This window comes from Lynx canadensis, chromosome C2 (assembly GCF_007474595.2).
Source record: "Lynx canadensis isolate LIC74 chromosome C2, mLynCan4.pri.v2, whole genome shotgun sequence".
Lineage (NCBI taxonomy): Eukaryota > Metazoa > Chordata > Mammalia > Carnivora > Felidae > Lynx > Lynx canadensis.
The window spans coordinates 6630364-6774542 of record NC_044311.2 but is presented as its reverse complement, the minus strand read 5'-3'; the positions used below and the strand labels follow the sequence as shown (position 1 = coordinate 6774542).

The following is a 144179-nucleotide window of genomic DNA, read 5'->3' as shown; positions in this document are numbered from 1 at the left end:
GTGGTCCCACCTTCCCACCCCTTCCACCAAGAAGCAAGCCAGGAACCAGGACGCGGGGTCGTCGGGTTCCAGGAAAGGACCCCACTGCCCGCTCTTCTCCCTGTCTGTGGAGCAAGCATGAGACCTTGCCGTATACACAGTCCGGGCTCGGGAGCCGGCTGCTCTGGGGAGCCGTCTTGGAATGTCAGCCACTCGTGCTCGGTGCCCTTGGGAAAGTTGAAATCCTGTGCGAGCTCCTCCGGCTCAAGGAGGGGGAGCCGCCGGTCCCGGAGAGCTTGTTGCCTGGCAACACAGAGAGAAGCGCCAGGGTCATTCACTGGGCAGTCCTGTCCCCGTGGCTGCACAAGGAGTAATCAGAGAGGCGGTAAGGAAACGAGAGCTAACATTTATTGAGCGCTTATTCTGGACCCGGTGCCACTTTACCGGGACGACCCCGTTTCATCGGCACAACGGCTCTATTAGACAGAGACTGGTTTTAATCCTCACCGTTCTAATGAGAAAACTGAGGCATGTAGGGGGTATAAGAGGCCTGCTCAAGGCCACCTAGCCAACGTGGGGCCCTGGCAGGATTCAAACCCAAGCAGTCGGGCCACAGAGCGCAAGCTATCAGCCGCTGCCCTCCACTGGCCAGACACAAAGGGGTAGTGTGACTGGAGTCGAGGGGGAGGGGACAGAGTCTCCCCGGTTACGTCCGTGAACCTTTCGCCACCCCCCTCTTCTCCTCTGGAGATAACGCATGTTTTCCAAGTTCTTGCATTGTGGAAACATCCCCTACAGCGGGGGGACACAGATGCTGCCCCCCCCACCCCCTCCCACCCCGCACATGTCACATCCTCAGTTCTGTCCATGTACTCGGTTCCCTAACATTTTGATGTAGTTTCCATCCTTTTCTCGCTCTCCCCCTCCTTCTCCAGACAAACTCTGGTTAGCCTATCTCCTTTTGGACAATTTATGTATGGCTATTAATGTCAGCTTCAAGCGCGCTAACGTGACCGCGATGGTACAAGAGGTATCGTGGGGGTGCTGATTTAGTCCACCGTAATCTCCATCCCCGGCCCAAGCCACCCGGGACAAGCACACAGTCCCCCGAAAACCACTGTGTCTGCTGAGCCGTTGGAAGTTCGAATGCCCTTACCTCCTCTAAGCTCTTTTCGTATTTTAAAATCACTTCCGGATCCAAATGTTAAAATCACTTCCGGATCCAAATGTTAAAATCACTTCCGGATCCAAATCACACTGATGCGCTCTATTTTTTTCCCAGCTTTATTGAGGTATAAAAATTGTGTATATTTAAGGTACACAGCATGATGGTTTGAGACACGGATACACTGTGAAATGATTACCGCAATCAAGCTAATTCCCACGTCCAACGCCTCACTTAGTTTCTTAGCAAATGTCTGGTGTATGACACAGTGTTATTAACTATAGTCACCTTGCTGTACGTTCAATTCCCAGAACTTAATTCATCTCGCAACTGAAAGCTTACACCCTTTAACCTGGCTATGTTTCCCTTTCTTCACCCCACCCACAGCTCCTGCTGACCCCCTTTCTACTTTCGGGTTCTATGGGTTTGATGTTTTCTAGATTCCATAGATAAGTGAAATCATGCAGCATTTGTCTTGCTGGGTCTGGCTTACTTCAGTTAGCATAATGCCCTCCTGGTTCTTCTATGTTGTCACAAATGACAGGATTTCCTTCTTTTTTCATGGCTACGTGATATTCCATTACCATTCCAAATGATATTTCGTTCACATTTTAAAAATCTGTTTATCTGTTGATGGACTCTTAGGTCATTTTTACATCTTGGTGGTTATGAATAATGCTGCAATGATAATTGGAGTGCAGATACTTCTTCGAGAAAGTGATTTCATTTCCTTTAGATATATATCCAGTAATGGGCCTGCTGCATTGTACGGTTAGTTCTATTTTTTATTTTTTGAGGAACTTGCATAGTGTTTTCCACAATAGCTGTACCAATTTACATTCCCACCAACAATATACAAGGGTTCCTTTTACTCCACACCTTTATCGACACTTGTTACATCTTATCTTTTTGATAATAGCCATTATTATTATTATTATTATTATTATTATTTTTTGAGAAAGAGTGAGTGAGTGAGGGGCAGAGAGAGAGAGCGAGAGACAAAGGGAGTGAGAGTGCAGAGCCTGGAATGGGGCTTGAGCCATCTGATGCGGGGCTCGAACTCACAAACTGTGAGATCATGACCTGAGCCGAAGTCGGTTGCTTCACCAGCTGAGGCCCCCAGGTGCCCCTGATAATAGCTATTCTAACAGGGGTGAGGTGATATGTCATTAGTTTTGACTTGCATTTCCCTGATAATTAGTGATATTGAGTACCCGTTGGCCATTTTTTATATCTTTTTCGGAAAAGTGTCTACTCAGATCCCTTGTGCATTTTTAAATTGCGTTATTTGGTTTTTTGCTGTTGAGTTCTTTATATGCTTTGGATATTAATCCTTAATCTGATATATGCTTTGCAGATATTTTCTTCCATTCCATAGGTTGCCTTTTCTTTTGTCGATGGTTTCCTTTGCTGTGCGGAAGCTTTTTAGTTCGATGTAGTCCCACCTGTTCATTTTGGCTTTGTTGCCTGTGCTTTTGGTGTCATATCCAAAAAATTATCACCAAGACCAATGGCAAAGAGCTTTTCCCCTATGTTGGCCTCCAAGAGTTTATGGTGTCAGGTCTCAGGACTTTGGATTGGAGAATTTAATCCATGTGCACGGAATTACTGAGAAGTAAAGACTTACTATTACCATTTTGTTAATTGTTTCTGTCTGTTTGTAGTTCCTTTCTTCCTCTGTCATTTTCTTCCTTTGTTATTTATTTTTCATAGTGGTGTGAAAGGCTTTAATTCCTTTCTCTTCATCTTTTGCGTATCTCTTGGCAGTATTTTGCGTTTGTGTGGTTATTACCACGAGGCTTACATAAAACATCTTATGGCTCTAACAATCTCTTTAAAACTAATAAAAACTTACATTCAATCACATACAAAACCCTATACCTTTACTTCTCCTGTCGCCACATTTAATGATATTGACATCACGCCTTGTATCTCTTTATATTGTGTATCCATTAACATGTATTGTAGTTACAGTTATTTTTAATACTACTGACTTTTAACTTTTATACTAGAGATAAAAGTGGTTTATACACCACCGTGATAGTGTTAGAGTATTTTGAGTTTGACTATATGTTTACCTTCACCAGTGAGTTTTGTTTTGTTTTGTTTTTGTTTTTTAAGTAGTCTCCATGCAACCCGGGGCTTATGCTCACTACCCTGAGATCGAGACCTGAGCTGAGATCACGAGTCAGATGCTTAACCAACTGAGCCACCCAGGCACCCCTTTCCTTATAGCAGTGAATTTTATACTTTCATGTGTTTTTATGTTGGTGCTTAGCGCCCTTTCATTTCAAACCGCAAACAAGTCAAATGTCCATTAACAGGTGAATGGATAAATGAATTGTGGTATATCCATCCAATGCTTTACTACTTGGTACAATGGAGCAAACTATTTGTACAAGTCCTCGAAAGAATTATTCTAGGTGAAATAAACTGGATACAAATGAATACGGGCTGCATGTTTCCATTTCTATAAAACTCCGGGAAACGTAAACTGAACGGTAGTGACAGAAAGTCAATCAGTGGGGATCAGGGGCTGGGGGAAGGAAGGGTTGGTAAGAAGGAGGACAAAGGTGAATGAGGAAACTTTGGGGAATGATGGATATGTTGACTATCTTGATACTGGTGATCGTTTTATAAGTGAATAATACATATCAAAATTTATCCAATTGTACACTTTAAAAATGTGCAGTTCATGGTATGTCAATTATATGTCAATAAGCCTATATATATAAAAAAAAAGGGCCAGCTCTTGAGTTTTTTGGATCTAAGTGGAAGTCTCCGTAAGCCTCTGGATCTTTATTTCAGTGCTCAAGTCCGCAGGGGCAGGCTGCTACTATTCCGGGGAGGGCTGCTAAGCCTTGCCACCTGCACATCAAAGGTGATACCCTGCCTGGGGTTGGGGGGGGGGAGGAGCTCTTGGGATAAGACCTGGGGTAAGTCCCTCGTTGAGGAATGACAAAGCTCAAAAAACTTCAAGACATCATCTTGACCAACTCCTCATTGCCGTGTGTAGAAAAGAAAACCGATGCCCTGAGATTGGTGGTGATCCAACCCAAGGTCCATGACTGATGGTGGGACAGGTTCAGGGACGGAATGGTGAGTGAGCATGGTCAGGGGAGGGAGGGATGCTCCCTATGAGCAGGGACTGCGTTACATGTCTCCTCTCCCCTCCCCTGCAGTGGGCACTCATCCAACAGGCTTGACTGCCTGAGGGCTGTTGGGTAGGTGCTCTTGGCTCCCATCGCCCCCCCCCCCCTTCCCCTGGATTTAACGAGACTCAGGCGGCCACTGAGCCCTGCATCCTGATCCGCACTCTCTCCCAGGGCCTCACCCCTCCTCTCTCTCCCAGGAGAGGACTCCACACTGCAGCCCCGAGGATGAGCTTTCTGCACCCCAGACGCAGCCCCAAGAGGCAGGAAATGCCAGGCACTTTCCTTCTCCCTACAGACCTTGTGAGCTCATTCTGGTAAAAATTTAATGCCTAAAAGTCAATTCCACTTAAGAATGCTCTGATGAGCCCCACAGCAGCCTTTTCTCGGAGCCACCGGGGCCTGCAGCTGCTTTCCGGATCCTTCTACGCGATGCTGAGAAAACCTCCCCGCCCTTCCTCACAGCGCAGCAGGGGCCTGACCTCCTGCTTCGCCCCCAACTTGCTAAGTGACCTGGAGCAAGTCCCATCCCCTCTGTGGGCCTAACTTTGATGTGCAGAAAAAAAAGGAAAGGCTGCTTGGGATCCTCTCTGAGACGCGTGCTTGGCTCTTTCATGCTCACAGCTCCGCACGCCCGCTGGGTGAGCAGAGTGAGAACAAGAGGACACCCCAGGGTAGAGACCTGGGGTGCGACGGCCAGGGCCAGAAATGCCAAAACACACAAGTGCGGGGTGGGGGGGAAGGGGAGAGATTCTGGATGCGTTTCTGTTCTCTTAGAGGGTGACTACTTTACAACGAACGCACAGAGAGTTCTGCAAAACACAGTGCAGGTTACAGTGACCTGGCCACCTTTCCTGTGTGGCATCCAGCTCCCGGTGCCATTGCAGCTGTTTCATCAGCCGGCCCCGCGTGTGCACAGCTGGCTCCAGGCAGGGGCTACATGGCTCAGACAGGCCCGGGGAGAGAAAGAACGATGGCGCCTGGGTCTTCCATGATGGGCACTTTACCTCTGATCTAGCCATTCGTTGCTTCCCATTCAGGCCCTGCCATCCCTCAGCGGGTCTCTGCATAATCCTGGAAACGTCCTCGCCTTCCTGTTCCCTGCCAAAGCAGCTCTGGGCTCGACCGCAGGAACCTTCTCTGCCTAACTGCACTCTGAGATGCCTTGGAAGATTTCTATCCTTAAACTCTACACATGCCAGCACTACGCAGGGAACAGCGCAGACACGATGTGGAGGCTCTGGAACCGTGGGCTTTGTCTGCTCCCCCATCCCACCACGGGGGCCCCCCACTGCATAAAAAATCCTGGATAAGACGCCGGTGGCCCCGAGAGGTTCGTTCCATAGCCTAAAAGGCAGCTCTTTTGAGCCAGGGGAGACCTTCCCTATGGGGCACAAGAGCGTGATTCTGTTCTGCGTTGAGGCTGCTTCAGAAATGTGGGACAGTGTGTGAACCGGGGGAGTCTGGGGAAGAACCACTGTCCTCAGTGAGGGCCTTGGACAGCGCGAGCCTGGGGGCTGAGGAAGGAATAGAAGAAGAGGGAGATGGGATGGAAAGGGGGCAGGTGGGAGGGGTAGATGGCAGAATAGAAGACTCAGGTCTGAGTTAGTCCACAAAACACCAGGAGGCATCTTCCCGCCTCCACCCGCTCATCAAATGGGATCAAGGGGAGAGCCAAAGCGAGTGCAGTACAGGTAAGAGTCTCTAGGCTGGCAGCTCGGGGTGGTTCATTTAGCCTTATTTCTAGGCAAGTTTTCTTGAAGCGGCAAATGCTGCCTGTGTTGGCTCTCAGCCTCCCATGCTGCTCTGTCTCTGGGGACCAGCATGCCAGCTGCCCCCGGGCCCCACAGACAGTCCCAGCTTAGAGAAGACTGCGCCTGCTGGTGTGTGTGTGTGTGCGTGTGTGTGTGTGTGTGTGTGTGTGCGTGCACACACGCACACACACACACACACACCCATGGGTAGGCGGGGCACCTTCCTCCCGCAGTTACCAGCAGCCTCGCATTACTGCGCAGGGGGCCCCTTTGTCGAGTGGAACTGCCTCGGGGTGCCCTCTGTGAGTCACTTCCTGTTATTCTCCTTGGAGAAGTCCTGCCATTCTTTAAAGCGAGATTTGACATTTTTACAAGACGAACTTCGGGGGCCTTCTGGTCAAGAAAGAAAGAAGCAGGGATCCTTTCTTTTATATTTACAAAGCCATTAATCGGCTCCTTTATAAAATTAGACTCTATTATAAGCTCAATTGGAGTGGGAGCACAGCTTTATTTAGTCCCAAACATCAAGCAGTCTTTTAAAGGATTCTTGTTAATAACCAAATGTTTCGTAGCACGAAACTGGCACGAAGACTGGCGAGGTAGGCTCCCCTCCCTTCTGCTGCTGAAAGCGGGTCCAAGACCACGTTCATGGAGTGAGGCTCTGGTGCGAGCCACTGTTGTGACTGGTGGGAAGGTAGAGCCCAGCTGGGGAGAGTGATTTTCCCAAGATACTTGATCAGGCTTGAGGAAGCGTCTGAGGCGAGCTTACCGGTCTCCTGTCACCTTGCCTTCCCTGGGAGACAAGCTCACAACTCTTCACAGAAATGCTTGTTAGGCCTAAATGTGCTCCTGCATCACCTGGGACCCCGTTAAAATGCAGATTCTGGCTCAGTAGGGCTGGAGGGGCGGCTGAGAATGTTCATTTCTGGCAAGCCTCCAGGTGGTGCCGATGCTCCGGGTTCTTGGACCCCATTTAGTAGTGCGGTCCTGGACGATGGTAGTACCCCATATTTTATGAGGTGCTATTACATGCATTAGCTCCCCTGAGGCTCATAGGAGCCACCGGACAAAGTCAAGTTCATGTATAGGTGCTTTCCTACCTGAGGCCAGCCCAGAGACGGGATGCTGCTGGGAAGGGTTTAGAGCTGGCCAGGCTCACCTCAAAGTTTCTTACAGTTGAGCCGCTTACACTTTTGTCTCTATAAAAATGTTTCTCATGGCTGACCTTGACCATCATAACTCACCCGAGTCAGGTCAAGCAAAGTAAAGTTATGACAGAGGTGGGAAGGGGCTCACCAGTAGCCACTCTCTTCTTTTCTTAGTGAAAGAAATCAGACTTTGTTAGAAATACCAAAGTGGCCACCTTAAAAAAAAAAATAGTTCCAATCCTCCCTTAAGCTAAGCACTAAGACTTGTACTAAGTTCTGGCCAATGAGGTATGAGTGACCATTACTGGATGAGGCTTCTAGAAAAGCTCCTTAAAAGAGGGGCTGACTCCATCAAAAAGAATGAAATCTTGCCATTTGCAACGACGTGGATGGAACTACAGTGTATTATGCTAAGCGAAATAAGTCAGTCAGAGAAAGACAAATATCATATGATTTCACTCACATGTGGAATTTTAAGAAACAAAACAGATGAACCTAGGGGAAGGGAAGGAAAAATAAAATAAGATAAAAACAGAGGGGGAGGCAAACCATGAGAGACTCTTAATAATAGAGAACAAACTGAGGGTTGTTGGAGAGAAGGTGGGTGGGTGATGGGCACGAAGGAGGGCACTTGTTGGGATGAGCACTGGGTGCCATATGTAACTGATGAATCATTAAATTCTCCTCCTGAAACCCATACTGTACTATATGTTAACCAACTTGAATTTAAATAAAATCTTGGAAGAAAACGAAATAATAAAGAGGGGCTAACTGGGTTCATATATGCTTTTTTTTTTTTTTTAATCTTTTTTCACCTCCTCCTTCTTCCTGCCTGGAATATACATGCGATGGTGTGGCTCTCATAGCCACCTCGTGACCTTAAGGCACACTAAAGAATGGAAGCTACACCCTAAGGATGGGAGCAGAAAGATGGAAAGACTGTGAGACTCCGTGGACCTTTCACCTGCTGTACCGGCTCAAAACCACCTACTTCTGCGCATCACCTTAGGTTAGAGAAAAAGACCCACATATTTTTTAAGCCATTCTTTTGTGAATCTCTGTTTCAAACAATTGTGGAGGTTGTCTAACTGATACCATGATTCTGTCATCAACCTTGAAGGGTGATACAACATTTCCTACGTATTCCGTTCCCAGAACAAAATAATGGAACTCAAATTGGGTTTAAAATGACCAGATCCTGAGGCAAGGGAAACAAAAGCAAAAATAAATTGTTGGGATTACATTAAAATAAAAAGCTTCTGCATGGCGAAGGAAAACTAAAAGGCAACTTAAGGAATGGGAGAAGACATTTGCAAGTGACCTATCTGATAAAGAGTTAGTAGCATCCAAAATATATAAGGAACTTATAAAACTCAATAGCCAAAAAACAAATAATCCAATTAAAAAATGGGCCGGAGGGGCGCCTGGGTGGCGCAGTCGGTTAAGCGTCCGACTTCAGCCAGGTCACGATCTCTCGGTCCGTGAGTTCGAGCCCCGCGTCAGGCTCTGGGCTGATGGCTCGGAGCCTGGAGCCTGTTTCCAATTCTGTGTCTCCCTCTCTCTCTGCCCCTCCCCCGTTCATGCTCTGTCTCTCTCTGTCCCAAAAATAAATAAACGTTGAAAAAAAAAATTTTTAAAAATGGGCCGGAGACCTGAACAGACATTTCTCCAAAGAAGACATCCAGAAGGCCAACAGACACACAAGATGCTCATCGTCATTTATTAGGGAAATACAAATCAAAACCACACTGAGATATCACCTCACACCTGTCAGAATGGCTAACATCAACAACACAAGGTGGGTGCCTGGGTGGCTCAGTCAGTTCAGCGTCCGACTTCGTCTCAGGTCATGATTTCCTGGTTTGTGAGTTCGAGCCCTGCCTCGGGCTCTGTGCTGACAGCTCAGAGCCTGAAGCCTGCTTGGGATTCTGTGTCTCCCTCTCTCTGCCCCTCCCCCACTCGGGTTCTTATGACCCAGCAATTGCACCTTTGGGTATCTACCCGAAGAATACAAGAACACTAATTCAACGGGATGCATGCATCCCTATGTTTATAGCAGCATTATTTACAATAGCCAAGATATGGAAGCAGCCCAAGTGTCCACGGCCTGATGAATGGAGAAAGAAGATATGGTATATACATACACAGTGGAATATTACTCAGCCATAAAAAAGAATGAAATCTTGCCATTTGCAATGACATGGATGGAGCTAGAAAGGAAAATACTAAGTGAGATAAGACAGTCAGAGAAAGACAAATACCATACGATTTCACTCATATGTGGAGTTTAAGAAGCCAAACAAACAAGCAAAGAAAAAAATAAGAGAGAGAGAGAAACACGAAGCAACAAACAGACTCTGAACTCTAGAGAACAAACTTATGGTTACCAGAGCGGGGGTGGGGGGGTGGGGGTGGGGATGGGCGGAATAAGTGATGGGGATTAAGGAGGGCACTTGTCCTGAGGAGTGCTGGGTGATGTATGGAAGTGATGAATCACTGTATTGCACACTAATAGAACACTGAAACTAATAGAACACTGTATGTTCACTAACTGGAATTTACATAAAAACTGAAAGAATAATTAAATAAAATAAAATAACCAGAAACAAATACATCTGGGTGGACTGAGCTAGAGAGGGTGTGGGAGAGCAGTCTGCCCCCAGCCCCCCACCATCCTCACTGCAAGGACTCTGTTATTCTCTCTGGGCCCCAAACATGGCAGGCAATGGAGGCTGCTTGGGCCTCACGTCCATACCTACCTCATGAGGTAATTGCGATCCTTAGATGAGATAGGGCTCAATGCATGTTATTATTGTACATATTAAATCTTTATTGTATGTATATTTGCTATATTTGGAAGAGTCAGGATGGGATGAGTAGGATGGGATGAGTGTTCCAGACCTTGTAAGGAGGCCTGGAGGGCTTCCCTCACCCCCGGGAGGGCATAGAGAGAGGAAGAGCCCGGGGATGACTGAGATGAGGTTCTCATTTCCCGGATGGACGGGGGCCCACAGACACACATCATGGAACCTTAGAAAACTAAAGGAATGTAGCATTACGTGTCCCCGAGCATCGTAGTGCAGGAAAACCCCTGCTCGCTACACACAGACCCTCCCGTGGTCGGAACATCTAACAGCCTTGACGTCAGCCCATCCGCTTGCACAAGATCCTTCGCTGGGGTGTTGGCCCCGTCACTGAGTGTCCTCCCCATCCTCCTCCAGGCAGTCAGGCCCCGAGTAGGCCTGTGGAATGTACCTGCTACGGGCTGAACTGTGCCCCACCCCCACCCCTGATTCATAGCCTCAAATCCTGACTCCCAATGTGACTGCGGTTAGAGATAGAAGGTGATTAAGAAGATAATTAAAGTCAGGGACACCTGGGTGGCTCAGGTCATGATCTCACAGTTTCTGAGTTCAAGCCCCGAATCAGGATCCCTGCTCTCAGCACGGAGCCCGCTTTGGATCCTCTGTCCTCCTCTCTCTCTGCCCCTCTTCCACTCATTCTCCCTCTCTCTGTCTCTGTCTCTCTCTCTCTCTCTCTTTTTCAAAATAAATAAATAAATTTAAAAATAAATATTAAGAAGATAATTAAAGTCAAATGAGGTCACAAGGATGGGGTCCTCGTAGGGCGTCACAGTCCTCATAGGACTGTGTCCTTATAAGAAGAGCAAGGAAGGGGCACCTGGGTGGCTCAGTCGGTTAAACATCCAGCTCTTGATTTCAGCTCAGGTCATGATCTCACGATCTCACTGGGTAGCGCAGAGTCTGCTTGGGATTCTCTCTCTCGCTCTCGCTCTCGCTCTCGCTCTCACTCTCTCTCTCCCCTGCCCCCTTCCACTTGCACTGTCTCTCTTTCCAAATAAGTAAATAAGCTTAAAATAGAAAAAGAAGAAGAACAAGGGATGCCAGAGATTGTACGCGGAGCAGAAAGGCTGTTTGAGGACCCTGTGAGAAGGTGGATGTCGACAATCCAGGAAGAGAGCTCTCGCCAGTAGCCCAACCCTGCCAGACTTAATCTGGGACTTTCCAACCTCCAGAACTACAAGAAAATAAATTTCTGTTGTTTAAGCCCCCCAGCCTGTGGTATTTTATGACAGCCCACACTAATACACTACCTGAAATATAGGGTTTGATGTCCTGCACCAGAATCATCTGAGTACATGTGAAACAATGAAGATTCTTGGAACCTACTCCAAACACATGGAAGGAGGAAGGAAGGAAGGAAGGAAGAGGGGGGAGGGAGGAAGAGAAAATAAGGGAAGAGGAGAGGAAAAGAGGAAGGGAGAGGGGAGGGGAGGGGAGGAAAGGGAAGGGAAGGGAAGGGTAGAGAAGGGAAGGGAAGGGAAGGAAAAAGAAAAAATCTCTAGGGATTGGAACTCTAGGCTATGCATTTAGGACCACCCAAGGTAATTCCTAAGGTTGGAGGTGCTTCTGGACAGCATACTCCTGCCAGTGACATTTGGCCACCCTCTGCTCGTCCATTGCTGGGTGTCCCCCTCCCCCCATCCCATCTCTCCACTCAGATGCCCCTTCCAGGAAGTCTCCAGTCCACCCTGACCCACCTCCAGTGAAATCCTCAGATGAATTTTCTGCTCTGAGTGCCAGGAATCGTACCCTTCAGAGATCCGAGACCGTTTGCCATGTTATAGTTCTTTCTGACTAGAGGAAGAAATCGTGGGCCAGGATGCATACTTCTCCTCTGCATTAATAGCAGCTTTTCAGGACACCCAGTCTCCACCCACCTGCTAGCCGCCCTTCTTCAGCTTCAGACGGTCCTGCCGTCTTTATCGACTCCAGGCCCAGATTGTTCTAGAATATCGTGTGCCCAGTGCATGAACCTTCACAGCCCATACTGTGGGCTTACTGAGGGAGAGACCATCTGGGTGTCCCCCCCTGCGATGCCAACTCTGTGCACAACTCCCGACAGAGAGACTCGGCCCAGGTGTTTCCCACCCTAACCTGCTATCAGCATCTACCGCCGTCTTTCACTCGGTGGTTGGTTCATGGGCCAGGGGAGGGCCAACTCCCTGGGAGGGCCCAGGGGAGTGGGCATCTTAGCCACTCCCTGAGGAAACTCTCCCCCAAGAAAATAGACTCCTAACCAGCCCCCCACCCAGTTTTAATCTTATTCCAGTTATCAAAGTAATATCTTTCCACCGTAGAAAACTTGGAAAGCACAGGAAATCAGCTGCCTCATTAAAGTCCATTTTCACAAACCTCCTCTGACAACTTCAACTTCTTTCATTCACTTAATCAATTGGTCATTCAGCAAATTCTTGAGCTAACAGTTCTCTCCAAAAATAAGCATCAGAGAGGGAGAAAATAAAGGTCACAGAACAATTCCTACCCGGCCTGGAATTGCTAACATCATTTTGATTTAAGATATGTGGTTCCTTTCAATTAAATATATATTATATTGAAATGCTCCTTGGATTCATATTTCATCTGGGATTGAGATAGCCATTAACAGCCATTCTATACTTCCTTTGTCCATTTGGATTAAGTTGTATTCCGAGCTCCCGATTCTCCTGGGCACGGCATAACTCTTAGAGTGAGCCCCACTCCTTCCAGCCCATCTCTGAATTTTTCCTGAAGTCAAAGGCTAAGGGATTTGAGATCCCAAATGTTTTCTCTTCTCCTAAAACTCTCTTTGGCCAACTTCTACTGAACCCACAGCAGGCGATGCATTTTCCTTTGATTTAGGCATTTTTTTCTTCCATCTATTTTCTCCTTTCACTTTGAAGTTATGAAAACAGGTATCAATTATGACTCTAAAACAATTGTCATTTAAACGAGCGTGACTCTATTTCAAAGATAATGTGAGTAATAGTGCAACTCTCCTGCACCACCCCCATCCAATCCTATTGTAACAAGGAGCTTGAGGCGGAAAATAAAATCGCATCTCTTTTGGTATTCAAATTCATATAACTCCAAGCCCCATTCTGTTCCCTGTGAGAGTGTCTTTCTTCTTTAGTGCTGCCTGCTCGCGCACAGTTCCAGAATTCGAAGGACGTTCACCACACTTGATCCGTCGTATCCTGGTAAGTTGGAGCCACGAGGGGAATAGTCATGGTATCATACCATTTCCTTCCAGATAACTCCTTGACCACTGTGCACAGTGCCCCTGTTTCATTCCAGTGACCTTCCTGGCTTGGGAGTCTGGGGTGGGATGTGGTTCGATGAATCCCATGCCTACAGAGCCCCAGGCCTCTCAGACAAATGTCCTTTTATACCTACCCTCAGAGCAAAGGCATTCCAAGTCCTGGCAGGTGTTGGATGAGTCCTCGTGGTGCCCTCCGGTTTCAGCTAAGCTCCAGGATTTAATCTTGGCTCTGGCACTTGTTGGCTGTGCAAACTCTGGGATCGCCTCCCTGAGCTCCAGGCTTATTATCTGTAAAGTTGGGATCAAAAAGCATACACCCAATGGCCACTCTCAGTCGTGGCTCCTGGAGCAACAGGGGCCCCGTCTCCCCTTGCCTGAGGCAGCAGTGGCCATCCTTAGGGAGAGGGCCCCTGCAGGGAATCCCACTGCAGAGTCCCAGGGAGCTGGGATGCCAGGAGTAGCAGGAGCCCGCAGAGGCCATCACACCTGCGATGCCCACGGTGGAGTCGGGGTCTGAAACATCAGCACCCACTGCTGACCCTGTCTCCCCAGCATCTGGAGACAGGATCCCCGGGTGGACCCAGGAATCTGTTCTAACAAGCTCTCCGGGTGACGCCAAGGCACACTGAAACCTGAAGACCATTTCTCTTATCTTTCCCCACCGTCCCCATGCCACCTCTGGGCATTTTGCACCAAGGAGCCCCGAGACCCAGACACAAGAGGCCAGGTCCCCTGCATCCCTAGTCGACTGTCACTCAGCACTGCCTTTTAAAGGCCTCCAAGGCTCCCCACCACACTCACCAAGCCAGCCCAGCTACATTGCCTTTTCCCGTGGCTCCAAATCCCCTCCTTGGGTGCCGCTTCAGGAGCCCCCCCTTGTCACGGCTCCGGGAACAACAGGCTCTCCCCTCCCTCCGGCTCTGCGTGACTTCCCCCTTCCTGCTGCAGCCCACAGACCATGCTGTTCTGTCCTCCACGGCGCTGGTCCCTTCGTCCAGACCCTCTCGATCCCCTGCACCGTGGTTGTGCAAACAGACTAGTCCGGAGTCCAGGCCCGCCCCACAATGGCTGTGTGATCCAGACAGAGCGACCTAACCCACCTGGGCCTCCATTTCCTCCTCTGCAAAGTGGGGAGGACAACGCTCACCCGCCAGGGCTGTCGTGAGGGTAGGAGGAGGTTCTGGCACACTCCTGGCAGGTCGGCTGCTCACGGAACGAGAGTGACTGTCTTATGCCATCAGGAGGTGGGGAGGGAGAAACACGGCCCACCTCACGAGCCGTACTTAGGAGGGAGGAGGAGGGGTGCAGACCCGGGAGGAGGACTAGCCACGTGAGTCCTCAGGGCTCAGCTCCCCGTCTCCCCCACTTTTGCTGAACAGATTTCTGCTTCGTAACAAGACGCATACATTTCTCAAGACCGAGGGCAGTGTCTTTGTTTCTTGTGTCACTTCTCCCCCCACTGAGGCCCCGAGGACAGTCCAGGTCTCTCGACACGGATGCTTCAGTAGGCAGTGGGTGAGCGGAGGAAGGGGACGCTGCCGGCCTCATCCTCAGTGCATGGGGATCCTGGCAGGTGGGGATACCTTGTTGACTGACCCACGCTTGCGTGAAAGTCACGTGTTCACCCCCGCACAGCTTCCCGCAACCGTGGAGCCCCGTCTGCGGCAGCTTCCGGCACAGTGACCGTGGCAATGAGGAGAGAGGCCATCCCACCTGGGCTGACACACTTGCTGTTGGGGCCAGGCTCTGCCACCTGGGTGCTGTGGGCCCCGGGCTCTTACTTCCCCCAAATGACCACTGCACCCTCCTCTGTAAAATGGGATAACACATGTACCTCTCTCCCAGGAGGGCACAAGATGATAGAAACAAAGGGTGAAGGGCCAGAGTCCGTGGTAGCTATTTTTGCCATTATTACTACGTCCCTGACATTAGAGGCACGCAAGATTAGAATTAAGCCTGGGAGGACTTTCTAGACTAACGGATCCAGACCCAACAAGTTTCCAGCGGGGAGAGCTGCCCAGGACCCCACGCAAGCAGGGCAAAGTCGTAGATATGGTGGATGTGGTGGGAACCATGCCACCTTCCCTTCAGCGAGGGCTCACTGCCCAGCTCTGGGAGCGCTCGGGGCAGACTTCACCGGCCAGCCTTTTAGGGATGCCTCGGCTGCTGGTGGCTGCCTCCCCAAGGTGATGCCCTTCTGGGGATGGCCCACATCCAGTGACCAACTGAGGAGGGGACATGAGGCCCTGGCCATCCCGCCCCGTGCAGGACAGCTCTCGCAGTCACCTCAGCACCAGAACTGCCCATGGGATCGGCCAAGGCTCCATAAAACCTGCATCACGGTTGACTTCTCCCCTGCCCTGTCCTGCCGCTGCCCCCTCCTTTTACAGGTGTTGGCCCCAGGGCTCCCCTTAATAAACCTCTGCAAGTTGACCTCCCTCTCTGCGTCTTCCTGAGAATCTGACCCGTGACAGCAGCTGGGCGGGGCATTGTCAGTGAACAGCCAGATCTCCTGGCTCCTGGTTTCTGCCATTCCCACATGAGGGCACCGGGCCAATGCCCTTGGCCACACCTCACACAGAAGGAGATCCCCGACTCTGAGAGAGATTAGTCACCAACCTTGGGTCCTCGCCAGGATTTCTGCGGCCACGTCACTGTCCTCCCCACCTTCCATCCCCTCCTTCAACCTGCCTTTCATTGCTCCCCAGCATCCACGGTGACCTTTCTAGATCGCTACTCGAGCCACCCTTCTTTCCTTGTGAAATGAGTCCTCTTTCCCCCGCAGGACAGAGCCCGAGCTCTGCAGCCTTCCACGGGGGGAGGCTTGCACCTTCCCCTGGACGCACATCCTCCTTTCCCTCTCTCTCCAGCACCCAGACCTTGTTATCTCACAGAGCATATTCTTTCTGTGCCTCCTGCTTCCCCTTCTGAAACTTCCCCAGAGTTGGTCAGTCCCTCCTGTTTCTCGTTCCTAGTTCCACTGTGGCCAGACCATGCTACCTTGTAATTACCAGCCCATGGGCCATTGTCCTTGCCCCTCCTTAAGGGTGGGGACTGTGCGTCTGCCATCTTGGTGTTCCCAGGCATGGAAGTGAGGTGTGTGTGTGTGGGGGGGGGCAGGGAATGCCCCATGCAGGACACAGAAAGCCCCACCGTGCCAAGCTCTTAAAGCTATCTTTGGTTGGAGGATGGGTTGAGGGACAAGGGCACCTGACACTCCATCTTTCTTCCAAGAGCTCTGAGCAGGAGAGGAGCTGCTTGAACTGCAGGGCAGTTTTGATCTGGGGATCTGACCACAGGCAGCGTGTGCCCACATCCGTCCCCATGGGAACCATGTCAGGCAAAGCTCCAGCTCAGAATGAACAGCCTGCCTCGGGCCTGAACCCGGTGGGGGCCGATGTGGGCACAGGGCTCCATCGGGCCACCCGCAGCCCCCGCCTCAAGGGCCCAAGAGGGGCTGCAGCTGCAGGGACCGGGTGGGCAGGTTGCCATGGAAACCAAGCTGTTCGCCTTTCCTGGCGCTTGGAGTTCTGACAAGGAGGCTGGACTCCACAGAGCACCCTCGCCCCGGGCTCCCCCTCGCCCACGCAGTCTGTGTTCAGGGCACATCGCAGGCACAGAGATGGATGGCAGGAGCTCAGAGGAGCAGGGCAAGCAGAGGGATCGAGACACTGGCAATGATTCTCTCCCTTCCACTCACCTGACCACTGCCATGATTCCAGGGGACGGTTACTGCCCGAAAACAGGTGGCTTGCCCAAGGAGCCATAATCAAAGAAGGCGAGAGTCACATCTGGGAAATCGGTGCTGGCAAGAGCCTGGGAGTAGGAGACCTTGAGCCCTCCTCCTTGTCTTCATGCTTTGCATGGCTGGGGGTCACTGGTGAAGCCTCTCAACCTCTCTCAGCCCAGTTTTCCCACATATAAAATAAAGAAAATTTGATCCACCAGACATCCATCAGGTACCATGATTCAAAAGTAAGGTATAAGCTATTAAGCCCTTTTGTGGATAAGAGATGGTTACTACAGCAGGCTAAGACCATAATCTGTATTCCAAAGAATTAGATAAATGCATGCGTGGCAAATAGATGATGGATTAAAAGGAACAATTCCTTTTAAGTCTTAGCTTGGTGCCTCTCTAGGCAGGCATGGTGCCAGCGGCTGGAGATTGGAGGGACTCCCAGCATCACAGAAGGGCTCCACGTTGGCTCACTGCACACCTAGCGTGAGGCATACTGGAATATGCACGGACACACACAGAGAGAACTTCTAAGGGAGATGAACACAAGACATACACCTACAAGACATGAAGGGAGGTTGTAACTTATTGGGGAAGAAGACTTTCAGGGATGTCTTCACTAGGAACCTTCAGCCCAGGGACTATCCTAAGAAGGTCCCTAGGATAAAGTACGGAAGAGAAGGTTGGGTAAAATGAAGTGAGATGGGTCTGCATCACCAAAGAATTCTTCAGTTGTTTGGAGAAGAAGAAATCTTTGCAAAGTGTATTGCTTCCTGGAAAATTATTCTTTTCCTTTAATATGCTAAGAGTGTCCTGAACCCCTCCTTCCAACAGCTCTGTGTGTGTGTGTGTGTGTGTGTGTTGGGGCGGCTCCCTCACAACCGACGAGCAAGCCTCCAATTCTAGCTGTGTGTCCTACAGGGCAGCTCAGTTCTGACAGTAACTGGAGTTGGCAGAAGATTCCACAGCTCAGGGGTTAGACCCTCAAAACTGATGTTAAATAACAAAAATTCAACAGAATAAATTACGAGATCTAATTGGCTTTATTCCCACAATTCATGAGTAGGGCAGCATCCCGTCTCACAAACAGAAAGGATCTCCACTGAGCTGTAGAGAAGGAAAGGTTTTTAAAGGCAACAAGGGGGGCAGAAAATGGAAGATATTAGCAAAGAATGCATTGTTTCAGGCAAGGCCGCCTTCCTAAGGGGAGCAGGTGCCTCGGATTATCGCCCTAGTGCTCACCAGGTAATTCGTGTTGACGGGCTAAAGTTTACAGTCCCGGGGGATGGAGGCTACACTGAGGTTAAGTGTTAAATCCCTGCCTGCTGATATGGGATTTAGCAAAAATGACTCCCTTGTGGGCCTGCTGTCTCCTTTTTAACACTGTCCTCTGCTTCAGATGCCAATTGCGAACCCAGGTCGTCGCCTGTGCTTCTGACGGACCAGCTACAACGCAGAGGTGCCCACGAGCCCCTGCTTGCTAGAGCGGCTCACAGAATTCAGGAAAACAGTTCACTCACTAGATTACCGGCTTATTATAAAAGGCTATAACTCAGGAAGAGCCAGATGGAAGAGGGGCATAGGGCAGGGTACGTGGAGGCAGCAAAAAGCATGGGGCTCCCTAGCACGCCGCTCTCCCCCAATCTCTACGTGTTCACCAACCCCAAAGCCCCCCAACCTCGTCCTTTTGGGTTTTATGGAGACTTCATTACATAGGCACACTTGATTAGATCACTGGCCATTAAATCACTGGTGACTGGTTCAACTTCTAGTAGCCCTCCCTTCCCTGGAGGTCGGGGGGTGGGACAGAGATTCCCACCCTCCACTCACTGATGGGTCCTCTTGGCAGCCAGTTCCCACCCTTGTGGGGTTCCAAAAGGTACCTCATTAACATCGTGAGAGACTCTCATCACAGGAAACTCCAAGCGTTTCAGGAGCTCTGTGCCAGACCCAGAGGTGAAGACCATGTATGTATTTCTTATAAAAGACAGCATCACATACGTGTTTGTTCATTTTTTTCTGCATACAATTTTTGTTTTTGTTTTCATGAGAAACTCGAGCCTACTTCCGCGAAGATAACTTTTTACATGAGGTTTAATGATTGAAATTACTGGCCCAGTGGTAGTTCTCTGGCACAAACACCATAGTATTCCAACTTCCTGTTCGTTAATATTTTTAATCGTTTATTTTCTACTTCCCCTTCTAGAATGTAAGCTCCATGAGAGAGGAACTCCACCTTTCCATTTTTGTATCCTCAGCACTTGGCTTAGACATGGCATAGGTTCTTCGTAAGCACTAGTTAAGTAAGTAGGGAAGGTAGACATTACACAAATATCTTGAAGAAGTGCTTTACATGCTCAGTCATATAAACAGTTCATTCCCTTTACTTGTTCCTGTTGTAACTGGTTGCACAGTACAATCCTGCCATAATGCCTTAAGCGAGGCCCAAAAAGTCCATTCGTGTAGGATGTGTGATGCATTATCATGAGGCTCATGAAGTGATGGGGGTGAGCCAGCTGCTAAGAACGAGAACTGATCACCCGTTGCTGCCTGAATTTGCATTATTATGGCTATGTCATCACAAGACACATTGTCATGGTCATTAGCAGAACTATTTGTTCAGGATCTCTGTCCCACGCTAAACTGTGGGTTCTGGGCACGTAGACAGCTCTCAATAAAAATGTGTTGAATGAATGAAAGAATGAATTCATGTGAGGGCATAACATGAGCGTCCACCCTGGTTTGGAGAGTCAGGGAATGTATTCTCAAGGGAGCGATGTTTACTTTGAGGAGTGAAGGATAACCAAATATTTATTAGTAACAAAAGGAGAAGGGAGGAAATTAAATGCAAGGAAACAAGAGTGAACATCATCTTCAAGGACTCTGAGTTGGAAGGTAGCGTGGTGTATTCAAGCATCCGAAAGCAGCCCAGTATCCCTGGGGCACAGGGATGGGGTGGGTGGGCCATTGTCACCACTAAGATCGCAGGGAGCTCACAAGCTATGTCTGGGATCTGGGACTTCATTGTAACAACAATGGCCCGCGTTCATGGGTTTTCTGCAGAGGTGATTTCTGATCAAATGTCTGTGGCACAGAATATTCTAGCTGCTGTGTGGAGAGTGTATTGGAGAGTGGGAAGCGGCAATGGGAAAACTGAGGCCCAGAGAAATCAGGCGACTTGTCCAAAGACACAACACTTCTCTGGCATCAACCCCAGGGCTGCTTCCCTCAAGGGTGCCACTCTGAGAACACCGAAGATGATCTCCCATGGTGATTGCAGGGTCTAACACACAGCCCCGGGAGCTCAGGGAGCATTTGGCTGCAAGGATCCCCTTCTCTCAGGCCAGCGTTCCCAGAAGCCCCTTTTCCCCACCCACCAGACCAGGACTTGTGGAGCACAGATCCTGGGAGCTGGAGCTCTAAACATGCTCTTTAAAATGGTCTTAGGGACACCTGGGTGGCTTAGTCGGTTGAGCATCCACCTTCAGCTCAGGTCATGATCTTGCAGTTTGTGAGTTTGAGTCCCGCACTGGGGCTCTCAGCTGTCAGCATAGAGCAGGCTTTGGATCCTCTGTCTCCCTTTCTCTCTGCCCCTCTCCAACTCTCTCTCAAAATAAATAAATGAATAAACATTTAGGGGAGACTGGGTGGCTCAGTCGGTTGAGCCATGGTTGAGCCATGACTTTGGCTCAGGTCATGATCTCACGGTTCATGAGTTCGAGCCCCATGTTGGCCTCTGTGCTGACAGCTCAGAGCCTGGAGCCTGCTTCGGATTCTGTGTCTCCTTCTGTCTCTGCCCCTCCCCCGCTTACACTCCGTCTCTCTCTGTCTCTCAAAAATGAATAAAAACGTTTAAAAAATTTTTTTAGAGAAATAAACATTTAAAATGAATGAATGAATGAATGAATGAATAAATAAATAAATAAACAAATAAATAAATAAATAATAGTGTTTTAAGTTCCCATGCTTATTGTGGAAAAAATAACAAAAAGTTACTAATACAAAGTAAATCACTCCTAATTCCACTATACATATACAAACAAATAAACTTTTGGTGTCTTGCCTCCCAGACAATATTTTCTACAGATAGCTACAATATTTGTTCACAAAGCTAGGATCATGATAGTGTCATAATCCACTTTTCATGTAACAGCCTTTGCATGAGCACCACATTTTAAAAACCTTTTGTTAGAGAAATTCAAGCATAGGCCAGACTGGAGAGAATACTGTGGTAAATCCTTGCCTACTCCAATTCCACAATTATCTACTCATGGCCAATCTTGTTTCATTTTCACCCCCTTCTTCCCCCCACCGCCTTAGATTATTATTTAGCAAATCCCAGATAACATGTCATTCTACCTATAAATACAGTTGACGCTTGATCAACAGAGGTTTGAACTTCGTGGGTCCACTTATACACAGATTTTTTTTTTATAAATACAGTACAGTACTGTAAATGTATTTTTCTCTCCCTTATGATTTTCTTAATAACATTTTCTTTTCTCTAGCTTCCTTTATTTTAAGAATAGAGTATATAACATATATAACATACAAAATGCATGTGCAGGTCTATTTATGTTATTGAGAAGGCTTCAGGCCAACAGTAGGCTATTAGCAGTTAAATTTGGGGGGACTGAAAAATTTTATGTAGCTCTTCACCTTCAGGAGGGGTGTCAAGTACCCCCAACCCCCCAATTGTTCAAGGATCAACTGTATTTCAGAAGCATTGCCTTTGGAGGCACTTCAGATGCCATTGCTTGGATGGACCACAAGGAGAAGCATCTTTTTTTTTTTTTTTAAGTTTATTTATTTGACAGAGACAGAGAGAGAGCATGAGAGGGAGCAGGGGAGGGGCAGAGAGAGAGGGAGAGAGAGAGAATCCCAAGCAGGCTCCTCACTGTCAGCGCAGAGCCCGATGCAGGGCTCAATCACACGAACCATGCGATCAGGAGCCCAAATCAAGAGTCAGAAGCTGGACGGACTGAGCCCCCCAGCCACCCCCAGAAGAAGCAACTCGAGGAGACTGCAGCGGGCAGGGGGCAAGGAAGCTCTGTCCTCCCTCCCCACCCTCCCATGGAGTTGTCCAGACCCTACACCTCCACCCTTTCTACTGAGCTCTGCCTTAGAGCAGGGGTGTTCGGCCTCCTCTGCCTGACCCTTTGAAAGAGAGGTCAACATTTCATAAGATATGAATCCTGACTTGAAGAAGCTGCTTTTTGTTTGATTTGGGAGATTTTGAGTAAATGGAGTTGTAATACGATAAAGCATCCAGCCGGTTAGTTTTCTGCAGTACAAACTGGGCATTGAGGGACAATCCCCATGCCGGCCCACAGTGAGCCAGGCAGCCACAGTGGGGTCACCATGGGCTGCTACCTTCCGTATCACCTCCCCTTCCCTCTTGGCCCCATCGCCATGAGCCCGGGTTATTTTCTCCGGCTCTTTTCTTTAACCAAACCTGAGGTTTGAGACCTTTTCTATCATTTCATTTCAAACTCTTGTTTCACACGACCTGGTCTATTACTGAGGATGCATGAAGAATATGAAAATTACTCAAACGCTTTTTTCAATTAAATGTCTCCAAAATGCAAAAAAAAAAAAAAAAAAAAAAATTGTTTTTTTTTCTTTTAGGTTTCAGTCGGGGAAGGGGAAACAACATTTTGATAAACGTGAACGTTTGTTCTGGAACAAGGACCCAGAGACGAGGAAGGCACCATACGAATGGGTGCAGCTCTGCTCTCTGGGGTCAGTAACCAGTGGGCCGGGCTCTCCCGGGCAGCCTCGTTCTGGGCTGGTAGTCTGGCGTGCATGCTGGAGGCTTCGTTATCTAAGTGCAGCCTCTTCGCTTCCTCGGGTTTCAGCGTTTCCCATGAGACCATTTAAAATCACATTTGTTACTTTACCATCTAATCACACATAAGCTTCTCCCCACGCCCCCGCCCCCGCCCTGCTTCCGTCGGAGGAGTGCACTTTCTGGGGCACCGGCAGCCAGGGTGGGACTCCTGACGGGAAATGGGAATGGCACCCAGGGAAGCATGACTCCTCGCAGTTCCCTGAACATCAGGGAGGTTCCTAGCAGACAGGCCGGAGCACCTTAACTGAAGGCACAAACAAGTCTAAGTCTTTGCAGACCAGGGGGGTCTCCGACTCGCTTCCCCTGCCAGAGCCGCTCACTAGCCTCTCTGCAGAACAGACACAAGACGGAGTCTCTTCTTCTCGCTCTGCCCGAATGTTGAGCTGAACTTGTGTTCCAGGAGCTCATGGATTCCAGGGGAGGCGAGCTGGGCTAGAGGAGAGGATCTCTTACCCAGAAGACAAGCGAGATTGAGCCAGCAAAGGTTTGGCTGTGGGACTCGGGGGCCAGTCTATGGCTAATGGTGTAAAGATACATGCGCGGGGTCGTGTGGGAAGAATGATAGGTTTTATCCATGAGCCAAGATTGAAGCATGTTTGTGGGCTGTTTGAATATACGACCTTCCCCAAACACCCGCAGTTCTTAGAAAACTAGTATTATTATTCTGTTGCTATAGAAGACTTCCATGTTTCCCTTCCTCTGAAGGATAAGGGAAAAAAATTATAGCCAGATCCAAAAGCTAGCAATCTCTACATGACAGATCAGTGTCAAGTTTATGTTCTTCAAAGAGTCACATTCACATAAAGAGATGTTTTATCAGCAGGTGTGATTTCAGAAATTTTACCAAAGCTGTGGTAACAGAGGCCATATATCCTACAAGTATTGATGAAAATGTTACAGCTAAATAAAAATGGGCATAGAAAGCAGAGAACCCATAGTCCTCAGATAGGAGATGATACACTCCTTCAGAGATGAGTTTTGCCTCAAACATGAGGCAAAAGTACTCTCATTAGAAAAGTGGATAAAGTTGAATGCAGTGGTTTCCACTCTGGGTCCAATATCAGAATATTGGAGAATGTTTTAGGGACAGACTCCCGGACCCCACTCTAGGCATGTTGAATATGAATGTCCAGGGGTGACAGCCAGGAATCTATGTTTTTTTTTTTCAATGCTTTCCAGAAAATTCCAGTGGACAACAAGGTTGAGGGGCACCTGTTTTGAGATATTTTGATGAAAAAAGACAGACCCAGGGGACCGAGAGTATTTTCTAACCTGCAGGGAGCATTTATACATGAACAGAAAGGTGGCAACAGGTTGGGCCTAAGTCATCTTTCTTTGTTTTTAGCCCAACTTTGAAATCCAGAGGAATGATTCATTGAAATATTTCTGTGGTTCTGGCTTTGCTTGGCCCTTTCCCCCCATAGCTCAAGTGCACTTAGTGTAAATTGACTCCTGATCATGATTTCGCTCTTTGAGTTTACCTGATAGGCTCAATGCCAGAAAAAGAAAAGTCGGCTATGATTTTTTAAATGTAGCTTGAGTCACCTTTACTGGCCGTGCAAAGTGAAGCAGGTAGAGTAAACGGCACATAAGTATTTTGAGTAGCAGAAGCCAAAAGGTTGGGCTTTCTAGCCACATGGTGTGGGAAGAAGGCAGAATGACGAAGAGAAATGAATTGCTTTTAGTCTGATGGAAAAATTTGTTTTGAAATGGCATAAAGTTGGTTTGAAATGTTAGGAAGATTTTAGAGTGGTCTTAAAAAGCAATTTCCTACTTCCCTGTCCACTCACTTAGCAGTCAACTAATGTTGATTACAACAACAATAATAATAATAATGAACAGGCATTGAAGATGAACACTGGAACATATATGCAAAAAGCTGGTTTGGAGAAAATCATCATCAGAAGGAAATGGAAAAGGACGCTGAGGGTGTTCTGTAATGGTGAATGGTGGATAAAGAGTCTTTCACAAATAAATATTGCCAAGGAAATGCTATTCTAGGGGGAGAAAAAAATAGTGATCACCGACTCTGGGCAGGTGCATGGTCATGCATTCCCTTGTATCAGAAGCCCACCAGGTCAAGAAGATTCCTGAGACCCCGGCTCCATTAAGAGCTGTAGCCCCATGCTTGCCATTCATTCTCCTTCCCTCAGAGCAGACTGGTCCTAGGGTTCCACATACAAACCAATACCATGAGCTTGGAGTTCATGCTTCCTGAGCCCATGGAAGATGCAGTTTCCCTTCCCCCTTTGGGGCTGCTGTGTCCTTTCTCATACATTCTTCACCCTTTCTGCATAGTCACTCCCTGCCCAGACCTTCCCGTCCTTCAAAGTCTGGAGAGCCTCCATTCTCCCACAAGACCCTGTGCCCTCTCTCTCTTCTCTGCCCCGGCATCATCTCTTTATTTATGTTAGTGTGTATGAGCCTGTCTCCCATTACAGTGGTGTTTCTGTTGGTGCCTGCCCCCTCCCAGACTGTGAACTTATGAGTGGCAGGGGCTCGGCCTGCTTGATTCTTATACCTCCATCAAAACTTTGTACATGATAGCAGTTCAGTAAGTGCTTCCTGAATAAAAATCATGGCTTGGCGTCCTGGATCATGTGGGAAGGAGATTCAAATATGACAGACAGCACCCTGTCTCACCTCCCCTTTCAAACAAATGTGGTCCCTTCCTTCCCCACTGGCATCGATTCTGAGAGGCTCAGAACTCTGTCCTGAGGAAGGATGTCACTCTGGTCCATCATGCTCGTGAGAGCCCATGGTCACTCTCCTTGGCTTGCCACTTGCTACTGTGCTTTTCCCTGGCTCTCCGAAGACAACTAGAGCCATGTTTTATGAGCTGGTTCACAAGAATAGGAAGAGGTGACAGCGGCCGCTACCAGGCGTAAAGGGACGAAGAGCGCAGGCCTGGGGGCTGGACCAGGCCTTAGTCAACATTCCAGCTTTTCTATTTATTAACATGTTGGACCACTCTCCCCCAATCCTTTTGTTTCCTCAACTGCAAAATGGCCATACTAATACCGATTTCACAAGACAATTGTGAGGTTTAAACCAGGGGATGTGTGAAGGGTTCAGCCCAGCCGGTTAGCTACTATTCCCATTATTATTTAGTCTGATGCCCTCATTTTATAGATAAAGAAACTTGGAGTCCTAGAGTTTCAGTTTCAGTGAGTTGATCAAGGTCACATAGCTGGTTACGGGGACAAGAAGCAAGAACCCTGGTCCCCTGCCCAGGGTGAGAGGTGTTCCCTCCCCCACCCCCTAGGCCCACCCTGCACACCATATGGCACTAACTGACTCCTGGGTGAAAGAGGAAGGCCATGTGGGAGAGGCCTTGTTCACATTGTGTAGGAAGGGGCCGAGGCACCCAACGTGAATTCCGTGAACTTAACCTTGCATTAGGTTAAGTTCGTAGGGGACAGTCGTAGGGGAAAGGAGGTGGAGCGAGTTGTGATCTTATTGTTTTTTATTAGTTGTTGTTATTATTATTTTGAGGTGTTTTCAAAGCCAACCAGCAGGACAAATCAGAGGATCCTTCAGGGAGGGCTTGAATAGCGGCTGGGTTTTAGAGAAATGGAGAAGAGGGGGGAGGTTGCTGTGCCCTGGGTGTGGTGACATGGGCAAAGGCTCAGAGACACCTAGAAAGTGCTGATGTCGATGACAGAAGTCACAATAGTGGTCATCTCCAGGTGGGACCTGGATAGCCACTGGGAAGGCATCAAACTCTAAATTTAAGGTCAGTGGAATTCACTTATTTTGTATATGTATATTCTCCTTCTATTTAAAAAATCACCAGTAGTATCAATCCCCAAGAATAATCAGGGTTCATATTTTTATTTTTTACCTTCTGGGATAGAAAACATAAGAGTAACAACTTAGATATCCAATAGGCTATGACCTTGGCTAAGCTAGTTTCAGGGCTTTAGTGCCTTACCTGTGGAAATGGGTTAATAATAGGATAGATTTCCTATGATGCTGTGAAGATTAAGTGATACAACGTATGTAAAATACCCAGCGTCCTCTATAGACTGTATATATGCAGCCCCACATATAACAGCAAACAAGAAAATGTATTTATTAATAGGACAGTCACCTTTTTTGGTTCAATTTTTAAACAGGTGAAGTTGTGACTACTTTTTTTTTTTAAGTGCTGGCTGGCTCAGTGGGTGACCATAGGTCAAGCGTGGGTCAGCGTCATTCAGAGGCTGCATTCAGAGTGCCTCAGAGCTTGTCAGCAGGCAGGCACGGATCTGGGTGCTCAGAAAATATTAGCTTATTCTTGGCTTGGTGCCCAGAGAGGAGAGCAGAGAGCAGAGTGAGCAGAGAGGGCTCAGCATGTCCTGCCCGTGGTTCAGTGCTCATCCAACACGGCTCTATGTCTCCTGCTCCAAGTGATTCCAATCCCAGCTTTGTGGGAAATCAGGATGAGGGCAGGAGAAAGGGAATCCTGAGACGACTGACAGCATTGATGCCGGAACGTGGAAAACACTGGAAAATCTGGGTTAGTGTCCCAGCCCTGCCTTTTTCTGACTGAAGTCCTTGAACGATACCCATTGTCCACCGGGACTGTAGATTCTTCATCTGTTTGGAGATAGCCGTCTAGCAATTTGCACAGTGGCGACTTAAACCCAGATAGTCTGGTTCCAGAATCCAAGAGTGTAACCGTCACACTCTGTTGCCACACTTTACCTCGATTTCTTGACCAGTGGAAAATATTTTGTTGTGTTGGGGGAGACATGTGATAAGTGCAAAAACGTGTACAGATGTGTAAAAAAAAAAAAAAAAGGCAGAGGACCAGGTATTAGATGCAATCACACAATGCATTTTGAAAACTCTGAAACATAAGCATATGCTCCATGATCTGAAAAATGTGACTATTTCACTGAGTCCCTACTTTTCCTTAATGATGACATTTCACGCTGTACATGGTGCCAGACACTGGGGACACAGAGCTGTGGACGGAAGAAATTTTGCTTCTGCCCTCACAGGACTGACAATCTAGTGGGGCAGACAGATATTGAATAAACACACAAATAAATATAATTATAAACTGTGACAGCGTCAGGAAAGAACAGGATTCTCTGGGGGATCATCCTGCAGGCTCCTAATTTAGAAAGGCAAGATCGAGGAAGGCATCTCCGAGGAAGTGACATTTAAGTGGTGGCCTAAAAGGAGATACGTTGTTTTTGTCATAATTTGCCTTTTGGAAGCAGAGTTTCGGGACCACGTCACAATGTGATTTGTAGACAAAAGACGATTCCTTCAATGTTGGGAGCTGGGCAGCCGCGCTGGAGTTTCTGAGTACACTTTGCTTTCCTGGAATAAACCGATGGGCTGCATTATGTTGGTTGGCATTTATATAATAGTCACAGTGCTCTTGCCTTAGACCTTGTCCAAAACCCATTTCTACCTGTCAGAATTGGCACGGTTTTTCTTTAGAAACTTAGCAAAGAAAAAGCGGAATTATTGTTCATGAGAAACATATTTGGCTCTAAAATAATTAATGTTTAAGAAGATTAACAGCATAGAATTGTTTCATGAAAAAGGCCTCATATAGGTGCCTCTGCCTTTAGCAGGTGTTCAGTCAAGGCCAGAAAGTGCCCCAGAGGGAGCATTCAGCATACCCAGTGGGCGTACATTTGCATATTCTTCAGGGTTCCAGACCCAGAGGGTACTTATGCCTCTCAAGCTAGAACGTGTGGATTCATATTGCAAAATATACAGTCATAAAGACACTGTACAAACAACTTCCTCCAGGAAGGCTTCACCGAGCTTCTCTTACTGTTTCGGCCCCTCCCTTCTTCACTTTGAGTCACTTGTCTTTATTGCTTAAAACTCTATGGTCAGAACCACATAATGTAGCCCTTATTTATTTTTCTAATTATTTCCTAGTCAGGAAGGTTTCTTTTCTCCCCGAGAAGACTCAAAGGCCTCCAAAACAGGAAACATGGCTTCAGTATAACCCCAGACCAGTCCCCTCATTGTACAGATGAACAGTATGAAATGCAGAGAGAGAAGATACCCAAAGGCTGAACATGGTTCATTACAGACCTGTGGCTGGGACTCCAGTCTTCTGACTTCTGCCCACTGCTCTTCCCTCTACACCACACCATCTTCCATGACACTCGATAGTGCTAAATGCACAGTAAGCCCTTAGCAATTACTGAGAGTGAAAGAATTTCTGAGTATTTGACAGAATGAGGAAGAGCTCAGTGCTCCTGACTCACCCTGCAACCTCCGGCAGGCTCAGCTGGGCGCTTCCAGGCTGTGGCAGTTTGAAGGGAGAAGCCTCTGAAACTTACAGGCACAAGGTCCTGTTCATATTTGAATGTAGCCAAGAGAACACAGTTCTGTTGCTTCTCCTTCCCTCGGGAGGCAAGAATCAGAACAAATATGAAGGGTAATTGTCTTAACCCTCCAGGAGTTGCAACCAGAAGGCAATTGAACAGGGAGGGAGAAATGCTGGTGCCAGGTCATGATCAAACCCAGTGCTGTTGCTGCAAAGCCAATCCATCTTCGTGGAACCTACCTAGTCTTTCATTAAACAGAATCTCAGTTTCCTCACAAAATCAGAATCAGAACAAGTCACAGCCGTAGCATTACTTCCAGATTCCTGAGGCAACAGAGCTCACAAAGGACACCTGAGAGCACTTCCTCATCTTTCGCTATGGCGATTGCTTCTCAGAGATCAAACAAACAAACAAAACATACTCAACATGAGAAAGCAAGTCAGCAGAAGGGCCAAGGGCAAACTCAGGTCTCCTTATGCCCCAGTCATAGTTGTTTCCATTGCATCACAAGGACTTTCTCTTAGTGAATGTCCTTGAATTCTCCTCCAGTCATCTTTCCCCCCATTTCAGTTTTCTTGCATCCATGTACAGCTCCAGGATTCTTTTTCTATACCAAAGAAGCTCAGTCATTGGACGGTGGGAACAATCTTTTTTACACTAAGATCAAATCAGGTACACTGACAACAGAAACTCTTGACTGAACAATCATAGGTCATATTCATCATGCTCCTCTAAAATAGTTTGTCTCTGAGAGCCACCCTCACTCGTGTATTCTTCTACTCAACAAATATTTACCAAACGCTTAAATGTGTCATATTAACCTAAGTGCCAGGGATACAGCAGGGGGAAATAGACATGGTCCTTGGCATCAGGGAGCTTACTTTCTACCATAGGAGCAGACACTGAGCAGGTCATTACTGAAATAAATGAAAGTACAGGCTTCCGTACAAATGAATGACAAAGCAAACTAGTCTAGTCTGGAGGGCAAGGAAAGAATGCTATGAGGGAGTCATACTTAAACTAAACTGAAGGGAAAATAGAAGCCAGTCAGGGGAAAGAGATAGAAAAAGCATTATTGAGAGAAAAAAAAATGTGTTTGAAGCTACCAAAGCAAAAAGGAACTCAATGAATTTGAGTAAGTGAAAGAAAACCAAGGTGACTATGAGGGAAAAGCAAGGAAAGAAGTGATATAGATGAAGAGATGGGCAGGGACCAGATCTTGCCAAGACTTATGTGTCATGTGAATGAATTTAGGCATTGTCTGAAAAGCTTGGGAAGCCTTTGAAAGGTATAATCAGAGGGATGATATGATCAGATTTACATATTAAAAGTATTATGTTTGTTGGTACACATATAGGTAAAACAGAATATGTGGAGAGACCCATTAATAAGCAAGCATAGAAGCCAGATAAGAGATGACTGAGGCTTGGTGATTGAGGCTTATATGGACAGTGAGGGGGAGGGAGAGTTTATGAGTTTATGAGGTAAGCAACCATAAAGGTACTTACTTAATAAAACATGGAACAGGGAAGCAGCCAATTTAGATGAAGGAACTAGAAACACAAAAGCAAAAACAGGCAGATAGTCAGGTCTGGGACAGAAGAGATGTCTGAGTGGAAGTTAAAAGCATGGAGATAAGATTCCCATGAGAGGGAGTGTAGTGGAGTGTAGGACAGACCCCAGAGAAGCTCAGTATTTAGTAGCCAGATAGAAAAGAAGCCTTCCATGATGTCTCAGATGGGACAGAGAGAGAAGATTTCAAGAAAAATGGAATGGCCAACTGTGTCAAATCTCACTGAGAAGTGAAGTAAGTAGAGATGCAGAAGTTTGGGTTTGGCATCCCCGAGGTGATTTACAACTTAGTAAGAGCTTTGATGAAAGGGGCTGGGAGAGACGTATTAGAGCGTATTGAGGAGTAATGACATGTATGAAAGGGTGCATCTGTCATGTACGCCCTTTGCGATATCATGTCATCTAGTTAAATCTGATGCTGATTTCCAGCCTCCCTAAAAATATTAATTGACTGTCCAAATTCTACTGTCCATCAGGACTTTACAAATGGCAAAGAATTATCTATATGATGATTTCAATATTCTGGTTGAATCAAGCTTACACCTTATCCTTAAAAAATCTTCAGCTTACTTAAATACACTTGGGCAAAATTAAGCCACAGTTTTAAAAATCATAAGAACTACCTGGCCAGACCACGTCCCTGAAGGTGGACATGAATTCTGAAGGTCTGTTAGTGACATATTCTGATAGGATCCTGTTAAATAGGACAGGAATTCTGTTGGGGGAGAGAATAAGAATAGGGAAAAGGAAGTAGATTTTACATGTTTTAAATAAAAATTTTTATCTGCAGCATAAACCCCCTTCAAATTATTGAGTCTATTGTAATTTGTATTACTTCATTAAATAAACACTTTTATTTGGGGCAGCAGAACCATATTCAAAAGTATTCACACATTAAAGGCTGGAAATAGAGAAATAAAGTAACAACATTATGAGTTCCTTATACTGCTTAATTGTAAATGATCTCCCATGCTTATTTCATTTATATGCTGAGAGCTAGTGGTGTGGAATTGAAATAAGCTAAGTGGCTATTGGTTATTGAATAGCATGTGTAATGGGAAATATTAAAGTCTATATTGTGCATTTGTACAGCACTTAGCTTACAAAATGCTTTCACATACATTTGATTCTCCCGACAACAGTGTCAGATTAGCAGGGCAGATGTTATCATCACCAGCTTTCAAATCATAGAAATGAGAGTCAGACAATCAAAAGACTTAGTTAGTGTCAGAACTAAAGCTTTCTGTCTCCAAGCCTAGTGCTATTTTGACAAAACCACACTACCTCCCTGGGTCTCTTGAATAATTATAACTTGAAGTCTCTAAAGCTGACTCAATCCACCATCCTGAGTTTCTAAGTCCACAACACTCCCAGACTATGTGATGAGGAACTTGTTTTCTTCCTTAGTGATGAAAATCTTTTTCCTCTTTCTAATCCCATTTTCAATGGGTTGGAGGAGATGGTAGGGAGGTAAGGATCCTTTATAAAGGAATATTTTCCTCCTCTTTAACTTCATTTGGATATTCATTCTGGTGAGCAGAGATGTTTTGATTAAATGTCTTTTGGACACTTTCTTCCCCAAACTCCTAGATTTCTTTCTTCCTTTAATTATTCCTTTCTTCCATTTTAGCTCCCACAGAAACTCGTTTACTCTCAGCACTTCAGCCTGGCACACTCATTCAGCATTACAAACATATCAGTTATTCACCAAGCTTCACAGAAAATCATTCCCACTCAGCTTTCACCCATCCCCACCGGTCTGGTTTAGCACCACAGACAGCTCAAGACCCTACTAGACACAGCCTTGCTCTTTCAGAACCACGGACAGTACACATACTTTCCCCTCTTCTGTGAATACATTTGTTGTACTCCATCCCTGGACAGTAGATTAACCAGCTATTATCTCTGAATTATTTGGAAGTAAATTATGTTCAGCAAGGGTTTCCATAACTCCAGTCCATTAGCACCAGGGGCAACTCAGGACTATTCAGTTTCAAAGATGGTTTAGTGACATTTTCCTGGTGCCACGGATACCTGAGGCTCAATCTTTGACTACTGGGCAGTGGCATAAGTACTTCAAATTCTATCTTTTCCCTGGACAACTTGCTCACGTGTCCAGTGCCCTGCTTCTCCAATCAGGTGCCTAATGATCAAACATTTCAGGGCAATGGATTGCTCAGATAGGCACATGCCAGTATCACTGCTGATCTAAAATGCTGAAATCTCAGGGACTTTTCTTTTTTTTTTTTTTTTTTTTTTTTTTTTTTTTTTTAAATTTTTTTTTTTTTTTTTCAACGTTTATTTATTTTTGGGACAGAGAGAGACAGAGCATGAACGGGGGAGGGGCAGAGAGAGAGGGAGACACAGAATCGGAAACAGGCTCCAGGCTCTGAGCCATCAGCCCAGAGCCCGACGCGGGGCTCGAACTCACGGACCGCGAGATCGTGACCTGGCTGAAGTCGGACGCTTAACCGACTGCGCCACCCAGGCGCCCCTCTCAGGGACTTTTCTAAGACTTGAATGGTTAGGTGGCCACATCCACCTAAACAGAGATTGAATTCCATGCTCCCATTGTCATAGAGAGTCCAGAAATCATCCCAGCTCCAAAGCTAGCTTGGTTTCTCATTCCATGAATTAGAGAGCCTGACCACACTCTCAGCACCATGTGCAACAACACAGTTTCACACAGATGTTTCAATATCTTGGCTACTATTTCTCACCACCAGCTCATCATATTCTCAATCCAGTGCCATGAAAGGTCCAACTACATTCTCAGTCTTAGTGACATCCTGTCAACATGCTTTCTATTCCATCAGGCAGGCAAGTGAGGGCAACAGAACCTGGATAAGTTCATTACCATGGCCCTGCTCTTTGGGTACCTCATGTAATAATAGTTTATCCAAGTTTCAGTTACACCCATATCACAACTACTCTCTTTCAACAACACAAACAATCTAGTCATATCCTCTGCACTTCATGATGCTTATGTACTTTCTCTGACTAAAACCATTCCCATTACTAGAACAAAACTCAACAGTTCCTAGAACTTTTCTTCGTGTTATTTCTACGACACCAGTATTTTCTTGTTCTTCTTCCTTTTTGGCTGGAGCATCTCTATAATGTTCAGTGCTTCTCTGCCCCCATAGCCTTCCAGGTTCCAGCCTTAATTTTTCTCCTCTCACCTTGGATAACAAATTTTATCCAAATAAGAGTGGATTTTAGGAAAGCCTTCAGTTGTTACTGAGCAGACAACCTATTTTCCCCCCAGCAACATGGGAAATGGTTAGTTTCTACCCACTTTGGTCTCATAGTTTAAGTACTGGTGCTTGTTTTCCCAAAACTCAGTTCTGCTGCAGATGAAAATCTCTAGCAATGTTCTGTAAATATCTGATACCCATTCAGGATCCTTTGAGTTCATTCACTCATGTATTCCACAAATGTTTGTTGATCATCTAGTATGTGCACTGTTCTCAGTGTTAAGCGTTCGTTAACCAAACATACAGAATCCATATTTTCAGGAAGGAAAAATTCTAGTTTAAGGAGATAGTAAATGTATCAAAATGTTAATATTAGTTATAAGTACTATGAGGAGAAGTGAAGGGAGGTAAAGGGATGGAAAGTGGCCAAAGGTGGTTGTTTGGGAAAGAATAGTCAGGGGAGGCTTCCCCAACAGGTGATATATGAAGGATCCATGTGTTTACAAATGGGAAGAAAATGCCAGGCAGAAAGAATAGCAAGTCCAAACACCTTGAGACAAGAGCATGCTTGGTGTGTCCAATAAGCAGCTAGGTGGTCTATGGGCCTGGGTTTCAGTGAGCAAGGGAGATAATGATATGAGGTGAGCTCAGAGATGAAGTTTATGGAAACACACTTCAAAGGATCACTCATATTGCTTCCAAATGTGTAGACCACAAAGATTTGAGAGGATCCTAGCAGTGAGACATGTTGAGAAAATATAATAGCGGCCCAAGAAAGACATGACAATGGTTTGGGCTATGGAGGTAGCAGTGGAAGTGGGTAATAGTGTTTGAACTATGGAGATAGCAGTGGTGGTGAGTGATAGTGCTTGGACCATTGCAGTAGTCATGGAGATGAATGATAGTGGTTTGGACTATGGAGGTAGCAGTGGCTGTGATGAGAAATAGACAGCTGTACTTCACATGTAAGGTCATTGGTTTTCTGATCATCCAAATGTGAGATTTGAGAGAGAGGAAGTGAAGTGATACATAATTCCAAAGTATCAAGACTTGGGGTTTGAGCCACTGGTAGGATGAAGTTTCAATTTATTGAAATAAACTTGACAAAGAGAAGAGCACATTTGGAGTAAGGTTATCAATAGTTAGGCTTTATACATCTATCAAAAATCCTTGTGAGGGGCTATGAGTGGATAACTAAATATAACAATTTAGAATGTAGGTGAAAAGCTGGAGATATAAATTTAGGTTTATGTTTCAAATGTGACTCCAGACTTCCCATGATGTCATTGTAACTTCAGTCTTTTCCATAAAGTCTCTCTCTAGGAAGCTGGCCTAAGTTGGCTGAGACCCAGAGCTATATTTAAGCCCCCAAAGGTCTATAGTTTTTTCATTGCTGTATCCCTGGAGTTGAAAACAATGTCTGGCATAAGGGAGGAAGACTTGCAGGAGAAAAACATGTAAAGAAGAACCCCTAAGCTTCCATTTTGGAAAAATGGTTACACAATTTATTGAGATAGGGCACACAGGAAGAGGAAAAGTGGGGGTGGAGAGAAGATTGAGAGATCATGGGGGAAAATGACTTTGAGGTGTCTCTGGAGCATTCAAAGGGATATGTCAAAGGCATTGAATTAGTAGGTCCAGAGTTCAGAAGGTCCAGATTTAGGACTCACATACATGAAAATGATAATTTTGGTTGTGTATAAATAAATGAGAGGAACCATAAGCTGTGTGAGATGCAATCAGAAGATGCAATCCTACATTGATACTTTCACCTGGAAAAAGTATAATTATCTGTTTGCTATACATCATATCTGCCATACAGAGGCAAAAGCTACATTAGTGGGGAAAATCCTCCATTGTATTTTAAGAGCATCAGTGAGCTATATAACACAAAGGGGCTGCTCTAAGACCCCTTGAAAACTTCATCAAATCTGAATGCATTCAGATCAACCTATACCTCTATTAAGTCCAGAGCCCTCCAATGATTCCCCAATCAGTAGGATTCCAGAACTGCTCCAGCCAGTGGGACCCATCCCAGAAACAGAAGAGCACTGGGTATGGAGTCAAAAGACTCAGAGACAAGCTTGTTTAGTCCAATAATATCTTTATAACCTATAGTATTCACTGGTTATTAATTGTCTTGTATGTAAGAAAATGCTTTCTACTTACTCTTTAGGACTTCTTTGGGGATTAAAAGAGATAATTGTGCCCACTTTTGGTGTTGCTGTAGGCTGATAATTCAAGTAGTTCTTCTCATGAGGTTCAGCTATCTTTGTGGGCAACTCAGACTTGCTACATGACTATAGAAACATCTGTTCTAATAACAACAGAAACTGGAAGAAAGAACACTCTGTCCTGTTAAGATGTTCTAATACCCAATCCCAATGTGTGTGTGTGTGTGTGTGTGTGTGTGTGTGTGTGTGTGTGTGTGTTAGGATGTCCCCCACTCCACCAAGGTGCAATTCTCCAGACACCAGATGTGTATTCTATAGGTCAACTCAATTCTGACACTATCTACCTGAAGATAACACCAGATCTCACAGGTTAAGAGCTCAGTTTTATAAGACTGCCCCTTGCTCACATACACAAAACTTTAGATGCCAATTGCAAGCCCAGGTTGTTTCCTATGCTTCTGAACAACTGGCTATAAATCAGAGGTTTCCATGACCTCCTCCTTGAATTTGGTTAATTTGCTAGAACATCTCACAGAACTCAGAGAAACATTTTACTTACAGATTACAGGTTTATTATAAATATAAATATATAAATATAAATAAATATTTATTTATTTATATTTTTATAATTATACTTTTATATAATTATATATATTAATATATTATATATTATTTTTATATCATTTTATATAATATTTATATTTATATTTATATATAAAACTCAGGGACAGCCAGACGGAGGAGATGCATAAGGCAGCGTATAGGAAAATAATGCAGAGTTTTCATGGCCTCTCTGAGGTCATCTCTCTCCCCAAATCTCCATGTGTTCACAAACCCAGAAGCTCTCCAAATTCTGTTCTTTCATGTTCTTATAAAGGCTTTATTATATAGGCATGATTGATTAAACCATTGGCCATTGGTTATTGAACTCAACCTCCCTGGGAGTCAGAGGTGAGGTGGGAATCTGAAAGCTTCAATCCTTTCATGGTTGGTCCCACTGGCAATCAGCCCCCATCCTTAGGTGAGTTTCAAAAGCACCTCATTAACATACACAAGACATCAATTAGGAAATTCTAAAGGTTTTAAGAGCTCTGTGCCAGAAATGGGACAACGACCAAATACATATTTCTTATTATAAACCACATCACACCTGCCCTATCCACTATCATCTCAAGGAGACCCTCATTTGTACCCTTATTTATATCCACCTCCATTTAGCAGCCCTGAGTCTGCTGGCCCGCCTAGACCATAGGTCTTGGCTAAAGACCATCCAGTTATTTCGATCACCAGTGAAATGACAAATGTGAAACACCCATCATCTATTCAATCACCTTTGGTTGACTTTGTTTCTTCTTAGAAACTGCTTACTCACCACAGCTCAGAAATCTGAGTTAAGATGCCTTTATGGCCCATCCAGAAGAGATCCGGTGGGTCCTTTTGTAGCCTAGGAGTCCCAGATACAAGGCAAGTACCTACAGAAGCTTAACCCTCGGAAACAACCAAATTCCACTCGTGTTCCTGTCCCTTGAGTATGAGCTCCCTGAAATTTCTGGCCAGTGGTTGCCCTAATTCTGATAACAGAAGGGTGGAGGTCCCAAGGACTCAACAAAACCTGTGAGGAGTCAGTTTCTTAGGATGGTCACTCAACAATAACACCCAGCCACTTGATGCCAGGTCACTTTTTGCCTAATACACTCAACACTGGCTTCTGACTTGCCTCCAGAATCCAGGAAGACTTTCCTCTAGACTGTAGAGCTGTCGGAGCAGGTCATCAAATCCTACCCTGATCTTGTAACCCTGACCTTCGCTCCATCTCATGTCCACAGTTGCACTGGCTTCCATTGCCTCTCAAAGATAGAACACCTTCAACAGCTTCAGCTATGAGCTTATAAAATGCAGCTCCTAGATCTCACCTTTGACCTATTGAATGAGAATCTTTGCATGTAGGGTCCAACAATCTGTATCTTAACTCACGTCCCCTGTGACAATGACGCAGCTGGTGCAGCACCATACTGTGCACTGGCCTTTGAAGATCACTGCACTAGAGCAGGTGGCAAAGCGAGATTATCCACAGGGCCAATGGTGACTGCAGAGAACTAAGAGGATGGATGAATCTTGCAGGACTTTCAGATCTAACTTCCCTAGAGTAAGTAGAAAGAATGCCACATATACTGCTCTACCCATCTGTGATGGCAAACATTCTGTTTGCTTCCAGACTAGTGCTAGTGGTGGCAAGCTTCCTGAGAACATCGCAGCCCATAGAAAACCTAGTCATTGGAGTACCTTTCAGGCTTTGTATGGACCGTGGTGGACCAGAGTCCCAAAGATCCTGTCTGGCAGCATTAGAAATCATGTATTAGATCAGGATTTTACCAACTTATGGGACCATAGGACAGTTTTAAAATCATCATGACCTATTAAGTCATCGATAGGCTATTAGGAGATGTGGGTGCACTTAGATGAAAACAAACGGCAAAAAATGGGCCCATGAATCAATCATTTGAAGAAATAAGCAAACTCTTATTCATATGATTTTTTTCAAAGAAGAAAAAACTGTTTAGGAAAATTAAATCTTGTGATTTATTAAGAACAGAAAAAAATACAAATATGCTGCCAAGCTTAGAGCATTCAGCTGACAGCACACTCTCAGCTGGCAAATGCAGCCATGTGCCAAGGAGCTGGGCTTTCTCCTCTCCCTTGCTGTCACATCTAGGAATGGTTGTCCCTTCTTAAAAGCACCCAGTGCAAAACAAAAGGACAATAAAACATGCTAATGTCTTCCATACTTTTTAACAAATGCTTTTCAAAGGGGGAAATTTTTACTAGCATTGTTTTTGCCACAGATCACATGAGCCAGTCTTTAATGAATGCAGGAGAGTGCCTACTGCTCAGTGGTGATAGAAACAGGAAGAGAGGGCAGTATGGCTAAATCATGCAGTGGTGATGGTGGCAGTGGTGGTGGTGTTACAAAAGACGAAGGAGTAATGCTTTATAAGCTCATGGAGGGCATAGCTTGATCCTGAGATGCCTGGAGGAGGATGGAATAAACAGTCTCCCAAGAGTTCCACAGGGCAGTAAGGCTCTGGGGAGAGCTCAGTGTGAGTTACTGAGGAAGGAACTGGGTCAGGAGGCTGTTCTAGCAACAACGTGTCAGTTAGGAAAGAACTGGAGGGAGAGGGCCAGTGGGCAGGCTGTTACCTCTCTGTGGTGATATCCACTCTCATAAGAGTATAAATTCTTCCTGAAAAAGAATGAGAAGATGGCATTCCCCTTTGGGTCCCTGGAAACTACCAACTTCCGTCGATTCACTCCAGAGTCCCTGGTGGAGATTGAAAAGCGAATTACTGCCAAGCAGGCAGCAAAGAAAGCCAAAGATAAGCACAGAGAGCAGAAGGACCAAGAAGAGAAGCCTCGGCCCCAGCTAGACTTGAAAGCTTGCAACCAGCTGCCCAAGTTCTATGGTGATCTCCCTGCAGAGCTGGTTGGGGAGCCCCTGGAGGATCTGGACCCCTTCTACAGCACACACCGGGTAAGGGTGACTGGCTTGAAAGGCTGTTCTCAGTTCTGGGAGAGGAAGCCTCTGCTCCACTCAGCCTAGGGAGTTCTCCTGCACCTGGATGATGTGGCTATCAGCTAGACTCAGTTAATGACAAATATATCCAACTCATCTCTTTGACACTCTTTGCATTTTTATAATATTTATGGGAGAGGCTAATTAAACTCAAATCCTCAAAAGCAACAATTGCTGTAAATTTTTCAGAGGAAGCTGGTTATTCTCTTGGATGACCACTGGCCTAGGATCTCCTGTTGGGTCTCTTTGCAAGTGGGGAGCAGAGATCCTGAGGTTGCAGGTGGGGGTAGAGTATGGAAGGGGAACAGAAATTAGGATGGTTTAAACCAGTGGTCCTCAAAGTATTATCTCAGAACGCCTGGGGTTCCCCAAACCGTTTCAGTGGGTTTGGGGGTAACACACACACACACACACACACACACTCACACACACAGTATAAGCAAAAGGGTATAAACAGTAACAAAAACTCCTTGGGGCCCTCAATAATTTTTGAGAGTGTTAAAGGGTCCTGAAATCAAAACATTTGAGAACCAATAGTTTAAGTAAGAGCTGCTTCATGACAATTTCCCTCTTTGTATTGTGTCTTAGATGTTCCACACAGCCAAAAAAAAAATGTGTGCATGTTTGGGAGTTGAGGGACACGAATTAGCCATCTCAAATATGGTCTACAGAGAAAATGAAAAGGCACTGGAATGTCTTTCTCCCTCCTCTCATGGGCCAAGAGCCCTTACCTTCCCAGATGCTCACAGGGAACCAGTGGAGGGTTTCAAAAGCGAGACCTAGAAAATGGAGAGTAGAGGGGGTACCCCAGCACCAGGGATGATCCACTGATCAGAAGAGGAATGTAATGCAGCCAGACCCACCTTCCTGCTGCCAGAATCCTGGCTATGGCCCTGATGCATCCTACCAGCCCCAGGTCAGCTGCCTGCCCATTGGGCACTATTAATGGGCTCATCCTGATGCACAGTCACCCATGGGGACTGGGGTCTTGCTAGGAAGGTGAGGATATGGCTCTTTATCCCTGATCCCTTCCAACTCTACCCTTCCACTTGGCTCTCCACTGATGGATGCATGGTTCCCAGAACCCTTCTTGCTCACAAGCCCGAGATGACAACATGCATGCTTAAAAACCTGGTTGTGTGAAGACCATGCTTCTCACTGTAGGTCCTTCTGCTTTGTTTTGTTGTAGACGTTTATGGTGCTGAACAAAGGGAGGACCATTTCTCGGTTTAGTGCAACTCGGGCCCTGTGGTTATTCAGTCCTTTCAACCTGATCAGAAGAACAGCCATCAAAGTGTCTGTCCACTCATATCCTTTGCACTGTTGCTTCTTCCACGTGATTCCTTTTAGAATCAGGCTTTGCCCAGTGTCCAGCACCTTCTTCAGAGGTTAGCAATAGAGGTTTTCTCTAATTGAATCCTGAAACAATGAAATCATTAAATTGGAAGGAAAAAGTGTTTGTGGCTTTAATGTGTTCAATAGCAGTCCCAAGACAGAGGAGGTGCTCACGCAAGCCACAGGTGGGTTTGGGTTCACCTAAACTAGTTGGGACACACCTATGCACGCACGACCCCAAAAATGTCCTCCTTATGAAGGAGCTTTGCTGATGCAAAGCCAGGCACATTTTTGCCATATGAGGCCTGCTCGTCTCACGACATAATAACCAGTCAGAAGGCCCTGAGGGTTCTTTGGGCAGATGAGATAAGCATGGGTTGTTACTCTGTGCCTTAGCCGTGCTGGGAAGTGGCTGTTTATTGGTCAAAAAAACAAGACATGCCAGAGGACAAAGAGGACAGACCACAGTGGGTGGAGCATAGATTGTCTCAGGGGGACTACATTGGTCATGGGGCACGGCCAACATCCCAAGCTACCCCCAAACTGCAAGCAGGTTAAAAAGGTCAGTAGACCAAAAAAATGTCAATAGTCCAACGTTCATGTCACTGGGGAATATGGTAATGGTTAGAGACAAATCAGTCAAATGTCTGTGTTTTATTAACTGCTTTTAGGTAGCTCCAGAATCTGCCTTCAGTTTTTGGTTTATTTTGTTTTGTTTTTCAAGGCAAGCCAAACTAGGTCAAAAAAGACACTTTGGCTCGGTTTCCAAGGATCTTCCCTGGTGACTGTCCAAATTGGAAGTTCCTAATGACAAATTCAGCCCTGGCTTCCAGGAGGTTGATTTGCAAGAACAGCCTTGCCTCAGCTGCCTGACAGATGGTAGCCAGCCTCTTCTTGGGAGACTCCAGTAAAAGGAGCTCTCTCCCTGCCATTCTGGGGCAGCTTGCTGGATTGCTGGACAGCGCTCAGCGAGCGGGTAACTGGCAAGGACTCCTCTCAGTGTGAAACTTTGCTGCTCCGTGTACTTGCATTGTATTTTCTTTGCCTTCGTGGCCACGCGGTGGGAGTTATATTTTCTTAATTCAATCTTGGATTTTCTGATCCTATATAAGGATATGTAATGGTAACAGTAGGCTACCATTTGCTAAATACCTCCTAAGCATCATCACAGTCACAGGTACAGAAATCTTTGAAGAAGAGACTAGCATCCCCATTTTACAGATGATGAAACTATTATTCAAAGGCATTAAATAAATTGTCCAAGGTCACACAGCCAGTTAAGAGGTCCAGCCTGCATCCTGCCTAGAACAGTATCAGCGATAAGTACGTAGGCAGTTAATGGAAATGAACTGAGGTAATTTATTCGCTCAGTATGTCATCTCTACTTGGGTGTTTTTTTTTTTTTTAAATACATATCCAATTACATAAAAACTACAAATAAAGAAAAACGTCAAATATACAAACTCCTCTCCACGCATCCTGGTTGAGTTACATCTTAATTAGGTGTAAGAAACAGCTAATTAGAAATAAAATCCCTTTAAAGAGCCAAGTGACCAGTGAATATTCTTTTCATCTTGAGATTTGATGAATCATAATTGCTGGATGGAGTCATAGCTGGACAGAAAAGCCGTTGAGAGTCTCCTTCTCGCAAAAGCCTGCATTTATATATTTAAATCTTATGAACTTGGTAGCTCCACTCCCAAAAGATATTCTTCAAGCTATGGAATTCTCCATGTCTTATTATTAATATCTCACCAAAACTGTAATTCTAATCAAATTTTCTATGCATGTTTCCACAAGTAACATTATACCTAATACATTACTTTTAAAGGTTTGTGGAGTTGGAGATACAATTTTAATTTAATCCTTGAGTTAACATTTTCCCCCCATGTGAACACATTTCTTAATTTAATTGCAAGTCAACAGGAAAATATGGTTTAATTAGCAGAATTTCCCTTTTCAGAATAGATGTGTTCCTAAGTAACTGTAAAACAGGGCACATTAAAGACATTTACAGAAAACTAAAATAGCTTTAAATACTTCTGCTCAAACTGAAATGATGAAAGATGAGTCGTTCACTCTCTCTGTAGGTCAAGCTTATCTTTGGGCTTTGTTTTTCTTTAGGAAGTAATTGTTAGGAACCCACGCTAGTCCTGAGAAAAATGTCCAATGGGAGAAATTTATCTCTGGGTTTTCTCTACCAACCTTTCTTTCCATCTATTTACCCCTTTCCACTTGCCTTCCTCACTATCTCCTCCTTCCCTTTGTGGTAGTCCCTTGGTGCAACCTCGAAAATTCTTCTCTCTGTTTATACAGAGTTGTCTACCTCAGCTTGATTCCATCTGGAATTTTCTCCTGGAAATTTCCTCTCTGGAATTTTCTCCTGGATCCAGCATTTTCCTTCCTGTGCCTGCCCCCACCATTCCTAGCCAGAGGTCTGTTTCCTCAGTGTGACTGATCTCAGCTAAGTCAGGAAAACAATCTGACTGAATTAATTCCCATGAAAGCTGGTAACCTTCCCATTACCTCTAACTTCTTAGGAGTATTTTCTTTATCTTTTGGGAAAAAAAGAGGCATTGGCTGGATGTAATTCCAGAATATATTGTATAGTGAAATGAAGGTGTCTGGGCAGCAGGCCATTTTGGAGAAAGGATTCTTGTTTCCTTCCTTCTTGCTCAGGGTTCTGTTATCAAACAATCTGAGGTCACATCTCAGCACCATGGTTGACTGGCTGTATGACCTAGGAAAAGTTATTTAAGCTTTTTCAGCCCATTTTCTTAGTTCCAACGTGTAGATAGAATAGCTCCCTATAGGTTCAATTGTATTAGAAATAATGTGAATGAAGTAGCCAGCCCAGGATAGGCACTCAGTAAATGCCAGCACTTGCTATGTGACAAGACCATAAAGCTGATCCTAGCTAAAAGCTATGAATTTAGTAGTTCAGTGTCAAGGTGATCATGGATGATGTCAGAGAAACATGGCGACTCTCAGCTTTTCCTTAACGCAGCCCTCTCAGGTGGTTCAGTTTATTTATTACGGTCACTATTTTGGTCAATTGTGTGGGCATGACCCAAACCGAGCTTCCAGAGAGAATTGAGTAAGTAGATTTGCTGTCACTGTCCTTCCTGTGTCTCCTCTTTCTGTCCTCTTCGTCTCTTCCTTCACTTGGTGGCTTTTTTTCTTGTCTTTTTCCTGCTGGTCTCGTTTGAGTATTGCAGACTTTATGATGGTTAGATACTTCCTTCTTCTGTGGACTTTGGTTCATAAACACACATGTGATTTTCAGCTTTGAAGAACTGCGGATTAGTGGTTCTCAACCTTGGAATCCCCTAGGGGAGATTTTTAAAATATTAATGCCTGGGTCTCAGTCCCAGAGGGTCTGATTTCATTAGTCTGGGGTGGCCTGGGCAGATGAGCCTTGCCACCACCCACTCCCCACATTCACCTGCTAGGTACACACATCAACCAAGTTTAGGGAAGGCTTACTCTGAGAGGCAGGAGCAAAATTGAGATGGAATGAAGAACAAATGGTTCTGGAACATATTCAGAAAATTACCCGTGAATGAAGCTATTTATGTTATCATGGCTCATACACTTCAAAGTGCCCTTAATATTCCTGAGAATATTCTATTTCCCTGGGTTAGCAGATGGAACCTCTGTAGTTTCAGAACATAGTGGGGCCTTTCCAGAAACATCCTGCACCAACAAATCTGAGAGAGGTGCCCCTAGCTCAGTGCAAGACTGACGTACCTTTGGTATAATAATAGGAACTCTGTAGAGCTTTGCCTTTTTCCACCTTTTAAATTTAAAAAAATTATTTTTTCTGATTATAACATTAATGCATGCTACAATAGAAAATACAGTTAACCCTTAAACAATATAGGTTTGGTGCGTGTTCACTTTTTACATGGATTTTTTCAATAAATATAGTATAGTACTGTAAATGTATTTTCTCTTCCTTTTCTTAATAACATTTTCTTTTTGCTAGCTTACTTTACTGTAAGAGGATGGTCTCTAATACATATCACATGCAAAATATGTGCTAATTGACTATTGACGTTATCGGTAAGGCTTTCTGTCAACAGTAGGCTATTAGTAGTTAAGTTTCTGGGAGTCAAAACTTATATGTAGATTTTTACTGTGCAGGGGGTCAGTGCCTTTAACTCCTGTGTTGTTCAAGCGTCCAATATATGCTTTATTTCTTTCTTTTAATTTTTAAAAAATCTTTATTTTCGAGAGAGAGAGAGAGTGGGAGTGGGGGAGGAACAGAGAGAAAGGGAGACACAGAATCCTAAGCAGGCTTCAGGCTCTGAACTGTCAGCACAGAACCTGATGTGGAGCTCGAACTCGTCAACCGTGAGATCATGACCTGAGCCGAAGTCAGACGCTCAACCGACTGAGCCACCCAGGTGCCCCTGTGTTTTATTTTATGAATAGATTAGAGAGAATAATCATGTAGTCATCTTAATTGATGCTGAAAAATCATTTGATAAAGTTTGATATCTGCTTGTGATTAGAAATATCTAGAAAGGAAGGAATATAGGGAATGGCTGTGCTCTGGTGAAGGGTAATGACACTGAAGGAGGTAGAAAATATCATACTTAATTGTGAAACATGGCCAGCTTTCCATTTGAGATCAGAAACAAAAAGAAAAAAAAGAAAGATGTCTGTTTCATCAGTTCTATTTAACTTTGTAAAGGAGAGGCTAGCCAGCATAGGAAGGCAAGGAAAAGAAAGAATAAGAAAAGAAGTAGCAAAGATGCCATGATTTACAGATAATACAATTGTGTGCATAAAACAACCAACATAATCTAGAGATAAACTATTAAAGTTAACAAGGCAGCATAGCAAGGTAGCTGGGTACAAATTAATATACATAAATGAATTGCATATCTATATCTAGCAAGAAACAATGGTTTTTTAAAATAACATTTACAAAAATAAATAAAAAATAAATTTAAAAAATACCATTTACAGTGGCATTTTACAATAAAAGTATCTAGAAACAAGATTATCAAAGTATGAGTAAGATCTCTGCAAAGAAAATTATGAAAAATACTGAGTGATATGACAGAAAACCCAATACATGGAGAGATGTATTATATTCCCGGATTCAAAGTCACAATATTGTAAGACTCCTCAAAATGACTAATGAATTTAATGCGAGCCCAATCAAAATCCCAACAAGTTTTTTTTTATTACTCAATGAATTAACCTTAAGATTTATATAAAAATGTAAAGAGCAAATGATAGCCAAGACGCTTTTGAGGAAGAAAATCAAGGTGGGAGAAGAAAACTGGCCCTACTGGGTGTACGAATGTACCCTAAAGCTCCAATAATTGAACCAGGTGCAGTGGAGGGTAAGATTAGTCAGACTAGCGGGACGGAATAGTTGGCTCGCATACAGGCATCGAATTTGCGTTAAAGGCAGCACTGCGGAGCAGTGGGGACAGGGCAGTCCTCAATATGAGATGCTGGAGAATTCAGTATCTCGATAGAAAAATTACTTTGAACATCCAACTTTATGCCACATACAAGAATCAACTCTAGGTGGGTGAATACAGTTTTTTTGTCAAAGACAAAAACAGAAGGCTTTTAGGCAAAAACAAAAGGAGAATTTCTTCATGACCTCAGGTTAGGGAAAGATTTATTACATTTGCACAAGAAGCACTAACCACAGAGGGGAAAACTGATACATTGTAGCTTACTAAAATTAAGAATTTCTGTTCATGAGAAGGCAACTTTGTAAGAGTGAAAAAGCAAGCCTAGTGAGTAAGAGATATTTGCAACACGTATACCTAAAAAGTGTTTATATCCAGAAGACTGATCCTGCAAGTCAATTAGAAATACATCAGAGCAACCAGTTTTGTTTTTTTTTTTCTTGCCTTTTCTTTTTTTTTTATTTATTTTTTTTATATATATGAAATTTATTGACAAATTGGTTTCCGTACAACACCCAGTGCTCATCCCAAAAGGTGCCCTCCTCAATACCCATCACCCACCCTCCCCTCCCTCCCACCCCCCATCAACCCTCAGTTTGTTCTCAGTTTCTAAGAGTCTCTTATGCTTTGGCTCTCTCCCACTCTAACCTCTTTTTTTTTCCCCTTTCCTTCCCCCATGGGTTTCTGTTAAGTTTCTCAGGATCCACATAAGAGTGAAACCATATGGTATCTGTCTTTCTCTGTATGGCTTATTTCACTTAGCATTACACTCTCCAGTTCCATCCACGTTGCTACAAAAGGCCATATTTCATTTTTTCTCATTGCCACGTAGTATTCCATTGTGTATATATACCACAATTTCTTTATCCATTCATCAGTTGATGGACATTTAGGCTCTTTCCATAATTTGGCTATTGTTGAGAGTGCTGCTATGAACATTGGGGTACAAGTGCCCCTATGCATCAGTACTCCTGTATCCCTTGGATAAATTCCTAGCAGTGCTATTGCTGGGTCATAGGGTAGGTCTATTTTTAATTTTCTGAGGAACCTCCACACTGCTTTCCAGAGCGGCTGCACCAATTTGCATTCCCACCAACAGTGCAAGAGGGTTCCCGTTTCTCCACATCCTCTCCAGCATCTATAGTCTCCTGATTTGTTCATTTTGGCCACTCTGACTGGCGTGAGGTGATACCTGAGTGTGGTTTTGATTTGTATTTCCCTGATAAGGAGCGACGCTGAACATCTTTTCATGCAGAGCAACCAGTTTTGAAGTGAGCAGAATATCTGTATAGATATTTCACAAAAGCAGAAACCCAAATGGTCAATACACATATGAAAATATCCTTAACCTTTTTCTTAACCAAGGAAATGCGAATTAAAATTACACGGAGAGAGATTGGGACACCTGGGTGGTTCAGTCAGTTAAGTACCTGACTCTTGATTTCAGCTCAGGTCATGATCTCATGGTTTGTGGGTTTGAGCCCCGCATGAGATTTTCTCTTTCTCCCTCTCTCTCTGCCCTCCCACATTCTCTATCTCTCAAAATAAATAAATAAACTTTAAAAAAAACACTTAAAAATTGCACTGAGAGATTATTATCTACTCATCAGATGAGGAAAATTTTAAATTGTGACAATACCAAGTATTAAGGGTATGGAGCAACAGAAACTCATATACCGCTGGTGGAAATGTAAATTTGTACATCTTTGGAAATCAGTGGATATCCTCAAATAAAGGTGAAGACACACATATACTGTGATTCTTAATTATACTCTTAGGTACATAAACTCAACAGAAATATGTATGGGCACCAGGATATAGCTACGAGAAAGTTTATGAACACTGTCCATAAAAGCCCCAAACTGGAAACAACCCAAATGTCCAAAAATTTTTGGTGCATTAAATATCCCTCTTATATTCTTAAAATGGGATAATGTATAGCAATAAAAATGAGTAAATTACTGTTCCACAAAACAAGGATGAAAAAAGCCAGACACAAAAGGTTACATAAGTATGATTCCGTTTATACAAAATTTAAAAACTAGCAGAACTTAACTATTTTGTTTAGAGGTACTTACTTGGAGGTAAAAATATAAATAAAATCTCTGGGGCAGAGGAGGGAGGACATAGTTGGGAAGGGGCTTATGGGGTGCTCATAATGTTCCATTTAGTGACATGAGTAGTTGTCACACAGCCACTATGGACTGGATTATGCTACCCTGCCCCCAACCCATATGTTGAAGCCCTAACCCAAGTAACTGTATTGGAGAAGGGACCTTTAAGGAGGTGACAAGGTTAAATTAGATCAGAAGGGCAGAGCCGTGATCCAATAGAACCAGTGTCCTTGTAAGAAGAGGAATGGATTCCAGGACTCTCTCTCTGTCATGTGAGGACATAGCAAGAAATCAGTCCTTAGCAAACCAAGAAGAGGGTTCTCACCAGAGCCTGGCCAGGAGATACCCTCATCTCCAATTTCCAGCCTCTGGAACTGTGAGAAGGCAACTTGTGTGCTTTGACCACTCAGTTTATGGTGTTTTTATGGTAGCCCAAGCTAATGTGCAAGCTTTCATTTTATAGTTAATTTATGGTCCATGTGCATTTTTATCACGCACATTACATATCATACTAAAAAGCTTAAAAACAAAATGATTTTTTAAAATTGGCCATTGCATAAAATACAGACTACTGAAAAATATAAATCAGAAGAGAGTAATTAGGTCGAGAAATCACTGTTGGTATTTTAGCTTATTCTCTCTCTCCTTCTCTCTCTCTCTCCTCTCTCTTTCTCTGTCTCTCCCTCTCTCTCTCCCTTTCTCTCTCTCTCTCCATATATATAATGTTGGAGATCTAATTGGCTTTATCAAATGATTGGTGAACCAGGCAGCAGCCTATCTAGCAAGTAGAGAGGAGTTGTACAAAGTAGAAGGTTTTTATAGGTAGGAGAATGAGGGTAAGAAAGTTATTACCAAAGGAAAAGGATTCGTCCAGAGGAGGCAGCTTGCTAGGGGAAAAAGCAGGTGTCTTCTCATGTAGATCACCTCGCCTTTCTTTTGGGGATGGAGAGGACCCCAGTGACAGACTCTTTGGTGCTGATAGAGAGAACAATTTCCTGACTGACCAGTCAAGGCCACATTTCTGGGGAGATGGAAACTCCGTAAAGATTGGGTTTTAAGCCCTGGTTTGGGAACTCTAAGTGGCACCATTTGGGGCCTGCAGTTTTCTTAACTATATATAGGCTGAGATCATATAGCATGTAAAAATCTCTATCCTTATTTTGAACTTTTAAGGCAAAGCATTTTCTTTCAAAAGTAAGAGTTATTTGGGGATTCTGGTTAAATATGGAAGATAGCATGCATATGTTTTACCCCAACCCTCTCAGAACGCCAATAAAATGACAGCATGGGAATAAGAATGGTATAAATATACAAGAACAAAGAGAAGGAGAAAGAAAAGCACAGAGGACAAAGATGTCAAAACAATCTCGGAAGGCCAAAAGTGGGCGGAGGCCTGGCAAAATGACTCAGCTCGTCAGGACTTGTTAAAGGAGATGCCCGCAGAGAGGGATAAACATGACGATGGAGGCATTTTACCCCCTAAAACCACAGAGGCCCTGAAAATGTGGACATGATACAAGTAACAATAACTGGGAGTGGAAAGAGGAAAGAACGTGGGAGCGGGGTACGCTCACTTGCTGCTGCTTCTGTAATAGCAAGAAGTGGAAGAGTGTTCTTTAAAGTAGACAAATCAAGGAAGGGAAAATGATTCTATCTAACAGTAGAAAGGTAAGGACGAAAAGCGTACGATTAAACACAATCAGGTGATGCATATGGTGGGTGGGAAAAGAAAGAGAGTTAACAAATGGAAAGAAGAGATATAGATAGTGTACTAAGGAAAATGCACTACATGGTTTTAGTTATAATTATGAATTTGTACTTATAAAGGCAACCAATAGAACTCAAATAAACACTGTTCTAAATTTAGAATCGTCTGTGCACAAGAAGCAAATCAAACATGTCACACAAGACCATATTTTTAAAAAACTATTAAATATATAACTTGAAGTTATATAAACAAAGATCAAGCAAATCTGTCATGTCAATACATATAAATGGATTTGACTCCTCTGTTCCAAAAACAAATCACACATATTCACAAATATGTGACATAACAAAGCAATATCCAGTATGTTGAATAAACAGTATACCGCTCCAGGTCATATGGAGAAGTCAAAATTCAAGAATGGGCAGGGGCACCTGGGTGGCTCAGTCGGTTAAGTGTCCAACTCTTGATCATGGTTCACGAGATTGAGTCCCGCGTGGGGCTCTGCTCTGTCAGCTTGGGGTCCTCTCTCTCCCTCTCTCTCTGCCCCTCCCCCACACTCTCTCTCTCTCTCTCTCTCTCTCTCTCTCTCTCTCTCAAAATAAATGAATAAACTTAAAAAAAAAAGATGGACAAAGATATAAGCAAAGGCATACAGGAAGGGAGGGACATGAGGTGTGAATATCAAAGAAGGTGAAATTTGAGCCAAAACTCATTAAACAAGATGAAAATGACACTTTGTAATGCAAAATAATCCAAAAGAGTAATGTGTGTCTTTGCAACAAATAATGTGGCGCCGGTGTTCATAAATCAAAAATCATAACAGTATAAAGGTAAATAGACAAAAACATTACAAGGACCAGAGAGTATAATTAATTTCTGCCTATGACAGACCAAGTGTTTAAAAAGTATGTAAAGATATGGATGACCTGAATATGTAATTCATAAACACATCTGATTAATATATATCAAACTCCATTTTCCCGGAAAAATGGAGAATATACTGCCGTACATATTGACCAAATGTTAAATCACAACAAAACTTCAACAATAATACAGGCAACATTCTCCCATCACACTGTGATAAAGTAATAATAAAATTAGAAGAAAAAAAAAAAAGAAAGGCCTTTCCATTTGGTAATGTTGAAAACCTTTAAACTCTTAGATTAAAAAATACTACAAACTCAAATTATAGAATTTCTAGGGAAGAAAAAATTTAAAAACTATACCCAGCACCTATAAGGTTAAAGATGTATTTAGGGGTTAATCCATAGTATTGAAGCAGAGAATATTTATATCAGTATAAAATGAAGAGAATTATTTAAGCACCTGATATAAAGCTAAAAAAAGAAAAATAAAATAAATGAAAGGAAAACGAATGAATAATTTAAAAGAAAAAAGAGCAAGAAACAGAAAAACAGTAGAAATAATAAATCCAAAAGCTGTCATAAAATATATGTGTAAGACATTTATACTGAAAGATGACAACACACTACTGAGAGAAATTTTAGAAGCATCAAATAACTTTAACAATATCTCAGGGCTCCTGGGTGGCTCAGTCCGGTAAGCATCCAACTCTTGATTTCGCCTCAGGTCATGATCTCATGGTCACCGGGACTAAGCCCCACATCATGCTCTGCACTGACAGCACAGAGCCTTCTTAGTATTCTCTCTCTGCCCCTTCCCTGCTCACACACGTACACGCTCTCTCTCTCTCAAAATAAATAAATGAATATTTAAAAAATTAACAATATCTCATGTTAAGGAAGGGATTAGAAGACTCACCAGCTGTTAAAATGCCAGTGCTACCCAAATTAATCTACAGAGTCAATGAAATCCCAGCAAAAATCCTAGCAGCCTACGTTCCATAGAAATTGAATAGATTTCACTTACATGGATAAGGCCAAGTTTATTTAACTATTATCCTATTAATAGGCATTTATGTTGGCCCTAATCAAGATAATCCTCATATTTTGCCATCACGATTCTTCAGTGAGTATCCTTCCTTGCTCATATCTTTGCACAGTAACATGGGTACATGTGAGAGACGAATTCTCAGAAGTGGAATGACTGGGTCAAAGGGAGATGCGGTTTTAATTTTTGAGATATCACCAAACTGTTTTCCAAGGTTGTACCAATTTCCATGCCCACTATTATTAAATTCATTCTTTATCAGATTTTGCATGAACTGAATTGTTGACAAAGCTTCTTTTATAAACACGCGTTGAAAAAATATATACATAAGAGATAAAAATCTACCTCTCTGGTTTTATTTCTAGAAACTTATGTGGCAGGTATTGGAGGATGTTCAGCATCCTGGCCTCATGAAAATTATCAGATTCCAGATTTTATTTTTGAAATGCAAACTGATAACAGCCATTGGTTGCTGGGAGCCCAAAGGAAAAGGATAAATGTCCCTGGGATAGACTGGGGCTACAAAGATCATGCTGTGTATTCTTGAGAAGATCATAGCCAGTGAGGAATCAGAAGCTGGTTCCTACCACCCTGTTCTTGATACAATGTTTTGGACACAAGCGTTTCCCATCTCTTATCTCCCTCCCCAGACATTATACATCCCTGAAACATTAGCTTTATACTGCTGCCTGCTGGTAAAGACTGCCTGCCTGTCTATCTATCTGCTTGTTTCATATATATATATATATATATATATATATATATATATATGTATACGTATATATGTGTGTGTGTGTGTGTGTGTGTGTGTGTGTGCGCGAGTGCGCGCGCGCGCGCACACACGCTCAGAAATAAACTGGAGGGATGCCCGGGTGGCTCCGTTGGTTAAGCATCTGACTTCAGCTCAGGTCATGATCTCGCAGTTTGTGAGTTCAAGACCCATGCCAGGCTCTATGCTGACAGCTCAGAGCCTGGAGCCTGCTTTCTAGTCTGTGTCTCCCTCTCTCTCTGCCCCCCCCCCCCCCCCACACACTCTCTCTTTCTCTCTCTCTCTCTCTCTCAAATAAATAAACATTTAAAAAAGTAAAAAGAAAAAAAAGAAAGAAACTGGAGATTCACTGCAGTCAGAGGGGAAGGATATATCAGATTGGAGCCCAGTTGGAGATGAAAAATGCAGGGGGATATTCTATCATCCCTACCTCCTAAGCTCATAAAGAGTCACTCAAAAGGCCCTTTGATGGCCCTAGGATGCCCGTCACTAACCATACTGAGAACCTGGGGAAACGTTTGACAAAATACAGCAATTTGGTTGCAGGGAAAAGCACAGTGGAAAGATAAATATTTTCTTACCTAGAAAGGAACACATGAAATGAAACTAAACCCATGGCAAACAGGGAAATGTTTCCCTGGCACCGCACACATAAAGTACTGTTTCGTGTCTTTCCAAATGAATATGAATGATGCCATGTTGTGTGCACTTTAGCTGATGCTGTTTTTAATTTTTTTTAATTTTTAATTTTTTATTTTTCTAATTTACATCCAAGTTAGTTAGAATATAGTGCTGTAATGATTTCAGGAGCAGATTCCAGTGATTCATCCCTATGTATAACACCCAGTGCTCATCCCAACAAGTGTCCTCCCTAATGCCCCTGGCCCATTTAGCCCATCTCCCCACCCCAAACCCCTCCAGCAACTCTCAGTTTGTTCTCTGTATTTGAGTCTCTTATGTTTTGTCCCCCTCCTTGTTTTTAGATTAGTTTTGCTTCCCTTCCCCTATGTTCATCTGTTTGTATCGTAAATTCCTCACATGAGCAAAGTCACGATATTTGTCTTTCTCTAATTGGCTAATTTCACTTAGCATAATACCCTCTAGTTCCATCCACGTAGTTGCAAATGGCAAGATTTCATTCTTTCTGACGGCCGAGTAATACTCCATTGTATATATATACCACATCTTCTTTATCCATTCATCTATCAATCGACATTTGGGCTCTTTACATACTTTGGCTATTGTCAGTAATGCTGCTATAAACGTTGGGGTGCATGTGTCCCTTCGAAACAGCATACCTGTATCCCTTGGACAAATACATAGTAGTGCAATTGCTGGGTCATAGGGTAGTTCTATTTTTAATTTTTTGAGGAACCTTCATGTTTTCCAGAGTGGCCACACCAGTATGCATTCCCACCAGCAGTGCAAAAAATATCTTCCTTCTCCGCATCCTCGCCAACATCTGTTGTTACCTAAGTTGTTTATTTTAGCCATTCTGACTGGTGTGAGGTGGTATCATTGTGGTTCTGATTTGTATTTCCCTGATGATGAGTGATGTTGAGCATTTTTTCATGTGTCAGTTGGCCATCTGAATGTCTTCTTTGGAGAAGTGTCCATTCATGTCTTTTGCCCATTTCTTCACTGGATTATTTGTTTTTTTGGATGTTGAGCTTGATAAGTTCTTTATAGATTTTGGATATCAACCCTTTATAGAATATGTCATTTGCAAATATCTTCTCCCATTCCGTCAGTTGCCTTTTAGTTTTGCTGATTGTTTCCTTCGCTGTGCAGAAGCTTTTTATTTTGATGAGGTCCCAGTAGTTCATTTTTGCTTTTGTTTCCCTTGCCTCTGGAGATGTGTTGAGTAAGAAGTTGCTGTGGCCAAGGACAAAGAGGTTTTCTCCTGCTTTCTCCTCGGGGATTTTGATGACTTCCTGTCTTACGTTTAGGTCTTTCATCCATGTTGAGTTTATTTTTATGTATGGTGTAAGAAAATAGTCCAGGATTATTCTTCTGTATATCGCTGTCCAGTTTTCCCAGCACAATTTGCTGAAGAGACTGTCTTTCTTCCATTGGATATTCTTTCCCGCTTTGTCAAAGATTAGTTGGCCATACGTTTGTGGATCCATTTCTGGGTTCTCTATTCTGTTCCATTGATCTGAGCATCTGTTTTTCTGCCAGTACCATACTGTCTTGATGATTACAGCTTTGTAATACATTTTGAAGTCTGGGATTGTGATGCCTCCAACTTTGGTTTTCTTTTTCCAGATTGCTTTGGCTATTTGGTTCCATACAAATTTTAGGATTGTTTGTCCTAGCTCTGTGAAGAATGCTGGTGTCATTTTGATAGGGATTGCCTTGAATATATAGATTTTTGGGGGTGGTATTGACATCTTAACAGTACTTGTTCTTCCAGTCCAGGAGCATGGAATATTTTTCCATTTTTTTGTCTTCTTCAATTTCTTTCATAAGCTTTCTATAGTTTTCAATGTATAGATTTTTCACCTTTTTGGTTAGGTTTATTCCTAGGTGTTTTATGGCTTTTGGTGTAGTTGTAAGTGAGATCAATTCCTTAATTTCTCTTTCTGTTGCTTCATTATTGGTGTACAGGAATGCAACTGATTTCTGAGTGTTGATTTTATATCCTGCAACTTTGCTGAACTCATGGATCAGTTCTAGCAGTTTTTTGGTGGAATCTTTTGGGTTTTCCATTTGGAGTATCATGTCATCTGTGAAGAGTGAAAGTTTGCCTTCCTCCTTGCCAATTTGGATGCCTTTTATTCCTTGGTGTTGTCTGATTGTTGAGGCTAGAACTTCCAATGCCATGTTGAATAACAGTGTTTAGCTGATGCTTTTTAAAAATCAATACTGTGATTTTGAGACTGGTCTAAGTGGATGCGTGTAGACTTATTTCATTTATTTTTTTTACTGCTATATAGTATTCCATAAAGGCATTCTGTATTTTCTGCTAAGCATCATAATATTTCTTTCTACATTTAGATATTTCACACCACCCCCTAGACTTGAATGCACACACACATGGCTTGAGATAAGCTTCTAATATTTTTCTGTGTGGATTATCCCAACACCATTTTTAATGGATCGTTGTTTCAAAGTGATTCCTTCCACTACCTCCATCTTGCACCAGATTCTCATGCATACTCAGGTCTGTTTCTCCCGATTATTTATTTCTTACTCCGTCAGTCAACACCACACTGATCTGAATGCTTGATAATCATCTGGTTTGATCTGGTTGACCAAAACACCCATCCTTATTTACCTTCTTGAAAATCATTAGTTCTTGGGGCGCCTGGGTGGCTCAGTCAGTTAAGTGTCTAACTCTTGCTTTCAGCTCAGGTCATGACCTCACAGTTCATGAGTTCGAGCCCTGTGTCAGGTTTGGCACTGACGCAGCAGAGCCTGCTTGGGATTCTCTCTCTCCCTCTGTCTGTCCCTCCCTCCCTGAAAATAAATAAATAAATAAATAAATAAACTTAAAAAAAAAAGAAAATCAGTTCTTCCTTCTCTTTACTTTTCTATATCAATCGAAGGGTCATGTTTTCAAGCTTTTTTCTTACCAATCTGTTGAAACTTCAAGTGCAGATCCACTGAATTTATTTATTACCATTGGGAGAATGCCACATTTATGATGTCAAGCCTTCCCTCACATCAGCATGGCATATCTCCCAATTTATACAGGCCTTCTTTTATATTCTTCTATAACATTATGTCTTATGTAAAGTACTGACATTTCTTATCCTTAGGTACATTATCATTGTGGTTGTCCTTTTGAGTGTTTATTTTTATTGCTAAAATATGTCAATGTTATTAATGTCTACATATTGGTTTTGCACCCAACAGCCTTGCTGAGCTCCTGAACAAGTTCAACATTTTCCTGTAGATTCTCTTGGGTTTTCTATTTAAACAATTATATCGTCTGCAAATAATGATGAACTTGTTTCTTTCTTTGTGAGTCTTATACCATTTGTTTGCTTTTCCTGTCTTACTGAACTGACCAGACCTTCAGCACAATGCTGAATTGAATCTACAGTAATGAGTGTTATTTCCTTTGCTCTTGATTTTTAAAAGTATGCTTCTAATTTTCACTATTATCATGATGATTATGGGATTTTTATCATTAGCCTTTATCAAGTTATGGAAATTTCGTTCCACTTCTGGTTTGTTAAGAGTTTCACTATGGGGCACCTGGGTGGCTCAGTCAGTTAAGCGTCCAACTCTTGGTTTCAGCTCGGGTCATGATCTCATGGTTCTTGGGATTGAGCCCCATGTGGGATTGTGGTGTGAAAACAGAGTCTGCTTGGGATTCTCTCTCTCCCCCTCTCTCTGTCCCTCTTTTGCTCTTGCTCTCTCTCTCTCTCAAAATAAATAAATATATTTTTTAAAAAAGAGTTTCACAGTATGGAGGTTCCTCAAAAAATTAAAAATAGAACTACCCTACCACCCAGGAATTGCACTAGGTATTTATCCAAAGGGTACAAGAGTGCTGATTCAAAGGGACACATGCACCCCAATGTTTATAGCAGCACTATCGACAATAGCCAATGTATGGAAAGGCCTCAAATGTCCTTTGACTGATGAACAGATAAAGAAGATGTGGTATATACATACACAATGGAATATTACTCAGCGATCAAAAAAAAAGAATGAAATCTTGCCATTTGCAACAACGTGGATGGAACTAGAGTGTATTATGCTAAGCAAGATAAATCAGTCAGGGAAAGACAGTATCATATGATTTCACTCATTTGTGAAATTTAAGAAACAAAACAGATGAACATAGGGGAAGGGAAGCAAAACTAGTATAAAAACAGAGAGGGAGACAAACCATAAGAGTCTCTTAAATACAGAGAACAAACTGAGGGTTGCTAGAGGGGTTTGGGGTGGGGGGATGGGCTAAAGGGGTGAGGGCATTAAGGAGGGCAGTTGTTGGGATGAGCACTGGGTGTTATTTGTAAGAGGTGAATCACTAAATTTTATTCCTGAAATTATTATTATACTATATGTTAACTAACTTTGATTTAAATTTCAAAAAAAATGAAAGTGTGTGAAGGATGTAAAAAAAGAGTTTCATTATGAGTGGGTGTTGGTTTTTATCAATATTTCTATTTTATTAAGATTATCATTAGCTCTTTCATCTGTTAATATAGAAGGTTACATTAATAAATTTGCCAATCTGCTTTTAATGGCTCCAGCTTGATCATTGCTGGATTCAACTTGCCAGTATTTCATTTGATCTATCTTGGTAAATGAGGCTGCTTTATAATATTCTCTCATTAATTATCCCTTTGGGTTGCTTTCCCATGTCTCTGCCTCACTGTCTTCCTTCGGTATTGTTCCCTGGAACTCCAGATTCCTCTCACTCTGTTTTGCACAGTAATTCAGGTCTCTCCCTCCCCTACAATGTCTCTCAGTAAGTTATCCAGGGACCTCTGTTGGTCACAAGTCTCTAAATCATTAGCCTCTAAACCATTTGACAGATTGAGAAGGAAAAGCACAGATAATTTAAAAGTCTGAAATGTAAGACTGACCATAATTTTCATAGAATTTCTGTCTTTTCACGTTCTTAAAAACAGTGTGTGTGTTTCAAGGACTGAGAGTTCCTACTGGTTAACATGGACTTGATCATGGGTAGCTTATTCTACCTAATGTGTTTGATTGTCATCTGACAGTTACTGTTTACATTTGTTAGACTTGCATTGCCTGATATCACAGTTCAAAAAATGGAATCATTTCAAAAGTGGCTTGCAGAAATACAACAATAGCAATGAAAATAGAAAAAGTAAACCTCACAATATGAAATAAGGTCACAAATGTAAATAATGAATGGACTCTGTCATAAATACAAAGCTGGAAGCTGCAGGTCATGAGACAAATGGACGATGGATGTGGATAATCTCACAAAAGCAGATAAAAAATAAATGAGAAAATAGCATGACAATGAAAGATAATCATTGAATGTTATTGGGTCAGTGAACCTGTTGTCCTAGTTCCCAGTTTATTATCTGCTAATAACATTTTCATCAAATAATAATAATCAGCTACCCAAACTACCACAGTATTTTCCAACAAAGCTTATTGACCTCACTTTTAAACCAGTTGACTATTTTTAGTACAAAAACGAAATCAGGCTTTCCAGTACAAATTGCCAAATTTGATGTTAAAGGTTGAAAAGAATCAAAAACTATAGTGTGCCCATTCCTCCTATACCCTTGCTGGTAAGACATGAAACCCGCTTCCAAATCAATGACAAATATTGTAGTTGGAAAGAAAGCAGGAAGAAATTGGTAGAATTCCTTTAACAGAACCACTGGATTTCTTATAATGTGACTGCCATTTAAACTCAATGACTGTTATAGGGGCGCCTGGGTGGCTCAGTCAGTTGAGCGTCCAACTTCGGCTCGGGTCATGATCTCGCAGTTTGTGGGTTCAAGCCCTGCGTCGGGCTCTGTGCTGACAGCTCAGAGCCTGGAGCCTGCTTCAGATTCTGTGTCTCCCTCTCTCTCTGCCCCTCCCCGGCTCATACTGCCCCCCCCTTAAAAATAAACATTTAAAAAAATTTTTTTAAGAAATTAAAAAAAAATCAATGACTGTTATGTACATATAACTAAGCAGACATTTTACTTTACAGTTTAATAACACTATGGGCATATCAGTTTTCTGTAGACATGCACCATATATGTGAGAGAGAAGTGCTCAATGACTTTTTGTCTTATTCATCATATGAAGCTAATTTTAAAAGAAGAGACTTCTGAGGCGCCTGGGTGGCTCAGTCGGTTGAGCGTCCGACTTCAGCTCAGGTCACGATCTCACGGTTCGTGAGTTCGAGCCCCGCGTCAGGCTCTGGGCTGATGGCTCAGAGCCTGGAGCCTGCTTCAGATTCTGTGTCTCCCTCTCTCTCTGCCCCTCCCCCATTCATGCTCTGTCTCTCTCTGTCTCAAAAATAAATAAACATTAAAAAAAATTAAAAAAAATAAAAATAAAAGAAGAGACTTCTGGCTTAATTAATTAAAGATCAGCTTGGAAACTTTAGAAAGGTATGTTAGCTTCTACACCAATGTTCATAGCGGCATTATTCACGAAAGCCAAAAGGTAGGAAACCGCCCAAATGTCCATCGACGGATGAATGCATAAACAAAATGTGATATATGCATTGTATGGACAATGGAATATTATTCAGCATTAAAAATGAATGAGATTCATTCATGTAGCATTCACATGCTACAACATGGATGAACCTTAAAACATCACGCTGAGTAAAATTAGCCAGACACAAAAGGACGAATTGTATGATTTGTATAATTCCTCTTAGATGAGGTACCTAGAGTAGGCAAATTTATGGAGACAGAAAGTAGAATTGAGGTTGCCAGGGAGCAGGGGAGGGAGGAATGGGGAGTGGTTGGAGTACAGAGCTTCTGTTTGGGATAATAAGTTCTGGAGACGAGAGTGGTAGTGATTTCGCAATGTTGTGAATGTACTTAATGCCGCTGAATTGCATACTTAAGATGGTGATGGCAGTAAATTTTATTTTATGTAATTTCACCACCATTGGAAAAAAAAGATACATTGAATTGGTACCAAAGAAGCTCCAGCCACGCGGTCAGCAAGGAAAGGCATCACTGTACAAATGAAAGACGTTCCTTCCAAATGCAGTACACCCTTCACTGGTGGAAAACAGTGGGGGTCCACAAGCATGCCTTCAGACCCTGAACTGCCTTTGAGCAACACAGCGGAAATTGTGAATACAAACTGTGGCCTCACAGTGTGAGTTTCCTCAGCCTCCAGGGCTGAAATCAAAGTGAGGTTCTGTTTTCCCACACTGAATTGCTCTGGCTGGCAAACCAAAAAGGCTTATAGTGTTTTCAGACCATGGGGGAAGGGAAGGGGGAAAAAAAAATAGTTACCAACAGAGAGGGAGGGAGGCAAACCACAAGAGACTCAATCACAGAGAACAAACCGAGGGTGGATGGGGGGCGGGGAGAGGGAATATGGGTGATGGGCATTGAGGAGGGCACTGTCGGCATGAGCACTGGGTGTTGTACGGGAGCCAATCTGACAGTAAATTATATTCATAAAAAAATAAAATAAGGGATAAAACCTTTTTAAATGACCATTTCTCCAAATACACGCGATGTGTCTTAGTAATACATTCAGGATTTTGAATAGTAAGGATCTTTGCCTTTAGGACCTAACCTCGAGATTTTTTAACGAGTAGGCATCAGGATATCTTAAAACTGAGGAAGTGGGGCAAACAGCTCCAGGGCTTAGAGCTTGACTTTTTCTCAATACCCAGTGATTTTCTTCCTTCATCAGGAATATCTTTCGCATTTTAAAAAATCACATCAACATGCCGCAACAGAACACGAAGAAATACCTTCGGAGCCAAGTGCCGCCAGAAAGAGGATGTGACTGCATCAGCTCCTGTCCCCCGGGTTGCGACCTTTAACCCTCCAGCGCTGGGTGGTGTTCAGCCTAGGCTGGCGTTCTCTGGTGAAGCACTGAAAATAGTCTTCAGAATGCTCTCCATAATTTCTGGATCTGCATTTGATCTGAAAAGCCAGAAATATCCGTCAAAGCTTCCCAACAACCTATAATTCTGAGTTAAGATTTTCCAATTTAGAAAACATAAAGAGTCGGGGGGGGGGGGAACCCGACAGCTCAAGCAGCCAGCCAGCCAGATATAGATTTCTTCGTGAATAATTTCAAACACTCTTTCTCTCTCGCAGATACGAACAGGCATTACCGCTATTCTCTTTTTAATGTGATTGTTACTTTTATATAAGATACACAGGCTCATGATTTAAAAGGTCGCAGAGTTCTATAAAGATTCTAACAAAAAGTACAATATCATGCTCTTCTCTTTGCCCCTAATCCCGTATTTCCAGAGGCGAGTCCTCTCAGATGTTTTACCTCTTTATTCTGATACTTCCCTATCTCTAGTCATACACTCATACTGTATTTTTTATTCTTCCATTTTAGATGTTATCTGTTGGCTTTCTGTTATGGAAAAAAAAAAGAATTAGGTCCATGTACCCACACTCCTTTCCTCTCACACTTGTCTCCCTGCTTCAGTTATATTATCATTTTGGGTTAGGTAATCAGACAAGATGTACATCGACCGACTACAGACACGGTTATGTAACAGAATTGCTGAGCAAATGACATGACAGCTGTATCATGCAGTGTCCTTTGATGACATTTTCCTTTAGCACAACATTTTTGCTCTCTCCGGAGTCAATAAGGATTTCATTGCTTCATGTTCTATGTATTTATCACTACTTTGCTCCCAAGCTCTTCTCCGGGGGTTTAATCCTTGCCTCAATTTATTGGATCATGTCAGGTTACCCATCAGTTCCCATTTTTCTTGGGGAAGTCACTCCTGGAGCCCTCTAGCTTCCGCCTCAGTCCGGCCTAGGTGTTCTCGAACATGATATGCAGCTCTTGTCTGGAGATTTTTCCTTCCCCATTTTCTTTTGGATTCCGTTTGTCTCTCCCTTGCGTCCCCAGATCTTCCTCTTTATTGGTTGCTTTCTTGTTTGGATGGAGCATCCTATGGTAACTTTCTTAGATGGAAAGCACATTTTTGGAGACTTTGCATATCCATAATTGTCTTTATTTTACCCTCATCCTAACAGTTGAGCTTGGGAAGAAATTCTATATGAGAAATTATTCTCCTCAAAATTTTGAAGGCACTTGTTCCATTGTCTTGTACCCTGTAAGGTTGCCATTGAGAAATCTGATGATATTTTGATTCTTAATCCTTTGGATATGACCTGCGATTTTTCACTCCCTCAAAAGCAGTAGGGGTCTTCTGTCTGTGCACAATGTTCTGAAATTCACCTTTATTTCCAGCTCTCCTATTAACGTTTTACTTTCACTGTCATATTTTTATTTCCAAAAGTTCTGTTTTGTTCTTTGAATAGTCTTTATAGCCTTCTGTTCTTATTCTGCATATCCTGGATCTTCTTAACTCTCTAAAAAATATTAATAAGAATATTTCCCAACTTTTCTTCTGCTCCCTGCGTTGTCTTTTTAGCTTTCCTTTCTTTCCTGTTTGGTTGCTTTAGTCTGTGGTGTTAGAAGCATCCTTCCAATTCCTGATGCTCATTGGCTAGCGGTTCACATTAAAAGTACAGCATCTTGGGGCGCCTGGGTGGCTCGGTCGGTTAAGCGTCCGACTTCGGCTCAGGTCATGATCTCACGGTCCGTGAGTTCGAGCCCCGCATCAGGCTCTGTGCTGACAGCTCAGAGCCTGGAGCCTGTTTCAGATTCTGTGTCTCCCTCTCTCTCTGCCCCTCCCCTGTTCATGCTCTGTCTCTCTCTGTCTCAAAAATAAATAAACATTAAAAAAAAAGTACAGCATCTTCTTGGGCTATTAACCTGACTACAGGCTTCTAGAAACTAACTAAAAGCAGAAGGGAGTGGGTGGATGGGCAGGCTGAGTGCCTTTCAGTATATAAAGTTTCCTTTATACTCCTGTTTCAGCATGCAATCTCTCTCTCTCTGTCTCTCTCGTCCAACTCTTGAAAGAATGAACATCCAGTCTATTTCCACAGCAGGAGAGGAAGTTCCTCGCTGAATGGCTGCTTCTTGTAAAGCCTTTCAAACAGTATCCAGCTCTACCTGACACACTTTCCCCAAATCCCACTTTCAGAGATATTTAGTATCTCTAAGTCCTGAGCAGTCCTGCAGTGTGGGCTGGCTTGCTTCTGGGAACTCCCCACTTCCCGGCTCAGGTTTCAGCTTTCTTGGGTCTGCTTTGTCAATGACTACCCATCCACATGCTCCCTAGTTTCCAAAATGCTGTTGTTGTGTTCTCCATTATCTTTGTCCTCGTGGATTTATGCTTTAAAAAAAAATCCTTCCACCAACATTTAAGAAGGGTTTCAAAAAGGATAGAGGTAAATACATATGTTCGATCTGTCATATTTAATCAAGTCTTTCCATTTTTAACGCTGGTGTTTGTGTTTATGATTTTATAATTTAAAAAACTTACTGTACCCAAAATTACGTGTGCATCTGAATCCCTTTGGTCCTAGAGGGGTAATTCTCTCGGTCTAGCAGCACTAACATCAGCTGGGGATGTGTTAGAAATGCACATTCTTAGGCCCTACTCTTGACTGACTAAATATTCTTATATTTAGAATATTCTGAGGGCGGAACCCAGAATTCTGTTTGAACAAGCCTTCCAGGTGGTTCAGATACTTGCTAGAGATTGAAAATTACTGTCACAGGTTAATTGAGATATTCTAAACATTTGAGAAACACTACCTTACTCTCAACCTCAGCTCCAGATCTGTCTTCACCTCCAAACCCACAAAGTGCCCAGCAGACTAAAAGGACTGTTGGATATGACTTCCTCTGGCAAGACCCGTCTTCCAGAGAAAATTTTCATGGATTTAGATGCTTTTCTCTTCCATGACACCCAGCTGTTTCCTGCCTCTTGTGGCTCTTGGACTGGGATTCCTGAGTCCCGAAACATTTGCAGGCCAAGTGCGGTGGGAGAAGAAAACACAGCTGGAAGCAGAGAAGTTTGGAGAGGAGGGATGTAGCAGGACCTTATCCCTGTTCCACATGTCAGTCAACAGCAGGTTGGGAAAGGGGCCTCCAGGTTCCCTCTGGGCATCTCAGCGAAAAGGAGCGTCCTTGTTTTAGACCTTCTGGTGGTTCTGCACCTGCCGTTGCCCTCTGCCCACCTTCCGAGCTGAAGATGCTGCCAACCGTCTCAGCCACCTCAATCTGTCCCCACCCCACCCATCTGTGTGACTGCTCTGAGTTCCCCAGTCTGTGTCTCCCCTCCTTACCTTATCTACTTCCCTTTCCCAGCCTCGCTGATGATCTTTGCGTGTTTTCCTTTGGAGCCATTCCAGGAGCTCCCCTTTGAGCTCTCTCCATGGCATGGCTAACACTCCTTTCCACCTCTCCTCCCAGGTATGTCTTCACTGTCATTTATACCTTTGAAGCCTTGATAAAGATTCTGGCAAGAGGATTTTGTCTAAATGAGTTTGCTTACCTGCGAGATCCTTGGAACTGGTTGGATTTTAGCGTCATTACCCTGGCGTGAGTATTTCTCCGTGCTGATGTTTATGTTTGCATGGGGCTTCTGGGTGGCTTGCACTCTGGGGATGTTTCTTCACCTCTGTCCAGCTTCGTCATTTGGAACTTCACAGCCTGGGGTTTCCTTGCCACTAAATGTTGCTTTGGGGGTCACTTTCCAGGGTTAGTCCCATACCTTCGGGGAGAAGTCAGAGACCTCAACTCTGAGCTGATAAATGGCCTATCAAAGTGAGTAGACACGGTTCAGCCTTGCACCTACCTGACCTGAAGATGTTTGCCTGAGTGGGTGGAGAAGATGCGTGTCTGAGGAGACCGGCTGGCCAAGCCCACATGCTTGACTATTCATCCATGCATGTAGTACCCAGAATGTTCTAGATCATAATGCATCTTCTCACAGGGGCCATTCTAAATGATATTGCAATAATTAAATCTGTGTCTCAGTCTATAGGTGGACGTGCCATTAGATTTTGTGTCTATTCTGGGTCCCACTGAGGCTCTCGTTACCCCAAATTGTCCTTATTTATGCTGCATGCATTCCCAGGACCCTGTCCTTGAAGGTACTGACCGACTTCTGGTCCCACAGATACATTGGCGAAGCGATAGATCTCCGAGGGATATCAGGCCTGCGGACATTCAGAGTTCTTAGAGCCTTAAAGACAGTTTCTGTGATCCCGGGTGAGCAGCTTTGACCACCACATGTATTCATAGAGCATATGCTGGTTTCCACAGCCTGACGTCCGTCTTTGATTTTTGTAAGAGCCCTATAAAGTACCGGGGCATGAACTGTTGTCCCCCTGTAAAAGACAAAGGAACTGAGGCCCAGAGAGTAGAAAACACAATCCGAAGTCCTCATCACTATTAAGAGGCAAAATGTGACCTGGAGACCTGATGTCCCAATTCCTAGGCCAATGCTCTGTGCACAGTACCTGACGGACTCACCATCGACAAATGACAAGGTCATGTCCTCATTTTGTGTTCCTGTTGTGGGCTTCAGACAAGCCTCCAGTTGGAGGTCCTCATTTACATCCTAAACCAAAGGTGTAAACTTGGAAATAGGGAGGAAGGGAGCAGGCAGTCCTAGGCTCTAGTGGGTGTGTTTGCCATTTCCGTATACCTGAAAGCTTGAGCGACAGGCCTGTCTTGGGGCCCACAGAGAGAAAAGGATTGGGCAATTCTTGATCACAGAGAATTCAGAAACAAAAGTAGTTCACAACGCTTGTCTCCTTTGGCCTTCAAACCTCTGTTGTCACCAGTATCTCAGGGATGTGCCTCATCGTCCGCTGAGTTGGTGGAAAGGATAGTGAGTCCAGAAACCAGGCAAAGCTTAAGACAGCTTCCACCTTGTGGCCTGTTGGATTATCTCCCTTCCCTCACCCCTGAGAATCCATGCTCTTATCTGGAAAACAGAAACGCTCAAACTATGGGTGAAGTCCTTTCTACCATTCTCTGTCCGGCTCTGCAGGGAAGGATCGGAAAGTCTTTGCCAACTTCTGCTGGATAAGCTTCCTCACTTAGTGCTGCCACTTAGTGTCTCTCTCACCTAGTCTTAGCCAGGAAAACCCTGAGTGTTGTTTACAAGACCTGTCCTGTCCACACTCCACCTCCTGTCTCACCTCTCTCCTATATCCACCTTGCATCATGTTCTAGAATCCACCTGTGGTTCCATAAATGCTCCCTGCCTTTGCTCATCTCCCAGCTCTTGGCCATGCTGCTCCTCTACCAAGAGAGCCCTTCCCCTCTTCACTCAACTAATATTCCTTCCTCGGGGCTCTGCCAAGATTTGACTTTCTCAAGGAAACTCTCTAGTCTCCCTCAACTTCCCCACACTCCATATCATCCCAACCCATCCCCACCCCAGGCTTCAGGTAGGGGTTGCCTCTGTGTGTGCCCACCTGCTCGATAATGCTATGGCACTTCCCCTCAGTTGTCAGACAACCCCACCACATGCCAGTGCCTTAGCCCCTCCTCAGCTCCTACCCCAGGGGCCAACACAGGTAGCGCTCAATGGGTTATTTGTTAACCAAAATGACAAGACAAGCATCAGTCCCAGACTTCGCCCCTCCTCAGAGTTCTTTCTGCTACCTGTGAAGCTACTCTCTCAAAGAAGCTGATTTCATTTGCCATGGCCACAAATCCTCCCTCCTGAACCTTTACTGCCAGCTGTGCTTGTCCCTGAGGCAGCTCCTTCTGATTAGGTTTTCCCTTTCTCTCTCTGTCTCCGCCATCTCTCTCTCAACACACACACAAAGGTCCGTGTGCCCCCAGCCTCAAGCTGCCTCCCAGAAATGAAGTGAGTATAGAAAAACAGATGTCAAATTATTAGAGTCAAATTAGAAGCCTCATGTCTAGTCTAGTGCCTGAAACATAGCAGGTATTCAACAATTATTTTTAAAATTGAATTTCTACTGTCAGAAGTGTATTATATTAGCCTTATGATGATAAGAAATATATCACTTGGGTCTCAGTTGTCTCATCTTTACAATGGGACAATAATCTCTGCCTCTGTCTCAGGGCTATTGCGAGGCTTAGATGAGGAGCCGGGCTTGGAACTGCCCCAGGGTTTGTAAAGTACCTCACACTTATACATCGTGAAAGGACAGGATGGTTAAGACGCAGACATGCCAGTGTTCTGTGTGTGTGGTACGTCATCCACGTGCAAGTGTTGCTATCATCTTCCCACAGGGCTGAAGGTCATTGTGGGAGCCCTGATCCACTCGGTGAAGAAACTGGCGGATGTGACCATCCTCACCGTCTTCTGCTTGAGTGTCTTTGCCTTGGTGGGCCTGCAGCTCTTCAAGGGCAACCTCAAGAACAAATGTGTCAAGAATTGTACCGCTCTCAATGAGACAGGCAATTATTCCTCTTATGGAAAACATGAGTGGAACTTCTGCCAAGAGGATGAAGGTCTGGTTGGCAAGGGGGGTGAAGCCCCTGCATACCTACATAGAAATATATTTTTGACTCCTCTTTCCTGCTTAAATGGTTCTCTTGAGCTATATTTTACTTTGGGGTCCCCATTTTCTGTTGCCCATGCCCTATTTACAAGGAAAGGAGCTATGAACCTGGGCACAAGTCATTCTGCTGGGGGAGGCTCAGACTGAAGTCACTGCTCCGCTTTTCTCTTCCAAGATGGGACTTTTCTCCTTCCGAATGTCCCAGTGTGCCCACTGAAAGCACATAGCCAAGGGAATGCATCTTGCTCAGGCAGAAGATTTGAGAAGTGTTGCCTTTACCACACAAGGCTTGAGCTAGAGGGTTCAGAAGCATATGCAAGGCTTTCATTTCTTCCTTTCTTCTGCAGATTTCTACTACAATAAGCCAGGCACTTCAGATCCCTTACTGTGTGGCAATGGATCTGATGCAGGGTGAGTGCCCAACCCATGACAAAGCACCAATGCCCAGAAGTCCTTCCTCCTTGTCATCATCATTTTCTAGACAGGGACTGGTCTTCAGATCCCAAGGAAGGTGTAGAAATGAATAAGTCATGGCTTTTGTCATCCCAGGCTCAGGGGGAGGGAGTGTATGAGTTAGCTTTTGCCATGTAACAAATAGCCCCAAGATTTCTGTGGCTTAAAACACCAGCTCAGGATTCTGCACATCAGCATGTTGAGCTGAGATCAGCCTGGTGTTTTGGCATTGACTGAGTTTAATCATACATCTGCAAATAATGGACAGATTAGCAGGGGGCCAGCAAATCTAGCTGGTCTCAGCTGGGGTGGCTTCTCTGTTCCATGTGGTCTTATACCCCAGCATGGTCTTATTCTCATGGCAGAGGCAGAGTGCCAAGAGAAAGAGGGGAAGTATGCAAGGTTTCTTGGGACCTAGGTTTAGAAGAGGCACAGTGTCACTTCTACTGCATTCTGTTGGCCAAAGCAAGTCACTGCCCAGTGCAAATCCAAGCGCTGGGGAGATAAACTGTACCTCTTGATCAGAGGAGCTGCAGCATCCTATTGCAAAGAGATACAGATACGGGCAGGGAAATCGGCGTGGCCATTTTGGTAATCTACCCCAGGAAGAAACTAATACTCATTAAATATGTTTTGTGTCAAATGTTTTACGTTTAATCATCACAACTCCATCACATGGGTTTCATTATCCACACATGACAGAGGAAGAAACCTGTGTATGACACTTAGCCATTTCAAATTCTTACAGAGGCCAGATACATGACAACAAATGAGAGGATTAGGCTGGGTAGGAACCGAGCGATGACAGTTTGTGCCCCATCCAAAAGGGCCAGCCACCACCCAGTCCGGCTTTGGGTTGCCACGTGGAAATGTTGGTCCATTGCTTCTAGCTCTTCTAACTTTTAAAAGAGAGATAAAGAATTTAGATTTTTATGTGAAATCTCCCAACTACAAACATTGGCTACCAATTCCAAAAAATGTCTACATATTGTGGGCCAAACAAAATATTTCTGCAAGCCAAATTCAGCCTGCAAGCTGCCAGTTTGTGAGCTCTGATGCATATACATAAGGATGCTACCCTGTGAAGAAGCAGTACTGTGCTAGAGACTCCATGGGCCGGGGAAACACAGTGAGGTGATGGTGGGAGGCAGGGCAGGAGGCCAGGGCAGATTTCCTAGAGGTGGTGGTCGAGGGGAGCATTGAAGGGCAGGCAGGGTGTCTCCAGTTTGGTTGAACAAGAGATGGTTTGGATGGAGGCCATTCCAGGTGGCAGAACAGAATGTGAGACAAAGCAAGGGGCACGGGGTTCCCTCAAGCTTGCCTGATGCTTTGACCACTGGAGCGGGCATGAGCAGAAAGTGTTCAGGCCACAGATCAGCAAGGCTCATCTTTCCCATCTCCACAGCTGGGGATCCGAAGCCCTGAGCCCAAATGACCTCACTCCCTGAAGGGCTAACAACTCCATATTGCCCATGTGGAGCTGAGGGAGACCTATATAGAGCTTTGCCTTGATCTGCTCACTAGAAAAACAATCTCAGGGGCGCCTGGGTGGCTTGGTCGGTTAAGCGTCCGACTTCGGCTCAGGTCACGATCTCGCGGTCGGTGGGTTCGAGCCCCGCGTCGGGCTCCGTGCTTGACAACTCAGAGCCTGGAGCCTGTTTCAGATTCTGTGTCTCCCTCTCTCTGTGACCCTCCCCCGTTCATGCTCTGTCTCTCTCTGTCTCAAAAATAAATAGACATTAAAAAAAAAATTAAAAAAAAAAAAAGAAAAACAATCTCAGATAGAGCTGAAGGATGGAGGTGGAGAATTTGATCAACATCAGCTCCTTGGCCTCTTTCTTCACAAATGCACTTGGCATTTGGTTCTTTGGCTCAGGGATGGGGTTGCTCTGATATCATTTGCCTTTGGCTTAAATCTAAACTGAAGGCCCCCTCAATTCCTTTTCTTGTCTGGATAATGGCATTTCTCATGGCGATGGCTCCAGAGTAGCCCAAGCTACTGTGGTAAAGTTATGGGGTTCATCCATAGCCCCCCAACCCAGCTCCAAAAAAGGCCAGATGTCCTGCTGGGCAGGTCCTGGCCAGGAGATAAAGGGGTGGATAGGGCTGGGAAGGCAAGAGAGGCCCGTTCAGGATGATGGGTGGAGTGAGACTTGAACAGCATCCTGTGACAACAGAACCTATGTCCTGTGCTGGGTCACAGAGAAGCCAGAGCCCCGAGCAAAGGCCCGCACTGACCAGTGGCACTGTTCTCAAAGTGGAGACCAAGTACTAGGAAACACTTCATGATTTCCAGGATTCTTTCACATATGTTCTTCTAGTCCATTCTTCTGGTCAGTGCAGGTTAAAAATAACAGGAATTTTCATCTTCATTTTATATACAATATTTACGATGAAGGCACCATGCAAGAACCTTTGTACTGTGGGCTCACTTAATTCTCAGAGCAATTCGTTGTTGATGTGTAACAGCTGTAGTGGGGTTTAACGGAAGACATAGACATACGGCTACCCTTGGAGTTAACAAGCAGACCTACAGATAACAGGTTGATTAGCTCCTCAGAGGGCAAAACAAAAGACTGTCTGTCTTTAAATGTGGGCCTATAGAGTCCAGGAACTCGCAAATCTCCAACCAAGATTGAAGATAGAGTTGGGATTAATCATAGTCAAGTTGCTGGGACCCTAATCAACTGTATGGGTCCCAGGATTATGTGTTTGCATGGATGTCTGGGATAAGGACAGCCCCTGAGACTGGTGTTGGTGGAGGCATGCTGGAGCAATAGAATCCCAAACTCCAAACAAGGAATTACTGTTTTCTCAGCAGAGTCATCCCACTGGGGTGGGTGAGAGCACCTCACATGCCTTGAGCTTAGACAGACTTCTTTACATCAACTTACTCCCTTATCGTGAGAGAGTAAAGAGTCAGTCCATCACTGCCCCCCTCAGTACTCACGTGGTTATCTTCAATTTGGCCTTCCTTCATCAGTCAGTCTTCATAGGCTACTTGACAGATATACTCCTCCTTTTAAATAAATACACTGGCATCTATATGGTTTCAGGCAGCTGACTTCCTTTTTCTGAACCTCAGCTTCCACATCTGTAAGAAAGGATTGTTAAGGTAATTAAATTATAGCATTTGTAATGCACTTAGGAGAGAGAGGGGCACATAGTAAGTGCTCAGTAAGTGGAAAGTATCGTTTTCATTATTACGTATAATTGGGGAGTGAGCTTGACTCCCCAGTGTGAGTCCTTTGACGGACAGGTTGGCAGGTGATGCCAGACGGCTCAGGTCTTAAGTCTGCATTATTGTACTGACTCTCCCTCCCCTGGTATGAACTTGCAGGGAGTTAGCCACCTTATGGGATCATGTCGAGGCAGTCAGCTGGCCTTCCCCGGCCGTACCCCTCTGCATGAAACTCTGAAGTGAAAGTATTACCATCCCCATTTAAATGTGCAAGAGAAACTGAGCCTTAAGTAGATCAAGGTCATCCAACTGATCAGAGGGAGGCCAGGTCTTGAGTTCCAATCTTTGACTTCAACGCCTATGGTCTTCCTACAGCCCAGGGCTGCCTTGCCCCCAGTAAACAGAGGGGCTGTGCAATTGATGACCTTCTCTATTCTTGCTGCAGCCATTGCCCTGAAGGTTATTTCTGTCTTAAAACATCTGACAACCCAGATTTTAACTACACCAGCTTCGACTCCTTTGCTTGGGCTTTCCTGTCACTGTTCCGCCTCATGACACAGGATTCCTGGGAACGCCTCTACCAGCAGGTATTGAGCTGCATGCCCCCCTACGGACTTGGTTGGAGGCCGGGGAGTCAGATGCATGCCTACATATTTCTTGGAAGAGTCTGGCAATGTCAGGGGCCCATGTACTCTGGATACAGATCTCTCTTCTTTCTCTTGAATCTGCAGACGCTGAGGGCTTCTGGGAAAATGTATATGGTCTTTTTCGTGCTGGTCATCTTTCTGGGGTCTTTCTACCTGGTCAACTTGATCTTGGCTGTGGTCACCATGGCATATGAGGAGCAGAACCAGGCCACCATTGATGAAATTGAAGCCAAGGAGAAAAAGTTCCAGGAGGCCCTCGAGATGCTCCGGAAGGAGCAGGAGGTCTGTGAGGGGTGGACGCTTTGTGAAATCTGCTGCAGGCTGAACGTTCTTGGGGAGAGGTCTGGAGAAGCCACTTACATTAAGGTTGTAAGAACTGTAAGAACGATTTATTGTACCTCAAGCACCATCTTAGGTCAGGTTTTCTCAAAAAGGGAACTTGAATCAAGATCTTGTGCAAGTGATTTATTGAGGGGTGCCCTCAGGAAAAGGAGAAAGAAGGAAGCAGGACAGGAGATGAATTAAACTAGAAAGTGGCCTCAGTTAGAGACCACCTTCAGCCTGATCCCATGCAGAGTTCTGGGGCATGACTAGTACCACAACGTTAGCCTCTCTTGAGACAAGGGGGCTGGCATTTTACACCCCTATGCCCACCCCCAGCCAAATGTACGATGAAAGGAAATATTCTGCAGGATGCTGTAGCTGTGATCCATTAACAGCTAACACTCAAGCTGCTGAAGATGAGTGTACTGACCTGGTAAAAGGGATTTGGGCAGGGAATCAGCAGGACACATTACACGGTGTAAACGAAAGAGATGACCCAGAGGTGGCCCTTCCTGCCATGCCTCAATCCCACCACCACCCAGGTCCTAATCCTGACCCTCTCTGTCCTAGATGCCCTCACCTCCGTGACATCCCACGACTGAGGGGCACATTTACGCAAAGCTCAAGCACATATTGTTGGCTGCAGCTGCTGTTCTCTCTCTTCAGGTGCTGGCAGCACTGGGGATTGACACAGCTTCTCTCCATTCCCACAATGGGTCACCTTTAGCCTCCAAAACTGCCAGTGAGAGAATGCCCAGGATGAAGCCGAGGGTGTCAGAGGGCTCCACAGATGACAGCAAATCACCCCAATCTGATCCTTACAACCAACGCAGGATGGTAAGGAGCTCAAGTTTGTGTTCTAAAGATTACCCGCCTTTGCAGCCGCCATGGACAATAGGTTGGATTGGGAAGAGGTTTGTAGCAGGCAGACAGCAGGAGGCTCAAGATGGGGAGGATGTTTTAGTAATCCAGACAGCACATCGACCCCCCCCCACCACACGGTGGCCTAAACTAAGAGAGGGGCATCGTGGATACGGAAAAGGGGTGGATTCTGACTTTTACTGGGGGTAGGGGACAATGAGACTGGGACTGTGGAATGTGGAAAAAGGAGAGAGGAGTCCAAAATGACTCCCAGTTTTCAGAATTGGGCAATCAGATGGGTGTGATTCTAAGGGAGAAGCACCGGAGGAAGAAACCAGGTTTGTAGGGAAAGTGGTGAGCCCATATTGGACATGCTGACCTTGAGGTGTCCATGGACCTGTGGACAGCAAGTGTTAGCTTCCTTCTAACACTCTGATCTGCAATTCTGTTTGTGGTGCTGAAATCATTTACAAGCTTCTTTCTGACTTTTTGCCTCAGCCCCCACAACCCAGACTCTCACCTGTTGCTGGCAAAGAAGATGACAGCCCCCATCTCTGAGATACAGTCCAGCCTCGGAATAACTTCAGAACCTCACTAGACCCTGTAACAATTCTGTCCACCACCCAAATCTTCTGCATCCCACTCCAAGATTCCCTAGCCTCACCAAGTTTCCTCCCATCACCTCTCTCTCCCTTGGAAGTCCTGTGTATGGCAAACACATCCTTTCCAGATTAAGAGATCATAATCCCTTTGTGAAAGAGCAGTTCCCACACTAATAGTATGGAAGAGGGGATCAACTGGCTATTTGTCAGGCCTCCTGTCCCTCAGTTCCCTCTCAGTCTCTTTTCATATGCTCATCTGAAGGACATTCTACTTTTTATAATACTGTCTCTATAATCCCCAGACTTATGTGTGCATATATGTACACAGATATACTCACATGCACACTGGCCTCAGTGATATCCACACTTCCTCATTGATCAGATTCTGTGCCCTTCCCTTCCTTGTTCTGCCTGTTTTGAGCAGCACCTGGCATGCACGGGGTACAATTCAGAAGACATTTCAAAGGGGATTTCACTAGGGCTCTGACAATCACAGGACAGACTGAATCATAGCCTCCATGGAAATGTCGATGATACCGCGAATCGGGCTTTAACTCCCCTCATACAGTCAGCCTCACATAAATTAGCACCTGGCTGTCCAATAATTGGACACAAACACACCAGATGGACATGTGTGCTCATCTCTCCAGCTAGGTTTACCTTCAAATGGGCAAAAGAGGAACTGTGTCTTGTTAATTCAACAATACTAGGTGCATGATGTGCACCTAGAGATGACTGATGGTCCATTTCCCAAGGACTTCCATTTGGTGGAGGAGGCAGATATGTAAACAACTGTGTGCTATATACTATATTAGGGAAACATACATGGTGTTTTGGGAATAGAAGAGGAAGCATCCACGCTTATGGGAGTGGAGGTGTATCAAGAAAGACTTCACGGAGGAGGAGATCATTGAGATGAATAGTAAATAGTGAGTAGGGATTCCTCTAATAACTGAGGACTGCAGGGGAGGGGGGGAGGAGTATTTTCCAGGCCTCAAATAGAACGTATATGTGCCAAAGCAGGGAAGCACCCTTTGGGTACCTCTTTAATGCTAACTAAAGGATTGAAATTCATTCAAGAGGGCATCCCCTTCCTCTTTTCCCAGGTGCGTTCCTGTGGTAAACAGACCATCAGCAGTGTTTATATAAAGTCATTTTCCAAACAGCAGCAATGGGTGAGAGGTTAGGGGTAGCAAACAACAAGAGACACAGCAGAGGTTTCAGGGAACCCCCAAGACACAAGTTGGCCTGCTTGGATGATGCATTTTAAGACAAGTCTAGCACTTAGATTCAGAAGTCATTGGCCACCATTGGTCAAACAGGTTAATTCTGAAATATTAATTGGTGGCCAGGGAAGCACCACCTGTCAAACATGGGACCAAAATTTTCTTCTTAGTTTGTTTCATTTGTTTGCTTACTGCCCACCTGCAAATAACTCAGCCATCCCATTTTTAATAAGAATTTGCCAATTCTACTCCTTTACTTCAAAAGTGGGAAGGATTCGTGGGGTTTTATGAGTTTCATAATCCTTGGACATATATTCTAGGCAAAGAATGCTCTGTTTATGATACCAGGATTGCAATGATAGTTGCTGAACAGTGTCGGGCTCCAAATAATCCAAAAAGGAAACTTCAGTTCTGCGGGATAGGGGGATAAGTAAGGAGGACTCTAATTGACAAAATGTCCCAACTTTAGTAGTTTAGTAAATAAGAGGAATTAAGGAAGGGGGAACATTCAGCAGTATGACAAAGTTTGGTAGCAACTCAGCGTGTAGATGTCTAGAAATAGTTCATATGGCTTAGAATAGAACTGATAACTTGTTATGGTCAGGCTCCCACAGTGGTCATGGGCACTGGCCAACCCAGCATACTCACCCTCCAGGGGCTCTAGGCCTGTGAATTAGCTCCTTTTCTCTGGCAACTGTAAGCCTCGTCGTTCCCTCAGTGGAAGATTTTGATGGGAAATGTTTATTGATCTGGAGGCATGGCATTATTCTTCCAGGAAATTAGGCTGCAACTCTCCCTTCAATCTCCCCATTGTTGACTATTCAAAGTTTGCCTCAAGGGATCTTGGAAGCTCATTACATTACAAAGCTCTTGTCTCCTCCTGCACCACACAAACTCTCACATTTGTATAGGCTGGATCTAATGAATTGCAGAACCTAATTTTCAGACAATAAAGTGCACTTGTTCATTCAACAAACCGTTTACCGAGCTTGTTCCAATACTGGTGTGCATAATAGTCTCCTTAGGTCACAGCTTTACTTGTGGAGCAGGGAATTTAAGACAGTTTTGTCCAGTCCTATGGGCTAAGGCTGTAAATAGCTGACTCGTCTGGGTGACAAGATTGTCTTCTGACATCCTTGGCCATCGTGACCTACTTGCTGATCTTAAGCACTCTGTAATCACTCTTGGCCTTTTCCCAGGCCATGTCAAAAATATTCTTTTCTCCTGTTCTCTTCCCATGTTTACCTAGAATACCCCTTGAATGTATGTCTTAAATTTTTTTCTGGAAGTTCATGAGAATAAGGGCAGGGGGGCAGGGAAATAGGAATGGGTGGAGGAAGTGTTGAGCTCCAGATATGCCTGCAGGATGAGCTTCCAGTCTGCCTTTTTTCCTGGTCCTTTGGGGCAATGCCCAGTCTTTCCTAGGTCTCACCTCTGGGAGGCGCCGGGCTAGCCACGGCAGTGTGTTCCATTTCCGGGCCCCTTGCCTGGACGCCTCATTCCCTGATGGGGCCACAGATGATGGAGTCTTTCCTGGAGACCGTGACAGCCGTCGGGGCTCCCTGCTGCTGGGTGGGGGTGCCGGCCAGCAAGGCCCCCTCCCTAGGAGTCCGCTGCCTCAGCCCTCCAACCCTGGCTCAGGACTTGGAGAAGACGGACACTCCACATTGCCCACTGGTGAGCTTGCTCCTGGAGGCATCGAAGTCTCGGTAAGTTCGTCAATGCTCCAGATCTCTTGAGCTGCCCTCCAGGTGAGGGCCAACAAACACTGAGTGCCACCCATGGAAGGCTCCTTTAGACAACATTGTGTCCAACATTTCCCCTCTATCCCCATTTTACAGACAGGGCAGGTGAGAGTCAGAGATACTGGATTTACCTGAGGTCAAACTGGTTTTCTGGTTTCCTCTGCAGTACAATAATACAAATTATTTTCCAGCTGATCCTTTTATTTTTTTTCTGTGTTCCTCTGTCTCCACTCACTATTACTGCTTTAGAGACAGGCCTGCCTGGTTCCTGGATGAGTATGAGAAAAAGGGAAGGTTCTTCTCTTTCTGCTTGTAGCTCTGTGCAAACTATGCTGGGTTTGGCCCATGGGACCCAGAGAAATCCTGGGAGGTGCCCTGGATAGATATTAGCAGAAGCAAAGTATCCCTTGCTTTACTCAGAGAAGCAATAACTTGCCAAAATGTACAAATTAGGCAACAGTGACTAACTGGTGTGCACTCTTCATAGAATAATCACAGAGTGCAATGGAAAACCAGGGACTCCTCATTGGATTGAGAGCTGTGATTTAATTTGAGCTCTCCCTTTAGTTTCAGTAATGATGCTTCCAGTGTTTTTCATTTGCCCTCTCTGGCTAGCCAGGGACCCAGAGCAGTTCTCAAACAGACTTGTAGACTAACCAGGATATGGCTCTCCTGACTTGGATAAGTCCTACAGGGTTACCTTAGCTCCATCTCTGATTGGATGCCATGTGATCCCAGCAAGAAACAGATACCACTCCAGTGGGCAATTGGGGGAGAGGTATGCACTGGGCTTTGAGCTAAGAAGGGACAGTGAGGCACTTAGAGATGAGCAATGGTGGGAAGCTGTTATATGCTTAGGCTGAAGTGGTGAGGGGAAGGACCAGAACCAGAACCCAGTGAGAACTGGGTGGTCCCACAGAACTTGTGATCCAGGGGGGAGGTCAGTCACAGCGCTGCAGGGAATAAGCCAGGCGATAGTCCCTCTCCTTCCAGACTCTGATCTTCTGTCTGTGTCTCCCATTGGCCAAGCCTGACCAGAACGAGAGAGTACAGACCACCTTCCCCAGGCACAGGGCGGGGTAGAGAAGGTGGAGAGTGGGTCTCCAAGAGCCAACAAAGAGTCATCAACAGAGTCCAAAAGTCAAAGCCAACCTGCAGACCTCTCTTGGAGTTGCTTTAACACTCCAGAAAATACCTCATTCAGGAATTTCTCCCTAGATTATCACCTCCATAGATATTCTGACTTTGATTCATTTTAGTTAAGTTATTCAGCTAGTGTAAGATTAACTCTTTAAGCCCTCTGTGTCACATGGACGTGGGTTTCAATCACAGGTTTGCCATTTACCAACTGAGTCACCTGTAACAAGCCCCTTAAATTCTTCAGGCCTCCAAGTCCCCCATTAAAAAGGTTTCTAAATAGCTGAAGGGTTAAATGGAATCATAAAGTGCCTGCACTGATACACATTTGCCTGAAAATAACAATAGCTATGCTAGCATCTCTTGTTGAGTCCTCATGGTTGAAAACTTTCTGAACATTCTTTATATGTATTAAAATACTTACTATCTACCTATGAACTTCACCTATGGCATGTGCTCATGCCTGCTGAATTTGGATTCTGAATGTGCAGTGCAGTGCCAGAATCAGCTTCTATGGGCCCCAGACTCCCCACATCTGGGGTACTGTAGGACTAGAGTTAGAGCACAGAACCCAGATGGAACTTCCCCGGGAAGGCCCAAAGAAGGAAGGTTCAAAAGGGCTGTGTCAAACAACTAACACTGGAGAATCAAGACATACAAATATTCCCTCAGAAACAAAAGGACCGTGTGGAGCTGGAACTGAGTTATATGCTGGGGAGAGAAAGGGGCCTGTCAGAAGGGAGGTCAAAAAAAAACCTGTCCTGGAAGAGGAATTCTGTCTGAACACCATATGCCCAGCGCAGACGAAGTCTTGGAATGACTTCCTGGCCCACCGCTCCTGCAGCTGTCACTTCCCTTTAGTAGAAACCTCAGAGACCCTTGAGGCAGCCCCATCCCCACGCTGCTGCCCAAGGACTCTGTCCTCAGGCAGGAATTAGCAGACCCTCAGGTGAGCCCAGGTTATAATATCAGCTACAAAGCTAGACTCTGCTTGCACCCCCAACTCTATGTCCTGGTCCTCATGCCTAAGCTCTTAACCCAAGTTCAAGAAGCAGCCCCATTTCCCAAATGGGAAAGCACAGCTACAGAGGAACAAAGCTTCACCAGGCAACTCACAACCACATGAGACGGGCCAATAAGAGGCTGAGTGACCCATTTTTGCCACTGATGACTTCAGGTTTGGGGAATATCCTGATTGTGTCCCAGCAGGCATTTGATGCAGGACAGAAGAAGGCTTTCTTATCGGCAGAATACCTGAATGAACCTTTCCGAGCCCAAAGGGCAATGAGTGTTGTCAGCATCATGACCTCTGTCCTTGAGGGTAAGTACTGCTCATTGGAATTGCCATCAACTGTGCTGTGATGAGTCTGCATTTGAGCAGCAGAGGGGATGCCCCAAATCTGTGTCAAATATATCACCCATCTGTGTCCTGGGATCCTAAATACTCCTCTTTCTTATGCCCTTGGTCCCATCACCCTTTATCAATGTGTTTTTTTAAATGTGGATAATTTTTCAAAAACAATAGAATCCAATGAGTTTGAAACACCCTATTCATCTCTTGTTTAAATTAACATCAGCCTCATATGTATTCATAAAACTAAATTTTAGAAAGTGATCTGGCAGAAACCAGAGAATTTCAAGCTACCTCAGGTATGCAAGAAATTTTACAGTCCTTAATTTTCAAATACGGTGAAATTATCCTGTCATTTTTCATGGTTGTAACTCGTATGGTTATAACTTAATTTTTGTCTCAAGCCCACATTATGCTGAGCATTGGAAGATAATTTAAGTAAATTAATCAGTCAATTTAACTAAATTCTTGCTAATTTAGGGCTCTATCAATCAAATGGGAGCCCATTCAGCCTCCTCAGGGATGTGTCTAAGTTCCAGTTGCTTCTACCAAGCCAGGGGCTGGAAGAAGGCAACAGCACTGGGTCATGGTCACCTGACACACAAGTTCCCAAAGAGCATGATTGTATCCTGTATTAAGGCCTGTCTTCTTATCCGACCTTTATTTTGCCTCAGGGCATGGAAAATATGGCCTTAGTCTTGTCCAGCCATGTGTCTCCCCTAGACAAATTTAACGTGTACTGGGCTGAAGGAGGGAGGGGGAACTTAGATGCTGGTGTGTTCCTGAGAAAGGGCTCTGTGTGCTCCCCTCCCAGCCCTGGACTGAATCCTAACTGTGGGGGAGGGCATGGCGAAACAAACAAACAAAAAAAGATGTTTGAGGGATTTGAAAACAGAGCCAATCTATGCCTTACTTTCTAGGGGACGTGAGAGGTGGCAAGTCTTAGAGAAAGACTCACATGCCCAGCATGGTACAGAAACTATACAGTAGAGAAGCAGGTGACCTACCTGGGTAGAGAAGGCCTGAGGCAGCCTCTGAGAGTGCCCCATGGCCTGCAGAGCAGAAAAGTAGCTAGGTGATGACCTTGCCCCACTTGAGGGTTAGGGAAGGTGAGTGAGAGGCAAAGAGAGAACAGCCATCTCTGTGGCTCTCCCACCAGAGACCACATGGGAACTACAATGACTCCAGTAAAATATACTTGGCAATGACCAAGGACCAGCCCAACACTCTTCCGACCCTGAGCTCTCCAGAACTCAGATGCAACCTCAGATAGTGATGTAATAGCAGACACTGAATTAACCAAAACAAGATCCCCAGGTTGAGGACTTGTGGTATATATTGAATTCAATTATGAATTCAAGTTACTTTTCTTGCATGCATGAATTTGTGCTTTGTGAAATGTATACATATTTCAGTAACAACAGTGTGTACATTTTTCTCATATTATTTATCAAAAATCATTTGCCATTGTAATAATGTCTGTATGCCTAACATTTTTTATGGCTGCATAAAATCTAACCATGCTATGCCCATGACTTTTTGTTGGCCAGGTGGGTTGCTTGGATTCTTTTTCCTTTCTGCTCTTAGCCATCAGACAGTTAATGTTAAAAACAAACAGCTTGCTTTTTCATTTATTCCCCAGAATTATCAAGCTTCCTCCTCCTCTTTTTTTTTTTCTTTCATTTGTTTACTCTTCAACAAGCATTTGACAAACACCTGCTATGTGTCTGGCATTACTCCGGTGCTGGGAATTCAGTGGTGAACAAGATAGAAGCCTGCACACATGGAATCTACATTCTGGGGGGCAGGGTATACAGATAAACCCAAACAGAGATTCAGGTGGGGATAATAGTAGGAGGAAAAAGAAAGTAAGGTAGGAGATGGAGAATAAGGGACTGCAGAGGGGCTGCTTCAGATAAGGGGGATGTCGAAGGCCGTTCTCTCTAGGGAGACCAGAAATCTCAATGAAGTAAGAGAAGCGGTCTTATGAGAACCTACAGGACAGAGTTCCATGACAGGTGAAGGGCAAATGCAGTGTAGTTGGCGGGAATGAGACAGGAACGAACAAAATGAATGTTCTAAACACATCCCGATTCAGGTAAGAACAAAAGAGATCTCTGAATCAATGAGAAGCAACAGAGGATAATAGTTAAGAACACAGACCCTGGAGCCTGACTGCCTGGGTTTGCATCTTGGCTCTGCCACGTTGGGTAAGCTGTGCAACTTGGGAGCTCCGTTAACTTCTCTGTGCTTCCAGTGCCTAACCTGTAAAAGAGTGAATATGTGTTTATCTTCTAGGGTTTTGTGAGGATTAAGTGGGTTAGCATAAGTATAGTGCTTAGATCCATGACTGGCACTTGGTAAATATTCAGCAGATGTTGGCTATTCTTTCTCTTTTCTAATATTTATTTATTTATTGGGCGGGGGGGGGGGGCGGTGGTGGCAGAGAGAGAGAGGAAGAGAAAGAATCCCAAGCAGGCTCCACGCTTTCAGCTCAGTCTCACAAATCATAAGATCATGACCTGAGCTGAAATCAAGGGTCAGACGCTTAACTGACTCAGCCACCCAGGTGCCCCAGACGTTGGCCATTCTTATTTGCTCGGTTGTAAATAAGGGCAGAGATGTGTCTGTTTTGCTCACAGCTGGATTTCCAGTACCTGAAAGGACAGTGCGTGGCATATAGTAGGCATTCAACAAACAGTTGTTGGTGGATGAGAGTGACGTTTGGGGGTGGTGCTCATTGCAATGACCTGAACTGATAAACAGGAAGAGGATAAGGAATGGTCAGATATCCTGAGGTAGGACGCACTTCCCCTCAAGAAAGGTGCTATGAGAATAGACTAGGAAAAGCAGGAGACACACGGACATCTTTAAGAGAATCTGGGTACAGACAACCTTAGATTAGGGCAAAGAGGTCAAGGTTGCTTGAGCATAGGGCAGATGACCTGTGATCGTCTCTGGTCTGACATTATAACCACTGCACTCACGGAATACAGGAGGGATGCATGGGGCTGTCAAGGGTTGTGACGAGGTACACAGAAGCCACCTCTTTGGGAATGATCGTGCCCGGGGAAGTTTGGCCCAAGCCAATAAGAACTTGGCAGTTCCCTGAGCTCAGGGCACGTGAACCATCTTTGTTTGACACACCAGCAAGCACTTGACAGTTGTCCAGACCAGAAGACCAGAAGCAGGAGCACAGTGTGAGCACAACACAGCCTCTGCCCTCGTGCTGAGTGGGAGAGAGGGACGTGGAACAAATTCTTACCAGGCTGCTGAGTGTCTTGAAGGGGAAGTGTAGGATGCTAAAGGAAATACGGTAAGTTTAGCCTGGGGTTAGGGGAGTATTCCAAGCAGAAAGGACAGCAAAATCTCCGAAGCAGAAGACAGCATAATATCTGAAGAAATGAAAAGGCCTGATGTGGCAGGAACACAGAGAGCGAGGAAGAGAGGGGCTCAAAATAAGGCTAGCGAGATGGACTGGGGCCAGACCCGCAGAATTTCCTACACCAAATTAAGGATTTTGGACTTCATCCTAAAAGCAGTGAGGTGCCATTAAAGGATTGGAGGCAAGGGAGCTACATTTGCATTTTATAAAGGTTACTCTGAATACGTGTAGAGAATGGAATTAAGAGGGGAAGAGTGTTGGCAAGGAAACCAGTGGGGAGGAAACCAGCTGAGAGATGGCAGGGCCTGGACTCTGGGTGGTGGCAGTGGGGGTGATAGGAAAAGGGAGGATTTAAGAGCTAAGAGCTGTAGGATCCAGGACTTGGTGGTTTGCACGGTTCTGGCACAAGCGACTGAAGGGATACTCATAAAGGAACGTGTTAGAGGGGTTCACTGGGGAAAGATGAGAGGAAAGATCATCGGTTGAGTCTGGGATATAGTGGGTTTCAGATGCCCTTGGGATATGCAGGTGGGAATGTCCAGTAGGAAGTCAGAATTATAATAAATGGGTCTAGAACTTAGAAGATGAGGGTGGCCTAGAGATACAGATTTTAAAGCTGTTTGAATGTAGATAGTAATTTTGGAATGGTGCGAATGGATTAGATGACACAGGGAATTGAGTAAGAGGAGAAGGTCTGGGGCAGAGCTCTAAAGACCCTGTAATGTTTGGTCATTGAGCAGAAGAGACAGAGCCAGCAGAGGAGGCTGAGAAGGAATGCCCAGAAGTAGGAAAAGACCCAGAAGCACGCAACACAGACCCAAGGGTCTGAATTCCTTCAGGAAGAATACAAAGGTCAAAAGGGACAATGCTACAGAAAGATCAAGTAAGATCAAGCCCAGAAAGACTCCAGAGCTTTAGTCACATGGGTATCTTTGGTGATCTGAGCAAAAGAGGATTGGCAGGGTAGGGGAGGAGGCTGAAGAACGGGGGTGCAGTGGTGGAGAAGGACATATTGTATACAGACACATTTTTCAAAAGTTTGCCTGTGAAGGGGAAGAGATAGAAAATGACACCAGCGTGTAGGTAGCTTTGAAGGAAGATTTTTTTTTTGCTTCTTGTGTGGAGTTTTTAAAAAGCATATTTGCAGCAACGTGGATGGAACTGGAAGGTATTATGCTGATAAGTCAGTCAGAGAAGGACAGATATCATATGTTTTCACTCATAAGTGGATCTTGAGGAACTTAACAGAAGACCATGGGGCGGGGGGTGGGGGGTAAGGGAAGGGGAAAAATAGTTACAAACAGAGAGGGAGGGAGGCAAACCATAAGAGACTCTTAAATACAGAGAACAAACTGAGGGTGGCTGGGGGGTGGGGGAGGGGGGAGAGTGGGTGATGGGCACTTGTTGGGATGAGTGCTGGCTGTTGTATGTAAGCCAATTTGGCAATACGTTATATTTAAAAAGACAAAAAAATAATAATAATAAAGTTCATCTTGACCTGAATGAATAAATGAATGAATGAATGGATGGATGGATGGATGAATGAATGAATGAATAAATAAATAAATAAATAAATAAATAAATAAATGCAAGTAAGCATATTTACATGCTAATGGGGAGGATCCATAAGAATGGGAAAGAATGAAGATAAAGGAAAGAGAACATTCCATCAATTCCTGACATGGCAGGAGAGGATGCACAAGTGGAGACTGTTAATGGGAGGAGGGACATCTCTTTAACTGTAACAGAAGGAAAGGAAGAGGTTCTTTCTGGATTAGGTTTCTGCAGGAGGTTATTTTAGGGCAAAGAGTTGTCCGTGATCATGTCCCAAGCCTGCAAGTGCATGATTCTCTGAGACTCTGTATCCCCCTAGATAATCAAGGTCAGCAATGTTCAGGCTATTTACAAGGCTGAGGGTTTTCCTGTGCCACCTCACAGACAGGGGCTTCCTGCCATAATGGCGCATCCTCAGGATTCCTCCTGCAACACTGCTTCCCGTGCTTTTTAGTGCCGAAATAGGTCCGGGGAAGCGCCTACTTTTGTTTCAACTAGAAATGATTGATTTTGCGCCCCCCCCCCCCCCACCGCCCAGGGTACGCCAACTGCGTTAGAAAACCATGCTGTGCCAGTTTACGTATCTGTCATTTAAAGTGCCCTTTCGGAGCACTCTCCTGTACCCTGACTGACCTGTGCAGTATTTGAAAGCCTTTGCACATAACTTATGATTTGAGTTTACAGATGTTTTTGACTTTCATCAAAAATAGAGTTTGCATGTCTATTTCTGAGTTTCCTTGATGCCTTTAGTGGTTTCTGGAAGTCGAAGGACGGCACATTCTTTTTTTTTTTTTTAATCTGTGAAGATGTTTTTCAGTTTTTTAGATAGAATTGACAAAATTGTAAGATATTTAAAGTGCACATTGTGAAGATTTGATACATGTATACATTGTGAAAGGATTTCGCTAACTAGTTAATGACCACACCCCTCACAACTCACACATTCATCTTTTTTTGGAAGATTCCACATAGGTACATGATACTATATAGTATCAGTATTTATCTTTCTCTGTCTGACTTAATTTCACTTGGCATAATGCCCTCAAGATTGAGGGCAGACACCAAGATTTCCTTCTTTCTCATGACTGAATAATATTTTAATGCATGGATAGGGGTGTGGGGGTGTGGGTGTGTTTCACATCTTTATCCATTCATCTACTGACGGACACTTAGATTGTTTCTGTATCTTGGCTATTGTGAATAGTGCAGCAATAAACATCAGGGTGCAGATGTCTCTTTGAGATAGTAATTTTATTTCCTTTGGATATATACCCAGATGCGGAATTGCTGGGTCACATGGTAGTTCTATTTTAAATGTTTTGAGGAATCTCCATACTGTTTCCCAGAGTGCCTGCACCAATTTACATCCCCACCAGCAGTGCACAGGATTCCCTTTTCTCCATATCCTTGCCAGCACATATTACCTCCTGTCTTTGATGATAGCCATTCTAACAGGTGTGAGAATATGTCACTGTATTTTTAATTGCATTTCCCTGATGATTCGTGATGTGAGCATCTTTTCATGTACCTGTAAGCCATTTCCACATCTTCTTTAGAAAAATGTCTCCTCTGTTCCTCTGCCCATTTTAAAATCAGGTTATTTGGTTTTTTGCTACCAATTTGTAGGCGTTATTTACACATTTTGGATATTAACTCCTTATCAGATATGTGATTTGCAAATATTCTCTCATTCAATAAATTGCCCTTTCCTTTTGTTGGTGGTTTCCTTTGCTGTGCAGAAGCTTTTTAGGTTGATGTATTCCATGTGTTTATTTTTGCTTTTGTTGACTTTGCTTTTGGTATCAAATCCAAAAAATCATTGCTAAGAATTTGCATTTCTATTTCTCAGTCTCCTTGATGCTTTTGTTGATTTCTGGAAGTAGAAGGGGAGCATATTCCTTACTCCGTTGCTCTAAATAAAATCTCTTTATCAAATTTTTATTTAGAATGCTTTTGTTTGAATAAGCAATATGTTATATAGGATTTAAAAGATACTAAAGGGCACATTAAAAAAAGGGGAATATTCTTCTGTCCACCCAACTCTCTTCTCCAGAAACAATGTCCAAACCAATTGTTTTGTGTTTCCTCCCCAAAATAATTTAGTATGTTCAATCAAAAATATATAGTCTTTTTTTTTCTCCCTTGCAAATGGTAGCATATCACATATGCTATTCTGTGCCATAATTTTTTCAGTGAATATATTTTGAAAATCATCCTACATAGTACCCTTACACTTTCCGGTAACTGTTAGTATTACATTGCATAGATGGTACCGTAATTTGGTTAATCATTCCCTTCTTGATGAAAGTAAATTCTGCAGTCACTACATCACTTTCTACACGTACTATATAGGTTAAATGCCTTGAAGTGAAATCGCTTTGTCACAGGGGATAGGCATTGTCAGTTTTGACGGACAATGGATACTCTGCATAAATGTATCAACCCTCACCCACCCAAGCAATGGATGATAACTGCCTTTCAACCCACATCCTCCCAAACGCAATTATCAAACTGTCTTTATCTTTGCAAATCTGATCCATGAAATAATGTCTTAGTATAGCTTCGTCTTGCATTTCTCTCATTTTGAGTATTACTGGACATCTTTTTGAATATTTATAAACCATTTGAATTTTCTCTTTAGAAACTGCCTAATCATTTTTCTGCTAGGTTGATCTTTTCCTCATTGATTTTTAAGAGTTCTTACATATTAATGAAATGAGCATTTTGTCTGCCACATGAGCCACAATTATTTTTCTCAGTTATTTTTTTTACTTTATTTGACAAAATGTTTTGAAGATTTTAAAGGCTTACAAGATTATAAGTCACTACAACAGTGTGATATTGAAAATAAATAGTCTGATCTATGGAAGAGAAATGGACATGTGCATATGAAAATATATGGATATGTGGAAATAACTTATCAAAATGAAATTTCAAATCCTTTGGAAAATGAGATATTTTGCAATAAACAGTGTTGATATAAATAACAAGAGGTTGGGAAAAATAAACTGGCTCAATATCTTACTCCTTATTCAAAATAAACTCCAAATGCACCAAAATTTTAAGGGAGAGGTGAAACTACAAAAGAACCAGAAAGAAATGTGAATAGGCATTTTTCACATCTTGCGATGAGAATGGCTTATGTGCAAGGCACGAGAGCAAGGAAACATAAAGAACAACGTGGATAAATGTGACTACATATAAATTTCTTATCCACCTATGTGAAAATAAAACAGCAAAATTTGGGAGAATACATTTATTTCTATGAATTCATTTCTTTTGAAAAAATGTATATAGCAAAAAAATTCAAGTACTCCAAATACATATACAATGAAAACTTCTTTCCCACTAAAGATCCTTCCTGCTCCCCAGTATTCCAGTATTTCAGTGTACTCCCCGTTTCTCTTATATCCTTCACACCATATTCTATGCATTTATACTCATGCACACGTCACATATATGTAAGGTTTTTTTTACATCATCATAAATAAATCTGCCTCCTCATTTTTCATAATGGACTTGATCAATTGTTTCTGTTATTACTATTACTATTATTATTATCGTTATTACTATTATAAATAATGGACATCATCTTTCCTTGCCATGTGGGCTGGTGTATCTGTAGAGTGCATAACTTACAGGTACATTTATAGATAGATCTAAAGCTATGCAGTTGCCTTCTGTAGAGGTGGCCCCAGTTGCACATCTACATGGAGATTTAATGGAAGCAGCTAGAGACGAGCCTGGTGCTTAGGGGAAAAAAAATCAGTAACTCAACATATAATCTGGGGGGAGATAGCATGATGATGGTTTTTTAGGGCCATGGGGCTCAATGAGATTACCTAGAGAGGGAAAAAAAGAAACATCAAGGAGAGAATGCTTGAGATCTCCAACATTCAGAGGGAAGAAGAGGAAAGAGAGCACCTGAAATTGAGAAGAAGCAGTCACTGATATGGGAGAAAAACCAAGAGATAATGATGTCCTGGAAGCTAGACAAGGGATTTCAAGGACCATGTTATAACTTCTGTCAGATGCTATGAGAGGCAGAGGAAGGGGATAATTGGGAAATGATCATTTAAATGGGGAAGGGGTGGAAGCCTGATTCCAGGGGTCAAGGAGGGAACAGGAAGTGGGAAAACTCTTACAAGGAATTTTGCTGTTGAGGGGACAGTAAATGAAGGATAACATGTGGTCCAGGGAGATCTTTTGAAAAGTGGACCTACACTTAAAGCATGCTCACGTGCTGATGGGAACAGTCCAGAGAGGGGAGAGGGGGGATGACACAAGCCTTGATCAGGTGCGCAGGTAGGAGTAGAGTGAGCTCATGTGCTGGGGGCGGGACGGGGTGCAGAACATGGCAGGGGCGGGGGGACTTATAGATTCCTTGGAGGAAGAAGAGGAAGTTCTTTTGTGAGTGATTCTTTATTCTGAGGTAAGTCAAAGGGAGCTGGTCAGCAGAAAGTGAGGACTAGATGTGGGGGCGGTTGGAGGAGAGAGGGGAAAGTGAGAAATGCTGGTCTGGAAGACTGAAGGAGTGGACTGAAATGAGAAACATGGCAGAATTTCTGACAGTGGGACCAGTCAGCACGGCTGTGTAGTTTTTCTAACCAGGTTCACCTGGTTGGGTGCAGGTGGAGAGAAGTCTGCCTGTTGAGGGGAAGCGAGGAGGGGAGAAGGGCAAAGGAACTGAGGGTGTCTGCAAAGGAGTATATAGAGGAGTGGACATGAAATCTAAGCCAGGTGAATTAAGAACTAAGAGCATGACATAGGTGATGGGCAGTTAAAAAGTCCATGCTTTGGGACACTGAATGGGGACAGATATTAGACTGCACTTGCTGGACTGAAGGAGCTCAGAAAGTAGGAAATGGTCATCTGCACAAAGTGCTGGGTTGGAGATTGCAAGTGGCAGTTATTGGTAATGACTAAATCTAGGGGATGGCCAGGGGATGGGAGTCTGAGGAGACACATGGCTGACAACTGTCATTGACCACTCCTGTGATACAGAATTCGAGGAGTCTGAACGGAGGTGCCCACCCTGCTTGACCAGCTTGGCTAAGAAGTATCTGATCTGGGAATGCTGCCCCACATGGGTGAAGCTCAAGACACTTCTCTTTGGGATAGTGACAGACCCCTTTGCGGAGCTCACCATCACCTTGTGCATCGTGGTGAACACAGTCTTCATGGCCATGGAGCATCACCGCATGAGCCCCACCTTCGAAGCCATGCTCCAGATAGGCAACATTGTGAGTGACTGGCAGCCTTCGCCCAGCTGTCATGGCAGGGGACTCTGGGTGGGGTGGCCGCATACCCTCATTCATTGGAGTGTTGATCCAGCTAACAGAGGGGCAGTGCTGGAGATGTGCGCACACTGAGGGCAGGAAATCAAGCCTGGAGGGCCAGGCTGAGCTGGTGGGAATTGCCCTGGGACAAACCAGCACAGGGAAATGGACCTAGAGAGTCCTGCCCAAGGGGCAGCTGGCTCCCTCTTTTCAGATCTTAGGTCAGGCTCTTGAATTCTCTGGATCTCAGCTGCCTCTACCTTGAAACTAGGATAAACGTCACTTGCCCATCTTAAGACAGTCTATGGACTTGCAAGGTTTCCTCCTAGTTTTATTGCTTTTATGACTGTAAATCACAGTGGAGGTAGTTTTTCAGTGATGTCATTTAAGGGCAGACAGTCGGAGAGGAGTCGGGAAGGCAGTGAAAGGGCGGGAACCTGGAAATGTGGTTGCTGTTGTAACAAAAGCACCAGGGAGTCAGAACTTTTCTTTTGTATCTGGTTTAGACAGGACACTACTTTAAATTGTCCTCTATTTTTTTTTTTTTAGTATTACTTGCTAAGATAAAATCCGTGCTAGACTTTGTTACATGATAAGCAGAAGCTGGGAAGGTCAGGGTCCTGCCTCCAAGTCCACTGCAGTGTCTACCCCACTAGAGATGGCCTTCTGGGTCTACCAGGACCGTCCAGCTCTTCTGACTCCTTGGAGGCTGCAGACAAGTGGAAGGAGGGGTCTCGGGGGCAATGGGACTACTCTTCCCTAGAAACCCGCCCTTCTCCCGAATCCGGGGAAGCGATAAGGACTCCAGCAGGTTCTGGGACACTGTGGCCCCAGCATGCCTTACGTTTTGGCAGCACTTGGGCTGAGAGCCCACATTCTATTCCAAGTTGATATGAAGAGGGGAAATGGAAAGAGAAGGAAGGCCGTATTTCCAAGAAGTCAGCACAGACCACAGAGGGTCTTACAGAAGAGACCTCTGAGCCCCCACCCTCATTTTATAGCTAGAGAAGTTGAGACAAGAAAGAAAAAAGGCCTTTACTGCTGGGCCAGAGCAGAGTGCCATGTTTTAAAGAGAAAGCAAGACAGGCAGGCAGAGTTCGGTACCTTGTAAGAGTTATCTCTAAGACACAACAATGCTGTGAGGCTCTCACCACCCTCACAGCCCCAGAGAGGGCACTGAGACTAAGAGAGGTTAAGTGTCCTGCCCCATATGGCACAGGCAGTAACAGTGGGGCCAATTAACCCAGGACCGAGGTCTCTGTAGGACACAGGACCTCAGCCTCACCCCTACTGCGCCTCACTTGCCTACAAAGGGCACTCAGTGCATGCTCTTTGAATTTGTACAGTTGCAATCTGTGGCATTAGGCAGGTCACTTAAACTCCCAGCCTTTCCTCGTATGTAGAGGGGATGACAGCACCTGTTTCCCAGGCTGGTGAAAGGCTTTGCTGAGAGCGAATGAGAGAACCGCACCTGACCCATCTACCTTACTTTTCTCCCTTCCCTGTTGCTTGTCCTGTGACCTGAGCCTGGGCCTGACCTTTTCAATGTCAGAATCCTCTCCTGTTTACGACAACTAAAGACACTCAGAGCTGAAATTAGAGATAATTATTTCTTCTTCTTCTTCTTCTTCTTCTTCTTCTTCTTCTTCTTCTTCTAGTTTAATAGCTATTATTTATTAATGAGCTATATTGGCCAGGACCTTTGCTAAGAACTGTGTATGCATTATCTCATTTTATGCCCATTATACAGATGAGTAAATTGAGGTAGAGAGAGGACGCATTACTTGTGCAAGCTTTTATAAACTAGGACATGGCCGAATTGAACTTTTTTTTTTAATGTTTATTTACTTTTGAGAGAGAGAGAGAGAGAGAGAGAGAGAGACAGAGTACGAGCCAGGGAGGGGCAGAGAGAGAGGGAGACACAAAATCTGAAGCAGGCTCCAGGCTCTGAGCTGTCAGCCCAGAGCCTAAAGCGGGGCTCGAACCCATGAACCGTGAGATCATGACCTGAGCTGAAGTTGGATGCTTAACCGACTGAGCCACCCAGGCATCTTTGAGTTGAACTTTTATCCAGGTCTATGTTGGCCCACAATCCAAGCTTTTAAACAACTGAACCAGATTGACTTCTCATTTAGATAATCATATAATAATTATTATCCCAACAATTATCCACCCCTACGACCATACATGTGGAAATACTGAAGCTTGGGTTCTAATGCATATCCTGAGCGCTGGTCCAGATGTTACTCTGTGCTACCACACTGAGTATTCCCATCCCCAGTCCTTCAAGAACCCGCAGACTACAGAGAAACTGAATAAAAACAAAGTAAAAGGATTTGCTATTTTATTTTTAAACTAGACATTTCCCTGTTGCCCTATTTGTCCTTACCCCCTGACCCCACAGACCCTGGTAAGATGGATCCTTGTTTCCAACCACAGGTCTTTACTGTGTTTTTTACTGCTGAAATGGTCTTCAAAATCATTGCCTTCGACCCCTACTATTACTTCCAGAAGAGATGGAACATCTTTGACTGCATCATCGTCACCGTGAGCCTGATAGAGCTGGGTGCGGCCAAGAAGGGAAGCCTGTCAGTGCTGCGGACCTTCCGCTTGGTAATGTTCTCTCTTAGCGCCTTGGGGAGACTCCCCCCACACTGAGGAAGCCACACCCCTGGGAACAGACCCTGTCCTCTGGGGACCCCACCAGCCAGAAAACTTTTCCGTTTCTGTGCCTGGGTAGGGGAGGCAGGACACGGCTCCAAGGGGCTGGAGACTTGGTCCTTCCTACTTATTCAAAGTGGGGGGTGTTCCTTCTCCTCTCCAGGCCTGGGCTCCCTCACCTGTGCCCTCCTGTTCTCTTATCAAATAGCGGTCGCAATGGTAATCGTAGCAGCTACTCTTTCTTGAGCATGGACAATGTGTCAGGCACAGTGCTAACCCCTTGACATAGCATGGCATGGCTCGTTAGCATGGGCTCACTACTGTCCTCAGCATTGTCTCAGTGCCTCCGGGGGCCCAGTGTCCAGGTCTGGAGAGAGAGGACAGAGCGAAGGAGACAGGGCCTAGCAATCTCACTTCTAGGCCAGAAAGTCTGCTTGGGGCCCCAGTGTGGGAGCCAGCACACCAGCATGGAGCTCCCAGACTTAGTGGGGTGGCAAACCCAAAGGCCTGCAGGAACCAAGCAGGCGACAACAGAAAGCCAGTCAAGGAAAAGATCCTGGCACTGGACGTCTGTCTCAAGTAAACAGGTAGGCAGACCCCGCACCAGAGCACGACTCCAGGGAGGGGCATTTACATGAGACTCAGGATGATGTAAGCCAAGGAGGCGGCCCTATCCATTATTGTCAGAGTTTGCGATTTTTCACGAGAAACCAGAAATCCAGATTTTAATACTGACTACTCATCTGATTTTTAAAAAAGCAATCTAAAGGCCAAAGGAAGCATGTCCTGGGAAACACAAGCTTGTGTTGTGTCCCACCAGTTTGGGACATCTGCTTGACGTGATGTCTCTTGCTGTACTAAAGGAGAGAAGGGCACAGTGGGCCTATGGGCCCTTTACCCATAACCTGAAAACTTGAGAAGGTAGGAATTAAAACACGTTTTTAGAAGGACAGATTTCTCTACGTATCTAGAAAATGATATCAAGGGTCAGGCACCTAAGTTAATGGCCAATGTGGGACACCCGTGTACAAACATTGAGGGAGCAAGATTCCATACTCCCTATGCCCTGAGAGGGCCTGAAGTTAGTTTCCTAATAGAATATGGACATTTTTGATAGCCTTGGGGAAACACAAGCTTGGTGCTTTAACGTCTACATGCTTCTTTTGCTCTGGTTCCACGAAGCCTGTATTCTCAGACAACTACAAATAGGCAGGTTTACTCTCAGCTGGGGCCTACAGAATTCGCCAGGCACCTGCCCCCCTGCCCCCACCTTCCTGCCCCTGACATGCTGTTCAACCCACCATTCCCTAACCACGGCCACCACCCCCATCCCTTTCTGGGGGTTCCTCCTCCGCCATCTCCCTATTCCTCATTACCCGGCTTAGATACCGTGGTCCTTTAGTATTAACACACCTTGGAAACAAACTCAGCCACCTTTTGCCTCTGGCCCTTCACATTTTTGTTTTTGGCAAAATCCTACCAAATATTGAAGTTAAAGCCAAATACTCCCTCTGCCGTGCCTGCACCTGATCTAGAGACATTACCACAAGAAACTCACACAGCCCAGATCACCAGTTTCGTAGCTTTTATACAGGCTTTGTTTCTTAGAACAGTTGTCGATTTTTTCAGAAACATTGAGCGGACAGAACACACAGTTGCCATATACTGCCCCCCCACCCCCCGCCCCGGCCAGCCACACACACACATGCACACAGTTTCTCCTAGCATTATCGTCTTACGTTAGCGAAGCACATTGCTTACAAGTAACTCCTCAGTGGTCTCCCATTGCTCTGAGAATAAAACCCAGAGTCCTTGTGATGATCTCCAAAGTTTGGCATAATCGGGGCCTTGCCTACCTCTGCAAACAGTCTCGCCTTTGCTCCAGCCACAGAGACCTCTTCCTTCACCACATGTGACAGAGCTATTCCTGCTTCTGGACCTTTACGCATCCATTCCCCGGACCCGGAATGCCTTTCCCCAGTCTTTACTTAGATCATTCATTCTCGTTTTTCCTGGCTCAACCCACACGTCACCTCCTCAGAGAGGCCCTCCCCGGCCACATTATCTAAAGTTGGATTCTGCCATCAGATGAACCTGTTGTACCCAGTTTACCATCATCCTGATATCCCATGAGACAACACCCAGGGTTTCCTCGTCCACCATTCTATCCCAAGGCCCAGCACATAGTAGGGACTCAGTAAACACTTGTTGATTGAAGGAAGGAAGGAAAGAAAGGAGGGGAAAAAAAGGAAAGAAGGAAGAAATGAAAATGCCGTGTGTCTTCTTTCTTGCTTTTTTCTCCCTCTCAAAGTAGCATTGCCTCCCTTCCCATCATTTAAATTCTTGCTCCGTTAATCCACTGGTCCATCTTTGTAGCAAAACCGCATGTCCTAATTACTGCAATTGCCTTGATCGTGTCTGTGTCTTTTAGACAAGTTGCCCACCTTGTTTCATTTCTTTAAGAATATCTAGGTCCCTGTACCTCCATATTCATTTTAGAATCAATCTGCCAAGTTACATCCCCACGTGCACACAAAACTGTTGTTCTTTCCTACTGGGACTGTAAGAATTTATATATCAATTTGGGAAGGAATGCAACCTTTACCTTATGAAGTCTTCTGACCTATGAAAACAACACACTCTCCATTTTTTTAAGCTTTCAATAGTTGTATAATTTCTCCATAAAGTTTTATAATTTTTTCCATAAGGAATTTTCCCCATCTTTTGTTAGATTTATTCCTGATATACCCTAGTTCATTATGCTATTCTAAATTAAATCTCTTTTTAAATGTCCTTTTCTAGAGTTGTTGTTGTGGGTTTTTTTTTCCTATTTAGCATTTTTACATCCAGACGATTCTTATTAATTCTGATTTATCTATATAACCCCTTAAATTTTTTAACACAATCATGTCATATGCAAATAAGGAGTTTTGTTTCTTTTTTTTTTTTGTAATCATTACACCATTTGATTCTTTTTACCACACTATTGTGCTGATCAGGACATCCAGTAAGCTGTTGAAAGGAAGTATTAATAACAGACATCCTGGCTGGTTTCTTGATTTCAAAGAGAGTGCTTTCAATATTTCCCCAAGTCTAATATTTGTTTTTCGAGAGATAAGAAGAAAACTTTATCAGTTTACGAAGTTTCCTTTGTCAAGAATACCCATCATGAAGGGATGTTTAATTTTATCAGACAATTGTTCTGCATGTATTAAGATAATCAAATGATTTTTGTCCTTTAACGTGTTAAGGTGGTGAATTATATTAATTGATTTTCTACTGTTAAATCAACTTTGTCTTCCTGGGATAAACCCGATTTGATTGTGATACATTTTTTTAATATATATACATTGGAAGATTCAGTTTGCTAATAATTTGCTTAAAATGTCTGCATCTGTATTGATGAGTAGTATTTGGTCTCTAATTTTCTTTCCTACACTCCCTTGCCGGGTTTTAGCATCTAGGTATCAAGGCTGGGCGAATTCCCATAAAAAGAGGTGAAAAATGGTCCTCTTCCTCCACACCCAATCTTTGGGTGAGATTGGAGTGATTTGTTCCTTCTAGGGTTGGTAGGATGCACCAATGAGGCCATCTGAAGTCAAGGTTTTTCATTACTGACTTAATTTTCTTATTGGCTGTGGGACTAGTCAGGTTTTCTGTTTCTCAAATTGGTTTTGGTAAGTTATATTTTTCTAAAAATTTCCCTTATCTAAATTTTCAAGGTTTTTTGGCATAAAGTCATGAATGCTATGCCATTATATTTTAAGGATCTATATCACCTGTACTTATGTTACCTTTTTCTTTCTTTAAAAATAGTAAAATACCACCAAGTGTGCTTTCTCTCATCTTTATTAGCCTTGCCAAAGGTCATCAATTCAGTCTTTTCAAAGAACCAACTTTTAGTTTGTTGATCTCCTCTCCTTCATTGATGTTTTCTATTTTAAGTAATCCTGCTTCTTATCTTAATTGCATCCTCTGTCCTACATATTTTATGCTTTTCTAACTTCTTAAGATGGAATTTCCAACCTATTTTCCTTTCCAATATATTCATTGAAGACTTGACTTCCTTCTAAGAACTGCCTTCATATGTAGAACTTTCCTTATTGTTTGGTTCTAAATATTTTCTAATTTCAAATCTGACTTATTCTTTGACTCAAAGGTTAATTAGAAGCTGAGTTCTTAATTTCTGGTTATCTCTATGCCACCGAGTTCTAGCTTCATTTTATTGTAGTCAGAGAACATACACTGCATGTTTAATGCTTTGAAATTTATTGTAATTTTCTTTTGGCCCAGCGTGTTGAAAATGTTCCTTATTCACCTGAAAAGGTGTCTTCTGCAGTTACAGGGTACAATACTCTACGTATGTCCATGGGGTAGAGAAAGTTCATTGTGTGGTCCAAATATTCTAAATCCCTGCGTATTTTTATCTGCCTGTTCTAGCAATTACTGAGATGGTAGTGTGTAAAAATATCTCCCACTATGATTATGGCATGGTCTGTTTCTCCTTATGGTACTATCTTGAGGCTGTGTTATTAAATGCATACATATTTTAAGTTGTTATATCTTCCCTGTAAAGTGAAACTTTTATCAGTAAGAATTGACCTTCTTTCTCCCTCAAAATGCTTTTTGCCTTAAAAGTCCCTTCTGACTCATGTTAATTAAATAACCCTGTTTTCTTTTGGTTTAGAATTTGAAAGATGTATCTATACCCACCCTCTACTTACAACTTTTGTATATCTTCAGGGTTTTTATATGTGTCTTATAAATAGCATACAGTCAGATTTTGGATTCTTATTTAGTTCTGACAATCCAATCTTTATCTTTTAACCAAAACATTTAGCCCACTTACTTTATTGTGAATACTGATATGTTTGGATTTGTGTCTATCTTTATATTTTGGGTTTTCTACTTGCTTCATCTGTCCTAGTATTTTTGTTCTCTCTCTCTCTCTCTCTCAATTCTTGATTTATTTTGAACTGTTTTTTTCCTGTTCCATTTTCTTCCTTTATTGGTTTGAAAACTACTCTGTTTTTATTCTTTGAGTGGTTACCTTAGAAATTACTCAATTAAAGTCAAAAGTGAGCTGAAACCTTTACTTTCCAAGACCACTTTTCACTCCAGTTACCCCTTCCCAACTTACCACTGTGTTAATATTAAGCATTTTCATTTCATCTTGTGTTTAAAAAGCCATATGACTTAATTAGTAATAAGGAATTCCCAACTTACTATTGTGCTAAGTATTTTATTTTTACCTTGTTTAAAACAAGCTATGTGATGTAATCAACGATAAAAACCAATGACTGCGCAAACAATCCCCAAAACTCTATAGCTTAGCCCAGTAAAGGTTTATTCCTCACTCACATCATCGTGTGATGCAAGCCAGTCGGCTCTAAGTAGAACTCCTTTAAGAAATGATGTTCCTGGAGCTCCTGGGTGCCTCAGTCCATTAAGCATCTGACTCTTGCTTTTGGTTCAGGTCATGATCTCATGGTTCCTGAGTTCAAGTTCCTGAGTTCAAGTTCAAGCTCTGACAGCGCAGAACCTGCTTGGGATTCTCTGTCTCCCTCTCTCTCTGACCCTCCCCCGCTCACTTGCATGGTCTCTCTCTCTCTCTCTCAAAAAATAAGTAAACTAAAATAAAAAAATTTAAGAAGTGATGTTGCCACATTCGAGGAAAGTCCTACAATCTTCAAAGCTTGCCTCCTGCTTGTAGAAAGATGGCCTTGTTTTCAGGTTTACATAGTCAAGGGCTTTTTCAGTCGGGGCTCATGGTTTCTTTTGCAACGCAAATCCTTCAAGATGGCTTCAGATCTCTCTGTGGCCTGCACTCCCACAGTGCTGTCTTTGACAAAGTTCGCGATTGCCCTTTATGTTTTTGCTTTCTCATCCCCATGTCTCAGCTTGTGGCTCTCAAATGGTGGCTACAACATCAATATAATCTTTGCTAAGATTTGCTTTATTTCATTGAAAAATTTAGTTGGTCCTCAACACTTAAAGGCTTGATCCTATTGCTTAACTGATTGGGATCTAAAGCAGTATACTTTCCTAAACTTTCCAGGCTCTAAACATCTGGATTCTATTTCCATTTATTTCTTATTAATCAGCCAATATTCTCCAAGTTCATCCCTTTCTTGTAACCTCTTGACAAATGTAACCAATTGCAACTGACCCACAAGACTAAGGCTCTGTTTTATAAAACCTTCCCTTGGGGCTACTGGTCCCTGAGGCTCATGACCTGCCCCAGCCTCCAGTTTCCTTTTTGTCCGTGACAAGACCACTAAGCTAGTGCCACACATTTGATGTCTTGAAATGGCAACAGTTCTTTTCAATGTACCAATTTCTACATTGCTTAAGGTAAGTACAACGAGGGGGCACCCGGGTGGCTCGGTCGGTTAAGTGTCCGACTTTGGCTCAAGTCATGATCTCGCGGTTCGGTTCGTGAGTTTGGGCCCCGCATTGGGATGTGTGCTGACAGCTCGAAGCCGGCTGCCTGCTTCAGATTCTGTGTCTCCTTCCATCTCTGCCCCTTCCCCACCTGCACTCTTTCTTTCTCTCAAAAAATAAATACACATTTAAAAAAAATTTTCTAAAAGATACGTTCAACTAGTTATGGTGACGATCTCTACATCTGTGAGTTAACATAATAGAGGTTGCTGTTTCACAACATATTTAGTGCTAGTTGAGAAGCTCTCCTGGAGTGGCTGCTCCAAGGAGTGACTCGGGGATCCAGGGTGGTGTGACGTCACCAATCTTCGACAGGTGGCCTCTACGGTGGCCATGAGAGGGGATGCAAAAGTGCATAGTGTTTCCTGGTATGCCTGAAAGTCATGTATACTACTTCTGTCTCCATCTGCATTGCCTCAGCCAGAATCCAATCATGACCTCAACTATTTGCAAGTAAAACTGGGAAACAGTCCCCCTTTGTGTCTGAGATGAGCAGAAGCGAAGTGTGACCATACAGCCAGTCTCTGCCATGCCCTGTGAGACATTATTGCCATATCCAGATTCACACTCATGCTGGCTCTTTTTACATTCGTGCAAATAATACTTTCCTTCTGGGATCACTTTCCTTCTGCCTGAAGCAGATTTTTTAGAACCTCTCAGTTTTGTTTATCTGAAACCTACCAATCAGTTTGTCCTTATCTTTAGGAAAAATTTCTAATGGATGTAAAGTTCTAGTTGATGGCTACTTTCACTTCATTGAAGATGTTATTCCACAGTGTTCTGGCCTCTATGGTTGCTGATGAGCAATCAGCTTTCAATTTAACTGTTGTTCCCTTCTGTCTGGATGCTTTTAAAACCTTCTCTTTGTCTTTGCTGTTCTGTAATCTCATTAGGATGTCTAGGTATGGGTTTATCTTTTCATTTATAATGCTTAGGATTCTTTGACTTCTTGAATCTATAGATTTGTGCTTTTCTTCAGTTTTGCAAAGTTCACAGACATTATATGGGCAAGGCTAGCCTTCACTCCATTCTTTTTCTTCTCTTGGACTTTGACTAGATGTATATTAAACTCTCCCACTCTATTCTCAGTGTTCTTACACCTCTTTGGTATTTTCCGTCTATGTCTTTCTGGGCTCCCTTCTGAATATAGGTGTGATACATTAGTTCTTTCCTAACTAGATCACATCTGATGTGAAACTCGTCCATACAGTTTTTTAAGGTTGTGTTATATTCTTCATTTCTAGAAGTTCCACTTAGTTATTTTTCAAAACTTATTATTATTTATAGTTTCTTGTTCTCTGCACATATCTTCCAGTTTGTGTTTTATTTCTTTAAGCATATTATAACCAATTATACTGTCATCTCTGACTAATAATTTTAGCCAGAAAGAAATTGAATGACAGTTTCCACATGCACATCCCAAATCTCATTTATTCATGACGCCTCATTATTTAGGTATTTGTTTTACTGAAACTCTTAGACACTTTTGATGGGGTGCTTTAAGACCTGGGATGCAGGCTGGTTTCTTCAAAGAGTACTTGCATTTATTTCTGTAAGACACTTTGTAGGACTGCTCTAAATTAAATTCTCAGCTGGAAATAACTAAGTAGTGTGAATTCTAGCTAAAATTCTGTGTGAGCCCCACTTCGGGGGTCCAAATTCTCAGCATCAGTTTCCCCTCCTCTGCCTGGTATCTGACACCAGACGTTTAATTTTCATGGCATTTTCCTGCATTTATTTCTGGTTTGTCCTTACGTGAAAGTTATGGCTCTTTAGGATCTAGTCTTAAAAGGGGGAGAGATTCCTCTTAGATCTTCTACCTTAGACGGCCCTGAGATATGTTTCCTGCTCTCCATACCTCATGAGACCATTAAAATCTATGCCAGATTCTTTCAGTTTTGCAAAGGTCTTCGGTGGAAAAGCTAGCTTCAACAATCTGCTTATATATCTGAATTCCCATATTTATTTAGTTTTTGGCTAAAGGACCTACTTACTTTATTGATAGATCATCAGTGCACCTTAGATTTTATTATCCAGCATTTTTAGTAACTTTTTAATGGAAGGGTGAACCCAAGGGGGACCCAGTAGAGTCTACCATATTACCCTGTCTGCCGATATTTGCCACAAGGCCTATTTCATCACCAGGGGTTAACCTCCCTTGTAGAAGACAGACTTTCCTTTAGACTTACTTTTCATTCTGTTCTACAAGTAAAGCATCCTCATTAAAGTAAGTTGGAAATATATAGACAAGTTTAACCCTAAGATTCAAAATACTGGGATATATTTCCATACAAATATGCCCATGTTACCAACTTGGTTTGTTTCCTTCCAGTTTTTCCCTCCAATTAGAAGTTTTTATATTAATTATGAGATTAACTAGAGAAATGGCTAATTAAATGTGAAGTAATATTTAGCAGCACTTCAAAGAAACAGTTTATAAATATTATGTGGTATTATAAAGAAATTATTATTTTTTTTTCAACGTTTATTTATTTTTGGGACAGAGAGAGACAGAGCATGAACGGGGGAGGGGCAGAGAGAGAGGGAGACACAGAATCGGAAACAGGCTCCAGGCTCTGAGCCATCAGCCCAGAGCCCGACGCGGGGCTCGAACTCATGGAGCGCGAGATCGTGACCTGGCTGAAGTCGGATGCTTAACCGACTGCGCCACCCAGGCGCCCCAAGAAATTATTTTTGATATATTGCTAATCTGGCCAAAGTGTGCAGAAAGCAACTGCATGGGGGTGGAGGTGAGGGTCACGGGAATCATGGATGCAAGTTGGGCTGCTCTCCTGGACCACTTGCTCTAGGAACCAGCAAGAGCCAGCCAACACTTCCTGGGGCTCTACAGCAGGCACTCTGTAAATGTGTTTTGACTGATAGCTAACGCTAGGGGCCCCCAAGCCGATATCTCTGGAAGAGCAAGTAAAAATATCTTGTTTTCTTGCCCTCTATAAAGACTACGAAAGAATTCATAGAGGACCACTCGATTTGTGCCCTGTAATGACAATTACACACAATTTGCTTACAGTTTAATATAAGCTTAATGGTGGACAAAAACTGCTACATAACTGGACTCTAATATTAATTTCTAAACTCTCCACCCCCACGCCAACTAACTAACGAACCAGTGGAAGCTTAGTCAGATTCAATTAATGCAAGAGTCAACACCTGGTCCTTTTGCTTATGTGCCAGTGAGCACACCCATATGTCCCTCGCTGTCCCCATTCATGCCCCATAAGGCTCTGTAGTATGGTGAGTGGTGTTAGGGCCCCACTGCAGTCTTTGCCTTATCCTTTACACTTATCCAGAGTTTACTGTGAGAGTGGAAACCTGTAGCAATCGTGTTGCCAGGGAAACTTGGCGTTCTCCCAATACCCTCTGCAAAAGGGCTCCATCTAGTTTCCAATGCTCCGTGTTTATTTGCACTTACTTCCTGCCTCTATGTTTAGTCAACAGAACTGGTGTTTTAAGCTCTGCTTCCAGTATGAGGAGAATAACTACCAGGTTAGGCCTAAGGTGAACATAGGCCATCACAACACCCCCCCACCCCCTGCCCCTCATCACTTAGGGAAGTGGGTATGGAACTTCCTGTATAAGAAGATTAAACCTTCCTTGGGGCTTACTGCTGTGTGGCTGATAAAATTATTGCACTGTTCTGTTCAGCATTGCATTTTAACCCCTAAGTCAGAGCCAGGCTGGTAATAGATGCTTCATAAGTACCCATGACAGCTAAACCCAGATATTTCTTTCCAACATGATTAGAGAACCACACAAATGTATTTTTTAAATGTTTAGACATCTTTTTTTTTTTAATGTTTATTTATTTTTGAGAGAGAGAACAGGGGAGGAGCAGAGAAAGAAAGGAACCAAGGATCTGAAGCAGGGTCCACACTGACAGCAGAGAGCCCAATGCAGGGCTCAAATTCACAAACCATGAGATCATGAGATCATGAGATCATGAGATCATGACCTGAGCTGAAGTCCAACACTAAACTGACTAAGCCACCCAGGTGCCCCTAAATGTTTAGATATCTTTATGCATACTGTTAATGCTCTCTTCTAGGACTTAGCATGTTCGGGCTTACAATGAAGGCTTTTTGCATCTTTGCTTAGTCTTTGTAACTAAGCCATTAGTTTCATGAGGGAAGGAGCCCACATGTCTCTGTCCATACACCCAGAGGTTCACACAGTGCCATGCACATGTGTGGCTGGCATTCAATGACCTGAGAGGTTTGGTTGGTCAACTAAATAAACATACGAATGCTGGGTCTGTGAAATCATATATTTGAGTTGCAGACTAGTGGGGGCAACTGTCTGTAGCCAGTTGTCCATGGCCCCAAGATGAGAAAGGACCTAAGATACAGTTCACCAATACCTCTCGGATGCAGTGGGTCCTGACCTACCTGCGGAAGGCTAACATTTCTTCAGGTCAAAAGTGGGCCATCCTCACTTATTTGTGAGCTCCATCATACCCCACCGCACCCCCCAAAAAATAAGCCAACATCCAGGAGGCCCATGGCTACAGAATAGAGTATGTATGGCAAGACCACCACCCCAAGTATAAAACTTGGCTGAAGCATGTTGACTATATATATAAAGATCGTAGAAGGGTATTCATATTTTTGAGTGATGACAGAAAGAAAAGTCTCTAAAAGCAGCATCCTGGAAACATCCCATATCAATGAAATAAGCTGCCTTGTGGTTTTCCCATATCAAGACTTGAGATGACAGGTGATGAGAACAGCAGCCCGGACCCGACACAGTCTCTGTCTCTCTGCAGCTGCGGGTCTTCAAGCTTGCCAAGTCCTGGCCAACCTTAAACACGCTCATCAAGATCATTGGGAATTCAGTGGGGGCACTGGGGAACCTCACCATCATCTTGGCCATCATTGTCTTTGTCTTCGCTCTGGTTGGCAAGCAGCTCCTCGGGGATAACTACCGTGACAACCGGCACAATATCTCTGCGCCCAATGAAGAATGGCCACGCTGGCACATGCACGACTTCTTCCACTCCTTCCTCATCGTCTTCCGGATCCTGTGTGGAGAGTGGATTGAGAATATGTGGGCCTGCATGGAAGTTGGCCAGAAATCCATATGCCTCATCCTTTTCTTAACAGTGATGGTGCTCGGGAACCTGGTGGTGAGTGCTGAGCCCCTCTGGGGGCGCTGTTTCAGGGGCGATGGAGGAGACTTCCGGGTTATCCTAAAAAGCTTTGACATGGCACGTTTTATTCCGCCATCACACCTCCCTGACCGTAAAGCCTTCAAACTTTGCAAAGTCACGTGGGGCACGTTTTCAGAACTGTCCCTTGGCCGGCTGCCTGACTTGTTTGAGTGAGCACATAGGATAGGGATGGAAGAACCTGTTTAGAACTCCCCAGCTCCACCACTAGTAAGGCTGGACGACCCAGCACAAGCTTGAGACAGTCTCCTCAAGCTTCAATTTCCTTAAAATCAAGAAAATAGTGCTTACTCATAGGCTTACCAGGGGAATTAAATTACAGGAGATGACATATGAAAATTGCCTAGTGCAGTGTCTGGGCCACAACAGGAACTCAGCAAATGTTAGCTGTTAGTTATTGAAGAAAAATTTCCTTCTCCACTCTAGGGTGTCTCAGAAGATAATTTTCTCCAAGGGAGGAAGAGCTGACTGATTTCTCTAAGCTACACAGGTCCCAGCTAGGAGCAGGGGGGCCGGCGTGGTGAGGCAAGATGAAAGAGAGAAGCTGGGTCCTGGACAACATCCAATGCCACAGTGTCAATAACAAAATCCACTCCCACATTTGGGGGAGCCCCCCTGGCGGCTTTCCTGACAATTGGCCCCAGCACCCCTTCTCTGTCCCAGCCTGGCTCCTCGCTCCCAGCCTTCCCCCACCCACTGTGGTCCTGGGCACTCTTGCTGCCCAGTGCTGGCTGTAGGGGAGCATGTGGACTCCCAGAAGCCTTTCTTACAGCCCTGGAAGTCAACCAATTTGGACGCTTTTCCCGTAAGAGTTTTACAGACACAAGAAAGCTAAACCAAGAGAGACAAAACAACAAATCCAGGCTCTTCAAAGTCTTTCCCACTCGGGTTGTGGAGGCAGAGATGCCTTTCCCCTCCATTCCCAAGTTGGAGGCTGGCTGAAGATCCTTTCTTCCAGGCTGAGCTCACCATCCCTGCAGAGCCACAGGGGCCCCTAACCTTCAGGCAGGAAGTTTGCCTCCCTGAGCACTTTTACAGCCCTCAGATCATTTCCTCTTCACATCCACTCCCTGCTTACACTCACACTTGCAGGTGAAGAACATGAAGTTGGAAGCAGTGAGGAGATGACCCAGGATCCCCGAGTGAGGATCCCAAAACCCAGTGGTCCCAGGGCAGACCCTTACATGCTCCTCTCCGTTGTCCCTGAATGTCCCATGGGTCAGTAGGGGTGATCCTCCTCTGTGGTGGAGAATGTGCTTCTAAGCCTTGTCCACATGAGGCAAGTCACTTGGGACACCCCAAAGACTCCCGTTGGTGGCTCTCAAAATGTCCATTCCCCTAAGAGGGGAAGCATGAGGTAGGGAGAGGCCCAGTTGTGGCCATCCTGCCGTCCGGCTGCCGAGCTGGTGGGCCATGTAGGTGCTCAGTTCTTTGGTTGGACCATCTCTGCTTCCACTCCTTCCCTCCAGGTGCTCAATCTGTTCATTGCCCTGCTGCTGAACTCCTTCAGCGCTGACAACCTCACAGCTCCAGATGAAGACGGGGAAGTGAACAACCTGCAGATGGCCCTGGCACGGATCCAGGCATTTGGCCATCGTACCCGGAAAGCCCTCTGCAGCTTCTTCAGCAGGCCCCGCCTGCTACCCTGGCCCAAGGCAGAGCCCCAGCTGGCGGTGAAACTCCCACTGTCTAGTGCCAAAGCTGAGAACCACATTGCTCCCGATGTAGCCACGGGGAGCCCCGAAGGGCTCCCAGAGCCCCGAGGCCCCAGGGTCAACCACAGCGACTTCATCACCAATCCCAGCATATGGGTCTCTGTGCCCATTGCTGAGGGTGAATCTGACCTTGATGACCTGGAGGAAGATGGTGAGGAGGATGGTGAAGAGGATGGTGCTCAGGGCTCCCAGCAGGAAGTGACCCCTCAAGAGCAGGTGAGAGTTCTCCCATAGGAAAGCCACAGGAAGTAAAGAGGGGCCTCAGGGATGGAGGGACAGGGGCAGGAGGGAAATTATAATATGGAGGGTTTCCAACATCACGAATGGCACAGCCTTGATAAGCGCCGGGCAAGCCAAGCATAGAAGCACTTGACGTCAGGAAGCAAAAGCCATGCCAAGCTTTCTGGGGAAGGTGGTATTTGAGCAGGGCCTGGAAAAAAGGATCGGAGTTCCCCAGGCAAGCATCGGGCAGCACTTTAGTCCCAGGCCACTTCGTGGTGCTTGGGATTGTCTTTCACACGATTGCCCCGTTCGCTTTGCCCAACCCAGGCTCTGTGCCTAAGGCACCAATGAGACTCCTCTAAGAACAGATGTCGTCCAAGAGCAATACTCCTCTGATCTTCGGTAGAAGCCTAGGGATCGTTGTGTGACTCACGTATCCAGCTTTTCCCAACAAAAGATGTCACGGGGAAATGACACTTGTTCCTTTTGGCACCAAAGAATTTAAAGCACATTTAAGCCTTTTGGCAATATATGTATTTTTAAATACTTTGCGCAATTCCCTACTACCTTTAGCTGACATATCAACTCTGTTAGCCTCTTAGTGAGTCAGGGCATGCGCTTCTGACAATGTGGGAAGCCAGGGATCCATATGGGGCCTGGGGACATGCAGGGCTGCCGGCCAGGCCACTGAGTGGCCTCAGACAGCTGTGCTTTGAGTCCATAGCTCTTCCATTGCCTTCTTCCCCTGCAGCTGTCACTTCTCTTGTGTTCCAGCAGCTGCTATTATCAGCTGCCATATTTTACATGCCTTTGTGTGGGTGACAGCCGAGGGCAGGGTGTCACCATCCCCAGAATAAAGGCCATGATCTCTGACGGTTGTCTCCACTCAGAGGCATTTTCGGTTACTTTGGGTCCTTGGGAGACTTCAGATGGCCACGTTCACTACCACTCTGACCTCTGGACCAGAAAGAATGGTTATGGCTAACATCTATCGAGCCAAGCACTTCATGCAAAGTGTTTTACAAGCATTCGCGTATTTAGTCATCAGGATCACGGAATAAAGTCGATCTTGCCTTCTCAGTTTTGCAGGTGGGAAAAATGAAGACCAGACAGGTTAAATTTACTTGCCTAAGGTCACATAGCTTGTAGGTAATGGAGCCAAGAGTTAAACAGGTCTGGATATAGAGACTCCACACCCGCTTCACGCAAGTGTGTATGCATGTATGCATGTTGTGCATAGCGGGTCCTTAGCGCTGGCAGGCTACGAGGCCCCAGATCTCTTCAAGTTGAGAAGTGTTCAGCTGAGGGCGGGTACAGGTACCCAGACGGGGCTGTCTCTCGCCAGCAGGAGCAGCCACAGCAAGTTGGGAGACATGAGGACCACATGGCACCCAGGAGCCCAGGCTCTGGAGTGTCCTCTGAGGCCCTGGCTCCACACCCGGGTGAGAAGTGGAAAGATGAGTCTGCCGCCCGGGGCCCCGCAGAGGTAGGTATGTGAGCTTCCGGGAGACGCTGAACAGCCCGCCAGACACCGACCGGCGGGATGATAGGGGATGGGGCGGCGGGGGAGGTGGTATTCCAGACTGCACTCAACCACGGAAGCTCACGTCTCATCCTGAGAATTGTTACGGTTTGTCCTAGCCTCCGGGCTGGTCAGCACTATTTTCAGAGTGAGGTTCCACAAGTTGGGGGGGGGGGGTGCGTGACAAGGACCAGATCCCCAACTTCCCTGAGTCTCCTTGTCTTCATCTATGAAACTGAATCATAATGCCTACCCGCTAGGATTCGTCTGAAGCTTAAATGAGATGCTGCTTGTCAAGTGTCTAGCTCCTGCCTGAAATGGAATAAGTGCCCAGAAAATGACAGCCACGAGAAAAGGGAACAAAAGACAAGACACAGAGAAAGTGCCTTTCTGAGCCAGCAGACAGAAAGTCAGAGTTGCTCGTGGGTGAGGAAGTCTTCCCTGTGACTCCCCCCACCCCCACTTTCTTTTGTCCACATCATGTTTTCCAGCCAAAAACAATTCTGGTGCTCTGGAGAGGCTGTCTGTATGAGTAGGGTACTGACAGCCTTACGCAGACTGAGCAGGAAGCAAAAGTGGGGTTTAGGAATGTATTATAAGAGGCAAAAAGAAACTTGCTGGTTTCATCACAGATCTTTGACGGAATCAAGCTACAGGGAAGAGGTATCTAGAAAGATTTAGCATCTTTAATACTGCTGCATTGAATTTAGGAATTTAACTTGACATCCAGCCACTGAGAGCTGAGGTCGTGACAGGCACCGGGCTGGGCAAAGATAAGGAAGGCATCGTTCGTGCCCAAAGTTGCCAAGCCCTTCAGCTTGAGGAATGTCAAGCCACTGGCTGTGTGCCCCTGGGCAAGGCTGACCACAGCAGGGAAAGCTAAGAGGGTGGGCTGAGATGGGGTTGGGGGGTCCTGGGTGAACATAAGCCACTTGGTTCCTTGCCGGGTGAGGGCTGCTGCCTTCCAGGCGTGGACATCCTGTTTCCTCCAGAGCATTCTAAGAATCCCCCTGGCTAGTTTTCTCTACCCAGTGTTTTCACTACACAGCTGCTGGGTATTAGTTTTGGTTTTGGTTTTGGTTTTTTTGTCCATGACCCTGGCCAGGCAGAGAAGGGCCTGACGGTGACAGATGGGGACCCGCCCCACCATTTGGGTCCATTAGCCAAGCTATCGGGTTTACTAATATGAGAGCAGCTTCCACTCCTAATTGAATTCATCTGGAGACACTATAAGGCTGGAGCTGCCGGGAGGGCAGCAGGGCCCCTGCAGGATCGCTCTGTGATTAAATATTCAAGCCCAGTGAATGCCGAGAGTCTGTATGGGTGTAATCACCATGTCTCGGGCCCTCGCCAGCACTCCATCAGCGGCCTGGAGGTTTAAAGCCTCACAGAGCTGACCTCTGGGGCTCCACAGACAGCGCCCCTGTTCTGGGCCTCAGCTGGCAAGGCACCAAACACACAAGGACCGCTGTGGTGGCTCCAGCCCTGAGGGGCTCTCCCTGCATCTGGGAGCCCCTGGCCGGGCAGACCTGCAACGACCATGTGCAGACTCACCGGGCCCCTCAGAGAGCGGAGTTCACTGCCCCCAGGCTTCTGCCCTGCAGGGGGTGGACGACACGAGCTCCTCAGAGGGCAGCACAGTGGACTGCCTGGATCCGGAGGAGATCCTGAAGAAGATCCCCGAGCTGGCGGATGACCTCGAAGAGCCGGATGACTGCTTCACGGAAGGTAAAGTGGCCGCTGCCCACTTCCTCGCGTGGCCATTAATTCGGGCCAGAATCCAGTGCAGCACACTCTCATCCGGGCACCTGCGTGCCCAACGCCCCGGCCCGGGGTCCGCAGGAGACAGACAGACAGGACCCCTCGCTGCCTCATCCCCAAGTTTGAGGGGCCAGCGCCAGACACGAACGCCACAGCTCACAGCAGCCCAGCGGTGCCACGTCAGATATGGCCACTGACGCCAGGCCTTCCTCCTCACCTTTGAAACACCTCACCGAGTTATAAACCAGTGCTCTCGAGGTGGAAAGGGAAAAAGGCAAACACTCTTGTTTGGGGACATAAACGACCCAGAGAAGGGCCATGCCACATCTGTGTCCCTCTACCTTTAGTGTGACTCTTAAAAGGAGAAAAAATGTCTACAGCTGTAGCACCCTGAACACGCCCCGTGTTGTCTGGAAGGCAGAAAATGCATCTTACTCTCCTTTTCCCTCAGTGTTGAGAACAGGGAAGGCCACACTGTATTCTCGATAGATACACGTGCAGTAAGTGAACATATATGCATAGTTCATACTGTGAGAGTAATTGTGGCTTCAATAATAAAAACTCTGTAAATTCAGAAACGACAACACTTGGTTGAGTTTCCAGTTCCACACGACGCTGGCTGGACTGGACCCGGGCCCATGTGCTGGCCCCTCGCTGCCCCTCGGGTGAGCACAGGCTCAGGGCATAGCCCCTCAGCACCAGGCCCGGGCCCCGTGGCTCATCAGCCTTCCAGAAGTGGGTGGGTGTAGGACAGGGGTCACCAGTATCCTCTCCAAGAAGGACAACAGTTGGGGAGGGGTTGAGAGTGGGTGAGGCCAATGGCGGGGAAGAACCCCCAAAGGGCAGGATCGGGAAGCCGCCCGAGAGGGCCGCCGCATCTCTCTTATTCCAGGGAAGAATTCCTTCCTAAGGGGTGGCAGACGGGTTCCCCTGCAGAGCGGTGTCTCAGCGGGGCTAGAGCGAAAATGCTCCTCCCGCCCCAGGTGGACACCATTTGTCATCAGTCACCTCTCCCCACAGGCTGCATTCGCCACTGTCCCTGCTGCAAAGTGGACGCCAGCAAGTTTCCATGGGCCGTGGGCTGGCAGGTGCGCAAGGCCTGCTATCGCATCGTGGAGCACAGCTGGTTCGAGAGCTTCATCATCTTCATGATCCTGCTGAGCAGCGGGTCTCTGGTAAGGGGAGGCAGGGTCCCTGCCCCCGAGCCCTCCAGATGGCATCTCCCACAATCCCAAGGTCCTGGAGCCACAGTAGTGAGCCTGGAAGCCCCCAAGCTTGGCTGGCGGGAGAGCTGCAGCCCAGCATGTGGCTCCTCTAGCAACAGGGCGGGGCGGGTACTCGAGGTGCCCACGTCACGGCCTGCTGAACCCGGCGGCTGGTATTTCAAGCAGCAAGGGCATGCGTCCCACTTTATACACGGGGCAACTGACGCTCAAAGGGCTTGAGGCACTTGTCCCAGGTCACCCCGCTTGTCAGGAGCAAAACCTACCTTTGCCCTCATTGGACCCCCAAGCCCCTGGCTTTCTACCCCCCGAGCCTCCCAAACACTGGCCTTCTCTGAAGGCCCGGGACCAAGACGGCCATCCTTCTTCATCTTGCAAGTTGAAGCCCCTTGCAAATACTATTACCTGTTCAAAGCTCACAGCAAATGATCACATCGGCCCTTGTCAAGATGTAATTGCCTGGGGAGCTGGTCTGAAGGCGGATTCCGAATCGGAGCTGGGGTGAGGCCTGAGCATTTGCATTTCCAGCAAGTTCCAGGAGATGCTGATGCTGCACACTGCACTTTGAATAACAAGGCCTGACAGGCACAGAGATTCTGAGGAATTCCTAAGTCAGGGATTTTGAGTTAGGCCTCTGAAGCCCCTTGCCGAAAGCCCAGCTTTGTAGGACGAGGAAGGATGCTTCTGACAGTGCCTTGGTCTCACGCTCCCTGCACAACCTCAGCTAATATTCCTGATGGACCAACGTAGATGTAGACACAGGAAGGGACTCATCGTCCCCAGGCGTCTGCACCTTATGGATGAGGAAGTCACAGCCCAAAGACACAAAGGGGCCCAGCTAATTAGTTAACGGTAGGACGAGAGCCCCTCTCTCTTGACTCACGGCTCCAAGCGTTTTCACTTGTTTTGCCCTTTGTGTGTCATTTACTCCCTAAAAAGAATCTACTGGATATCTGGGCACCTACTTAAATGCCAGATTTCCCGGGAAGGGTGCCAAAACCGCTGAGTGTGTGTCCTCAGCCTTGGGGGGGGGAGCAAAGGCAGGTGAGAAGACACGATGACTAGAAGACAGGTGACTAGGCAGGCAATGGCACCAGTCCCCCAGAACAGGACTGCTCTGCCACCGCGGGGGGGGGGGGGGGGGTGTGGCAGCATCGGAAGGTGCCACTGGTGGTGAGGGTCCACTGCTGTCGCCGGCTCTGCAGAGCACTGGTGCACAGGCCACGTTGCAGGGCCAGAGGGGGCTGAGCAGTGATTTCCCCTACCCTTCCCTCTTTCCTGTCCTCCCTGAAGAGGACAGCGGTCACATTTGCTGTTGACAAGGTACTTTCCTTATTACCTCATTGGCTCCTGTCTTTCCCCATGGGCCTTCTCTCCTCATTTCTCTTCTCCACGCTCCTCTGCTCCTTCCCTTCTTTCTGTTCTCCTCCACTCACCCCAGCTGCTCCCCTCTCTCCCAGCAGGGAGCGCGGATCCTGCACCAGCTGCTGGGCCCTCACCTCCCCATCTCCTTCCCCCAACGGACTGAACAGGCTGGCACCAAATTTAGTCTTCCTTATGCTTTTACTTTGAGTACTTAAAAAAAAAAATAACACAAGTTTTCATCTGACAAAGTAAAGTGCAAAAAAAAAAAAAAACTTGGAAATTATGGCAAAATGTAAAGAAAAAATATCACCCATTTTCCTATCACTCAAAGAGAATCTCACTTTGAAAACATTTTGGTATACTTCCTTCCCATCTTTCTTATGCATATAATACATAAATATTACAAAACTGAAACCACATTTATGCATTCTGTAATTTCTCAGTAAATTCTCACAGTAAATATACTCCTACTATCTGATTTAGTGGCTACAGTGCATTCCATTACGGACGGTGCCACCGTTTATTTAAATAATCCCTGGGTTTACTTCTAATAAGCACTGAATAGTCTATGTAGACTCCTTTGAAGACACTGGCTTCTTTCCTGTCTTAGGTCCGGTTAGAAGCAGAACCAGAAGCAGGGCTTCTTGTACAAGCAGTTTGTGGAGGGCACACTCCAGGATGGAGCCCATGAGGGAGGCAGGACGGGGAGAGGAGCTGCAAGGCTCCCATGAGGTCCAGCCTCTGTCTGATCCCACGGGAGCGACGAGGCATTAAGGGTGTCACGGAGCTGTCCCACCTTGAGGCAAAGGGGACAGTCACTGGCTGCGGCTGTCTGCAGATATCCCAGGCATTTCTGCAGGTGCAGGCAGTTCCCCTCAGCACAAGGAGGTCCTCAGGAAAGGGGGCATCCACCAGCCATTAGTAGCCGACCTCACAGCAGCTGGGGGACGGGCGCACTGGCCCCTTGGACCAATAACGTCTAGTGTTCTTCGGCTAAATTCTTGAAGGCAGCACTGCTGGGTCTCTTTGATTCCCTTTGCCAAATCGGCCTCCCAAAAGGCTGAACCAGATTTCAGCCCCCAGGCAGGTATGAGAGGAGCCACTTCCCCACAGCCACGGCAACACTGGCCTCACCCTGGTCCTTTTTTTATCTTCACCAGTCTGATAAGAGAAAAACGACGTCTCTTCCTTTGAAAATCCTTAATTACCAGTGGGATAGAACATTCTTTTTCAGAGGTTCATCGGCGATTCTTACTTTCATTTTTGTGAACTGCCTGTGAACATCCTTTGATGCTTTTATTTTTAAACCGAGTCGCTGTTAGGTTCCCTTTGGTTCACTTCCAAGCCCCAATTTGAGAAGGTTTCCTTTCTCCTTTGCTCTCAGCATCCCTGCAAAGACTAAGCCAGGCTGCGTGCCCCGTCGGTTCTAGGGGGTCCTGGTTTATCTGTCACAGTGCCTCCTCGCCTATGGCACCAAACCCCCCGCACCCACGCCAAACAGAGAAAACAAAACGATATGGGCAAGCCGGTTCCCAAAGCCCTCCTAGGGGCTGAGGGCAGGGCTGGCTGGGTCCTTCGCTGTCACTGGGCTCCAGTGCCATGGGTCCAGGAAGCCTGCCATTCTGCCCCCTTTCATTCTTCCTTCCAGGCCTTTGAAGACTATTACCTTGACCAGAAGCCCACGGTGAAGGCCTTGCTGGAATATACTGACAGGGTGTTCACATTTATCTTTGTGTTCGAAATGCTGCTCAAGTGGGTGGCCTACGGCTTCAAGAAGTACTTCACCAACGCCTGGTGCTGGCTGGACTTCCTCATTGTGAACGTGAGTGGCTCATTGGCACATGTGGGGACTGGGGCCCCGACTTGTGACGACGGATGGTTGCAGCTAACGCAAAGAAAGCTTGAGGCCTCGCTTCACGGGCCACTCCAAAGAAAAGTCTCGAGCACTTAGCAAGGCACCTGAGAATAACCCTGCACACCGGTGAATGGTTAGATCAGGCAGTAGATGATTCTGGCACAGTGGTGGTGCTCAGGTGAGTCGTCAGTTCCTAGGTCTCCATCCAGAAAGACCACTTGCTGCCCTCTGTCTCCTATGTCTAAAGCAAGAGGACACATGTGGCTCTCAAGGGTCTTATGCCCTTGCATCCCTTGACAGGGCTTTTGGACCTAGGGGAGCCGAGGACTGCACAGCACAGGGAATCTTCCCACCTGCTGACTCAGTGGTCCTCAGCCCTGGCTATACTTTGGAATCACCTGGGGAACTCTTAAAAATACAATGAACAAATGCCACTACTCCCAGAGATTCCGATCTCTCTGGTCCTGGGTGGAGTCCAGGCATCGGTGTCTTATCAAAGCTCCTGGACGTGTCCAATGTGTGCGCAGCCAGACTGAGAATCACCGTGCTTGCCCCACCGGCTTCTCCCCATTGGCGCTAAAAGAGACAAAGGGTCCCTTTGGAGAGGCGCTGAGCAGGAAGCTCATGTGTTCAGATTCATACTAACCTTTGGCCACCAACCCCTGCATCAGAGGGGTTACCAAGTGCCTCCCATCTGATAGACTTATGTCTCCTCACAGCTGTGAAGAGACCGTCTTCAGTGAAATCCCCTAAGAGCCTTCTTAGCCCCCAAGAGCCAGGAGTGGTCTGTCCCTCATCCTAACCACCACAGTCCTCTATCTCTGTCCAGGCCCTCGCCCTCTCGGCTTTGCAGGATGGCTGCCTGAGTTGCCTGCTCACTGCAGCACAGCTACGGGTCCCCGCAGGTGGGGGGAGGCACGTGCTGTGTATGTCTCTGCCTCCCACACTCCAGCAGCCACCAGCACCAAGGGCTGCACATCAGAGGTGTCAGGAACTGTGTCTGTATTTGGTGCTTGCCTCCTGAAGCTGGACGGGGTCCAGTACAGAACATTCTGTCCAGCCTCCTGTGCTGGCAGGTCCCCCACAGCAGGTCTGTGCACTCAATTCTCATCTTTTCCTGATACCAATGTACTGGAAGCAGCAAGACACAGCACTGCAGGGATTAGCTGAAATCCGAGTCATGGGTGATAGCTTTGTGCACATAAAATTATTATTCATAAGTGAAGGAAAAGTGTTTTCTTCTGGCTTCCCACCTCTGTTAGGGGCACAGTTGCTCTGACCTACACTAGTTTAAGCCCCCACCACCTTCAGTGGTCACCCACTCATTCCATCCATCCTCTTCCTAATTCCTCCTAATGACCATCCATCCTTCCTTCCATACATCCCTCCTTCCCTCTATCCAGCCATTTGCTCTTCCTTTTTCCATTCTTCCAAACACCCATTCACCTTTATTTCTTCCATGTATCTTCTCTGTCAGTCCTCTCCCTCTTTCCATCTATTCTCATTACTTCTTTCTTTCTTCTCTTCTGCCCATGCATTCATCCTAACCTTTCTTTCATCTATCAACTGGCCCTTAATCCTTCTATCTTTCTACTTTTGATTCACTTTTCTATCTGACTGTTCAACCATCTAGCCATTCTCCAATCTCTTTCGTTGATTTATTCTATCCAACTCTCTCTTCCCATTCATCCATCAATTTACCTAGCCATCCATTCTTCTCCCTTTCATCTATCTCATCTACCCACTATTCTATACTTCCATATTTTATCCTTTCTTCCATCCTTCCCTTCAACTATCTATTCTATCCATCTTTGATCCTTTTTAAAAAAATTTTTTTTAATGTTTATTTATTTTTGAGACAGAAAAAGACAGAGCATGAATGGGGGAGGGTCAGAGAGAGAGGGAGACACAGAATCCAAAGCAGGCTCCAGGCTCTGAGCTGTCAGCACAGAGCCCGATGCGGGGCTCTAACTCACGGACTGTGAGATCATGACCTGAGCTGAAGTCAGACGCTTAACCAACTGAGCCACCCAGGCGCCCCCCATCTTCGATCCTTTAATTTATTCGTCATATCCAAACATCCTTCCATCTTCCATCCGTCTTCCTTCTTTCTCTCCTTCCTCTCATCCATCCCAACATGTTTCTATCTTTTCTTCAATTTATCAAATGTTTATTTATGACTACTGAATATAGTATTGTCTTACGAAGTGCTCTGGGAGAGACAGAGGCCAAGAAATAAGAACTCCCTATCTCCAGGAGTTTAGGCTATAATCTTCCAGCAGATAAGACACACAGAGAGAAATAAACCTATTATGGGGCAGGGGGGAGAGGTGAGGAGGTGAGCACTGCTGGAAATAATTAGTGTCTTTGGGACAGAGAGACATGAGCCTGTGGGGGTGGGGTAGTTGGGAAGGCTTCATGTAGGAAGTGACATGAGATGTAGGGCTTAAAATGAACAGGAGCATTGAGGTGCAAAGAGGACCGGGGGGTGCAATCTTAATTAAAGGGTGACTGAGCAAAGGCACAGACAGAGGCACATTTAAGGAACAATCTTATTTGGGTAGAATATATAGGTGAAACATGACTAAAAAAGGAGTCTGCAGCCATGGAGTCTGGAACCTAACCCGAGGGTGATAAAGTACCAGTAAATGTTGGGAGTAAGAGACACACATGATTATAATAAAATTTGCAGTGGAGAATGGATGGAATGGACACAATCCTAGAGACCAGTTGGGAGGCTAGTGGCCTGAGCAGTGGGAGTGGTGGTAGGCTTGGATGGAGTGACCCCAGATCTTGATTGCTCCAACTATAGATTTTGCACGTGAGGCAGCCCTCCCAGGGGGCTGAGAAGAAAAACTGAATAGGGCCCAGCATGAAACTCCCTACCCTTTGTCAGCCAGACAGCTCGGTGCCACCTGCTGGTGTTTGGAGCCTTGCATGGAAGAAGAAAGGGGGTTCTTTCCATTCCAGCTTTCTGTGCTGGTGGAATAAGCTACTTATTTAGAGAACAGACATTGCTTGAGGCTCTATGTAATTCATATGTAAACCCCTTCCTTTCTGAAGGTCTGGTGTACATCCCCACCTAGCTTCCAGGATAAGCCAAGCCTGAATTCAGCCCACCAGTCATAGTGCAGTTGGGGTCTTCCAAGATTGGGTCACAGTCTCTGGCAAGCTCAAGCCTATGCATGTGGTACCACCCTGGCACCTTCAAAGTTTCTACAAGGTGTGACCACTTGTCCACATCAATTTGTGTCCTTTGTAGCCCTTGGTCAACACTTAAAAAAAGTGAAAAGCTGGCAGAGCAATAGGGAGTCACAACCCAGTCATTATATCTCAGCCCTCTGTCAAACCTGGATTTCATGGACCATGCCACACTCTTACTCGGACTCTAATTTTACACAGGGTGAAGGTATGACCTGGACTGGCAAGGCACTGACCCAAGGCCACAAAAAGAATCAGGGGATGAGAGGGAATTAGACCCCACCCAGACCAGGACTCTTTCCACTCTACTTTTCTGAGAAAATACAGCCGGGGCTCACTTTGTGTTCTTCAAAACAGACTTTCAGCCTAGCCCCCATGAAGGGATATCATCTCTCCAAGTCTCTGAAAGTTGAGTTTCAAGGCTATTGGAGCCTGGCTGGTGCCTCAAGGGAAAGGGAAGGTAATATACAGGGAGCTTGACCACCTACACACCATAGGGTCGTGGTGTGCAAGACTGTTTTTCTTTCTCAGAGGTTCAGAGAAGTGAAGAATAAAATCTTTAATAAAGGGGAGGAGATTGAATTCTCTCTAGACCTTTCACTGGAGTTCGGAATAAGATGGAAGTCAGGATGATGACTTGGACAGAGACAGGGATTTCCTGTCTCCTTTTACCAGGACCTTCTGGAACCTAGAGTAATACTTTTGCTCTCTGCCTGCACTCAGATCTCCCTGACAAGTCTTATAGCGAAGATCCTGCAGTATTCTGATGTGGCATCCATCAAAGCCCTTCGAACCCTCCGTGCCCTGCGGCCCCTGCGGGCTCTGTCTCGATTTGAAGGCATGCGGGTAAGATCTACCTCCAAAGTGCTCTGGTCTGCAGCGTTTAGTACCCCCTTGTCCCCACCATGCCCTCCATGCCCCTGACCCAACTCTGGGCCCACTCCCACAGGTGGACTCTGGGTTCTCACCTCCTGCCGGGACTTTGGTGGCACTGCCATGTCCTAATGCTCTGGTTCTCCTTCACATCCCTTTGTGAGCTCTCTTTCCTTCCCACCTCAAATATCATATCGAGCAGCACTCAGACTCACCCCTTCCTGCTCTTAGTGAAGTGATCCTGCCTGAACATCGTTTGCCTCCCTCTCTCCATCCTGCCTCTTGTCCTTATTGCCAAAATTTTGGAACACTCCAAACTCTTCATCTTTCCAAGGCAAATGAGCCTTCCCTCTGACACTCCATTTAAATGTGGTGGCACCATCAGTTCAGCACCATGGCCACCACCCACCAGAAAGCATCCTGTCCCACCCAGTGCAGCCATGGGGTCCTATGGATTCTTCCCTTTCATCCATTCCTTTCTTCACCATTGCTGTCACCTCCACCTTGCCCTGTCTTCCTCACAATGGAATACTCATAAGCCAGACCCTTGAATTACGGGGGGGGGGGGGTACAAGGGACTTTTATTTGTCCTCCTCCTCTTCCTCATAATTACAAAAGGCTCCAGGTACTGAAAGTGAGGTTTTGCTTTCTTCCAACACTGACTCAAAGAAGACATTCTGTCTTCAAAAACAAAAGTAGACTTTATTTTTTAAAATCATTTCTTCTACATATTTTAGCATGGAATCTTCTGTAAAAAAAAAAAGTAGACTTTAAAAATTCATTTGTACCTTCACAAACACTAGCTTATGATTGAAATAGCTTGAAATTTATTTTATTTTATTTTATTCTATTTTATGTTTATGTATTTTTGAGAGAGCGAGCACGAGTGGGGGAGGGGCAGAGAGAGAGGGAGACACAGAATCCAAAGAAGGCTCCAAGCTCTGAGCTGACAGCACAGAGCCCGACGTGGGGTTCAAACCCATGAACCAGGAGATCATGGCCTGAACTGAAGTCGGACGCTTTACCGACTGAGCCACCCAGGTGTCCCTGAAGTTTATGTTACCTCTACGTTGCTGCTTTACAAATAAGCAAGCTCGTGAATATGGTTTTCAGTGATTCTTGACCGAAGCACACCTTAAACTGTATTTGTTAAAGCTCCTTTAAAATAGCATTTAAGAATAAAGCAAGGTCCTAGAAGTCTGTATGTGTAAGTACAACACACACACTCACACCCTTATATGAACATGCGTGTACTTGTAAGTTCACCCGCCTTCTCAGTCCTGGAGAAAGATCCCAAAACCTGCTTGGAATGAAGTGTAGGGAGAAGATCTAAGGCCATCTTCAGCTACCAAGAGTCTCTCAGTCTTCTGAGTCTGAATTATTGCCCTAATTAACCCACTTCTCTTTCTGCTCCCAAAAGCCACTGGTCTTGAAGCAGGCTGAGTGAGTGTAGACAGAAGTAGGATCCAGCAAGAAGGGTTCCATATCCTTTTACATTTCCCCCCAGGTGGTGGTCGATGCCCTGGTGGGCGCCATCCCCTCCATCATGAACGTCCTGCTCGTCTGCCTCATCTTCTGGCTCATCTTCAGCATCATGGGCGTGAACCTCTTTGCGGGGAAGTTTGGGCGGTGCGTCAACAAAACCAATGAAAACCTTTCTCTTGTGCCTTTATCTATCGTGAATAACATGTCTGACTGTAAAGATCAGAACCACACTGGCAGCTTCTTCTGGGTCAACATGAAGGTCAACTTCGATAATGTTGCAATGGGTTACCTCGCCCTTCTGCAGGTGGTGAGTCCTGAGATCAACCATGTTTCTTCCTTTGGCTGCTTGATAATGTGGAAGGTCTGGGGTCTTCCACAAAATGCTATGTAGAGACTTTGCAAGGGGTAGCACTCAGTGTGAGCTGAAGTCCCTCCCCATTCCTATGGACTAGCACGAGGCCAAAGAGCCTCACCAATTGATTCAATGTCACAGTGGTGCACAGTGGTGCAATTAGACAAGTGTGGGATGGTAGAATAGAATGGAGGGATGAACCTTCAGTGGGATTGTATCAGGTGATGACTTAGAATTCACTACTTACACAAAATAGACATGATACAGCCCCCTGTTCAGTCTTCTACTGCAAATCCTCTCCTAGAAGGTAATATTCCAGTCTATTGTAAGGATAGAAAGTGCTGGTGGTGATGACAGGCAAACACATTTATACTTCCATTCACTCATGCATTCATACCTTGCCTACATCTTGTTCACTCAGTCCTCCATTCAGTCAGGGGTTGATGCAATTGCTTATATATTTGTCACGCAGTTACCCACACCTTCATGCATCCCACTATTTGTTCATGCATTTGTTCAACAAATAATCCCTGGGTAGCTGTGGTGTGCCAGGCACTGTGCTTAGCCCTGGCACACATGGAGGATTGGTTCCAGGGGTCCCATGCTTTATGAGAAAAACAGACAAATAAGTGAATCAAAACAGAGTTCAGTGTAGACGATAGGCAGACACTGAGTGGCCTCTGCTCCTTGTTTCCAGGCAACCTTTAAAGGCTGGATGGACATCATGTATGCAGCTGTTGATTCCCGAGATGTGAGTCTCAGCCTGCTATGACGACTGCCTGCCCCTCCGTGCATCCCACTCACATCAGTCTATTTGAAATGGACTGAGGGTGGCCTTGGTACCAGAAGAGGCAGTCCCCCAACAGCCTGGCCCTGTCCCTCCCTGGAGCAGTGTCCAGCTGGCCCTCTACTGAGTGTTTAAGCCAACCGCACCTGTTCCCCTACCAGGCACACTACCCAGGCTTTCGAAGCTTTTCTGCTCACCATTGAGGAAAGTATCAGATAACCACTCCAGAACTGTGTACGAGGGCACTCTTGGGCAGAGGCAGGAACAGCGTGGTGGCTAGGACAAGGGTACTGTCACATCAGCCAGGTGGAGGAGATGGGTGCTGCTGGGGCAAGACCCTTTGCTGCTGTGGCAGACAGTGCCGATGCCCTGCCCCAGATCCCCTCAGCCTGCCTCTTGGGTCCACCAACGTGCTACATTTCTGATTCTCATCTGAGACTTGACTTTCTTCAGTGCCTTACGGCTCGCTCGGCAACCCCTCCCCCAAGGGCGGGGTTTGAATGTCCAAAGAGGCTGCCTCACAGATAAGTTTTGGGAGTCTGTAGAGAAGTGTGTCTTAGAGGTACAATTCTGAGGTGTGTTCCACACAGTTTATTGGAGAACCCCAACAGGATAAAGTGCCTGTTGTCCCCCAGTGCTGGCCTGCTTAACAACACCCCCTTCATCAACTTTTCTCCTGCTTAACCTCCCCCTCCCTCATTCCTGCTTCCTGGGATCACTTCCCAAATAAACCACCCACATCTGTGTCCTTGTCTCAGGGATGAGCACAAACATACACCCACTTGCTCTCCATGCCTCACTTTGTCTGTTCACAGGTGAACTTGCAGCCCAAGTGGGAGGACAATGTGTACATGTACTTGTACTTCGTCATCTTCATCATTTTCGGTGGCTTCTTCACACTCAATCTCTTCGTTGGGGTCATAATTGACAACTTCAATCAACAGAAAAAAAAGATAAGTGGGGCTCAGGTGTTTTTGCAGTGGTGGTGAATCTTCCGCTCCTTGTCCCCTGGCCTCATGACCAAAATCAACACTACTCGCAGCCCTCATGCCTGACCGGGAGCCCAATTTTGACCTTTAATACCAACTCCCACCTTTGCACCCTGAGCACAGCCCTCACCCCTGCTGATGTCCTGGGGCTGCTGCTAGAAGAGTTACATTTCTTTGTGTCAGCAACGACCCTGTTCCTGCCTGAGTCCCCGCCCTCTCTCCCAGAATGCCAAGGTCTTCCCAGCTAAAACCAGGTGCATTGGATATGTCCCCGGTGACCCTTGGGAAATATCAACAGGGAAAGAAATGGCCCCAGCACTTGCTGCCTCTGTCTGGGGCTATGACCCCCCAGAGCACTGAATCTAGGAGGCCTCAGGAAGGGCCAGAGCTCCAATGTTGGCAGAATCCCAACCTCCTTGGGAAGGGTAGGAAGACCCTCACCTCCATGGATGCTGACTCTGATGAATAGGAATCCAATCCCAGATAACCTTTCATGTTTCCATTACAATATGAGGGCATTAAAGGTATGAAATGCTTTCTTGTTACCCTCCATTAATCCTTTCATTTAATCCCCTCCATTCCTTTGAGGTGGATAGAGCAGAACTTTAGACTTATGTAAGCCAAGATCCAGAGAAAAAAAGGGTGACATGGATAAATCACATAGCACAGCATTGAGAGCCCAAAATTGGTTGTGACATGACACAAACCTAGGCTTGCATTCCCTGCTCAACTATCACTATATGGCTGACCCTGGCAATATTAAACACTTCTCTGAGCCTCAGGTTCTTCATCCATTCAATGGAGTTAATATTACCTACACAAGGATTCTGGTAAGAGGTAAATAAAACTCTATACAAGAAGCACCTAGTTTAGGGCTGAGCTACTGTATTATTATTGTAATTTAGAATAAATATCTAATGGTGCAGGCATCCCACCTGCAGAAAATCCTCAACCAGAGTTCTGGGGATAAGAAGTGGGGCCCTTCTCTGTCCCAGAGGGGCTCAGCAAGGCAGCTGTGAAGGCTGACCAGTGTCATCAGCACCCTAGAGGGTTTTGAGACCATTCAAGCAATCCCTTCTCTCATTTTACAGATGAGGAAACTGAGGCCTTGACAGGGAGCTGGCCATGTTAGGTGATAGAATGAGAAAAGCCAGTGATCAAATTGGGGGAGAAACTGTGTTTGCTGACTCCTTGCTCCAAATTTTCAGTGTGTCCCCACCAAGTGCTCCCAACCTCCTGCCCCTGCCTCCAGCCCCACCAAGATGTTTCTCCCCAGAAGCCCTCTGTGCCCACAAATTTTCTGAAATCCCATAGATCTCCACAGATCTCAGCCCGCATCCCCACATTTGCAGTGACTAATTTACACGAACATGCTATTGAGATGGGAAGATTTCAAATTATGTCAGGAAAGTGAAAGGTGAGGGGTTGAATGAAGGAGGTCTAGAGGGTCCTTAAAGAAAACCCAAAACTAAGGGAGGAAGGCATTTCCAACGGTGGAATTTAACTGTAACTGCAGAGGGCAACACACATGGCAGGGCCTTAAGAGAACCAATCAAGAATTCTCCAAGGAATTCTTGGATAAGTCAGTAATAGTCCTCAGCTCCTCTTCAGAAAGGGGTTAAGCGGCTGGGTCTCAGGGTCTTTGTTCCAGAAGGCCCTGAAGGAAGCTCTTGCCCCTGGCAGGAACTGTGATTCTAGAAGCCTAGTGGATTTGACTGTAATGAGCAGGCTAGATTTAAGGCTCAGATTTAAAATGATATTTACCTTCTCCTGGGGTTCTACTCTCAAATGCCCCCTACTCTGTTGAGGCAACACCTCTGGATTCTTGAAGAAGAGAAACAGGCTTTGTTCCAGAGTCCCAGACAGGGAGTCAGAGCTGGGGCTCAGTCCTATCCACTCTGTCACTGTTTGTGGCACCCAGACAGGACGCTGCTTGACTCTGGCCTTGACTTGTCTTTCTACAGAGAAGGGAGTAGGAGGAGATGTACTTCTTCTCCAGCCTGCTCTGATTTTGGTATCCCTGGAAATTTCCATTGCTTTAATAATAGTGGTGTGTGCTATCCCCTCTCATACTTAGGGGGCCAGGACATCTTCATGACAGAGGAGCAAAAGAAGTACTATAATGCCATGAAGAAGCTGGGCTCCAAGAAGCCCCAGAAGCCCATCCCTCGGCCCCTGGTAAGCCCCAGAGCTTCCATCCAGAAGAGTATGTCTGGAAATCCAGGTGACAGCCTGTGCCTGTACCTGTGCCTGTGCCTGTGCTGCGTAGGGGTTGACCAGTGCTCTCTGTGAAGCAGTAAATCTGGATTGTGTTTGGGGATAAGGTAACGAGAGTTCCAAGACCCAAGGAATGAGAAGCCTGAAAGAAGCAACTGTGGTATTCTGGAGTGAATATATCTCCTACAGTTACTCCAAATTGACCTGTTTAAGGAAGTACTGAGTTCCTCAACCAGTTTAGGGTTAAATCACAAGATTGGGAACAGGTTAGGCTAAACAATAGTAGAGGTGGTTAGAGCCCTGAGATGAAGGGTTTGTGTGGCTGTGCATCATGATCTAGCCTCCATACATAAATCTCCAGCCTCACCCTACATTCCACCCCATCCCTATAGTAGACAGAGAGGAAATGGCCGAAACCCAGCCCCCTGGGATCCTGGCCCCAGTGATGGTCATGGTCAAGTGGCACAATAGGAATAAAAAGTTGTGTTTAGACTAACCAAAACTTAGAGCCATACTCCACTTTTATTCTTTATTCACAAAGACCCTAAGAGACATGCTGTTTTATTTCTCCATTAAATGCAACACCCAAACCATACGTGTTATCACCTAAGTTCTTCTCAGTCCTCCACCAGAAGATGGAAAATGTCAAACCTCTAGTTGGCCTCTGTTGAGAGTGGATGAACAGGTTTGGGAGTGGGAGTATTGCTATGCTGGAAATGTACAACTGAACTTCTTCCAAGAATTTCTGAGCCATCCACTCCAGTGAATGGAATTGGCATCTTGTTCCTTTACATAACCTTTCTGTGGTTAAGATGTGGTATTTATGAAGAAAACTACAGGTGCTGCATAGGGCACAATGCCATTAGCCTTTCCCCCCACCAGGGCAAAACCTAAGAACCTGCAACAAAGGAGTGGACCTTTCCCTAGAATTAGAGAGACATACATTCTGTTGGCCATGGCATTAGGATTTCTAAATCAAGGCATGGGGTTTGCATAAGTGACTAAAAACTTCATGAGCACACAGCCTTGAAAACATTTACAGGAGGAAAAAAATGCTATGGTTTTTGGATGTATTTTACTTGGAAACAGTGGTCACAAATGTATCACTAGGCTCAATTCTAATAACAAGTGTTATAATGGGGGTGTCTGGGTGGCTGAGTTGGTTGAACATCTGACTTTTGATTTTGGCTCAGGTCATGATCCCAGGGTTGTGGAATTGAGCCCCATGTCAGGCTCGACACTGAGCATAGAGCCTGCTTGAGATTCTCTCTCTCTCCTGCCCCTCTCCCCCACTCATGCTCTCTCTCAAATAAAATAAAAAATAAAAAGAAGTGTTACAATGAGGGGTGATAGGATGTTCAGACCTCTGTAGAGGCAGGGATTTCCTTCCAAATCCCCATAAGGATCAAGATAACTGGGGTGGAATGAACCTAAGGGAAAGTCCTTAAGGCTCAGGGAGTATCCCTCTGTCGGCCAGGTTAATGGGCAGGAAGGGGCTCAGAATTAAAAGATGTAGGTAAATGACTGAGCCCAGCCAATCAGCATCAAGTCAGGGGAGAAGGATCCTGAGACTTACAGATAATAAAGCAGCTGAGTCCCTGCTGGCCATCACTGGTGGCTAGACCAATGCTGAGTCCACAATTGAACTAGACGCTAAGGAATCTGTGCTAGGGACATCCCTTGGCGAATCATGTTGGTACCTTGCCCTATACACTGCTCAATCTCTCCATAGCATCTCAGCTTCTCCCCTTTTATCAACCAACCCCACAGGCCACCATACCTTCCTCCTGTCAAGGAGGACAATTTCCCTGATATAGGATTAACTGAATTTCAGAAAAGGGCCCTGGAGAGGACACTATCTTAATACAAAAGCAGGAACCTAATGTTGAAATTCCAGGCACTACATTAAGAGTGGAAGACAATGGTTGGGCAGGAAGACTTACAATGAAATCATCATTTCTCCCGCTTAAGCCATAACCAAGACCCTCCAAGGTTGGCACTCAGGGAAGCCCTCACATGGATAAGGAAAGTGAGACATCACAGCCCAGCTGTATTCCTGAGATTCATCATCCCTTTGGATGGGAAGGGGGTGTATTACTAATTAACTATCAACACTGTCCTAGCTTTAGTGGAGGAACACGGCTCTCTCCTTAATACTCTGTTCCAAACACAGCCAACATAATTTTCCCTTTGTTCCCCTTATCATAGCTGAGGCAAGACCTGAACATTTAATTAAGACTTTGAAGTCTTAGAGGTCCCAAAGGGGAAGCTAGCAGAGCAGGGGCCCAAGCAACAACTGCATATGGCTGCTCTCCAGGGCCCAAAGCCTTCCCCTGCCCCCTCTCCTGGCTGGCATCCATATGGCAGGCAACATCTTGGTATTCACCACCCAGTGGGACAAGCCTGATCATCTGCCCTCCTCAAAGGCCAGACCCAAGCCAAAAGAGAAATTCCCACTCCCACCTAAGACTCACCTTCCCAGATCCAGCTCTCTTTTCACTAGATTATTAGCACTGGAATGCTCACCTTCTTCCCTTAGTAGTCCCAATATGTTGACTGGTCAGATAAAAGCTGAGCATTGACACAGTAGTTCTGCCCCATAGGTGCATGGGTGCCATTTCACAGCAGGGTCAACCTGGGACACGCACGCGTGTGTGCGTGCGCGCGCGCACACACACACACACAGACACACACACACACACACACACACACACACACACCTCCACACTACTGGCAAAGCTCAAGTTCTAAATTTTATGCTTCATCCATAGCAAAGACTAAGACTTCCACAAGACTGGGAAATCTCATTCTGTAACATCCCCTGCTATAGAAATTACTAAAAGCAGGTTTCACATACTCCCCTTTATAGGAAAATAATAGGCTCTAGAATATCACATCATCAGTCACCCACTTCATCATCTCTGAGAGCACTGAGGGTTGCAGAGAAGTGATCCCTGCCCACAGGCTAAGCCAAGAGCAGCAAGCCACTCCATTCTCCAGCATACAAATATCTGGGGCAAACTCAATGCCCACATCTCAGGAATGCTGTCACCTGCTCTGTTCAATTACAAGTTGTGTGGTCATAATTAGGCCTTTATTTTTCTTGCCATTTTCAGTGATGAAATGGAAGTTATTCGTGGCTCTGCAATCCCCCTCCCACTCCAGAAGAGACACGGACCAGCAGTTATGCCAAGATCCAGGCCCATTTGGGTCTGATCCTTTACTCCAACCCCACAGAGTAGCAACCCCTCCCCACCAGGAAGCAGAAAACAAGATCCAGCCTCTGTCACAGCCCTTCTCCTCTCTGTCTGCTTTGCAGCTTCTGTGAGCCCCCTAGTGAGACTCATGACAGGGTCCTCTCTGCCTCCACTCATGCAGAGCCCCAAACATAGTACACATTCAGTAAGTGCCTATTATACACAATAGATTGGCCTTCTAATTTTATTTGAGGTATGGGTAATTCAGAGCTGTCCGTTCTGTCATCCATTCGTTCATCTATTTATTGAGGATCTATTTCATGTCAGGTACTTACTAATTCACAGGCTGGAGAGATTGCTAAGAGAGAAAGAATAGGGTGAAGAGTCCTGCCTAGACTGAGCCTTGAGGTGCTCTAACATCTATGGGTTGCATAAAGAAGACTCAAAACAGAGCAGCCAGAAAGGCAAGAAAAGAACCAGGAAAGTAAGGCATGATGGAAGCCAAGAAAGGATAGTTTCAACGTGGCATGTGTGGCAAGCAATGCTGAACAGGTGTCCATGGACTTACATTATGGAGGTCATCGGTGATCTGAATGAGAACCATCTCAGTGGCGGGATAGGGACAAAAGCTATGTTGGAGTGAGTGGGAAACAGTGATTGCACAACATGCCTTTAAGAATTTACTGTAAGAGTGGAGGGGAGGAGGAGGGTGGTAGGTTGTAAGGTTCAGGAAGATTTTTCTTTAAGCTAGGAACAGCTGGGTTGTTAGAGATTTAGCTAAGGAACCAAGAGGTAGTAGCCAAGAGAGGCCATATCTGGCCAAAAGCCTCACTCCTCAGTAATGAAGCCAAAAGGACCAGGAGGTTGGCAAGTGTCAGCAGTGAAGAAGAGGTAAAGGTGGGCTACATAAATGACACAAGCTTCAGAGGAGGAAGGGTTTTGCAAGCTGCAGGAGGAGCAAAGTTCCAGAAGATACAGTGGGAAAAGAGAAGGACCCCAAGCCTGTCCCTTTGACCTGGGGTACCTGGGGTGGGGGAGAATAGCAGCCACTGAGTTTGCAGTTCTTTGTTTGTTTGTTTTTGTGAGAGAGAGCAAGAGAGAGAGTGCCGCATGAGCAAGGGAGGGGCAGAGAGAGAGGGAGGGAGAGAGAATCCCAAGCAAGCTCTGCACTAATAGTGTGGAACCCAATGTAGTGCTTGACCCCACAAACCCTGAGATCATGACCTGAGCTGAAATCAAGAGTTGGACGCTCGATTGATTGTGCCACCTAGGGGCTCTGAGTTTGCAGTTCTTGAACTCATGCTATGCAGGCACTATGGGAACACAATGTTAAATGAGACATGGCCCCTTCCTCAAAGAGTTCACTATCCAGCAGAGAAGAGAAGCACACATGAAATGATAGAACTCAAGACTGACTACAAAGGCTGCGGGAGGAAAGAGGAACTGAGCAATGTGGTATCGTGTGATTAGGGAGATCTCCCTGGAGGAAGTGGGGCTTAAGAAAAATGGATCACTCCAGACTATTTGGATTTAGACAGCCAAGAGAAGGGATGGGAAAGACTTTGCAAATGGAGCACCAGCAAGGACAAAGTGCCTGATGACTTCAAAGGGGTGAGAAAGATAACAAGGATTTGAATCGAGGCATTGAGGTAGAGTCAACTAAGGATAAGATTTTGGAAGGAGTAAGGACAGGACTTGGCTTCTCTCTGGATGTGGAGTGTGAGCAAGACAAGAGAGACAGGCTTTAGAAAGCCATCTGTGGAGAACACAGCCTCTCTAGATGCGTTGTGTATGTTGGCCAGTAAGGCCCTGATATACCATCTCTTGTTTTCTCAGAACAAGTACCAGGGCTTTGTCTTTGACGTTGTGACCAGACAAGCTTTTGACATCGTCATCATGGTCCTCATCTGCCTCAATATGATCACCATGATGGTGGAGACTGATGACCAGAGTGAAGAAAAGACAAAAATCCTCAACAAAGTCAACCAGTTCTTTGTGGCTGTCTTCACGGGAGAGTGTGTCATGAAGGTGTTCGCCTTACGGCATTACTACTTCACCAATGGCTGGAATGTGTTTGACTTCATTGTCGTGGTCCTCTCCATTGGGAGTAAGTGGGCTCACAGCTGGCGGGGAAGCCCAGCCTCTGCTTGGGGTTGTTTGGGTTGTTGTTTTCAAAACCAAGAGGGCAACCAACACATTTGTCCAATACCTATTACGTATTAGAGGAGCCCAGTATTTGCTGCTTTCCAAGAGCAGCAGGTTTAAAATGCCTCTGGGCCTCTCGGTGAAATGGAGAGTTTCCATCGGCCTTCTCCATGCAGTCATGAAGGGTTTTTAGGCATCTACTGTGTGCATAGCCCATTGGCTGAGCTTTGGGGGCTGTTAGGGATACTCACTCCTCCAGAGAAAATAAGATGATGGAGTTTCCCTTATCTTGATGGCCTTCAAAGTGAAGAATGGGTGGTGTGATGTGAGGTGAGTCATAAAATACTTTCTGGAAAAGGAGGTGGTTGCCAGAAGAGTAGGAAATACTAAGAGTGTTCAAAGGAGATTTTTTTTTTTAAGTTATATGAGAGCTTTATTTCAAAATGAAATTTCTTATAAAACAGTGATTGTCCAGGGACGTCTGGTGGCTCAGTCGGTTGAGCGTCTGACTTTGGCTCAGGTCATGATCTCACAGTTCATGAGTTCAAGCCCCACATTGGGCTCTGTGCTGATGGCTCAGAGCCTGGAGCCTGCTTCAGATTCTGTGTCTCCCTCTCTCTCGGCCCTTCCCCGACTTGTGCTCTGTCTCTCTCTGTCTCTCAAAAATAAATAAATGTAAAAAAAAAAAAAATTTAAACAATGATTGTCCAACCCTAATAATTTAAAAATCAGGAAAGATTTATTCAGTGCTACTGTATAGTGTAGAAACTGCCTGTACAAAGGAGATTCTTAAGTCAAGGATCTAGAATTAAATCTCTATAAAACTGTCCACTTAGGGAATGTGAGTGATAGAAAAATCAAAGGATCAATGCCAAGAGATCAATGCTCTTAGGGCCTAGTGTGGGTGTTGAATGATAGGCCCAGTTTTGGGGGACCAATGAGTGTTCAGAGAAAATTAATAAAGTCAGAAGCTAAAGTGGGGAATGGAGCCACCATAGCTGGGTACTTGCTGACATCTGAGGACTGGGATGCATTCCTTGGATCTTCACAATAGCTCTCTGGAGTGTTCTTATCCTCATCTTGGAATTTAAAATTGAGCCTCACAGATTAAGAAAGTGATACAAGGTCACACAGTTTGTAAAGGGCAGAGCTGAATTTAGTCCAGGCTAATGTTCTTCTTCTTCTTTTTTTTTTTTTAATGTTTATTTATTTTTGAGAGACAGAGCACAAGTGGGGGAGGGGCAGAGAGAGAAGGAGACACAGAATCTGAAGCAGGATCCAGGCTCTGAGCTGTCAGCACAGAGCCAAAGGAACCTACGAACCACGAGATCATGACCTGAGTCGAAGTCAGTCACTTAACCGACTGAGCCACCCAAGAGCCCCAGACCAGGCTAATGTTCTTCTAATGAACTAGCTGCTTTCCAACAATAACCGAGAGAGTGTTCCTGGCCTGCTTGTGGTTTAAGGCAAAGTTTGGCTCTACAAAGGCCAAATCCCACGCACCAGCTTTACTTTGCATTATAAATATATCCTGACCTGTTATATCATAACTTGCTTACTTTTCATGTCAGGGCATAGCTGTGGATTTCATTTTCCGTTGATTTACCATCAAAAGCTAACAGCATCTAAATACAACTTGGCAGCATTTAATCAATCTCCCCACCCAGGTGCTGAAACACAGCCTTGGGTTGTGTTTATTTGTTGGTGAGTTTACATTTATTTTTGTGTTTTGCTTTGTTTTCCTGCTGCTGGTGGTTTTTGTGGGAGGTTTGTTTTGTTTGTTTGCTTTCCCAAAGTGAGAGATTTTAAAGGCCATTTTGATTTTATAATAGAGAAAAGAGCTTGCTTATGTGGGTTCCCATATCAATTCTATAGAAATAAATATACTCAAAGTACTCCAATCTATGATGGGGACACCTTAACTGCTAGTTCCTATGACCCACACAGCAACACCATCCACTGGTTAGAAATAAGTCATAGAGGCAGCTAGAAAACTAGTGAAAGAACCCACCTCCTTCACCCCCCTGCCCTCCCTCTCTCCCTTTCTTCCTTCCCACCAGCAAGACATGTATTGAGTACCTAATTGCTACAAGTATGAAGACTCATTATCCCTTGAAGTACATGTAAACTGGTTGGCTGGCAGAATCTTAGTAGATTATATAGAAACATAATGTACCCCACACTGTAGAAAAATATCCCAGTTAAATTGACTTTAAGAGAGGGGCTTTCATAAAGATTTTATAATATAATATTATAATTGCTTCTTGAATCTCTTCCCATTTCCTTCCTCCTTCCAACACAATACTGTGACCACCCATATTCATATGAAAAAAGGCAAGTAGGAGACGAAGGTCAAGGGAACCCTGGCAAAGAGAGAGAGAGCTGGCCACCACACTCCTCACCATTTGTCCTAAGAGGTTTCGAACCCTGTCTGACCTAAAGGCCTCGCCTAATCTTTGGTGGGCCCTGTGTCCCACAAATCTTCAAATTAGATATCATATAGGGAGACATATACATTCTTCATCTTTCCAACTTTGTTTGTAGTTGGGGGTGGGAGGGCTGTAACTGACCCTAAACAAGCCTATCTGCAGGCCCTAACATAGAGTTCAAACACAGCTGGAAATGAAAGAAACAAATACAAGCCATTATGTAGACAGCTGGCCATTCAAAGCCATTCTGCTTTAGCTGTCAGCAAGTTGTCCGACTCCTCAGGCCCCCCTTGTAATTAACACCAGGCTCTGTACAATTATCCACAGGACCATGTGCCAGGAACTAAGTCAATCTTCCCAGTAGGAGATGGGGAAATGAATCACAAGGGACCCTAACCTTCACAGAGCACAGGACAAGGGTGGAGGAAAAGGCATGTCCCAAGGCTGAATTCTCAAGGAAGAGTAGGACCTGTGTCATAGACAGAAATGGACAAGGACTGTGTGTATGTGGAATATGGTGCCATCACTTCCAGCTAGGCTTCAGAAGGTAGGGCTTTGACCATGGAGGTTGACTAAGAGGAAGACATTCCAGATGGAAGGAAAGAAAGATAAGAACATGGTGGGAAGGATGGGACTTACTTCAGAGACAAACGATTTATGCAGTGAGCATGTACGGAGCCCCTACATTATGCCAATCACCATGCAATGCTCAGAGGGCCCAGAGTACTTGATTACAGATCCTCACATGGAGGTCCATACAGAGCAGAGACGGGAGAGTGTGACCGCGGCCAGCTTTGTCAAGGCTCATGCTTGTAAGTACTAATTAGATCATTTTCCTCTCTTCTAAAGGCCTGGTGTTTTCTGCGATTCTGACATCACTCGAAAATTACTTCTCCCCAACACTATTCCGAGTCATCCGCCTGGCCCGAATCGGCCGCATCCTCAGGCTGATCCGAGCGGCCAAGGGGATCCGCACGCTGCTCTTTGCCCTCATGATGTCCCTGCCTGCCCTCTTCAACATAGGGCTGCTGCTCTTCCTCGTCATGTTCATCTACTCCATCTTCGGCATGGCCAGCTTCCCCCATGTAAGGTGGGAGGCCGGCATCGACGACATGTTCAACTTCCAGACCTTCGCCAACAGCATGCTGTGCCTCTTCCAGATCACCACGTCGGCCGGCTGGGACGGCCTCCTCAGCCCCATCCTCAACACAGGGCCCCCCTACTGCGACCCCAATCTGCCCAACAGCAACGGCTCCCGGGGGAACTGTGGGAGCCCGGCCGTGGGCATCCTCTTCTTCACCACCTACATCATCATCTCCTTCCTCATCGTGGTCAACATGTACATCGCAGTGATTCTGGAGAACTTCAATGTGGCCACACAGGAGAGCAGTGAACCTCTGAGTGAGGATGACTTTGACATGTTTTATGAGACCTGGGAGAAGTTTGACCCGGAAGCCACTCAGTTTATTACCTTTTCTGCCCTCTCGGACTTTGCAGACACCCTCTCTGGCCCCCTGCGAATCCCAAAACCCAATCAGAATATATTAATCCAGATGGACCTGCCCTTGGTCCCTGGAGATAAGATCCACTGTTTGGACATTCTTTTTGCCTTCACTAAGAATGTTCTGGGAGAATCTGGGGAGTTGGATTCTCTGAAGGCAAACATTGAAGAGAAGTTTATGGCAACTAATGTTTCAAAAGCATCTTATGAACCAATAGCAACCACCCTCCGGTGGAAGCAAGAAGACATTTCGGCTACTGTCATTCAAAAGGCCTATCGGAGCTATGTGCTGCACCGCTCCAAGACAATCTCCAGCCCTCCAGGTGTGCCCAGGGCTGAGGAGGAGGCTGTGTCACCCCCAGATGAAGCCTTTGTTGGATTCATGGCAAATGAAAACTGTGCCCTCCCAGACAAATCGGAAAGTGTGTCTGCTGTATCTTTCCCACCATCCTATGACAGTGTCACTAGAGGCCTTAGTGATCAAGTCAACATGAGCACATCCAGCTCAATGCAGAATGAAGATGAAGCTACCAGTAAGAAAGCAACTGCACCTGGGCCCTAGAGAGGACACTCTAGCATGGACATAACCAGTTCTGATGTGACCTTCTGCTCTGTGATAACTCTTTCCCACTACAGGTGGCACCCAGCTACCCCCTCATCAATGCATGCCACCGGTCAGTGTCAGAACCGGGAAGAGAACGCAATTGGCGCCCACCTTTGCAGAAGCCTTCATATGCCCACAGGAGTCAGAAGCCTAGAGCATCTCCACTGTGACTACCCTTTTGAATTTCAGTGTCAGATGATGTATTCTCTTACTTTCCAGAAAATGTCCCTGGTCCTCTTATTTTCATTGTGTCCAGAGCTTACGTCTACTGTGACAAACTGCTCAGGACCAGAACTTCCAAAGATCTATGGCAAGGATGTTGCTGAAGGTCCAAGGTAGTCCTCTGTGAAACACCACATAGGGATTGGCAATCTTATTTAGGATTCTGCATGACTGCATGTTGAGAGTTGCCAGACAATTGTTCCTGCCCAGGGTAACATCTGTGATCTATGTCACGAAAGGCCTTTGAGATATCCATTAAAATTAATATTTTTAAAGGTATATCAAGGCCAATGTTATATCTTAAAGCATCATTTTAAAAAATTGTATGATACTGACATTTGTCATAAATCACCTCTTCACTTTCAGGTTTCCTGATATTATTTTGCAGTTTGAGCTTGAGTCTGGATGGGGCAGGAAGTAGCACTGTCCTGAAAGTTTGTTCTAATCCTAAGTACTCCACCAACTGCCATGCCACCTGCACCACACTCTTTCCCCTCTGAACCTCAGTTTCTCCTCTTGTAATATTGGTGGGAGGCAGGAGACAAAATGGACACTCTCTATAGCCCTTACATTTCCTGTTATAGAACTCAGTCGCGCTCTGTTCCAATTTAGATGAGGAAAACACTCTCTCCTGAAGCTGCCAATGGTCAGACTTTCCTGCTGTGTGGCTAAAGAGGCAGCTTTTGGATACATTCCAGAACCAGTTTCACATCTCGTAAGCAGACCTTAAGAAGGAAAGTTTTCACATTTCCCTTGGGCCAAGTTTCCATTATTAGTATAATCAAAAGAAAAGGGACATTTTGAAAAAGATGAACTGAGAGATAAAAGGTATGGTCAATATTTTCTTAAATTCATCCTACAAATGTGATTAAGTAACTATTCTATGACAGGCATGCTCTAAATACAAGCGATAATGGGAACTAAGCCCCAAACAATTCATTGGACTTAAGCAGTGAGTGAAGAAAGGGTTGCCAGAAGATAATATTCAGCCCAAAGAATGTGGCAGGTCTTAAGATGAAGGAGAGCAAAGAGTTCATGTGACAACATAGGGTATAAAGGATCTTAATGACAGCCACGATCTTCTATTAGCCCTTGGGACATTTCCTGCCACAATAACAAGGAACAGGTAAATTTGCTGATATATATATTTAATCACATCTTAAGACTTCCCATTTATACAATTACAAAGCCTAGAGACTAGTCCGCCATACATGCCTCATGGATACAGATTTTCTGAAACCTTGATCTCCTTTCTCTGTCACTGTTGGCCCATCAGAGGCCAAAGTGGCTTTCAAGATGCTTGTTGGGGGTTTGTCAGCACCCACAGATGGAGGTTAATATGGTGATGATGGAATAACTGAGGGCATGGGCTATCCCAGGACAAATCAGATGTTCTCTGGATGCGTGATTTGTATCTTAAGGATGAGTTCAACAAAATGGCCCTTCCTCCCTGGTTTCTCTGAACCAGGGAGCACAGATGTTGATGGTGCCACTTCTTCAACATCTAAATCCCATGAATTTAATTAAATGCCATCTAAGACAGCTGGATGGACAGAGAACTTGGGGAATGGCTTGTTTTTATATGTTATGTGGAAGAACGAAATGTACCCAATCATCAGACTAGTTTTATTAAGTAGATGATATTATTCTCAAAGATATTCCTGATCCATTTTTTGCCCCAGGTTGTGACTTGAGTTGTTCCCCCCCTACCCCTGAAAAAGATATGTTGAAGTTCTAAGCCATGGTACCTGCAAATGTGACCTTATTTGGAAATAGAGTCTTTGTAGATGCAATAATAGTGGATTTAAGTGGGCCCTAATCCAGTGATGAGTATCTCTAAAACGTGAGGGAAATTTGAACATAGACACACAGAGAGGAGAATGCATGTGAAAACACACACACACACACACACACACACAGAAGCTTTGTGAAGACAGAGGCAGAAATTAGAGTGATGTGGCTGCAAGCCAAGGAATGCCAAGTATTGCTGGAAACCACCAAAAACTAGGAAAGGACAAAGAAGGATTCTTCTCTAGAACCTTCTAGAGACAGCATAGACCGGTCAATATTCTGGCCTCCAGAACTGGGAGAGAATACGTGCCTGTTATCTTAAGCCACCTAGTTTGTGGTACTTTGTTACAGCAGCCCTAGCAAACTAACACACCCCACCTTTTTTCTATACAGATGCATTTCCCAAATTTTTATGGGAACCACTGGAAGAGTAATTCAATATACACAGCTTGCATTGCACAGAGTTTTCAGAAATCTATTCACTAAAAACACAAGCTTACTGATTAGAACCATATCTCACCAGGAGTGGCCGCACGGCTCCCCAGGTTCCCGGGCCGGCGGCTATTTAAGCACGGCCCACCATGTCAGCTCTGTGGCAGCCTGGAGGCTCGGCACCCGGGAGTCATGCTCGCTTCGCGGAGGCGCTAGCTGGCCGGGGACCTGAGTCTAGAAGCAAGACTTCTTCCGTCTACTGCTTGTCAAATGGTAGACTGGACATTCGGAAAGCCTGCAATGAGGGGTTTGCTCTTTAGACCTTGGGAGAAAGAAATAATACCTTGCAGAAAAGTACAATATTAGGCTCCAAAGATGGCCAACGAACTCTTTTACCCAGATTATTTTAAGCTGAACTGGAGGGGACGTGGGGAGGCTTCAGGAAGAGGTCTTACCTACTGTCTTCAGGGACAGATAGGTATCTGTAGCAGGTTATGTTCATCTGAGACTTCGGGGATTGCCTGGTGTCACTAAGCGTCTGCTGGTGCTGGAGGTGGCTGTCTGCCTTCTTGCCATGTCTAACGAAGTAGAAACGAGCACAACTAATGGTCAGCCTGACCAACAGGCTGCACCAAAAGCACCATTGAAGAAGGAAAAAAAAGGCTCTGAGAAGACAGATGAGCATCCTTTGGCCAGATTCAAAGGTGATGGTGTAAAATACAAGGCCAAGCTGATTGGCACTGATGATGTGCCCAGTGCAAGAGGGGATAAAATGAGCCAAGATTCTATGATGAAACTAAAGGGAATGGCGGCAGCTGGTTGGTCTCAAGGACAACACAAACAAAGGATCTGGGTCAACATTTCCCTTTCTGGGATAAAAATAATTGATGAGAACAACTGGGGTAATAGAGCATGAACACCCAGTAAATAAAATTTCTTTTGTTGCCCGTGATGTGACAGACAACCAGGCGTTTGGTTATGTGTGTGGAGGAGAAGGCCAGCATCAGTTTTTTTGTCATAAAAACAGGACAACAGGCTGAGCCATTAGTTGTTGATCTTAAAGACCTCTTTCAAGTTATCTACAATGTAAAGAAAAAGGAAGAAGAAAAGAAAAAGATGGAAGAAGCCAACAAGGCACTAGAGAACAGGAGTGAGACCCTACTGACCCTTGATGACCAAGCTAACAAACTAAAATTGGGTGTTGACCAGATGGATTTGTTTGGTTGGGGACATGTCTACACCTCCTGACCTAAACAGTCCAGCAGAAAACAAAGATATCCTGTTAGTGGATCTAAACTCTGAAATCCACACCAAGCAGAATTCTTTAAGAGAAAATCCATTCTTAACAAATGGCATTACCTCCTGCTCTCTTCCTCGACCAAAGCCTCAGGCAGCTTTCTTGCCTGAAAATGCCTTTTCTGCCAATCTCAACTTCTTTCCCACCCCGAATCCTGATCCTTTCCGTGACGATCCTTTTGCACAGCCAGACCAATCGACACCCTCTTCGTTCGATTCTCTCAAATCTTCGGATCAGAAGAAAGAGAATTTGAGTAGTTTGTCTACTCCACTGAGTAACAGACCCCTGAATGGGGATGTTAACTACTTTGGTCAGCAGTTTGACCAAATCTCTAACCTGACTGGCAAACAGGAAGCTCAGGCAGGCCCGTGGCCCTTTTCAAGTACACAAACACAGCCAGCAGCGAGAACTCAAAATGGGGTATCTGAAAGAGAACAGAACGGCTTCCATGTCAAATCCTCCCCGAAGCCTTTTGTGGGAAGCCCTCCCAAAGGACTGTCCATACCGAATGGCGTAAAGCAGGACTTGGAAAGCTCTGTCCAGTCCTCACCACATGACCCTATAGCCATTATCCCACTTCCACAAAGTACCAAACCAGGACGAGGCAGAAGGACTGCTAAGTCTCCAGCAAAAGACTTGCTTGCATCAGACATCTTTACCCCTCCCATCTCAGAACTTCCCAGCCAGACATCACCTACAGGACAATCTGCAACCCTACAGACCAACCCTCTGGATCTCTTTAAAACAAATGCTTCTACCCCAGTGGGACCCCTTGCGGGTTTAGGTGGTATACCAGTTAGCACCTCCCCCCCCTGCCCCAGGCAGGACCATGGAATCCAACATCTTTAGTCTTCAATTAGTCCGTGTCAGTGGTACCGGGAGCCACGATGAGTGGTCAGCCTTCAGGATTCAGTCAGCCAGTTGTTTTTACCAAAAGCCCAGCTGTTCCAAGTTGGAAGTAGCCTTCATCTTTGCAGCTTTAACTCCCCCTCCAGGCCCTGTTGTTTGGGGCCCATCAGCCTCTGTGGCACCCAATACTTGGTCATCAATAAGCCCTTTGGGGAACCCTTTCCAGAGCAATATTTTTCCAACTTCTACTATGTCTGCCCAGTCCCCTCCTATGCTCTCCTCTCTCCTGGTCACTCCTCCTCAACCACCTCCCAGAACTGGCCCTCCAAAGGACACCTCCAGTGATGCCTTCACTGCCTTGGACCCACTTGGGGATAAAGAAGTCAAAGAAGTGAAAGAAATGTTTAAGGACTTTCAACTTCGGCAGCCACCTGCTGTGCCTGCAAGGAAGGGAGAGCAGACTTCCTCTGGGACTTCAAGTGCCTTCTCCAGTTATTTTAAGAGCAAAGTTGGCATTCCTCAGGAGAATGCAGACCATGATGACTTGATGCTAATCAACTGTTGAAAAAGACCAAAGAACCACCAAAGCCAGTTCCCAGACAGGATTCCCTGCCAGTTACCAAATCTGCTGACAATGCATTTGAGAACCCTTTCTCTAAAGATTCAGTTCATCGCAAACCTCTATGGCTTCTCAACCCACATCTCCTGATGTATATAGGGATCCTTTTGGAAATCCTTTTGCCTAACTTCTGAACTTGATATGCTGACTCTCCAGAGGAACAAAAATTTGGGCCTTTTTGCTAATAGCCAGACACCTTGACCTCTGTTCTTGTTCCAGCTTTGACATATTAGCTGTTGCTTTATTTCTTGCTGTCTCTTCCACTTGTAAAATATCTTTCACTTTCTGTTTAGATTAAAGCTAAACTGAATCTATGGCTTTAAATAAATAAAGACTCTAAATTCTCTTAAAAAAAGAACCCACAAGCTTAGTCCTTGAAAATTTCACTAGATCTACTTGAAAGTTCAGCCGGTGGTCCAATTACAAGGTTAAGCGAATCTTAGAGGTCCAGGGCAGATGGAAAATCAGAGCTGAAGGGAAACAAGAAACAGAACAGCAGTGTTGACTGTATAAATATCTGAAACCTTAAAATATGCCTCCACTATAAACACTACCTTGACTTTTTAATCCATTAAACTGTGTAACACAGAGACATACGTGGCCAAGAACATTCAAGAACATCCAGCCAACACAGATGAGAAGATGTAAGCAGAGCCTTGGTATGCTAGAGCGTTTGCCTTAAGACAAAGGTGAAGTCACTTTCCCAAGCACTGGGGATGTAAAATTAGTAAGACACATCCTCAGCCTGGAGCTGAACACAGGCTGAGGTTTAATAAAAAATAAAAAATAAAAAATAAAGCAATCCCAAGATTTCCAACAGTGACAGGCTAGTAAAAGTTTGTATTATTATTAAACTTTGCTAAGTTAAGAATTCATGAATTAATTACTAGGATTGCTGCTAGCAGAATAGAAACAAAGTATATTCCAAATGAGGATGGGGGATATAAGCTAATAAATAATTAGACAATCAAAAAAGTAAGATAGGGAGGAAGATATAAGAGAAACATAGAACAAGAGGAACAAGTAGAAAAGACAGAGTAATGTAGTATATTTGAAAACAAATATATCAACAGTTGTATTAAATGTAAATGGACCATGTGCTCCAAAAAATCAGCAAAGATTGTAACACAGAATTTTTAAATGCCAATAAACAATGTTTATAGAAAGACAAAACTAAAGCCTAAGGTTATCAAAAAGATAAAAATAAAAAGAGGGAAAAGATATACCATGGAACTATTAATCAAGTAGCTGCAAAGTTCATGGTTTTTTCCAAGTATTTAGGGAACATTTACAGAAATAGTCATTATAACTAGACATAGGGGTGCCTGGGTGGCTCAGTCAGTTAAGCACCCGACTTCAGCTCAGGTCATGATCTCGCAGTTCGTGAGTTAGAGCCCCGCGTAAGGCTCTGTGCTGACAGCTCAGAGCCTGGAGCCTGCTTTGGATTCTGTCTGTCTCTCTCTCTCCCTCTCTCTCTCTCTCTCTCTCTCTCTCTCTCTGCCTCCCCCCCACTCACGCTCTGTCTCTCCCTCAAAAATAAATAAACATTTTTTTTAAAATTAAAAAAATAACTACACATAGAATAATATTTTGAAAGTTTTCAAGACACTAGAAGTATATAATGTGTTTTCTGACCACACTTTGATTTAGCTGAGAATCAAAAACAAAAGGAAACAGACCAAAGCATATGTGGATATTTAATATATGACAAAGACGGCATAACATAGCAGTGAGAAAAAGATGACTTTCCTACAAATGGCATTAGGACAATTGTATTTTCATGAGACATGAAACAAAATTGGACCCCAACCTAAGACTGTATTTTTTTAATGTTTTTTTTTTAATTTATTTTTGAGAGAGAGAGACAGAGTGCAAGCTAGGGAGGAGCAGAAAGAGGGAGACACAGAATCCAAAGCAGGCTCCAGGCTCTGAGCTGTAAGCACAAAGCCCGAAGGGGGCTTGAACTCACAAACAGCAAGATCATGACCTGAACCAAAGTCAGACATTCAACTGACTGAGCCACTCAGGTGCCCCTAAGACTGTATTTAAAAATCAATTTCAGGGGGCGCCTGGGTGGCGCAGTCGGTTAAGCGTCCGACTTCAGCCAGGTCACGATCTCGCGGTCCGTGAGTTCGAGCCCCGCATCGGGCCCTGGGCTGATGGCTCAGAGCCTGGAGCCTGCTTCTGATTCTGTGTCTCCCTCTCTCTCTGCCCCTCCCCCGTTCATGCTGTGTCTCTCTCTGTCTCAAAAATAAATAAACGTTAAAAAAAATTAAAAAAAAAAAATCAATTTCAGGTATACCCAAATGTGAAAGGCAAATCTATAAAACTTTTAGAAGATAATGAAAATATCTACATGACCATGGAATAAAGAAAAGACTGATATGTTTGACTACATTACAATTTTGGACATCAGGTCAATAGATATTAACAAAGCGAGAAGGCTGGGGCACCTGACTGGCTTAGTGGGCAGAGCATGTAGCTCTTAATCTTAGGGTCAAGAGTTCAAGCCCCACATTGGGTGTAGAGATTACTTAAATAAATAAAAAACTTTTTTAAAAAGAGCAAAAAAGCAAATTATAGAGTGGAAAAAATATTTAAAACACTTAGATCCAATAAAAACCTAATATTCAGAGGAGGCTTTAATTTCTAAAAATCAATACAAAATAGACAACCATAGAAAACTGGCAAGAGACTTAAAAAGGTACTTCATGAAAAAAGAAATCTGAATAACTGAGAAACATTAAGGTGCACAACCTAATTAGTAATCAGGGAAATGCAAATTAAAACCATAGCAAAATACCATTTATCAGACCTGCCAAGCTTTTAGAGTCTAACAAATATCAAGTGTTGGCAAAGATGTCAAGAAATAAGAACTGCGTCTCTAGAAAGTAATTAAATTGACACAGCCATTCTGAAAAAGTTTAACTTTGTCAGAAGAGTTGAAGATATACCTATGACTCGGGTTTTCCACCCTAAAGTCTGAAACCTAGAGAAATCTATGCACACATACTCTAGGAGACAGGTACAAGCATTTGCAACTGGGTCTTTGGCAATGTTCTAATTCATCGCCTAGGTGGCTGTCTTTTGAGTGTCGCCCTTATAACTAAGTGTTAAGATAAACATATGTATCTAATGTTCTTTTCTGTGTGTATGTTATATCTCATAATTTAAAAAAAAATTAATGACTTAGCTTAGATTCTCCTCCCTCTTCACAGAAGTAATTACTATCTGCTGCTCTGAATCGTGGTGTTTCTATCTTGGACTTGGATTATCTGAGCTGAGTTATAAGAGAAGGAGTAGGAGTTCAATACAGACATACCTTGTTTTATTGTGTATTACTTTATGGCCCTGCACAAATACTGTTTTTTGCAAATTGAAGATCTGTGGCAATCCTGCATCAAGCAAATCTATTGGTGCCATTTTGCCAACAGCATTGTTATCACGTGTGTTATGGTGATCTGTGATCAGTGATCATCAATGCTACTATTGTAATTGTTTTGGGGTGCCACAAACTGTGCCCATATAAGACAGCAAACTTGATAAATGTGTGTTTTCTGACCACACCAACTGGCTACTCCCTCATCTCTCTCCCTCTCCCTGAGACACAGCAATATTGAAATGAAGCCAATTAATAACACTTCAGTGGCTTCTGAGTGTCCACGTGAAAGGAGGAGTCACACGTCTCTCACCTTAATTCAAAAGCATGATTAAGCTTAGTGAGGAAGGCATGCTGAAAGTCCAGATGGGCTAAAAGCTAGGCCTCTTGCACTGAACAGTTAGCCAAGTTGTGACCACAAAGGAAAAATTCTTAAAGGAAAAATTCTAGAAGGAAATTAAAAGTGCTATTTTGGTGAGCACAGGAATGATAAGAGAGCAAAACAGCTTTGTTGCTGATATGGAGAAAGTTTTAGTGGTCTGGACAAAATATCAAAGCAGCCACAACATTCCCTGCGGCCAAAGCCTCATCCAGAGCAAGGTCCTAACTCTCTTCAATTCTAGGAAGGCTGAGAGAGGTGAGGAAGTCGCAGAAAGAAAGTCTGAAGCCAGCAAGGGTTGGTTCATGAGGTTTAAGGACTGAAGCTACCTGCATAACATCAAAGTACAAAGTGAAGCCGCAACAAGGAATCCAGAAGATCGGGCTGAGATACTTAATGAAGGTGGCTACACTAAATAACAGATTTTCAATGCAGGCAAAACAGCCTTCTCCCGGAAGAAGAGGCCTTTTAGTACTTTCATGGCAAGAGAAGAGAAGTCAGTGCCTGGCTTCAAAGGACAGAGTGACTCTTATTAGAGGCGAATGCAGCTGGTGATATAAAGTTGAAACCAATGCTTATTTACCATCCAAAAATGCTAGGGCCCTTAAGAATGATGCTCGATCTACTCTGCCTGTGCTCTGTAAATGGAACGGGAAGCTTGGGTGACAGCACAGGTACTTACAACACGGTTTACTGAATATCTGAAGCCCACTGTTGAGACATACTGCCAAGAAAAAAAGATCCCTTTCAAAATATTACTGCTCCAATGACAATGCACATAGTCACCCAAGAGCTCTGATGGACATGTACAAGGAGATTAATGTTGTCTTCATGCCTGCTAACACAATATCCATTCTTCAGCCCATGGGCCAAAGAGTGATTTCATCTTTCAAGCCTTATTATTTAAGAAATATATTTCAGTGCGCCTGGGTGGCTCGACTGGTTGAGCGTCCGACTTCAGCTCAGGTCATGATCTCACAGTTCACGAGTTCAAGCCCCACATCGGGTTTGCTGCTGTCAGCACAGAGACTGTTTCAGATCCTCTGTCCCCCTCCCTCAACGCCTCCCCCCACTCACTTAAAAAAGAAAAAAAGGGGGGCGCCTGGGTGGCTCAGTCGGTTAAGCGGCCGACTTCGGATCAGGTCATGATCTCGCGGTCCATGAGTTCGAGCCCCGCGTCGGGCTCTGTGCTGACAGCTCAGAGCCTGGAGCCTGTTTCAGATTCTGTGTCTCCCTCTCTCTGACCCTCCCCCGTTCATGGTCTGTCTCTCTCTGTCTCAAAAATAAAAAACGTTAAAAAAAATTAAAAGAAAAAAAGAAATACATTTTGTAAGGCTATATAGCTGCCATAGACAGTGATTCCTATGATGGATCTGGGCAAAGTAAATTTAAAACCTTCTGGAAAGGATTTACCACTCTAGACGTCATTAAGAACATTTGTGATTCATGAGAGGAGGTCAAAACATCAACATTAACAGGAATGTTGATTCCTGGAAGAAGTTGATTCCAACCCTCATGATTGACTTTGAGGAAGATGTACCGGCAGATGTGGTGGACATAGCAAGAGAACTAGAATTAGAAGTTGAGCCTGAAGACAGCGAAATTGCTGCAATTTCATGGTACAACTTGAATGAGTGAAGAGTTGCTTGTTATGGATGAGCAACGAAAGTGGTTTCTTGAGATGGAATCTACTCCTGGTGAAGATGCTGTGAAGATTGTTGAAATGACAGCAAAG

At 45.0% G+C, this 144179-nt stretch overlaps 1 protein-coding gene and 1 pseudogene across 3 annotated transcripts; both read left to right on the top strand.

Moving 5' to 3' along the window:
- The first annotated feature begins 39379 nt into the window (after positions 1-39379).
- SCN10A (sodium voltage-gated channel alpha subunit 10) lies at positions 39380-133434 on the top strand. 3 transcript variants are annotated; one of them, XM_032594806.1, is made up of 27 exons: positions 39380-39649; positions 40881-41008; positions 44043-44123; positions 64919-65047; positions 65628-65719; positions 67727-67918; positions 68343-68409; positions 72078-72219; positions 72364-72561; positions 73270-73440; positions 76708-77001; positions 79384-79495; positions 89469-89707; positions 92183-92356; positions 103632-103991; positions 105503-105964; positions 107319-107456; positions 109097-109220; positions 110274-110428; positions 113490-113663; positions 117621-117743; positions 119278-119562; positions 120305-120358; positions 121210-121347; positions 123457-123561; positions 128634-128904; positions 132221-133434. In XM_032594806.1, the coding sequence occupies exons 1-27, from the start codon at positions 39380-39382 to the stop codon at positions 133432-133434; spliced, it is 5892 nt and encodes a 1963-aa protein (XP_032450697.1). The 3 variants fall into 3 exon arrangements, with proteins under 3 accessions (XP_032450697.1, XP_032450696.1, XP_032450698.1); XM_032594805.1 differs by having other exon boundaries at positions 107316-107456; XM_032594807.1 differs by lacking the exon at positions 76708-77001 and having other exon boundaries at positions 107316-107456.
- A 3047-nt stretch (positions 133435-136481) lies between these two features.
- On the top strand, positions 136482-138829 carry LOC115524049 (annotated as a pseudogene).
- Positions 138830-144179: the final 5350 nt, after the last annotated feature.

Coding starts and splice junctions, on each gene's coding strand:
- SCN10A (XM_032594805.1), top strand. CDS start 39,380: ATGGCATTCCCCTTTGGGTCCCTGGAAACTACCAACTTCCGTCGATTC. Junction 39,650..40,880: donor CCTTCTACAGCACACACCGG/GTAAGGGTGACT, acceptor GTTTTGTTGTAG/ACGTTTATGGTGCTGAACAA. Junction 119,563..120,304: donor ACCTCGCCCTTCTGCAGGTG/GTGAGTCCTGAG, acceptor CCTTGTTTCCAG/GCAACCTTTAAAGGCTGGAT.